We start from the raw sequence: 121,896 nt of genomic DNA, 5'->3' as shown, positions 1-121,896 counted from the left end.
CAGGAGGCGACAGGGGTTAGGGCTGAAGGGTTGGGGCTGCGGATAGTTACCTGGTCTCTGCTTAGGAAACAGTCGACTGGCAGGTGGTGCAGATCGGAGCCTGCTGGGCTCGAAGGCTTGAACTCCTCCTTTTATCGCTATTTTTTACCTTTACCTTTGACGCCTCTTCAGGGAAAAGGGCTGTTTCGTCACCTGTTTACCAAGAAAAAATCTCAGACCAAACCCATAGGTCAGGCCTCCTCTCTAGAATAAAACCCATTTGGATTTCTCTACACACTGGAACTCTCTCCAGTCATTTCCCAGCTTTCACAGCTCCTCCGGAGCAGTGGGTCATGCACCTGTGGCCAGTGGGGCCCTGGAGAAGGCTCTGCTCGACACAGCTCCAGCCAGACTCCTCTCTCTAATCCACCAAAAACATGTCTAATCCCCACACTTAATCCCCAGCGCTGATGAGCCCATGACATCATCCCCCAAAACATGGACAGCACCTTGTACCCGATCTCTTGATGGGCGCCCCAGCTGCTCCTACCACGCAGACCACAGGCAACTGGAGCCTGGGGAATGGGTCTCCTCCCTTCCAACACCCAGGAATAAAATGTAAAGAGGATAGAAAGGAAGGAAGAGCAGCTGCGATGGTGTAAGCACAGCACTCAGGAGCTGGCTCCTGAAAAGCTACACTGCCAGTCTGGTGACACACCACAACAGACAGAGCCGGCCAAGACACCTACGAGCCCAAACAGCCGCTGCGTCACTGCCGTCGGAGACAATCATTGGGGCGAAACCTACTTGTTGCTGACATAAGGCAGCAACCCTCGCAGCCCCTCCTCGGTCTCTACACCGCCTCCAGCCCTAACGAAGGGCCAGCGGTACTCAGGCTAGGGGGAGAAAGCCCCTCTACCAGGCCTACATCCATTTCTTCTCCTTCCTGCCTCAGTTTCTGCAGTCGTTACACAGGAACTGCTGTTGTCCTGGGATCAGGGAGGCAGTTTTGGAGCTGCAAGGATTCAGGAGCAGGCTTCCACCCTGGATCATCGACACTCGGATGCCAGGGCAAGACCTGGGGGTCACTACACAGCTCTGACTTGCCAAATCCCTGCTGTATCAGGGCAGTTTGGGGCCAGGGATCTTCTCCCACGTTGGCCAGAAACTGGCCAGTCCTTCCCGACCCCCTGCCCAAATATGACAGCTTTATGCAAGCCAGGGCACTGGGTACAAGGCCAGGCGGCTTCTCTGGGTGCACCCTGGCATGGCAGCAGAGCACAGCAACAGGGGAAATGGAGGCAGCCTCTGCTAGCGGGACAAGTCCAGGCTGGGGTAACCACCCACCCCGCCCCGCTGTCCTTCCTCTCCTTCCCTCGTCCAAGTTGCCGTCTTGGCTAACAGCTCCCCCGACCCCACTGAAACGGCGTTGCCCCGTGCAGGTCTCCCACCCGTCGCGCCCCAAGAAGCGGCACGAGACTCAGAGCTTGCCCCCCCCCACCCCGCTCAGCACCCCAGCCCTCCCTCTCCCTGCTGAGAATGGCGCCCGCTCATCACACCTCAGCTACCGCGCTCCCCCGCTGCCGTGCTTACTTCGCAGCCCTGTTGACGATGCCGGGGGTGGAGGGGGGGGAGTTTCGCTGTTGTTGTTTCCTCTCTCCCTTCTTTTTTTTTTAATCTGCTGGGGCGCGCTGCTCGACGAGAGGCCCGCAGACTGCTGGAGGAAGGCAAGCTTTTCGATTTTCTTCCCTTCGCTCGGCTGCTTTTCAAAGAGACATCTACCGGGAAGGCGGATTTACAGCAGCGAGAGGAGGAGGAAGGGCAGGAGGGGTGGAGAAAGCAAGCAAATAAATAACTCGCTCGGAGGATATTGCTTTTTTTTCTCCCCCGTCCTGGTCACGCAAGGCAGAGGGAGGCCAGGCCTGCGGAAATTCACCTTACTCGGCAGCGTGGCGAGGCCGAAGGCTCGGTGTCGGGGCGAGCTTTGGGCCTGGCTCCGCCGCCCTCCCTGGCGGCTTCCTCCCTCTGCGAGGCCGAGCTCACCGCATTTTTTTGCTTTCTCTCCCTTTTTAAGGCACTTTCCGCTTTTCCGGGGGGGGGGGGGGGCAGAGTAGCCGGGCGGCCGGGGGGGAGCTCCACAAAGCCTGCGTTTTGGGCTGAAAGGAAGGAGGAAAGCGAGCGGGCGCTTTTGATTTGTACCTGCCGGTCGCCCTGCCGAAGCAGGACTGGTTTCGCCGGCACCACCGCTCTCCGGCCTGTGATTTGCCACGAGGGTTTTGGCCGGCTGGCGCGGCGTTTCTTAAGGCCTCCGCCGCGGGGGGAGAGGGGCCTGCTCGCCCCTGTGCGGGTCCCCCCCCCCCCCAGTCACCCCCACGGTGACAGCCCTCCCTGTCACACCGTCCCCCTCACCTCGTGCCCCCCTCACTGTCCCCAGGACAAGCCCCCCCCCAACACCCTCCCGGTCACGCCATGCCCTCCCCTTGTGCCCCCCCACCACCCCCCCACCGTCACCCCACACGGCCCCACTGCCGCCCTCTCACTGCCCCCCCGTCGCTATCGCGCTGCCGTCACCCCCGTCCCTGTCACCCCCCCGTCGCCCCCGCTGTCCCTGCCACCCCCCCGCTCTCCCCGTCACTCCCTGTCCCCGTCACCCCCCCCGCTGCCCCCGTCGCCCCCATCCCCGTCGCCCCCCCGCTGCCCCCGTCGCCCCCCCGCTGCCCCCGTCGCCCCCGTCCCCGTCGCCCCCCCGCTCTCCCCGTCACTCCCTGTCCCCGTCGCCCCCCCCGCTGCCCCCGTCGCCCCCGTCCCCGTCGCCCCCCCGCTGCCCCCGTCGCCCCCGTCCCCGTCGCCCCCCCCGCTGCCCCCGTCACTCCCTGCCCCCGTCCCCCCGCCCCCGCCGCAGGCCGCGCCGCGCCGGGGGCCGCGCGGGGGGAGCCGGCCGTAGCGGGCGGTACCCGCGGTAGCGGGCGGTGCCGGCCGCAGCGGGCCAGGCCGCGGTGCCGGGCCGGGCCGGGCCGCGCGGGGCCGTTGAGGCGGGGGCGGGGCGCGGCCGCGGGGCCGCCATGGAGCGGTTCGCGGAAGGGCGCCGCGCCGCCCTGCAGGTACCGGGCGGGGGCAGCGGGGGGGCCCGGTGCTGGGCCCAGGGGGTGCAAGGGACCGCGAGCACAGGGTGCAGGGGGCCGGGGGGTCTGGGGGGCTCGAGGGTGCGACTGAACAGGAGGGTGCTCGGGGGTCGGGGTGCTGGGTGCTGGGTGCAGGGGGATCGGGGTGCTGGGTGCAGGGGGGAGGGGGTGAGGGTGCAGGGGTGCTGGGTGCAGGGGGGAGGGGGTGAGGGTGCAGGGGTGCTGGGTGCCGGGAGGAGGGGGATGAGGGTGCAGGGGTGCTGGGTGCAGGGTGAAGGGGGTGAGGGTGCAGGGGTGCTGGGTGCAGGGTGAAGGGGGTGAGGGTGCAGGGGTGCAGGGTGCCGGGAGGAGGGGATGAGTGTGCAGGGGTGCTGGGTGCAGGGAGGAGGGGATGAGGGTGCAGGGGTGCTGGGTGCCGGGAGGAGGGGGATGAGGGTGCAGGGGTGTAGAGTGCAGGGAGGAGGGGATGAGGGTGCAGGGGGTGCTGGGTGCCGGGAGGAGGGGATGAGGGTGCAGGGGTGCTGGGTGCCGGGAGGAGGGGATGAGGGTGCAGGGGTGCAGAGTGCAGGGAGGAGGGGGATGAGGGTGCAGGGGGTGCTGGGTGCCGGGAGGAGGGGGATGAGGGTGCAGGGGTGCTGGGTGCCGGGAGAAGGGGATCAGGTTGCAAGGGGTGCAGGGGGGAGGGGATGAGGGTGCAGGGGGTGCTGGGTGCAGGGAGGAGGGGGATGAGGGTGCAGGGGGTGCTGGGTGCCGGGAGGAGGGAATGAGGGTGCAGGGGTGCCGGGGGCCAGGAGGAGGGGATGAGGGTGCAGGGGTGCTGGGTGCAGGGAGGAGGGGATGAGGGTGCAGGGGTGCTGGGTGCCGGGAGGAGGGGATGAGGGTGCAGGGGGTGCTGGGTGCCGGGAAGAGGGGGTCAGGGTGCAGGGAGTGCAGGGTGCTGGGAGGAGGGGATGAGGGTGCAGGGGGTGCAGGGTGCCCGGAGGAGGGGATGAGGGTGCAGGGGTGCTGGGTGCCGGGAGGAGGGGTCAGGGTACAGGAGGTGCAGGGTGCCGGGAGGAGGGGGATGAGGGTGCAGGGGGTGCTGGGTGCCGGGAGGAGGGGGTGAGGGTGCAGGGGGTGCTGGGTGCCGGGAGAAGGGGATGAGGGTGCAGGGGTGCGGGGTGCAGGGAGGAGAGTGATCAGGGTGCAGGGGTGCTGGGTGTCGGGAGGAGGGGGTGAGGGTGCAGGGGGTGCTGGGTGCCGGGAGAAGGGGATGAGGGTGCAGGGGTGCGGGGTGCAGGGAGGAGAGTGATCAGGGTGCAGGGGTGCTGGGTGTCGGGAGGAGGGGGATGAGGGTGCAGGGGGTGCTGGGTGCCGGGAGGAGGGGGATGAGGGTGCAGGAGGTGCAGGGTGCCGGGAGGAGGGGATGAGGGTGCAGGGGTGCTGGGTGCAGGGTGAAGGGGATGAGGGTGCAGGGGGTGCTGGGTGCAGGGAGGAGGGGATGAGGGTGCAGGGCTGCTGGGTGCCGGGAGGAGGGGGATGAGGGTGCAGGGGGTGCTGGGTGCCGGGAGGAGGGGATCAGGTTGCAGGGGGTGCAGGGAGGAGGATGAGGGTGCAGGGGTGCTGGGTGCCGGGAGAAGGGGATCAGGTTGCAGGGGGTGCAGGGGGGAGGGGATGAGGGTGCAGGGGGTGCTGGGTGCAGGGAGGAGGGTGCAAGCAGGGTGAAGAGGAGGACCCTGTTTGGAGAGGGGTGCGCAGAGCAGGGAGCAGGGGTGATAGAAAGGTGGGGGATGTTTGGGGAGAGATGGTGCACAGTATTTCGAAGTCGTCTGCATGGGGAGAATTTGGGGGTGATCTCCCATGCAGGAATGGCCCCTTGGGTGGTGCCTGCGAAAATCTCCATGCTGCCACTGCGACTGCCCGGCTGCCTCCCCTTGTGTTTGCTTTGGGGATGCTTTCGAGGAGGATCGTGGCCCTTAATTCTATCTTCTGGGAGGGGTACAGCACCTCCTCTCGAGGCGCAGGGTGATAAAACATGTCTTTCAAGTTCTGAAAAAGCCCAGACGTCAGTTTGCTAAAATTATGGGCCCGTCTACACTCAAAGCTTAAATGCAGAGCCTCTATTTTAAGATCTCGTAGCTCTTTAGCACAAGGGACCACGCTGATGTGCCTTCATCCCTGCGTGTGCAACCCTTTGTCCTGAGCCTCACAGCATGTGGATGCAGATCTTGCAGGTTCACGAGTGGTTTGGAAGCGGCTGCTGTGAACCCCGGCCCCATCTCCTTTGCTGGGGCAATTTGGATTCGGCAGCTGCATTTGACCTCAAACAGCGACCTTGAATGGAGGCTGCGCGAAGAACGGGCTCTCCGCTGCGGGGTTAATGCTGGAGATGCCAAGCGCAGCCGTCGGTTATTTAGTTCTTCAGCTTATATGGAATAAATGAGCAAAACTGGGTTATGCCATGAAATAATTGTCACCAAAGAAAGGCCACTAGACAGGGCGTCTTCCTAGAGCATAACGTGCCATGCTGTGCGCCGGGGAGCAAGGATGGATACAGGGACCCGTGGGTAGAGGACATGGGGATGTATGAGTCCTGAAGTCCCTGCTGCTCCCGTGGACAGAAACGGGCTGAAATGTGGTGATTTGAAGGGGCGGGCAGTTCCTTCTGCTGATCCCCATGTCTCCTCCGTGCAAACCAAGCGGCTGCAACGGCATCCCCTGGAGATTCAAGGGCCTTGTTCCCACCATCGCAATCAACTGCAATCACTCATGACTGAGTTGGGTTTTTCCTTTCTCCCTGGGGCCCAATGCTGCTGGTTTTGCACGCGTGCCCTGATATATCGTGGGGCTTTCAAGCCATAAATCAATGCTGACCAGGTCTCTTATCTAAGGTGCTTGTCTGGCTGACTCTTTGGAGTGGCCCGTGCTGGGACAGGGATGTGGGACAGGTTGCTGACATGCCTGATACCTCTCACCCCTGTAGGAGCACATCCAGCGTCAGCAGGAGGTCCACGTGGTGTTGGGCAATGAGGCCTGTGATCTGGACTCCACCGTGTCTGCTCTGGCCCTGGCATATTTCTTGGCAAAGGTGAGGCTTGTCTGCTTGCTCTGGGGGGTTTTTGGAGAGGGTCAAGATGGGAAGATGCCTCACTGGGTGTTGACTGCCTCTCCAGACCTCCCCGACATCCAAAGCTGCTTTCATCCCTGTGCTGAACATCCCGCGCTCGGACTTCAGTCTCCGCACAGAGACGGTGGCCCTGCTGCGGCAGCAGTGCATCCCGGATGCCTCCCTCATCTTCCGCGACGAGATCGACCTGGCCGGGCTGCACCGAGCTGGGCTGCTATCCCTGACACTGGTCGACCACCATGTCCTGCCCAGGTGAGCATGAAGATGGGATGCGGACAGTGAGGCCAAATCCCAGCCTGGGGATGCTTTCCCACGTCACCAGCCTCAGTTTTGCCATGTGTGAGGGGCAAATGGGCTTGGTTTTGCTTCAGGGATGGGCAAAAATCTTTCCTTTTCCCTCCAGAATGTTTTCAGGGTGGAAGGAGAGGAGCAAAGGGGGTTTCTGGGCTTTGGTGGTGGTGCATCGTAGATGCATGCTGGGGCTGTGCCAGCAGGGACAGGGACTGCACGGATCTCACTGTCCCCATGTTGCCCACCAGGAGTGATGCAGCCCTGGAAGATGCCGTGGTGGAGGTCATCGACCACCGGCCGCTGGAGCGGGACCGGGCTCCACGCTGCCAGGTAACAGCGGAGCTGGTGGGCTCCTGCGCCACGCTGGTGACGGAGCGGATTGCCCAGGGTCCGCCGGGGGTGCTGGACAGACTGACGGCAGCACTGCTGCACGGTGAGGACAGGCAGTTGGGACCCTGCTCCAGATGGCAGCGTGGGGGCCGCCGAGCCCCATCTGATGAGGACAGCAACGCTGTAGCTTGGCTCCCTGTGCTGATGGCCCCTGTCCCCCCCAGGCACCATCCTGCTGGACTGTGTGAACCTGAGCCCTGCAGGAGGCAAGGTGACACCCAGAGACACAGCCTGCGTCACCCTGCTTGAGTCCAGGTTCCCTGAGCTGCCGGCCCGCAACATTGTCTTTGAAGCTTTGCAAGCAGCCAGGTTCGACGTCTCAGGTCTGCATGCTGGGGAGCTGCATCTGGGGGACATCTGCGAGCTTGTCCTTGCACAGACTCTCTCCTGGAGGACAAGAATATGTCCCTGAGACCGGGCTGTGCCCCCTGCTGGGGGCTGGGCTGCCCTGCGGCTCACTCTGGGCCCCTCTCACTCCCCCCCAGGCCTCACGACGGAGCAGATGCTGCGGAAGGACCTCAAAGCCCTCTCTAGTGACGAGCTGGCCCTCGGCATCAGCGGGATCTACATGGACTTGGAGGTGAGGCTTGGCAAGGGGAAACTGAGGCATAGGGTGGTGCAATGGGGACAGTGGGGGTGACACCAGTCTCTGTCCCCCTCCAGGTCTTCTTGCACCGGCCCGGCTTGCTGCAGGACCTGGAAGCTTTCTGCCAGGCCCGTGGCTTCGCAGGGCTTGTGGCCATGACGATCTCTTTTAATGAGCGTAGTGAACCCTTCCGGCAGCTTGCGGTATACAGCCAGCGCGAGGCTGTCCGGAGTGCGGTGAGTGGGATGGGGGCACCCCAAACCCATCCAGACCTCCATCTGGAGGGTCCTAGACCCCCAATGTGGGGGCTGTACAGGGGTCTAGGGTGGGAGAGGGTGCATTGAGCTGAGCAATTCTCTGCCATGATGCCCGTTCTGCCCCCAAAAGCCCCAGCTTTGGGGCAGGGGGTGCTGGAGAGGCGCCCACTGGACACCACTCTCCATCCCCTCCAGATGTGCCGGGCGCTGGAGGAGGCCACGACACCGCCCTTGCACCTCCAAGCCCTCCCCAGCCCCTGGCCCTGCATCAAAGCCTACACCCAGGGCAACACGTTGGCATCACGGAAGAAGGTCCTACCCATTCTCCGGACTGTCCTTGCGGTGCCGGAGGGGCCGTCAGCGCCGGAGGAGGACGTGGCCCTGCCACCCACCCCTGTGAACAGCCTGGTGGACGAGTGCCCACTGGCCCAGGCCGTGCCCCCGCTCTGCCCCCAGGCCGTCTTCGAGCGGGTCAGCCGCATCGCTGCTGGGCAGCCCCCAACTTCCCTGGCCCCCGGCAGTCCCCCAAAATGACCGGTGGGGCACCCCCAAACCCTGGTTAGCGGCACAAGGTAGCTTTTGGGGACTCCTGAGGGCGTTTGGTACGTGGGCACCCCCTCCCCCACGGGGGAAACGGGATGCCCCCCCGGGCCCAGCTCTAATCCTCCTCCTCAATTAACCCCCTTTGTCTGAGTTGGGGTTTCCATGCTGGAGCTGTTTATTTGTGGCAGTTCACCTCCTGATGGACTTCCAGCCCAGATGGTGCCTGCTGGGTTCATGTGTGCAGCGAGTTTGTTGGGCGGACGGCTCCATGCTGCAGGGACCCCTCAGGGAGCGGGGCTGGACCAGGGGCAGCGGCCGTGCGGTTGACGAAGGCGTTTGGGGGAGTTTTCAACGATTCCTTGCCGTTCTTGCCCACTCGGGGGGTTGACGGGGAGCACGGGTGTCCGGTGCGTCACCCGCCTTGCATGGCGATGTTTGCACATGCTGCCCAGGAGGGGCAGTTCAGGACTGTTTTCAGAGTAGTTTGAGGATTAAATTTCCCTCTTTTCCTCCACTTTTGGCTCTTGGCTCTTCTTCTGGGGGGGGGGGAGGGGGGGTTCAGAGCTGCCCCACTCACTCTGGGGATGCCCAGCACCATATCCTCACCCAGGGTGTCTCGGGGAGGGGAATCTTTGGACCCTTTTTTGCCCTCTGCAAATACCCTGCCATGCTGGGCTGGGTTAAAGGAGTGCCGGGGAGCATTTTGGCTGTGCCGGGGGCCTGGGAAGCCCCCAGCTGGCTCCGCTCCAGTGGGGATGGAGTGGGCTGATGCGGTCGAACCCCCAAATCCAGCACAGCCAGGAGGAAACTGGTCATGCTGTGGAGCCCTGAGCGGTGCCGCTAGGACCCAGGGCCTCTGCCTGGGCATGAATGCAGCCAAACCAGTTTGGATGAGATGAGCCACCAGTGCCGTCACCGGGGCCATCACCAGTGCCAGGCCGCCACAGGTTCCTCCAGACCGCAGGGCGAGAGGGCCCCCCCCGAGAGGTGAGTGGCTTTGGGGTGGCATTGGGGGGGGAGTCTCTGAGGTCTCATACAGGGTTGTGCTGCCAGTGCCGACTTTGCCCCCCAGTGTCAGGGGCCTGTGGGAGCTTCGAAGCCATCTCACCGCAGCGGGGCAGGCTGGGGGCAATGTTTGCAGCCGCTTTCGGTTTGGAAATGGGGCGGGAAACCAAGGAAATTGGAATGCTTTGGTGTCAAGCTGTTCAGGTTCGTCCCTAGGTGCCTGGGCAGTGACGATGACGGTCCCAGGGTGGCCCTGAGGATCAAGGGGAGCCGGTCCCCATCCCAGGGGCTGAGCTGATCTCTCTCTCTCTCTCTCTGCAGGTGACGGGGACAGCGATGGCGGCGGTGACGGGGACAGCCGGCGTCCAGGGCCTGGAGCTGAGTGAGGAGTGGCAGGACGAGGACTTCCCCGGGTAAGCGGGGGATGTGACTGGCAACCCCAGCCCAAATGCACCCACTAGGCACAACCATCACCACCCTGCTGACCCCACCACCCCACACTCTGTCTCCCGCCCCATCTCTGCCAGGCCGCTCCCGGAAGAGGACACCCAGGGTCCCCCGCGGCTCATGCGGAGGCGGCTGCCAGCGCCGGAGCTGAGCCTGGCGCTGGAGCGGACTGAGGGCGCCGAGCACTCACCCGATGCCAGCCTTGACCTCAACCTCGACGCGCTGGAGACACCCTCGGGGAGTGAGCTGGAGGGTCCCAACGCCTTTGAGTGGGAAGGTAGGGCCGGGGGCCGGACACCTGGGACCTCCTGCGGTTGGGGGAGGAACGTGGGGGTAACCAGGATGCCTGGGTCTCCTCCAGTTTGGGGGTGCTGGGTTCTCCTCCGGCTTGGAGGTGGGAGTAGATGCCCAGACACTTGGGCCTTGAGTACCCGGATGCCTGGGCCCTCCTCGAGTCCGGGGAGGGGTGCCTGGATGCCTGGGGTCCTCCCCCAACACCTTGCTAACCAGGTGCCTGCAGATGAGCTGCCATGCACCTGGGGGCTTGCCGAGGGGCTGTGCCCAGCGGGCACCCGGCGGGTGCTGGACGTGGAGGATGAGGGTGGCCAGCGCTGGAGGCTCTTCCTGGGCGAGCGGCTGGAGCAGAAAGTGGATCTGAGCGCAGTGGAGCCCTACACCCGGGTCCTCTCCCATGCAGGTAACGCTGAGCCTGGACGCCTGGGTCCACCCTGCCAGCCCACAGGGCTGGTGCTTAGAGTGGGGCGGGGTGGAAATCATCCTGCAGTCAGGATGACTCCTGGGTCCCCTCCTGGAAGGGAGTGGTTAGTGGGGGGCCAGGACTCCTGGGTCCCCGTTGTGCGAGTGGTGAGGGCAGGTGCCGGCCATGCCACCCTCCGCTCTGCCCAGGGTACCACAGCGGGGGCCTCGGCGCCATCCTGCTCTTCGCCGCCTGCCACCTCCCGGACAGCAGCATCCCCCAATATGACTACGTGATGGAGCACCTGCTCAGGTGGGACGGGCTGTCCCGGATGCCTGGGTCCCTTCCCAGGCACCCCGTGCCTCGTTTTCCCCTGGCCGACAGGCAACGCTTGCCCTGCAGGTACATCGCAGGCACCCTAGAGGTGACGGTGGCCGACCGCTACGTGCTGGTGTGCCTGAGCGGGGCCACAGCGCGCGGGCAGATCCCCTCCTTCGGCTGGATGAAGCGGTGCTACCAGGCTGTGGATCGGCGGTGAGCGTGCGCAGGGCCGGTGGCGCACAGGCAGGAACCGAGGGCGAGCGTGCAAAGCAAGCGTGCACAAAGGCCGATGGCGAGTCCCCCCCGCATACCCACACACACACACACATTTTTGCATCCTTGCAGGCTCCGGAAGAGTCTCCAGGCTGTGATCATCGTCCACCCTACCTGGTACATCAAGGCGCTCGTGGCTCTCTCACGGCCCTTTCTCAGGTAGTGAGGGCTGCGCACACCCACGTGTGCGAGGCCTCGCACGTGGCCGTTTGCTGTATGCTCCCCCGTGGCTCTGCTGCCTCGGGGATGTGGGGTGGGGGGGGGGTCCCATGCGAGGGATTTCCATGGGTGCAGCTCCCTGTGCAGTTGTACGGCCTCGTGATACACCAGCTTGCACTGCTCCTCGTGCAAGGCAGGTGGGTGAGGCCCCACTATTAGGTGTAACGAGCTGTGGGGCCTCGGCTCCCATTTCCCCCAGCCCCACGTTCAGTGGCAAGGTCCGGTTCGCCACCAGGCTGCAGGAGCTCACGCAGCTCATCCCCCTGGAGCCAGCACTCATCCCCGAGCCTGTCCGGCGGTGAGTCCCCCACTGCGGGGCTGGGGTTGGGCGGGGGGGGGTGGATTTTGCCAGGTGCCGGCCACAGACACATTTCTATCCCCTCCCTAGACTAGAGCCGGGCTGGGACGGCTGCCAGGACGTGCTGCAGTGATGGAAAGGTGCTACCAGGACCGGTCCTGGGGGGATGCACAGTGGTGGTGTGGCAGGAGCTCTCCCTGTGCTGAAAGCAGTGGCCGAACACCTGCAGGGGAATAAAGGACGTGGACACAAGCGCAGTGGCTGGCGTGTGCAGGGGGATGGCGGCAGTGGGGGGAATTCGGCACCCCCTCCACAATCCACTTCCCATTAAACCGGGCATTTTCTGCTTTTCCGAGCAGCGTTTTGTGTGAATTTGGGGGTTCCTGTTAGCAAAGCGGGGAGCAGCAGGATGGCAAGGAGACCCTGGCAGCTCACAAATTCGCTTCTTGGGCCAGCACAAGGGTTTTATTTCAAGTGTGGGTTTTTTTCTTTGTGTGTTTTCCGGAGGGGGGAAAAAAACTGACTCAAGCATTCGCACTCGCTTACAAAGGCCGGGCGCGCTGTGTGGCTGGAAATACCCCGCGTGGGAGCGGCGCCAGGATCCGTGTGACCTGTGGTGCCGGGATTTCCCGTGCCGCGAAGGGGAAAAAGCTGTTGCTGCTGGGGCCGCAATACCCAGCAGGCGCCGTGCCCCGTGCAAGACAGTGGCTTGATTTCGGTGTGACTTTTGTGCAGGGGACAGTGTGGGAAGTGTGGTGGCTAGCGTGCTGCTGCAGCTCAACCCCAGCTGGTGCTATTTATACTATATACACGCGTGCCTGAATTCGGGAGCCCAAGCGAGTCCCTCCTTCCCGGGGTAGCAGCTGGGTTTGGGCCCTGTCCTGCCTCGGCCGGTCCCGGTTAAACCCTGGCAGCAATCTCACATCGAGGTGGGAGGTGCTTTTTGAGCTTATAAAATACCCTAAAAAAGAAGGAAAGGGCAGGTTTGTCGGTGGTAGAAACACCCGCTGAAGACTGGAAGGAAACGCGAGCTCATTGCCACCGCCGAAGCTGAGGTGATGCCTTGGGAGACGCCACAGGGTCTGGGTTTAATCCGTTTTTTGCTCTTTTCTGTCTTTTCCGAGAAGGCGTCGTGCTCCTCCAGGCTGGCCTCGCTGTCATCACCCAGGGAAACCGAGGCAGCGCGGGTGGCCGTCACTCGGTGGCCCATCGTTGACAGTCAGGGTGTCAAAAAGGGGAAAACTGGGATGGCTTGGCACATTTTGCCTGCACCTGGCACTCCTTGTGCAGTTCAGGAGGGCGTCCTTTTGGCCGACCTTTTTGTGCCTCCAGGAGGGAGGGATTCGCGGGGGGACGACCGAAAGCCACCGGGAGAAACGTTGAGGACACAGGACGAGGGGTCAGTAGGAAAACGCCTGCCCCAGCTGGTGCTTCGGGTTGCAACGAGTGTGAGGCTGAGGACATGTTAAAACCACGCTCAGGCCAGTGGGAGTTGGTTTGCATAAATTACCGCAGGACTAAAGCGCTCGAGTTTGGCTGTTCCCCTCCTGTTTGGGGATGAGGCAGTTCAAGTTTGGGCTGAAATAGCCAGGAACCTGCAAAGTCCAAGAGATGCCACGTTACAAAACCCTCAGGTGCCTGCGGGTGGCAGGGGTATGGGGTTTGGGGGACGAAAGCCCCTCACTCAAGGCATAAACCTGTCTAGCCCCAGCACATGAGCAGCAGCTCATTTTGCTATGTTAATTAGCCGGTGATTAGCTGTCCTGCCTCAGATGGCAACAGCAGTGCTCAAGGCTGTTGTGGCCACCCGCATGCCCTGCTCCCGAAATCACCATGGTACTCACGCTACAACACCCGGGAGCTGCTCCACTGTCGCTCCCGTCCACCCTTGGACCTCATCTCTTGGACGGCGCCAGTCTGTGGGGAGAAGACGGAGACCTGTCATCCAACTGTGAGACCCATTACCCAACCCCGAGACCTGTCACCCAACCCCGAGACCCATCACCCACACCATAATACCTGTTACCCCAACTGTGAGATCTGTCACCCAACCACAGGACCTCATCATCCCAACTATGAGACCTGTCACCCAATCACAAGACTTCATTACTCAACTGTGAGACCCATCACCCAATCATAGGTCCTGTCACCCACACCATGAGACCTGTCACCCAACTGTGGGACCCATCACCCAACCATAAGACCTGTCACCCACACCATGAGACCTAAAACCTGAACCATGAGACCCCATCAGCCCAACCATGAGACCCATCATCCAACCATGAGACCCCCCCACTACCACCAATGGTGACACCCATCACCCAACCATGAGACTTGTCACTCAATAGCGACACCTATCACCCAGCCGTGAGCATGGGTACAGTACCATGGGCAGGCCTTCACTGGCGGCCATGTCGCTGGAGCCGATGTGCGTCAGGTGCACGAAGTTCATGGGCTCCCCGATCATGGAGCGGTCGATTCGTCTCCTCCTCTTCTTCTGGAAGTGGGTGAAGGCCATTAATCCCTGCAGCTTTTGCTGCCCAGAGACTGCCATCCCCCCTGACCTGGACTTGGGACCCAAACCGGCCTGCACAAAGCTACTTACAGGCTGTGGTTTCTCTACGACGCAGCAGCCCAGCTTGTGCCAGAAGTCGCTCATATTCGCAGCGGTGGCCAGCGTTCCTCCCGTGAGGGGCTCAGGACCAGCGTGGAGACCCCAGTGCTGGCTCACTCCATGAGGGAGGGAGCCCAGGGCACCTGGTCGGGACAGCCAAGACAATGGCTGCTGGCCCTTGCACAGCTCCTGGCACGCACCTGGGGGAAGGCGGAACAGGGGAGCGCTGCGTCACGGCACAGAGGAAGCCAAAAGGATTCATCCCCAGGTACGGGGACCTGCAGAGCATCCCAGGGACAGGTTCCTTCACCAGGGACATGGGCCAGACACCTTGGGGACATCGGGGCTGCGAGGTCAGCCATGCATCATACTGGGGAAACTGAGGCACGGCACTGCGAGGAGCAGTGAGCCAGAGGGTCGGGAGTGGGGACTGATTCCCAGAGTCCTGGCACCCTAAATCAACCCTAAGCCTGCTCCCTTGCTTGGATCCAGCCGGAAAACCCTTCCTGAGTTTTTTTTTTTCCCCCGCAGGACAGTTTCCTGCTGGATGAGCTCCTGACTGGCCAGCCCCCCCGGCCGCGGCAGGGCGCAGCTGGGCCGGGGCTGACCGCGAAGCCCTGGTGCAGACTGGCTGCTTCACAGCCGCGTGCTCCCACCAGGGCAGGATCCAGCCCTGTTACCCCGCAGCCGGGAACCAGCCACGAGACGCTGCGAAAGGATAGAGAGACGAGCCGGCCATGGGGAGCAAATCCCAACTCCCTGAGCAAGACTGCTATAAATAACCCGGCCTTTCTGAAAGGGGCCGGAGGTTGAACTCTTCCGCTCCGACTCTAAAAGGAGACAGGGAAAAATAAACAGTGGCTCTGCCTGGGGGCCTGATTCTGCTCCAAATCCGCATGGATTCAGGGCAGGCATGGGGGTGTGACGGGCCAGCCTCGCGCCATGCTTCGAGAGCAAAAAGGGGCTCCCACTTTTCACCCCAAACCCAGCTCCCCCCCTGCTGAGGGACAACTTGTCACCTGCAAAACCCACTCGGCGCCACACACAAAACTCACCCGCCCCGGCAGGGAGACCCCGCACGCCGCGTCCACCCTCCACCAGCGATGGGCCGGAGCGCAACCCTATATCAGCCACTGGAGACTCCCCACGACGCTGCAGGGTTGGTTTCTGAACATGCCGAGGAAAGCCGGCACCTTCCCGGTGCTCAGATCTGGTGGCGAGGGGGTGTTGGGACCCGGAAGAGGGGGGTTCAAAAATTTTCCCTTGTGCCGGAAAACAGGAAAAGTCCCTTCCTCTGCCCCGGCGCCTCCGAATGCCGCCAGGGTCCAAAGTCCGTGGCGGCCGGGCTGGTGCTTCCTGCCCTTGGCGGCGACAAGGGAGGGCCTGGCGCCCACAGGGCTGCCTGGGAAACTCGCAGGTGCCAGCGGTCTGATGCTGAAGCTGGTGGCCCCCTGAAATGGGGCTTGACCACCCAGGAAAGGGGATGGGGATGCTCTGACCCTGCGGCATTGCTAAGGCCCTGTTATCCCTTTGCCCAGGGGCCCAGCCCTTGCTGCAGGCCTCCCACGGTGTCTCCGTGCTGGGCAGGATGTGGCCCCAGGGTACTGGGGCTGCGCCGTCCTCCTGCCGCAGCATCCCGGCTTGGGGTGCTGCCACAGTCCATCCCTGTGGTATCAGGGTACCGGATTAGCAGCACTGTGGGAGAGCTGGGAATGAGCGAGAGGGGATGGGGGGGGGTCTCCCAGCACCCCCCAGCTTGCTGGAATGGTCCCGCTCACCCTTGGCACTGGGTGGCGCGGGCCTGCCCTGACCTGCTCTGCTGTGGCTGCCTGCCAGGGCCAGGAGCCAGAGAAGCAGCCGAAAATCCCTGCCGCACCCTGGCCTGGCTGGCTCGGGGGGCCAAGGGGACTCGTCACCCTGCTGTCAGGCTGGCCTGGGCCCGGCATGGCTCATGGGGAAACTGAGGCACAGCAAAGGGAGCGGGTGGCCCCTGTGCCCCTCACTGTGGTGTTGGGGCTGCAGCGGTGGGGCCGGGGAGAGGTGCGTGGCGACGTGTGCGGACAGGCCTGATGCGTGTGGCCCAAGCACGTGCCTTGCATGGGCGCAGAGATGGGGAGCTGGCACACCCGGGTCCTCTCCCAGCCCTGGACAGGCCTGAAACAGCCCTATAGGGCACCTGGCCATGAGGACCCCCAAGGGGTCCTGGGGCACCACAGCCTCCACGATGCAAGGACGTCCCCATTGGCTTGGGGACCCTCCGGTCTCCCTCACCCTGCCGCGGCCAGGCAGCAAAACGTCCCCCAGACCTCTACGAACCAGGCTGAGAACGGGCAGGTTGTGACACCCTCAGGGTGGTGCAACCGGAGCTGCCGTTGGCACACAGCTGGGCTGTGGCAAGCGAGGGCGGGAACACTGGCACCCACGACACCGCCGGATCTGGGAAAAGGGCTTCCCACGGCCAAAATCCACCCCGGAGCACCCATTCGCTCCGATGCCTCCCCCCAAAACAGCTCAATTCCTCCCAACAAGGATCTGGGGGGAGCCCACCTCCTGCTGGGGCTATTTTTCCTCCTGGATCCGAGTGCAAACCTCAAGGTCGCACCCCCCCAGCTCAGCTGCACTGGCCTCCAGTGGGCCGGCAGCCCAATGGGGAGGGGAAACTGAGGCACGAAGCTCTGAGCGCGGCCTTGCTGAGTGCCACAGGTAGTTATAGCCGTGGCTGCTCGGCCTTCCCTTTCCCGGCGCATCCCAGCGGCCCTCGGTTTACTCGCGGGCGGTTCTTCCTACGGCGGTGGGCAGCTGGAGGGAGCCCGGCCTCTTTTCTAAGGAAGTGAGGTTTCTCTAATGGAGGCACCTGCACGGGGCCGGTGAATACCCTCCGGATTGCAACCCAGCGTGGCGGAAAGGCCTGGGGAGTGCCCCAAATTTAGCATTCCAACTTCTCCTGGAAACTGGTGGGGAGGAAGGCAGGAGAGCCCCTCATTTGTTTCCCACACAGAAAAGGCTGCGTGGCGAGCTCAACCTCGTATGAGCCACCAGTGAAGCCAAACACCAGCCCAAAGCCAGCTGCCCTGGGAGGGTGAGGGGGGTTCGAACCCCTTTTGCTGTTGCCTTTCGGCCAGAGGAAACTGAGGCAGAAGGCCCAGCTGCACCCGCCGCCGGGAGGAAGGGACGCGGCGTGGGCATGTGCCAAACGGGCCGGCCATGCCAGCCCCCTCAGGGGGGCCCTTCCTTCCTCCCCCGAAACTGCAGCCCCTGCTGCATGCCCACCTTCACGCTGGGCTCGCTCACAGCGGCACGTTTCGCCCTGCAGCACACCCACCTCGCACTTATGCTGCTTCCCCTTGGCCACCCATGCAATGAGTTGTGCCCAGCCTCAGCTTCCGCTGCCACCACCCCGGCAAGGGGTCACATGTCAAGGCCGCTGAGCCCCCAGCCTGCTGTGAGCACCACTTGCCAGCACTTGTCCTCGGCCGGCACTGCCTTTTCAGCCAGGCCTGCATGCACAAAATGACTTCCCTGTTGGGAAATCGTGGCTCTGCGTCACCGGCGGGGGATCGGCGGGCCGGGCCGGGGGGGCCACCGGTCCCACGTTGTGGGGCGTTGTGCCAGGCCTCGTTATGCCAAGTCTCGCTAGTAGCTTTCGCGGCCCCGTTTGGCGGCGCCCCGATGTGCTGGGGTTTTGCCCCCCGCTGGCAGGGCCCCGTGGGACCCAGGGGTGCCCGCAGAGGTTGCCCTGAGTGCAGGGACCAGGGTGACAGGGCCACGGCTGCGCCGGGGACAGCAGGGACCCCCCCAGCTGCTGCCGTGTCCCCTGCGGGGGGCAGTCAGAGGGTCCCACTACCCCGGGTTGGGGCTGCACGGGGCAGGGGGGGCACAACCCTGCCCCGGTCTCAGCTGCCCTTCGGGGCAACGGCAGGGCTAGAGGGTCCGGGGTCCCGGGGGGCCAGCGGGGCTGGGGGACGCAGCAGGGCTCGGCGTCTCGGAAGTCGTGGTAGGGCTGGGGATCCCGTCGGGGCTAGGGGGTCCCGGCAGCGCTGGGGGTCCCGGTTGGGCCGGGGGGATCCTTTCGCGATTGGAGGGTCCCGGTAGAGCTGCGGGTCCCGGGGGTGCCGGTAGGGCTGGGGGTCCCGTCGGGGCTAGGGGGTCCCGGCGGCGCTGGGGGTCCCGGTTGGGCCGGGGGGGTCCTTTCGCGATTGGGGGGTCCCGGTAGAGCTGCGGGTCTCGGGGGTGCCGGTAGGGCTGCGGGTCCCGTCGGGGCTCCCCGGTACAAGCACATGGCTGCGGGGAACGGCGGGCTGCCCGCCCCGGTGCCGGTGCCCTTCCCCGCCTTTCTATGGCGATTCCGGGGGGAGGCCTTCCCCGGGGGGGCCCCTTCTCCGGGACCACGAGTGCCGGTGCCGCTCCCGTTCCCAGCCCCGCTCCCGGTCCCCGCGCGGCCCCATTACCTGCCCCGGCGGCGCGGGCCGTGCACGCGGTGTCCGCGGCGGCGGCGGCGGCGGCGCCGGTCCCGGTGGCGGCGCCGGTCCCGGTGGCGGTGCCGGCCCGCGGCGCAGCGGACGCGGCCAGGCGTAGGCCGGCGGCTGCGGGACGGGATGCGGCGCTCGCCCGGCCCAGCCCGGCGCGGCCCGGCCCGGCCCGACCCGACCGCCGCACAGCTCCCCCCTGGCCGATGCCAGCACTGCAGGGAGCCGCGGGCCGCGCAGGGCTGGGGCGGCCGGGGCCACTGGGGCTGGCGGGTCCTGGGGAACCCGGCAGGGCTCGGGAACCCGGGGCTCAGCAGAGCTGGGAGGTCCTGGCAGAGCTCGGGGGTCCCGGCAAGGCTGGGGGTCTCCTACTGGACTAGGGGTCCCGGGGCTCGGCAGGGCTTGGGGTCCCCAGCAGGGCTGACAGAAGCCGGGGGGGCCGACAGGGCTGGGGGGGGGTCTCCAACCTTGGTAGGGCTCGGAGGGTCCCAGCAGGGCTGAGGGTGCTGGGGCTCGGCAGGTCCAGGGTGTCCTAGCAGGGCTGGGGGTCCCAGCAGGGCTGGGGGTGCTGGGGCTCGGCAGGTCCAGGGTGTCCTAGCAGGGCTGGGGGTCCCCAACCTTGGCAGGGCTCAGGGGGTCCCATCAGGGCTGGGGGTGCACGGGCTCAGCAGGGCCAGGGTGTCCTAGCAGGGCTGGGGGTGCTGGGGCTCAGCAGGTCCAGGGTGTCCTAGCAGGGCTGGGGGTCCCCAACCGTGGTGGGGCTGGCAGTCGTGGACATGGCAGGGCCAGGGGTCCCAGGGATTGGCAAAGCTTTGGCCCCTGGCAGGGCTTGGTGTCCCCAGCAGTGCTTGAGGGGTCCTGGGGTTTGGCAGCCCTGGTGGCTCCTGGGGGTCCCAGCAAGGCTGGGGGTCCTAGCAGGTCTCAGCAAGGCTGGAGAGGCACAGGGGTCCCGGCAGAGGTGGGGGTCCCTGGGCTTGGCAGGGTTTTGGGGATCCCCAGCAGGGCTAGGAGTCCTGGGGCTCAGCGGGGTTGGGGTATCCCTGCCATGGTCAGGGGGTCCTGGCAAATCTAGAGGTCCCCAACCTTGGCTGGGCTGGGGGGTCTCAGGGTTCAGAGGACTTGGGGCGACCAGCAGGGCTGGGGGTCCCAGGGTTCAGCAGTGTTGGGGGGTCCCCAGCAGGGCAGGGGGTCATGGGAATGGCAGGGCTCAGGGTCCCTGGGCTTGGCGGGGCTTTGCGGGGGGGGAGACATGCCAGAGCTGGGGGTCCTGGGGTTCAGCAGTATTGGGAGGGGTTATAGGGGTCCTGGCAGGGCTGGAGGACCCAGGACTCAGCAGGGCTGGGGGTCCCCGACCTTGGCAGGGCCAGGGGCTCTGGGCCTGGAGGGATTTTAGGAGTCCACAAGCAGGGCTGGGGGTCCTGGGGCTCAGCGATGCTGGGGGGGTCCCAGCAGAGCTGCAGGTCCCAGGCCCTTGTGGTCTGGGGGAGGGGGGATCTGGACTCTGCAGATATGGGAGGGCTCTGTACAGAACAGGCGCTCGCAGGATGGAAATGGGGCTGGGGCACTGGGAACAGCAAAGGGGACTAGGATGGGAGGGGGCTGCCGTGGGGTCCCCCTCCCTCCATGCAGTCCCCGGGGGTTATGGTCCCCTCCTGGAGGGTTAATCCCATTTTCTTTCAGGGATGTGGCAGGGCCACTCCAGCAGGTGCTGATCCTCCCCGCTCACCCGCAGCAGAGGGTATGTGGGGCTCTCAGGCTGTGTCTCCCCAAAACAGCGGAAACCAACGGCAGGTTGCACCATTTCCTCGTGCTGCGGCGCCAGCGATTGCCAGCCTGGGTGGGGAGGATGCGCTTCATTATTTCTCCTTGTTTTCGCTGCACTGCCTTCCCCTAGGTGTGACAGTGGGGTTTTGCCCTATTTTCGGCTCAGGATAGGGTGCATGGTTCAGGCACAGCTTCTCTGCGGGGCTCAGCCCCCTGACAGCTCCTGAACCATTCCTCCATGCTGCCCCCACCCATGGAGAGGAAATGTTCCAAAATCTCAAACTTCCCAATGGCTGCAACTCCGCGAAGCCCTAACAAGGCGCCACTGTGCCTGTTCAGGCGGGTGTTTGTCTGGTCGCCGCGATGAACAGTTGGAGAGGCCCCGCCTGATAATGCACCAAGTGTTTGAGACCTCGTTTCAGCCGCTTTCTCATGCAGGCTCCTGCGTGAAGAGCCTCTTTTTCCCCCAGTGCAAGGCAATGGGCCAGATCTGGACGCAGGCCATGAGGTTGCCTCCTTATGGAGCATCCCAGCCCAAGCCGTGTCCCTCAGGATCCCCCAAATGCTCCAGCTCCTAGGGAAGCGCTGCAGCATCCTCTGCCATGCCCCGGGACGGTGTTTTCCTCACATCACCATGCTGGCATGGCCGAACTGCAGGTCTATTTAGGACAGTAGGACCCTGTATCCTCCAGTGTCTGAGCGGGAAGAAGGAGGCAGAAATAGCCAGGTGGAAAGCAGAGCACCGAGGGACGCAGCCAGGCACAAATGATCAGCGCACACCAAAAGGGAGGGAAAAGAAAAAAAATCACTCCTATACAAATGCCGAAAGGAATGTTAATCCTGGGGAGAGGAGGGCGAGGACTGCTGCATGTCTCCTAGGCGAGGAGGTCCAGCCCAGCTATGCGCAAAAAGGGGCATTTGGTGCCGAGCTGCGGCCCGACCAGGGTGGACATGCAGGTCGGAGCACCAGGAGTTGGGGATTTCCTTGGTGCCTGCTCCCCCAGCTCTGGCCATGTGGCACGGTGCACCCAGGGCAAAAAAAAGAGATTTTTACCCAGTCCCATGAATGCAGCTTCATGCCCAAACGGCTGCAGGTTCAGCAGTGCTGCACAAAACCCCATGACTGGGCCAGAGACCAAATATCCGAAGCCCCGAGACGGTGCTTTACCTGCAAGGTGCCTTCCTACGTGGTTCAGGGGTACCAGGGCACCCCACTTCTCTGCCTGCAGTTAAAGAGGAGCCTTTGCCAGCTGAAAATGGGTCGTTCCCCTCGGATCCTGCGCTGAAGGTTACACGAGCAAAGCGGGAACGGTGACAAGTGACTAACCCCGCCGCTGTATATTTTTAATGCATTTACACCAGCAGCAAGGCTGCATCGCAGCCCTATCTCAGCAGCTCGCTTTGGGGCCTGCCAGAACATTTTCATCCCACCGCTCCAAAAAGGCTGGGAAAACCTTCTCCCCCTTCCCGTCTTGCGCAGAACTGGTGACGGCGCGTGCGGGAGCAGCTGAGTCATCTGCCCACCGGCCCCCCCCCCCCACGAAGGGGAGTTCGCCAGCCCGCTTCGAGGGGCTGCATTGCAGACCGGCAACGCCAGCAGACAAAAGCCGAGCCGTGGCGCCGGTGAGCACAAAGAACCACTCCATCCTCCGAGCCCCTAGTTCTTCGGACAGGTAAGGGGCTGGGAGGATGCCGGGGGAAGAAAAGCAATGGGATGCTTTTTACAAAAAAAAAAAAAAAAAGATTTTGCCCTGGAAGGATGGGGTGGGGGATTGGCAAGTCTGGATTTTTGAGGCGGGGGAGAAAGGGGAGAGTTCACAGCAGTGAGCGAGGGCTGGCAGAGATTAGGTGAATAAAGGTCTCTTTTTCACCCCAACTGCACTGTGCAGCACCCAAGGCAAGCTGCTTTCTCTGGGGGCCACACGCAACGTAGGATACTCTCTCATGCATCAATTGCCTTTTCCAAATCCATCTTTAATTTTTATGTCTTGTCTTTAGACTCCCTTTTCCCCTTTGAAACTGTAAAATCCATTGTCCGAGATCCTACCAAAGGGAGCAGCGGGGCAAATGATCTGTTACTTTTGAATCTGTCATTGTGCCAAAAGATACCCGGAAATATACCCCTGAGGAGGAGGCTATTTAAAAACACACAGTAGCTCATTTTACCCAGGGGATGACACAGGAGCCTTTCATAGCCTTGGTGTCACTTTGGGAATCTTAAATTTAGACGCTCGTCACCCCTTGCTGCATGGACGGGGGAGCGAGGGAGGGCTCGATTCAAGGGATGCCTAAATCATCCCTTGGGATTCAGATTCCCAGCACTTAAAAAGGGGAAACCAACGGGAAAAGGAAGATATTTAGGGTTAGTTGGGTTTATTTCTTTCCACTGGCTGGGCTCCATGAAACGGTCTCTGTTGCCAACTGCGAGGAGGTGAATGACAATTCTGCCAGGGAAAAGCTAGTCAGCACTGCCGTGACTCAGCTCCGGAGAAGCAGCCGCGCCGGAGGCAAAGCTGAACAAATCTCCTCCCGCTGTTACCCAATTCTCCGCAATCGGGGTGGGGTTGCGGGAGGCACTCTGCGGCATGGTGGTGCTGGACGACCCAGTGGCCGGCAGGGTGGGTAGGGTTGGGTGGAAACGCCGAGCAAGGTTTCTTCCAGGCTCTTCTAGACGATTCAGTCACTCTCCCCTGGGGCGCAGAGGGGGGCGGTTGCGGGCATTGCGCACGCTAAGCAGGCATGGGCACGGGCTGACCCATGGCGGCTGCAGCTTGGGGAAAGGGCAGGACCCTCTTGCATGGTTTGTCACAGAAATGGTTCATTTTGTTCCCATTTTCTGTCCGCCCCACTCGTGTGCTGCAGCACGATCAATCCATCAGTGACAGCCCTTCTTTGATCCTTGCTGAAACCCTCCTTTGCACTCCGCAAGCAGCACGGTGTCCTGTATTCAAGGCAGGAGCTTTGGTTGGGAAGGGGCTAGCCCTCCATTTCCAAGTCCACTGAGAGGCTTCCCTTTGTGCAGATGGGGAAACTGAGGCACAAAATGACAAGCCCTCCTGTATGCACGTCCATAGTAAAGCTCAATGAAGGGCTGTGACCAAGACCCAAACAGGATCAGTGGCAGATTGCTCAAATCTCCATTTAGTCCAAGCCCAGAACCAAATCTCCCCTCAGCCATGAAACCACACTCACCTGCCCCATCAATATTTTGGGGGAGTCCTGTGGGACTTGGTCAAATCCCATCGTAAGGCCTGAGTGTTTCTTATTCTCTCCCCTCGCCCCCTTCCCCTTCACAGCCTGAAAATGCTGGACACCATCAGCAGCCAGTACGACTCCTTCATCTACTGGAGGATGCCAATCCCACGGCTGGACGTGGCGGAGCTGGAGGGGCTGGGGCTCAGCGACGTGACCCTCTACAAACCCAAGGGAGGGCTGGGCAAGTTCACCGGGGAGCGGAAACAGGACAGCCAGGACAGCTCCGAAGAAGAGGACAGTCTTCTGCAGTTCAACAGCTTTAACTTCTGGAGAGCTCCCATCGCTAGCATTAGCTCGTTAGATTTTGATCTAATTTGAAGCCCTCCTTCCCCTCCCCCTGCCTCCCTGCCCTCTCTCTCTCTCTGTCTGCTAGGCATGCAAGGATTTGTTTTTTTTAGTTCTGTACATTGTCAGTTTGGGGGTTGTTTTCTTCTTTCCAGACAGTTTTTGACACTGCAAATTAACTAAGTGGTTCACCCCAGCCCTGTTGGCAATTGATAGTATCAACCTCTGTCTCCACCTGTCCCCTATTTTCTTCCCTTCCTGCAGCAGTGCTGGAAATTCCATGATAGTGCAAACAGGGGCTAACACAGCTGGGGGCAAATGTGAGGGGAAGGGGCAAAAACAGCCACCCCACTGCCTCCTGTGCCCATGCCACAGGGCGCAGGACATGTGGGGAGGTGTCCGTGCACAGCCTGCACCCCATGACCACGTGTGTCTCTGAGCTCTGGGATCGTGCTGTCACGGTGGGAGGGGCTGCGTTTCAGCTCATTCCTCTTGTGCTATTTTAAGAAACTCATCTGTGCAAAGGGAGTAGCGTGGACCTCCATTAACTGATGGGAACCGTCTTTGCTTTGCAGACGGCATCATCTGTGCTCCTCTCCCAGGGACACACAGAGACCTGTGAGGCTCTGTGCCCCCCTGGCCCAGTTTCTCCAAATGCTAATTCATTCCCTGACCTTCCCCTTGGGATAAACAAGGTGGAAGAGGCAGAGATGTGTGCTGGTCTAGGCGCATGAGCCAAGTCTCTTTCTTGAAAAGAAATATCCCTTTGAGCCTGGCGGCCTGAGCCCAGCCAGGAGAAACAGGGGGGCAGAGGGTAAATACGCAACAGCCGAAGCATGGAAATGCTCCAGCCTTATTTGTGGACAATTGATAGGGTTATGGTTGGGTGTTCACCACACTGGATTTGATTTTCTCCCTTTATTATCCCCTACTTACCTTAGCCCATGCATGACTCCTGACTTGGAGAGCAGCTGGGGTGAATTGTGGGCTGTCCTGGTCACAGCCAGCCAGCAGGGCCGGACAGGTAATAGGCTGAGCTGAAAGATAGAAAGGAGAATTAATTTGATGTCACCCTGAAATGAAAATGTTTCCAGTTCCCTGCCCAAATATCAGCCCCTTTCAAAATAGCAACCAAAAATGCTGCATTTGTTCAAATCGAAATCTTGTCCAGATGCTGTGTTTTGTTTGGGGGAGGTTTTAACCTGGGTTCTCAACAGGCTGAGGTCTATTTCTCAGTGTCATTTCAAATTGGCCAGGGGTGGGGGGAGACTGAGGACAGACGGGCACTGAATCATTCTGGCTTTTACACAGTTTTTTCCCCAATATTGTTTTCTGGGGTGAGCCAACCTGTCAAGTTTGTCATCCAGAATGTGCTTTCTGGCTTAGATTTGGTTCCAGGGGCCAGTTTGTGAAACTGTGATGGATATCGGTAAAGTTGTGATGTGAAACATCTCAAAACCGTCCTAGGAGTGAGGGGGTAGGTGGCCAGCAGGAGGCTGAGGCAGCCTGAGCAGCTGCAAGGCTCCAAAAAGAGGCAAATATTGGAAACAACGTCACTCCATTAAAAAAAAAAAAAAAAGGCAGCTCTCCTGTAATCTCCAGAAATTATCCAGCCTGCTAACTTTAAATCACCTATTTTAAACCAGAGGTGAAAAATGTAAACTCTCCTATGCAGAGCTGTTTGATTTCTGTGTCCCAAGCTGTGGAAACCACAGAAGTATTTATTATGAAACTTTAAATAAAATTGTTAAAAAAAATACACATTCCTGTGGACGCTTAAAAATCCATATAGACTAGAATCCAGCTCTTTCTGTAATTTGCCATTAAATTGGTTGAAGTCTTTTTAAATGTGAACTGAAAACTGAAATGAGAACATGTAGCCTTGGATGTAATGTTTGTTTTTTTGGTTGGGATGCTGAAAACTGAAGAGGATGCTAAATAAAAGGCCTATTTCTGTGCCCCCTGCACCTGGTAGAGTGGTCTAGATCAATACTGTGTGTGTGTAAGAGGGCTCTGGAGGAACAGGATTTTTCACTTTCCCTAGGATATTTAGCTATTTTGACCCCATGTACAGACACACACACAAAAAGAAAAAAAAAAGCAAGAATAAAAAAGAAAGAAATTAGACTTTGGAAATCACCTATGAAAAAGTAAGATCTTACTTTGGGCCAGCCCAAAGTATTTTGTTTCAAACCAATGCTAAAAGAACCCACCGTAATATATTTCTAGAGTTGGGCATATATGCACACATTTGCATGCATAGCAATGAAAAAGCCCTTTCAAATCAAAAATTGAAACATCCTGCTCCAAGGAGGCCGAAGCGGAACACGTGGCTTTATGGGGTGGCTCCACTCCAGTAATTATTCTTTCTTTCAAATGAAATGTCACTGAAATGTACAGGTTTCCCTCAAACACCTGGATTTTGACCAAGCCATGTTTACCATTGGCAAAACACGATTGCAGTCTAGCTCCAGCGTCTCACCTGTGGGCAGTGGTTGCGGGCCAGGGCTGATCAATAGCTGGAAGCTGTGGGTCGGGTCCCAGTTTTTGGGCACTTTGTGCTGCTTGTCCAGTTATCCCAGGGAGGGACTTTCAGTAATTTGTTTTTGTTCGGGAATTTCTCCCGCGGAAGCTCACAAAATGAGCTAGACATCTGCACGATCACACTTATACTCCCCGCAGGGCTGTCCTGGTTGAGCCCGTATCAATAGGCTGGATAAGTGAGTGTCTGCTGGACCCTGATAACCTGTTATCAAGGAGCTGAATTTGAGCGTGTTTTTTCCCTCTGGCCTCAGTCGTGTCCACACCTCGGCACCTTGCATCATGTGCAGTTCCTCCCTGGATCACCAAATGGGTTGGATCCTGGGTGACACACAGCTCCCGTGTGAGTCCCGGCATTTGTGTCCAGCCGTATGTAGCGTCTAGTTTTTGCGTTATCCCCAGCTGGAAAAAAACAAACAAACAAAAACCCCAAACCAAAAACACATGGACAAAGGACACTTAATTTGCTTTCACAGACAGGTTTTCTGGCCTCCAGCTGCTGCAGTACTCTCATGCCACCCACCCTTGACTGCCCCCAGGAAAGGTGGGTTGTTTTTTTTTTCCCTTCTTCTTTTCCCTCCCCAATATTTCAAAGTGTCCCCGCTTAGCCCAAGGCCCCAGACCGTAAACAGTTGCTCTACCTGGCAATCTGTCACTGCCGCTTAAGTCTGCTGCCTTTAAAAACAGTTAATAAAAAATTTCCCAGCCACAGGGAGCTGAATATTTGCTCTTGTGAGCATTTCACCAGGGGTTTGAGCCTTTCCAACCCAGCGTTTTACAGCTGAGTGTTTTCTGACAGGGTGTTTTCGCTGTGCCTTTAAACACCTGGCATTCCTGAGCCTCTCCAAACAAAAGATTTTCACTTTTTTCCACAGCTCCACATAAAATCATCTTTCTCCTCGCTCTTTTGTAAAAAGGGGGGAAGCAAAATAAAGTGTCTTTACTCACCTCGTGCCAGCTACCATTTAGAGGGTTCAAGAGCGTGGAAAAACTACACCAGGAACCAAACGGGTTATTTTAATTTCCCCCCGGACTCTCAGTTTTCTCCATTCCCATTCAACTGGCTCCATGGATTTACTCCCATCAAAATTCTCTGCTTCGTAAGACTTTCCCCCCCCCCCAAAGCCTTTTTAATGGCACATTAAAACATCCTTTGCAGGAAGCTCGCAGGTACAGCGGTCTTGTTATTGCAGCTTAAACACCAGCGATCCTAAACATGAAAACTCTAAGGTGGGAAAAAACATGGAAAAAGCGATTCCTCCAGCACAGCTGGCACAGAGGCACCTCTGTCCGTCCCTTCCACAGGCTTGGCAGGGCCACAATCCTCGGGACACTAAGGGCAGACAGGCCAGTAAGGAGGAGGAATTTTATTGCCAGTCCTAATTAGAAAGCAAAAAAGAATCCGAGGGCTGTTGCAGATGTACTTGCACTTACACTCGCTCTTCCTAGCGACTGAAAGGGCACTCCGTTCAAGCAAAATAAGCTCTTCCTGGCAACGTTGGGCCCAAACTAACAGGCCCTCAGCGCCTACAGCAAATGCAAGGGGGGAAAAAAAAGACACGAGCATCTCATATCTACATAAAACAGGCACCTGGGGGCCTAATGGTGGGGGGAAGTCACCACAAAAAGCAGGAGGCAGCGTGGCCTAGGGCTCCTCCTGCCCGAGGGGACCCCCTTCACAAGAAAGGGAACAGAAGCACACATAAATATAAAGGCATATATAAATATATGTTTATGCAGCCAGGAGTCAAAGGCCCTTGGAAACGAGAGCACACCAAGGTAAGGCACAACACACCGCCTCCAGGGGGCACCATGGCCGCCGGGCGCCAGCTGCCGCCGTCGCCCCTTTTATACTTGGCGCCTAATCGCCTCAGCCGGGACTAAATCCGGGCGCATCACTCCAAAAGCGTATCATTACGCCGTACTGCCTCGTATCCCTCCGCTGGAGACCTACTCCCCCTTTCGAGCTCCCCCTTCATTACCCGGTGGCGTCGCCGTCCCTCCTGCAGGGCTGTGGGCGGGGAGGGAGACAGGAAAAGAGGAATCCCTCCAAACCCGCCCTGGGTTCTTCGTGGCAGAGCGGAGCGAGACCCTGTCCCGCTACCGCTCGCCCTTCACGCCGCGGAGGGACGGCCTCAGTTGTGGTATCCTTCCGCCGCCTCGCTTCCGGGTCGGCCATTTTGTGGAGCCGCGGCGGGAGGGGCGGGAAGAGCTGCGGGGAGGCGGGGGGGTGGTGGTGCGGCGCGCCGGGAACGGCCGCGCGCTTGGGGGGGCCCGAGCCGGCGCGTGAGTGGGGTCGGGGCGCCGGGGGGTGGTAGAGAGGGACCCCCCCGTGAGGGGCGGTGTTGGGGGCTGTCTGGGGGGTGAGACCCCCCCCCCGTGAGGGGTGGCGTTGAGGGGCTGCTTGTGGGGGAGATGGGGGGCCCCTCCGAAGGGGTGATATTTGGGGCTGGTTTGGAGACGCTCCCCCAGTGAAAGGGGTGATATGGGGAGTGTTTTGGGGGTTCCTCTTGGGGTGTTCCTAGGGGGGGCGTGGAGAGGAGGCTCCGCTCCGGAGATGGAGGTGAGTTGGGGGTGTCTGGGGGGGGGGAAACAAAAGAGGCGCCCTGAAAAGGGGGTCCTGGCTGTGTATCTGGCGGAGATGGCTCGTTTTCAGGGGGATTTCTGGCATAGAAAGGAGGGTCCCGACTTTGGGCAGAGGGAGTTTGGGGGAGTGGAAGGCCCCATCTCTGAGATGTGTGGGGTGTTTGTTTAGCGGGGATCTGAGAGGAGAAGGGCTCCTATCCCCAACAGGGAGGGGGGCTCAGGGAAATAGCTTTGGGGAAGTAGTTTAGGTATTTCCCATGCTGGAGGTGAAGGGGGTCCCTTGGTAAGGGGGGGGTGGCGTCCGGAGAGGTGAAGGGTGCGTGTTTCTAAAAGTGGAAGTGGTGTGGGGTTGCACGTGTGGCCGTATCAATCTGGGACAGGCAGTCTCTTTTTCTCAGAGGGGCCCCACGTGAAGTAGGGGAAGGTTAAAGGGTTGTTCGGACAGATGGAGGGGACAGGATCGCGGAGCACAGGGATCCCCTGTCTTGGGAGCAGAGGGTGGCCTCTTCGGATCGTTTCCCTGGTCGAGCTAGGGGGCAGTCCCCTCTCGGGAAAATCTGAGTGCTGGTGGTGAGAAGAGAGCTTTTCCTTGTGGGGCAGAGAGTGAAGTGCCTGTTGGGGTGGCCTTTCCTGTTTTAGGTTAGGTCTGCCAAGCTTCAGGGGCTTCTGATTGCGAGCTGTCTGTTAAGAGGGAATTTACTCTTTTTGAGAGGTGTATCCTTTGCTTTAACTTTTGACATACAGTGAAGGGAAGGTGGCTGTGCTGGGGGGGCGGGGGCAAACAAGGAACTTGTCAGCAGTTGTCCAAACTGAATACTGTAAATAACTTAAAAAGAGAGAGGGAGCCTCAGACTTAAATCTTCCCTGAAAGCACCAAGCCGGGAAGAGAGCGGAGGTATAAAGTGAGGGCTCCAGAAAGCCATTAATAAGTAGCAGTGCTTCAGTTTAATAAGAGCAGAGAAGCTGATGTTTTTCATTAATGATCCAGTTTCTCCTTTCTTTTTCTAAGCACACCCACAGTGTTAAACCCCAGTCTTGCAAATATGTAGGCTTGTGATTCACTTTATGAACACTGACGTCAGTGGAACTACTTATGCCTGGAAGGTTAGGTACAAGTGTTTTTAACGTGAGTGATGAGAAGGAGCATTTTAAAAAGTAATATCTGACCTGCCCAGAACTGAGACAAAAAAACCTGAAAGTCCCACAGGGCACAAGGACTGTGGCAGTCAAATGCATAGATATTAAATGCATAGAGGCTTCTGATTGTGGAGTAAGTTCTGCATGAGTGAGTAACTGTTTTGGGCTGTTTGCCCTTCGAGAGATCCTCCCTCTGCAGAGTTTCCTGGAGGACCCAAGTTTGCTGCATTAGGTGTTTGATGCCTGTCAGGAGCTGTGCTGTGATAATGGAACTTATTTGAAATGCTGCTTTTATGTTATCACACGTGTTGTATGAACTGGAAATAGCATTGGGCTTTTCCTCAGCGGTTTATTTCCATAAGCATCGTGTCTTTAGCACAGTGAACTAAAAATTGCTGGGTTCCTGAATTTTATGAATCAGGGGCTGCATATAATAACTGCACACTTGGAAAAACCACCACAGTTGGAAAAAGCTACGATTTTAAAATAGCCTTATAGAATGAGATGTGCTTTGGGAGGGAAGAATTGTTAAGGGCAATATTGCCTGATGAGATTTAGGGTGGGTTTGCTATTTGGTTTTACTTTACAGGGCTTGTGTTGCTGATTACTGGTTATAGCGTGTCACTGAGGACATGGTGAGATATTTCCTCATTAAAGAGATTGGGCCCTCTCTTAGAGCTTTTTGACTATTTTCTAGAATTATAGTTAAAGGAAACTAAAAGACAAATTCATTCCTCTTGGAATCACTGTTAAACTACATGGCACAGTACCCATGTGCACAGACGTTCATTTTAAAGAATGTTGTGAGGGAGTTAATGTATAGAATTTAAAGTCATTTTTTCATAGGACTGGCATACCAGTGTAACCCTGTCATGGACAAAAATACTATAGTTCCCTATAGTACCATAATAATTATAATTATGTTTGACGTCGTTCGGAATAGAGGCACTATTGTCTAGTAGATTGACCCAAAATGGGAACTCGTAGGTTCTGCTTCCCTTTATGACCTTGGACAAGTCACTAGAGTTCTCAAGGTTTGTTGCATCCTCTGCCAGTAGAGAACAGGGATGCTTCCCCCATGCTTAGCTGCTAGTGCTGGGGGCGGAAGGAGCACCTTGGAGAGGAAACTATGTTCTTAAAATGCTTTAAAAATCAAAATGATGTTGCACAATAAATGTGGACAGCTTTACCATTGCTTTTATAGGTTCTGCTCTTGGAACTGGAGCCACATGGGCAAGTCTTTGTGTTCATACAAGGCCCTGTTGAGGTAAGCGGGGTCACGCAGGAGCCCTGGTGTCTTGTGCTATCTGATCTGGTTGCAGGCTTAGCTGGTCTGTTGCCTTCTCTTGGTGTTTCGAGGCTTGCAACAAGAAAGTATGACAAATATTGGAGTCTGTTTATTGACTGTGTTGGGCCTAGCTCTGTATGGGAAGGTAGTGGGTCTGCTAGTCAGACAAGCCTTTGGATGTTAGTTATACCATGCTTTTTAAATGTCTATGCCTCACTTTCTTTTTTTGCATATCCTGCATTTATCACCTGGTAAATCAGCTTTCGGCAAATACTCATTCCCATGTGTAAAGATGTCCTTAGTGGACTTAGGGAAGAGGTTGCTAGAAGCAGCTCGCAAAGGCCAAGATGACGAAGTGCGAACGCTGATGGCAAACGGTGCTCCTTTCACCACTGACTGGGTACGTTGGAGAAATAGAGACGTTTTTCTGCCAGGGGCTGTTGCACAATGTTTAAACTATTCTTGGGGATTTGTTATTTGTTTAGAAAATATTTCTTTGAGGTACCATCTCTTAGTATTCTTTCCCAAATGGGTTGCATGTGTACTCTTTGGTACGGAACCTAAAGGATATGATTGGAAATTTGGGCAGTTAAAAAAAAAAAAAAAAAAAAGAAAAAGAAAAATGTGGATTGACAGATATGCATCTTTGCGTTTCTGTGACAGTGCAGAGTTGTTCCAGATGAAGCACTTTAAATGCTAAGACCTTCCTCAGGCAGAGGTGAATTTACATTGATGGACAGATTGATCTCTACCGAAGTGCTTGATGTTGCACTCTTACTTAATGTGCTATCCCAGATAGCAGTGTACTTAGGTTTTGATGCTTTAGGAGGTTCGGTTTCCAGAAGCTAAGATAATTTGTGAGTGAAATTGAATTGGAAGAATTGCTAAGCCTTCTAGTACTAGGAAGTTCTTTAAGAATGCTTTATTAAATTGGTTAAACCTTTCTCTGTCAAGGAAGTCATCTTTATTTAAAAAATAAATAAATAAAAACAAACCAGCCCATCCTGGGTAGGAAAGGAAATGAAAGCTTTAATGAAAATGAAGAATCCCAATTGGAAAAAGGGGGAACCTGACAACAGTGAATATGCCACCAGCAGGTATTTTCTGTCACCAGTTGTCTTAGTTTCCTGTCTCATCAGTCTGTTCTTCATTTCCCAAACCTATGCGTGCAATTGTCTGTATCAGGAGGAAGCAGAGCCTAGGCATATTTTAATACTGTCCTTATCTACATAGTAATTAAATGATCTGTCATGGTATAGAAAAGGAAGAGCTGTTCTGCTTTTATCCTGGAAAGAAGCGCACTGATGCTCAGTGATAAGTGAATGGCACAGTGGAGAAAGTAAACGCGTGTTTGATCGTCAAGATATCAGATAAGATAAATATCCATAAAGGCTTAAGTCCATCAGGAAAAGTACTGGATGTACAACTGCCTATTTCTGAGTAAAGAGAAAAGCTGATATGCCTTTCTTCCAGAAGCCTAGTCATTCTAGTTCTTTAAAACTGCTGAGCGTACACATGGTAACTGTAACTGCTTTGCCTATCCTCTCTTGCTGTGAACTGACGGTAACTCTTCTAAATTAACATGCAGCTTGGGACATCGCCTCTTCACCTTGCTGCCCAGTATGGCCACTATTCAACAGCAGAAGTGCTGCTTCGAGCTGGTGTTAGCAGAGATGCCCGAACTAAAGTGGACAGGACTCCGTTACACATGGCTGCAGCAGACGGACACACTCATATTGTAGAATTGCTGATTAGGGTAAGCCTAGTGAGTTAGGTAGAACTCTTAATGCTCATCTAAAGGGACAGAATGCTTCCTCAGCAAGTTTGCTGATGATACAAAACTGGGAGGAGTGGCTGATACACCAGAAGGCTGTGCTGCCATTTAGAGGGACCTCGACAGGCTGGAGAGATGGGCAGAGAGGAACCTCCTGAAGTTCAACAAAGGCAAGTGCAGGGTCCTGCACCTCGGGAGGAATTATAACCCCGTGTACCAGTACAGGTTGGGGGCTGACGGAGAAGGACCTGGGAGTGCTGGTGGACAACAAGTTAAGCATGAGGCAGCAATGTGCCCTTGTGGCCAAGAAGGCCAAAGGTATTCTGGGGTTGCATGAGGCAGAGTGTTGCCAGCAGGTCGAGGGTCCCCTCTCCTCAGCCCTGGTGAGGCCACATCTGGAGTACTGTGTCCAATTCTGGGCTCCCCAGTGCAAGAGAGGCTTGGAACTCCTGGAGCGAGTCCAGTGAAGGGCTACTGAGATGATTAAGGGGCTGGAGCTCCTCTCATATGAGGAAAGGCTGCGAGAGCTGGGCCTGCTCAGCCTGGAGAAGAGAAGACTCGGGGGGTTATTATTAATGTGTGCAAGTATCTGAAGGGAAGGTGTCAAGAGGATAGGGCCAGACTCTTCTCCGTGGTGCCAAGTGATAGGACAAGAGGCAACCGGCACAAACTGAACTGCAGGAAGGTCCACCTGAACATGAGGGAAAGCTTCTTTGCTGTCAGGGTGACGGAGCACTGGCACAGGTTGCCCAGAGAGGTGGTGGAGTCTCCTTCCCTGGAGATAACTCAGAAGCCGTCTGGATGTGATCCTGCGCAACGTGCTCTAGAAGACCCTGTTTGATCAGGGAGGTTGGACTAGATGATCTCCAGAGATCCCTTCCAACCTCAAACATTCTGTGATAAATGGCTCTCAGAGTTAATTGTTGTCTGTTGAAATGCTAATGCAGGCGCTGCCTTTAAGACACAGTAGAGGAGGAAGCATCCTGCTAAAATGGCGCTGCCATCTTACTCACCTGTCATAATTTTTTTTTACAAGCCATTTTACAAATAATTGAGGTGAGAGTGACTGAGGTTAAGATCAGAACAGTGACTGATATAACTGAGCTCTTGGAGGGGGTTTTGTTGTATGTTAAGTCATGCTTTGCATTGAGGGAAGGCGATGCTCTGACAAGTCATGCATGTTTCTTTCAGAATGGGGCTGATGTAAATGCCAAGGACATGCTGAAAATGACTGCTTTACACTGGGCAACAGAGCACAACCATCGAGACGTTGTAGAGTTGCTGATCAAATACGGAGCTGATGTCCATGCTTTCAGCAAGTTTGATAAATCTGCTTTTGATATTGCTTTGGACAAGAACAATCCAGAGACTCTGGTAATGTTACAGGTAGGTTGAGGAACCTGCAAGGACATGCAACTGCTGGAAACACTGGAACAGATGTTTCTTATGGAAACTTTGCTCAGATCAGAAACGTTGAGGTAACTTTTATAATATGCCAACCTGACATGGCATTGGGCTTGGTAAATTCCAGCTGTGGGTTCACTTGTCACCAGCACAGAATCTCTGAGCTAGGTGTGCAGAATCCCTTTCATGTCAACACAAAGGAGCAATCATCTCTGGCAGGTGATTCATAATATCCCAAGGTAGATGTCTAAATAAGCTAGATGACTCACTCTCTAGAAATGCTCGTTTCTCCCTGTAGATTAGTGAGGGAATCTGGGTGTCCACCCCAAGTGAATCTGTGCTCTAGTGAGAGGAACCCTGTTGTGTCTGATGGACTCACTTTCTGTTAGCAAAAAGAACTAGAAATAGGGAGGTAGATGACTTATTTCAAAATCAACCAGGAAGTGCGAGGACCTAGTGGGTAATGGGGTTTCTGTTGTCCTGCATCTTGCACAGTTAGTGTGCCACAGTAGTGTGAGTTGCCACGTTCAGGTGGCAGTTTTGTAAGAGCTTTTGTACTGATGTCGTTGGCACGCTACAGAGAGAAATAATCTGCCTCTAAACAGCTTCATGGATGCTAAGTACTGCTCAGCACAGAAGGCATGAAGGACATATGCCTAACCCTGCTCTTTTTCCTAGGAAGCAATGCAGAATCAGGTAAACACCCATCTAGAGCGAACGAATCCTGTTGCGAACACTCTGACCGTCACCTCACCATTTATTCTTGCATCAGGGGAGGTTCTCAATCTCGCTAGTCTTGTTTCTTCAGCAAACACCAAAACAACTTCGGGTAAGGTTTTATGTGACCTTGTGTGGGAAAACCTCAAATGCAGTTCTTGCCCTAACAGGTTCTTGGAGATGTGCCTCTTAATTCGACTGCTTACCAGTAGAGGGCAGATTGCTGTTTAGTAGAGGAAGAATGGTGACACATAGCCAAACACACCGAGCTACTACATTTAGCCTCAAAATATTTTTGCTGTTGAAGGTAATAAAGCAGATTTCTAGCTGACGTAAGTAGAGGTGGTTCCACTGTAAGTGGCAAAGCTCTGCTGAGCTCAGCTGTGGGTCTGCTCCAGGTCTGTTATGAGCAACAGAGCTTGAGAAAATGGATTTGGATGATTGCAACAGAAGAATAACGGGAGTTATTGCCTGTGCCAAATCCTTGGTGTTACACAGCAGTCAAGGAATGGTTTGCTTTGTTCTTTATTGGCTACAAAAGCTGAATGAATATTTTGGTGTGTATGAATATTGAGTCCTTGTAGAGGAAGCAGGCTGGTTGGATATGTAGATTACTCCTTATTTGACCTGGACCAAATGTTAGACAGAAATAGAGTGTTAGAGTGCTCATTGTTCTGTAAGCCATGTTTTGGTGGGGAAAACACTTTAACTTAAGGCTGACTGCAAATTGTTTTCCTAATTTCAAATACTTTTCCTATAGTTCCAGTTTTCCTAGTAACTCTACAGTTACTTTCCTGTATTTGGGGAAATCAGAACCGTTGTTTCTTTTCAGCCTCAAGGGGGCTAGTAAATACAAGTTTTGTGAAGCTGTTTGGCTTCATCCTGCAAACACTTCTGCATGTGAGTAATTCTTTGGTTAGTGGGACTGTTCATGCGTGTGAATGTTTGCCTCTTAACTAGAGTGCCTTTAAAAACTTGAATACTGGTATTCTGCAGTCCCACTGAGACCTCTCTGCCTGTGCATGACCACAGTGACTTCAGCAGTGCTCCAGACTTATTCTCAAAGCTTTCAGTGCTGCTCACAGCTTCAAGGGACTTTTCAGAGACAACAAATCCCAACCTAGAAGAGGCAAAACTAGTAGAAGTGTTCGTGTTCAATCTGTGAGGAAAATGTGATGTAATGGACATAGAATATCTTCTGTAAAGGCTGGAAGACTAGAAAGGATCTTGTGTGGTTTTTTTTGTTTTTGGTTTTTTTTTTTGGTATGCCAGATGATTCCCTCGCCACAGCCAGTGTCACTATTGCAAACGTATCTAGCTCAGTCTTGAAATGAGCTAGGAGTCGCAGAGGCCAATGCCTTGTTGAAAGGCTGTTGAAGAATCACACTGTGCCAAATCAGAAAACTGATTTCCAGCTTAAACGTGTTCGCAGTTGCCTTGTACCTCTTATTCTGGTGCCGAAGCTGTCCTTCAGCTGAGATCGTTCTTTTTCTGTTGTGTCCATTCCTCCAATGCAGAAATCAACTGTATCCCCTCCCCACCTTTGCTTGGCTGGATTAAGCAAGCCAGTCACCCTTGGTCGCTGTTCCAGTCTGAATCCATCCTTGGTACATCAGTGAGCAGCTGCAGGTGGTGCTCAAGCGAGCTCAGCACCAGCCTTGCAGCTCCCCGTCTCTCACTGCACCTTTCCTCGTATACCCTGCAGTTTAATCGCCTTTATGAGGGCCACCTCAAGGTGATGGCTTATTGTCCCCGTATAACTCAAATAAAATACCCAGGGTCTTTCCTCCCACGACACTTGCAACATCTGCAGCAGCGGATCAGCATTGAAATGATGAGTGTCAAGAGTGCCCCTGCTCTAGGCCGCATCAGGAGGTTTTTTCCTCACTTCCCACAAGAGGGCATCAGTGGCTGTGTTTTCACTACAACAAAAATCTGTCGCTTAACCGTTGTACAATTTTTTTTTTTTTTTTGCTTCTCTTAAATTTCTAGTATCTTCAGTTTATTTAAAAATATTTTGAATGAGAATAACTATCTTCAGCTGCCATGAAAAAATCTGGTTTAGAAATGTTACAAACTGCTGAAAATAGTTACTAAGCCCACAGTATTTTCATGTGCCTAGCCCATGGCCTTTTGAAAGACTGCCCTTTGGGAATAAATCCCTCCATAACCTTCACAAAGTCAAGGAGCTAGTGAGACAGAGAGAATAGGTTGCGGGGTTAAGGCAGGGGAGCTCTAGATGAACTTCCCTTTGTATTATCCTTATGTGCTTATAATCCACCCTGGCAATGAAGCACAGGATTTTTTAAGAGGAACTGTGGGTTGTATGCATGCGAATAAAGTACTGAGGTTGCACCCATTTAGTTCAGTTTCCTGTTCCGTTCTTATTACCTCCGACTTTGAATAGGAATTACTATGGTCAATTGAAGGAAGAAACATTGTGTTTTGGAACTGAGAAGACTTGTTTATCTTACTCAAATCAATACGCTATTGCAGCAGCCTTGGTGTGTTTTTTTTTTTTTTTTTTCTTCTCCATTACTAAACCTGAGAGGGGAAGAGAGAGGCTCTGCTCGGTATGTTGAAATAAAGTGATATACTCAGCTGATTTTTGCATTTGAGTAAAAGGCGCTGTTAGTTGACTTGTGATAAAACATTTGTTCTCTGAAGTAATGCTGAAGACAGTACCTGGAGACTTTCCCAGTTGAGTAAGAACTTGGGTAGTACAGCTTACTCACAATAGTTTAATATATTCTTCAGCATTTGCAATTTTGGAAGTTACAGTACGATGCAAAGCCAAGTAATTATGTGCATAGCAACCACTTCACAACACTACAGCAATCAGACCTCAGCACATCTGTGAATTTTGTCAGACAGCATGGCTACATCTTGAAAAAACATCCACGTCTCCAAATCAAAGCTCGGCGTTAGCCCAGCAGACAGCCTGACTTTCTGCAGCTTTTGCAATAAGGCTGGAGCAAATCAGTTCAGTTGATATCGGTCAGTGATTTAAAGGAATATTTGTTTTACATTTGATTTAAATTGTAATATTCAGAGTAGATGCTGTCTGTCCTAAAGTATTACCAAAACCCCTTTTACAGCTAAAAGGAGAGGCACCTCTCACGAAACGTGATCTGTTCCACTTCCCTTTTTCCACTGACCACTGGGAGCCCAACAGGTACCTTGTGCTACAGTCTGACTAGGTGACAGAATTGTAACGAGCTGGCTGCTGTGTTCGCTGTTTAGGGCATGGTAGGTCCGAAAATCCTTCAGCTTGCCCTCATCTCTCCCAAGCAGGTGATTCAGATGTATCCACAGTGCAGTTTTCCAATTCAACGACCTCTGTGCTTGCCACGCTTGCGGCCCTTGCTGAAGCTTCAGCCCCCCTTTCCAACTCAAACAGAGCTACAGGTAGGGGAAACTGTTTGGACGCTGATCCAAGTTTGTATAATGTTAGTAGGTATCTTACCAGGACTTGGAGGGAATTGAAGGTATCTGGGTGCAACCTGTGAGTGGATTTGACCTGACTGATGGTAATTAAGAGATGTTGTTAAATATATGTGATGTAGTGGGTTGATACTAGCTCAAACTAAATTCAAAAAACAGCAGCTGTTGCTGACAGAAACGACTATTCATACTTACTATCCAGCCTGTCCTGTTCTGACCCTGCCATCGCGTGTTGCTTTTGACGTGCCTAAGCAGTTACAAAAATACTCCAGAACAAGGATTTTATCTTTTATACATAAACGTAGATAAATATTTGTTTAAGAAGGAAACTGTTTGAAATTTTTTATGTCCCCGGCTTGCCAGTTTGTTCAATTTCATGTCCTTATAAAATCTTGATATTTAACAAATGCTTTGAGTCTCTTGAGGATCTGGTAACTTTTTCTTTTGGAAAGCTGTCCTGTTCTGTTTTGTTTCCTTTTATGATCTTTTATGGTATGTTTGTAGAGTGTGATGTTTGACCTCTAATTAACTTCAGATTTAGGAATTGGATAGTTAAAGCTTATGTAATCCTTTCACCTTTGATTTCATTTTTTTCCCCAAAGCTAAGCATTTTTCCTTGAATCTATAGAGATGAGCAATTTGACTTGTTTAAGCTGATGGTGTCACACCACTAATTTCTTGACCTTTGGTGCTTGAATGCTTTCCTCTCTGGCACCCAAAGCGTGCGTAGTAGGTCAAGTACCCTCTGTTTCCTGTACTTGCAGTGTACACTGGGAGCAGGATGCAGCTGAGGGTTTGCAGTCCTGTTTGCAGTCCTGATTATTTGTGTGAGCTGTAAGTCATACAGAAAGTGTCCTGGAGAGCTAAACAGGTTTGCAGTCATCCAGCCAAACTAAATAGCATCCTTGTGGTTGGTTTGGTTGGGCTTGTGTGGATGGGGCTCTTGAGGCACGAAGTGTTTTGAGTGTGGTTTGTCCCCCTTAGAGTTGGGGGAAGGGTCACTTAAGGAAGCTTTGGGGAGTCAGGTCTGCTTAACAGCTGCCTCCAGCACTGAGCTTTTTAATTTAATTAATTAGCTTGGTTGCTAGTGCTTTATCTCATTAAATTAAATTAAGTGAAAAATGATGTTTTTATTTGAGAAAACTTATTCTACTAAGGTGTAGTGGGGTTTGTTTCCCAGTAAGACTTACTGTATTTACAGATTTTTTTTCTCCGAAGCAGGTGTTCCAGACTTCTGATCTGGCATACTTGAGCTTTTTCACTAGGCTTCAGTTTCTATTCAAGGAAGAGAAAAGGAAATACTGACTTTTTTGGCACTTACTTTATTCCTCAAGGTAACATGGAGGAAATAGTGGAAGCAAATTCTGTTGATTCTGCCATACAACAAGTGGTTGGCAGCGGAGGCCAGCGAGTTATCACAATTGTAACAGATGGAGTTCCCCTGGGCAGCCTGCAAACAGCCATCCCCAGGAGTAGCCTCAGCCAGCCGTTCATTGTAACCATGCAGGATGGACAGCAAGGTAAGGAGTAGCTGAACTCAGAAGGCTGCCAGCCAACGCTGAGAGCTGAGCTTTAAAAAGAAAAGAGAAAAAAAGATACTGGTATCTGTGAACCTTCTTGAGCTGTGCAGGGCAGGCTGTTTGAACAATTTGGCTTGCAGACCCTGTGGTATAATAGGTTCATGCTCTACTGCTGGGGTTAAAAAAGTTTAAAAAAAGGAAGGGTTAAAAAGTTCACGTGATTCACTTCAGTGATAAAGCTTGACAGTGACTTGTTTGTAGTTTAATACGCATCCGTGCTGCTACACTGAAATATTTTAATCTTTGTGTTAAAACCAAACACCCTCATTGTAAAATGTCAGGAGGAAGAGAAATGCAAAGTTAGCTGCTGTCTCCTTGGCAGCCAGGCAAAGATCGTTCCTTTACCCTGTGGTAGTCTTCCCAGTCTGGGAGCAGACTGCTTGACCAGTGAAACTGCAAGCTGTTGCCTTTAGCAATTACCCCATTGTTCTTGCCAAACAAGACATTGGGACGTTTACTGGGACATTACGGTAAGGTCAAATATACCTTTTCCTCCCATTACTCTAGCTACGCTGCCTAAGGCAACATAATCTGTCAGTTTTACAAGGCAGGTGTGTAGTGTATTGTGTCCATTAAAGCAGTGCAGGGTTCTAGAGCACTTGCATAGTGAATTTTTATTTCCCCGAGGGGTGTAATTCATCTGCCTGGTCTACTACCTATAATTCTTGTAACATATCCTAGGGATACTTGGTTATGTGAATTGATATTTGGGGGAGGGAGAGGGAGAAGAGGATTGAAAAGTAAAATAGCTCTCCTGTAACATGCATACAATGTTACAGTGTGGGATGGGTTACGTCACTTCTGTCAGTTTATAGTCTTTGTGAGTGGAAAGCAATTTTCTAAAGCCTGTTAATTATTCAGAATTATTTGCCAAATAATTCCAGGCTTGTAACCCATTCTTAGTCTAAGGAAGACAAAAGGCGAACTGTTTAGGTGGAGCTACCTTCAATAGCTCACGTGGTACATTTCTTCTCTTTCGTTGGATGAATTCTTGCTACTGGCTTCCCAAAGTGAAAACTCATGTTTGCAGATTTAAAACGCATTTGTTCCCTGGCATATTTGCATCTATTGCATATGCTTAAAGCTGATTCTGAGCTTAACCAGCAGGACTGTCTGTACTGGGAACTTTTGAGAGTAGCTTTCTATTCCTCTTGTTTAACCTGTCTTGCCTGTTACTGAACCATCAAAATGATAACGTTACTTTACATATTTCCTAAGATACAAACCTTTGACTTTGGATTCCACCAGCCCTGTTTTGGTGATGGGACTCTGGAATAACTGCTTGCTTCCTATGGCAGACAGCCTAAAACAAAGGCCTGAATGAAGAAAACTGCAAAGCTGCTCCAGAGTTCCTCTCTAGGAAGACTTAGGCATTGCTGATCCACAGTTCTCCTCTTTTTCTCCAGAACCACACAGATGTGCTAATTTCAAAGTGGTCTTTCAGGAAACATCTCTGCCAAGCATGTCTCACACTGTATAATTTCTCATCTTTGATTTTTCAGTTTTAACTGTACCTGCTGGTCAGGTTGCAGAAGAGACTATTATTGAGGACGGTGATGATGCAGAAGAGGAAGAAGAGCCACCAGCCAAGAAGCAAAAAGCAGAAGAAAATGTCAGTGACTTGGAGGAAGACAAGGTAGACGCTCCTGTTTGTAACTGACTGCGATTGTCTCCTGTGTGTTTCTCTACTGCGCTAAGGGTGTCGGGCTGCTGGCCTGCTGAAGCCGTAGAATTGAGTTGCGCCCTGTTCAACTGAATCAGAGGATATCTCTGTACCATGCTCTGCACAATTGTTCCCTGCTTTCCCGTTTATGTTCCTGCCTTAGAAAGGAGTGTGCAAGCAGTTGAGACGAGCAATATTCAGTTTATTACAGCACTGCCTTAAGACTGTTTTGCTCTTGTAACCTGAAACGTGCACTATTCTAATACTTGCATGCGCCTTCCTGTTGCACCCCCATCATGGGCTCTCTTGACTTGTTTTCTGTAGGACAGCGATGAAAGGGAAGTGCTACAGCAGCAGTTGCAAGAAGCAAACCGGAAGGCTCAGGAATATCGAAGCCAACTCATGAAGAAAGAGCAAGAGGCAGAGCAATACCGGCTTAAGCTAGCAGCCATGGTTAGGCAGCAGCCTAACGGGACTGAAGTAACGGTGCTCGAAGAGGTTGCTGAGGTGGACGCGGTTGTGGTAACCACGGAAGATGCAGAAGGATCTGCAATGCCTGTGGTGGAAATGGATCAGCCAACCGATATTGCTGTGGAAACTGTAACCTCCTAATTCTGGGTTATTGACTTTGTTTTGTAAAGAAGAATAACAATTTTTTTTTAATATATAAAAGATGCTGTCAGCAGGCAGCATTGGGAGCAGAGGGCTGTTGTCAGATTGTCAGATCCACTGCACAACTGGAAGATCGTGTGATGGGACTGCCTATGTTGTCCCATCAACAGGGATAAAAGCTTGTTCAGCAGCTCACAATGTAACTGCTTTCAGCACAGCACCAAAAGGTGCTTTTAAAGCTTGACCTTGAATGATTGGAAGCTTTTACAAATTTTAGCCAGCAAGTGACCTGAAGGCTTATTTTGTGGTGTTAATACCTGCATTGTTGGGAGTGGAAAAGAAGTACCTCAATGCCAAAGTAGCTGGTATTAGCTCTCAGCTGCCCTGAAATTACAGCACTGAAAACAGGCTTTATGCAATGACCTGAGATGTTTGCTCCCTTCTGTGAAGTTGAGTGACCAGATCTTGACCTTTAGAAAAGCGATCTCTTGGGGTGTTTGTTTTGCTTTAAAATCTTAAGTGGTGATGGTGGGGTTTCACCACCTAAAAGCAAGCTAGAAAATGAATTGGACTGGAACAATTATATGGGTTTTTTGGTGGGTTTTCTTTCTGGTTTTTTTTTTTTTTTTTTTCCAAAGAAATGAAGCTAGTTCACATTGAGGCAACCTTCAGTGGAAGAGCAAAGCCCAGGCTGAGTGTGTGCGAACTTGAGCATTTCGAGATATCAGGGAATGTTACACTTAGTCCTCTTTGGATTGTTTTAGGAACAGTTTTGGGCAGCTCTACAGCAGACTTAACTACCTGAAGGGATCACAAAAAATTCCTTATCAGTTTTATGAAACTTGGTCAAATGTTCTGTTTGACTCTCTTGTGCTGAACAGTAGTGCTAACTCTGATTATATATGCAAAACTAAACATACGGCAGTTGCTGTAAGACAGCTTGGGAGTTTAGATGTCTCTGGAGATAGAGATGTGACTTTTTTACTAAACAGTTTTTAAATATTCTGAAACCTTTTTTAACAAGCAGCTGATTTTGTTACTAAAGTGTTGTATTTTTTTTTTTTTTTTTTTACTCTTTGCAGGCTTCTTTACTAAAGAGAGTACCTAAATGCTTTTCTCTTTGCAGGCTTGTAGATTATGCGTTTCAAGAGAGCAGGGAAACTGATCGGAAGCGCTCTGAATCAAGCTCGTGTGGAGCTTGATAATGAAAGATTGTTCTGTCTCCGTAACCATGAGGGGAAACAAGTGAAGTTGAGAAAAATACCATAATGCAAGCTGTTCAGTTGGTTGCAAAAAGGTTACAAAGGCTAGAAATGACTTCTAGTTCCAAAGGCCCTAGCAGCTGGCCTGCTTTCTGAAGGCGTTCTGAAATGTCTCCTTGCAGAGATAAAAATTCATTGCTGCTCTGGCCCATAGTTTATTGTTTTCTTGTCTTAGTTTTGTAACTGTTGGCAGTATTCATGGTAATCATTCAATTTCATGGTCCTTGCGTTGCTTTTTTCCCTGTTGTTTCCAAGTGTGTCCAGATAATAGGGTTTTATGTTGGTTCAGATACTGCCTCTATTACATTTCTTTGCTGATAGATAAGCCCATATTGTGATGTTTGAGATGTAACAGAGACTTGTGTATTCATTAAGCTATGAACTTAGTCTCAGGTCTGAATGAGTTTGTCACCCCAAGAAGAAACCGCTTTTTGTCATAAAAGCAGCCTTCAAGGTTATGGATTAGTCACTACTGCAGAGCAGTTGGTTTCTGATCGGTGCTGGAGGCTTTGCAGGTCAGCTCTCGACGAAGTGTTGTGGCCTTTTTTTTGTGCTGGCACCCATGTATCGAACAAACAGTTGGGAGACTTTGCTGCAGTTTAACAGCGCGCATTCGCTGCTCTCCCACACTGGAACTCTTGCATCTGGACTCTTAGTAAGAGTCTTGTTCTTGGAGTGCTCGTATCCAGCACCCTTTGTTTTATTGGACCATGTACTTTGGTCTGAAAGAAAGGTTGGATCTGTCAAAATGACATATTTGGCAACATTAAACAGTGTTTAACTGGTTGGGTTCACCAACAAGTTTTAGGAAAGAAAGGTTTATGAAACTGTTATTGTAAAAGCTTCATGAGACTTGCTGGTTTTGAAAATCTTAAGTGCATTTATTTATAACCAGTGTAGCTATATTTATAAAACTTTTTATCTTTTTCCAAAAGATGTTTTGAAGAAGGCTTTAATAATTATTTTGAATGAATGGCTGTTTGGAGAAACTTAGTTCCTGACTATTGATTACTTCAGTTCTCTGAAGTCAGTATTCCTTTCTGGCTTCAAGCATGTGTTAAGTTATTTTCTATTGTTTCCCAGCACATCAAACATTCAGGTCTGTTTGAACTGCAAATCTGTATTGGAAGGTCTGAGATGGTATCAAAGTAAATCTAGACAGATTCTTCTAGTTTGTTGTACCCAGAAATGTTTACAGATGTAAAGGGACACTGCCAACTTTGAATTTTACGTTTTGCCTGTAGTTAGTGGTTATTATTTGTAAATTTGAAGCGTTCTACAGCTGAGGCAGCTGTAGTATAAATACTGTGTTGTGCCTTAGACAACACTTTGATTCTCATTTCTTTCCATGCTTCCCCTGCCCAGGGTCAGTTGCGCAAAAAGTCCCTTCAGCTGGGAAACAAACTTCCCCTTCAGAAGAGAAGAAAAAAGTCCATGGCGTTCACGGTAATTGGATTGCTTGTATAGAATTGGAACAAATAAAGCTGACAGTGTTATTAGTGCTTCGCCTTGTGGGGGGAATCACACGTTAATTTTATTTTTAGAAGTACTTGCTTACAGGGTCTGAACAAAGACTGAGAAGTATTTGATCTATGCCCAGCATTTAGAAAGAATTTAAACTCGCCTGTATCCTCTGCTGTGCCACAGAAAGGATTGGAGGTTTTTAAGCAAAGAACAGCAGTTTTCTTGTCAATGCAGAATCAGATGTGGCAGTGTAGGTCTGTTGTTGCTGGCGGGAGTAAGTGGTGGGTTTGTAGCATGTAAATAACCTTTCCTGGTGCACCCTCCCACTGAAACAAGGGGCTGGACTTGGCGGTGTAGGAGCTTTCATTATCCACCCCTTCTCAGTCCTAGCACTTTTTTAACTGGCCATTACTGTAGGAGCACAGGATTTTAAAAGGTCAAAGGCTAAATAAACGCTTTGCTCCTAATGCTGCGTTGTTACTGACGCGGAGCACTCACGATCCTGTCCTCCCACGCATCCAGCCTGACTTCCCGTCCTGGCTCAGGCTCATCTGCAAGCTTGGAATTGCATCTGTCGTCATGTGTGTATTTGGAAGAGCAAAAGAAACCTGACCAATTTCCCAGGGACACTTATGCAGGAGTTCTGGTTTTAATTCAATTCTTTCCCCTTTTCAGTCATCTGAAAATGTTAATATTTCTGTCCTCCCAAAGGGCATCAAGCATCCAGCTGTCCGGCTCCAGTCAGTTTGGCCTGAAGGACCCCTTGCACAGATAAAGCTTGCTGGGCTGAGATTTGGGTTTTTTTTTTTTTGAGTCCTGACTAGAATTTACTTCCCATCTGCCTGTGCCAAGAGTTCGACCCACATATTGTTAACCTGAGTTGTTTCTCCTCAGTGGTGGTGATGATTTGGTGCTAATTGAACCAGCAGTTTAGCTTTGATTAGACATATATTTCCCTGTTGTTGCAGTAGCTGAATATAAATGCTTTCCATTATCCTAAATAGGAAGCAGGGCAATGTAAATCCTGTCCAGGGACAAGAAAAGGAATCTTCTGCCAGTCATGTAAATGTGAACTAAATCTTCAGCATACCATTTAGGGATTCATTTAGGCTGAAATAATAAACCCTGTGAGTTAAGCTGCGAGTGCCTTACTGGAAAGCTCCCAGCGAGGGGGTTTCCTTGTCCCCGCTGTCGAATTCCCCTTCAGTCCTGGCAGGATTGCCTGTGATGTGGTTCTCTGTGTTCATCAGCCTCTGCCGGATCGGAGCGTTTCTCTAATCCCACCTCTATTGTGTCATTTTTTTGCTCCATGCCAGCCATGGCACTCGAGTGTGTATTTATTGCAGAGCTGCATTTGCCACTTCATGCGGCGAGTCTGTTTTGGATCCAGTTCACGCTGTGATTCGGAACTGAAGTGCCCCGAATTGCAAGGAGTTCCTAATAGCTTTATGTACAGGATCCTTTTCAGAAAGCGCAAGTATTCCTTTTTATATTTAGGATAATGTTTGCAAATGTTGAGGTTTCAATGTGTATATACACTTTTTGTACTATATTTCTTAATAAAATGCCACATCCTCTGTGACCAGCTTTCCTAGTCTTTGCTGCTGTGCTCTTTGCATGGATCTTTGCACTTGGAGGGACTCGGGTAGCTTCTCTGATGGCTTGTAAGGGTTGAGCTGGTGCAGGGTGCTCTCTGCGGCAGGGTGCTGAGTGTCTGTGCGGGTCTTTTTCCCCTTCACCCCACCCACCCACCCACCCACTTCCCCTAAACCCCGTAGAGCCTCGTGTCTTTGAGGCCTTGCCCCTTCAGCTGTATAACGAGTTTGAGGTCATCAGTTAGCAGCTGCAATAAAAGCAGCTCAAAGAAACCCTGGTGGGGAGGAGAGCAGTGTTTTGTGCTTCCCCAGGGATGGGAGCTGCATCCCCCTTGCTTCCCGTGTGGGTGCTCAGGCTGGATGGCACCTGTGGCTGGGGTCCCTGCAGCCTGCGAGTGTGTGCCCATCGTATGTGTGTTATGAGTTGCCGGCAAGAAATCTAAACCCCAGTTGCCCCCGCAAAGCAGGGATGGATGGAGCTGGGGTGATGAGCAGCCCTGGGCTGAGGAGGGGAGAGGAGGACAATGGCTGCTGGCTGTGTGCTGGGGCCTGCAAGGGGAGCACTGGGTTGGAGTGAGCGTCACAACACACATGCGCACGCGCACAAGTGTGCAAGCAACTATGCATGCACAGGTGTGTGTGCACAAGTGCACTCATGTGAGCACAAACATGCATTCAGTGTGCTGTGTACATGTGTGTGTATGTACATGAGTGTACACAAAAATACACACACGCCCCTGCATCCTTTAACACCCTTTTCCCCATCTCACACAATTCATGAGTCCTAACCCTTTACCCCTGCCGCTTGCCCCTTCGTGCAAATGCAGAGGTCCTGTGGTGTCCTGTGTGCCCCCACATTGTTCCCTCGTGACCCATTATTCTCTGCGCACCCCATTGTTGCCAGCTCGCCTCAAGCCATATGAACCCCCTTGCATTCCCCCCACCCCACCCCCAAACCCCAGACAAAGCCAGGCGGACACCAGAGCATGGAGAAACCGTGTAATTGCTGCAGGCACCTGGGGCCCAGCGTGGGGCTGAGCCCCAGTCCTACATGGTAGGATGAACCGAGCGCCGGCGTGGTGAGCTCCTGCGCCCAGCGCCCTTCTATGGCCCCTGGGTCCCCAAGGTGGCCGTGGCCATTGGTGAGGGGCTGTGCTGTGTTGATGGCTCCAACAGCCCCCAAAGTGGTGAATAAATTAAAAAGGAAAGAGCCCTAGGGGAGCTGGTGGGGACAGGGACCTCATCATCCAGGGCTGGGACAGGAGGATGGCTGGGGACATGGGGACCACCAGAACCTGGGACATGAGGGTGGCTGGAGAAACAGGGACCCTGACACCAGGGGCTGGGAGACCAGGATGGCTTGGGGACATGGGGACCTCTGTGACCTGGGGCAGGGAGACAGGGGTGGTCAGGGATGCAGGGACCCTTGTCACCTGAGGCAGGGAGACTGGCTGGGGATGCCGGGACCCCATCGTCCAGGGCTGGGAGATGTGGGCAGCTGGGGATATGGGGACCCCTATCACCTAAGGGCAGGGAGATGGGGGCAGCTTGGGCACCCCTGTCCCAGTGTCCCACCTCTGAGGCTCTGTCCTGGAAGGGGGGGGACACAAGGATGTCCCCATGTCCCTGGTGTAGCTCAGGGCCGCCCAGGGGCCACGGGCACCAGGAGGGGTTTGGGCAGCAGCTGGGGCTTGGCAGAAAGCGAGCGCTCAAGGGCGCCGTGCCGGGGTGCCCGCACCAGCCCCCCGCCGACCCCTGCTGAGTGCATGCGGGTGAGCCCCCGTGCCAGGCCAGGTGGCCCTGTGGGTGGCCCCGCCAGCGAGTGTCTCTGTGCCAGCGGCCGCCGCCGCGGCGGACTGTCAGGGGGCACATCGAAGCGCCGCACGCCGAAATACGGAGTGTCTGGCTGCACTCTCTTCCCAAAGGAGCTGGATCCCCCGGGTGGGCTCGGGGTCACTGGCCACCCCGAGCCACTGGCCCCGTGCAGCCGCTGCAGCAGCTCATCCAGGGTGGCCTTGGGTGGGGCCACCAGTGTGGGGGGCTGGGGGCACTCTGGGGTGCCGTGGCCGTGCTCCCGGGGAATCTTGGCTGGTGGCTCCGGGGTTGTCTCTGGGGTGGGCAGCTGGGCCAGCTCCGGGTGCTGCTCCTGGACGCCTGTATCTCCGCGGCAGGGCGGCAGTAGGGGGTAGAGGCGGGGGGCAGGCGGCTGGGGTACCTCAGGTGGGTGGTGGAGGCCAGCGGGGAGTGCTGGGGGGGGCTCGGCACCCTTGGGTGCTGTGGGGCCCCGGTAGCAGGTGGCCAACAGCCCAGCAGCCAGGGCGCCCAGCATGAAGGCTCCCAGCACGCAGCCTGCCAGCACTGGCAGTGGCACTGAGGTGCCTGGGGAGTCCTGTCTCACCCCTGCAAGCGGGAACCGTGTCAGCGCCTGGCTCCCACCTCAGCTCCTGGTCCATGGACACCCTCAGCCCCTGGGGTCCCTGGTGGTCCATGGAGTCCCTCTTGAACCCTGGAGTCCTTTCTGGTCCTTGGGTCTCTCCCTTGTCCCTGGGGGCCCTTCACGGTGCATGGGTCCCTCCTGGCCCCTGGGATCCCTCTCCGGTCCTTGGGTCCCTCCCTGGTTCCTTGGGTCCTTCCTGGTCCTTGGGTCCCTCCCTCATCCCCGTGGTCCCTCCCCAGGCCCTGGGGTCCCTCCATGGTCTCTGGGGTCTTTCCTGGTCCCCAGGACCCTTCTCCAGTTCCAGTCCCTCCCTGGTCCCCAGACCCCTCCCGCCCAATGCCCAGGACATCTGAGTCCCTCCCTGGTCCCTGAGGGTCCTGTGACACACAGGTCGCCCAGTGGGTGCCCAGGGGGACAATGAGCATCACTGACCATGCGCCAAGTCCTCGTCACCATTGCTGTCCCCTGTGGCTGGCATGTCTGTGCGAGCGGGGGGGGGTGTCAGGCTGAGACCCTAAGGCCACCCATGTCCCCCCAATCCCCAGTGCCTCCCTGCATCTTCCAGTGCCACCTACATCCCTGGGACCCCCGAGGCCCCCCCGGTGCCCCCCATGTCCTCTGGTGCCCCCCATGTCACCCACACACCCCCCAGTGCCACCAATGTCACCTTGGTGCCACCAGTATGCCCTGGTGACCCCCACGTCCCGCAGTGCTCCCCCCAGGTCTCCCAAAATCTTCCAATGTCTCCTATGTCCCCCACTACCCACCATGGTCCCCCAGTGCTCATGTCCCCTGTCCCCCAGTGACCCCCATGGCCCCCAATGTCTCCCATGTTCTCTGGTGCCTCATGTCCCTCAATGTCCTCCAATGGTCCCCAATGTTCCCCATATCCCCCCCGTGCCCCCCATGTCCCCAATGTTCCCTCAATGTCCCCCTGGGTCCTCACTGTCCCCCATGTCCCCTGGTGCCCATGTCCCCATGTTCTCTCCCACGTTCCTGCTCACCTTGGCAGGCTCCTGCAAGCCCAGGGGCTCCGTCCACATCCTGCTCGAAGCCTGACCTGGCCACATGGGTGGACATGGAAGGGACACAGAGGGGATATGTCAGCCACTGTCCCCAGTGTCCCCATGAGGAGGGGACCTAGGCTATCAGAGAGGCGGGGCGGGGGGGAAGGATGAGTGTAAGGAGCAGTGCAAAGCTGGGGCCCACGCAAGGGGCAGGGAGCATGGCATTCCCAGTGGCCACTGCCTGCTGTCACTTACGGGAGGTCCTCGGAGAAGGGGACACAGCCACCAGCTGGCAGCCACACGCAGTAGGGATCGCGGGCGGCCAGGCAGCTCCTGCAGTGCAGCACAGCCTGAGCGCCCGCCCTGCAGGGACCCCCAGCATCCGGGCGCCAGGGGACGCGGGCAGGGGCACACATGCATGTGGCCCTCACACACCTTCGCACACCCTGCATGCTCACATTTATACTGCTGCAGCCCTGGGACCTTGCATGTCCCATCCCCTTGCATGCCCTCATGCCCTTGCACACCCATTGCGCCCTTCCACACCCCCTGTGCCATTCCACACCCCATATGCTTGCACAGCCCATGCCCTCCCACACACGCTCATGCCCCAGTACGGCCCACGCCCTCGCATGCCCATTTGCCCCTACAAACTCGTGTGCCCTTGCACACCCCTGGGCTCTCCCCATGCTCTCGTGCCCTTGCACATCCCCGTGCCCTTGCTCATCCCCATGCCCTTGCATGCCCCTAGCCCCTCGCCTGCCCCCATGCCCTCCCCTGCCCCCGTGCCCTCACCCTTGTGGGTGTGGGGCGGCGTGGGCTCACCTGCGGCAGGCGCCGTGCTGGGCGCAGCGGCTCAGGGGCAGGCGCACCAAGCACCCGGCAAAGGCCACGTAGAGCTCCCGGCCCCGTGGGTGCAGCTCCAGGCCCAGCACCCGGCTGGCGCCCCGTGGCCCCCGGCACCTGCACCCGACACCACTCCTGTCAGCACCCCATGGCACTCACATGACCCCATAGTACCCACCAGTGCCCCACAGCACCCATCAGTGCCCCACAACCCCCGCATGGCCCCATGGCACCTATCAGTGCCCCAAGGTACCCTTCAGAGCCCCATGACGCCCAGCAGTGGCCCATGGCACCCATCAGCCCCTGCGGCACCCATAAGCACCCCACAGCACCCACATGGCCCCATGGCACCTGCCAGTGCCCCACAGCACCCACTAGTGCCCCACAGCACCCATGAGCATGCCATGGCACCCCCCTCAGCCCTCCATGGCACCCCACATCAGCACCCCACAGCACCCATGAGGCCCCACAGCCCCCACCAGCTCCCCATGGCACCTGCATGGCCCCACGGCACCCATCAGGAGGGCCCCACGGCACCCATCAGGAGGACCCCACGGCACCCATCAGGCCCCATGGCACCAGGATGGAACCCCCCCAAAACAGGAATGGGCTCTTCCCACACCCTAGCATCCCCGCCCCATCATGCCCCCTCTTCTGTTCCAAGGACCCAGGCGTCCAGGCCTCACCGCCCGGGGTCATAGAGGCTGATTTCCTCCAGCAGCAGTGCCTCAGAGCCGAGCTCCCGGGTGTCACCAGCCTCCCGGGTGTCACCGGGCTCTGGCACGTCAGCAGGGTCTCGTGGCGCTGCCAGCACCTTCAGCACCCGCCCGTCCTCGGCACCCAGGAAAAGCACGGTGTGGTTCCCCCGTGGCCCCGCGCCCGCGTCCACCGCCAGCTGTGTCAGCCTGTACCGCAAAACACGCTCACACCGCAGCCTTGCACCAGGCCTTTGCATGCCCTCACACTGGGGTCTTCCATAGTCTTGTACCATGATATCTCCTGCCCTTGCAACATGCCTTTGCACATGCTTGCACCAGGGCCTCACACATGCTCACACCGCCACCTCGCACACCCTTGCACCAGGGCATACCCACACGCTTCGACCTCACAGGCCTTTGCACTGGGCCCTTGAACCACCCCCCCCCCATGCACACCTTTGTGCCCCCCTTACACCAGGCCCTTGCATTGTGGCCTTCCCCCCCCCACCTCAGCCATTGCACACCCTCACACTCCCTTGCACTGACCCATTGCACACACTCACAAATCTTTGCACTGCAACCTTGAACCCCCCCCCCCCCCACCTTGCCCCAGGCCCTTGCACCAGGGCCCTGCACCCTGCCCCCCCACCCCTTGCACTGAGCCATTACATACCCTTGCACTACAGTCTTGGACTGGATCATTGCACACCCCCCCCCCCCCCCCCCGCCTTGCACAGGGTCTTTGCACCCCCCCCCCCCCCGGCCATTGCATGCCCTGCAAACCCCCCCCAACTGAGCCATTGCATGCCCTTGCACCATGGCCTTGCACAGGACCCTTGCATGCCCATTGCATAGCCTTGTACCGCCTTGCACTGCAGCCTTGCACCCCCCCCCCCCCCCAAACCTTGCACTGTGCCCTTCCATGCCCTCACATGGGGGTGGCCAGGGCACCCTACCTGCTGCCAGTGCAGGTGAAGAGTGGCCGGCCGGTGGCGGGCGCCACGGCGTCACGCAGCAGTGGGTGGGCCTTGGCAAAGGCCAGTGTCTCGTCAGGGAAGTCACTGGAGCTGCTGAATGCCGCTGCTGAGCCTGTGCCCGCGCAGCACCCCGGCCTGAGGGCATGGCAGCTGTGAGCACCCATGCAGCCACCCCGCCCTGGCCCCGTGCATGCATCTCTCCGGGGGCCCAGGTGTCCAGGCGCTACCTGGGCCGGGGCACCCGCTCCTCAGGCACGGGGGTCCAGGTGCCGTCAGGGCCCCGCTGCTCCTGGAAGCGCCCCTCGAACGCCCGCTCCACGTCGGCCAGGTAGAAGGCACAGACAGCGGAGCCAGGGATGCTGTGGGGACAACAGTGGTGACACCCTGAGGACACCCTCAGGATCCTTTGGCCCTGCCAGGTCACCCCAACCCAGAGTCTTGAGCAGCCATGCTCCCAACCAGCCCATAGCCCTGTGCCATGTCCCCCCCCCCCCCACTGTCACTTGTCCTGCGTACCCATGTCCCCGTGCCATAACCCCCACCATGTCCCTGTCCCCCATGTGCTCATGTCCCTGTGCCACATAGCTGTCCCTGTGCACCCCATCCTGATGTCCCCATGTACCCATTTGCCTCTCATGTGCCCATGTCCTCACGTACCCATGTCCCCTACTCCCTTGCCCTGTCCCCATCCCATGTGCCCATGTCCCCATATGCCCTTGTTCCATCCCTGTTCCTTGTGAGCCCATGTCACTGTATCCCCATGTCCATCTGCCCATGTCCCCACATGTGCCCCCTGTCCCATGTGCCTGTGTCCCCACGTGCCCATTTGCCTGTCCTCTGTGTGCCCATGTCCCCATGTGCTTGTGTTCCCCCGTGCTCATGTCCCCAAGTCGCTTGCTCCATCCCTATCCCCTGTGAGCCCATGGCCTGTCCCCCATCTCCCATGTCCCTGTGCCCATGTCCCTGCCTGTCCATGTCCACATGCCCCCTCCCCATCACTGTGCCCACATGCCCATGTCCCTGTCCCCTCTGTTCTCCATATTCCCATGCCCCTGTCCCCAGATGCCAATGTCCCTGTCCCTCCACCCCCTTGCCCCATCCCCTGTGTGCCCACATCCCCACTTCCACGTCCCATGACCCCATCTCCCTACCTCCCGTGTCCCCATGCCTATACCCCATGAGCCCGTGTCCCCACGTCCTTGTGCCCCCCATCCCCAGGTCGCTGGGCCCCATGCCTGTTGCGCTGGGTGCCGAAGAGGGCGAGGATGGCGGGGCGCCCATGCAGGTGCCGGGGGGGTGTCACAGCCTCCAGCACATCAAAGTAGAAGACAGCATCACCCGGCACTGAGCAGTTGAGCCGGGCCTTGAGGAAGGAGGTCCAGCGGCGCTCGAGCACCCGCGGCGAACCCCCGCGGTCGTTGCGGCATACCCGGGCCACGCGCGCCACCGCCACCTGCACTGCCACCATTGTCACCTGTGGCTGCTGGTGCCCATGGGCATTGGCACCCAGGATGACACCCATGGACACTGGCACCCGTGGACACCCACAGGCATTGGCACCCGGGCTGACACCCATGGACACTGGCACCCAAGGCTAGCACCCACAGGCATCAGCATCCGGGCCCAGCATCCATGGGCAGCCTCAGACACTGGCACCTAGACCAGTCCCCACAGACACCCACAGGTATTGGCACTCAGGCTGGCACCCGTGGACATCCATGGGCACTGGAAACTTGTCTGGCACCCACAGGCATCAGCACCCTGGGGCTAGCACCTACAGGACACCTACAGGTATTGACACCCAGAGTGGCACCTGCAGGCATCAGCACCCATGGACACCCTTGGCCATTGGCATCTGGAGCTGACACCCACAGGCACCTTTGGATGTCGACACACAGAGCCAGCACCTGGCCAGATGCCACAGGGATGGGCACTGGGGCACCCCTCCCCTGATGTCAGGGGAATAGGCACCAGGCTGCCGCAGGCATTGTCCTGGCCCCATGTCCCCCGTGTTCCCCTGTGTCCCCCATGTCCCCCATGCCCACCTTGCCCATGGCGCTGAGCTCCACGGCGATCTCCCGGAAGAAGAAGTAGACATAGGGGCCATAGGGCAGGGCCTGCACGAAGTGGGGCTCTGGGGGACAGTGAGCTGTGAGCCCCCCGCAGCAGGCCTGCCCGGGGGGGGACCCAGGGATCTGAGGCTGGCTCTGCTCCCTCCAGCCCCTGTGCCCCACAGCCAGCAGGACTCTGTGCTCCATGTCCCCATCTCCTGCAGCCTCTGGTGTCCTGTTCCCTTGTCCCCCTATATCACCCTATACCTCCATGCCCTGTCCCCCTGTCCCCCATATCCCCCCTACTCCTATACCCCCATAACCCATCCCCTTGTACCCATGTATCACACTGTATCCCCATACTGTCCCCTTGTATCTCTGTACCCCCCCATGCCCTGACCCCCTACACCCCCGAAATTCCCCTGTACTCCCATATGCTGTCACCCTGTGCCCCTGTATCCCCATACACCCATACCCTGTCCCCCGTACCCTTGCACCCTCATACCCCAAACCCCATCTACCCCATCCCCCTGTACCCATCTGCCCCTGTATCCCCCTACCCCAAAACCCCATGTCCCCATCCCCCAGTACCCCCCCCATACTCCCATACCCATCCCTGTCCCCCCACCCCCTCATGCCCCACGCCAGTACCCTGGAGCCAGCGGGAGCTGTACTTGAGGGTGCGCAGCGCGGGGCTGCCCTCGCCCAGGCTCCGGTAGATGACCGCGTCGCTCGCCTGGAAGTCAGCCACCGTGGCCGAGTACAGGCTGCCGTCTGTGGGACAGGCGCATGGGCCAGCGCGGGACGGCCAGAGACAGGTGACACAGGGACGTCAGTGTGTCCACACACGCAGGGTTCCCAACATCCTGGGGTCCCTGCTGTCCCCTCCAGGGTCCCCTGACAGGTCCTTGCCCTGCTCAGGTCCTTGTCCCCCCCCAGGGACCCTGTCTCCCTCCCAGGGTACCCCCCCCCATCGGCTCCAGGCACCCACCAGCAAAGAGGGCGACGTTGCTCTGCTTGGCGTCGAAGGGGCACCGGGCCTGGCCGCTCACCTCCTCGCCCTCCTGCGCCAGGCTGCCCACCTAGAGGGGCCGAGCCGCTGAGACCCTTTACGCTTGTCTTCCCTCCCGGCCGCCTTCCCTGGGCATTGCCAGCCCCACGCTCCCCAGAGGGGAAACTGAGAGGCTGGGAACCCACACACTCATCACTTCCCCTCCCCCCAGCAGTGATACTGCCATGTTCCCAGAAGGGATCAAGCTGTTGAGACCCCCCAGGCTCATCACACCCCACTACCCCCAGGCACTGTCACCCTCATGTGCCCCTGCAGGGGACTGAGACACTGAGGCCCTACGCACTCATCACCTCCCACCACCCCATGATCCCTGGAGGGGACAGAGCTGTCAAGGCCCCCCATGCTCATCATGCTCGTCACCCACCCCCCACCTCGTAGGTGCGGCACAGGGGGTTGAAGGCATTGGTCCCGCAGGCGAAGAGGGTCCGGGCATCCCGCGGCACCAGCACCTTGATGTAGTTGTAGCACTCATCCTGCACGATGGGCATGGGGACATGGGGACATGGGGGGACATGGGGGAACGGGGGGACATGAGGGGACACAGGGGATAGGGTGGCCATGGGGGTCCCAGCTGCCCCAGCCCCCGGGAGGAGCCGAGCCCATCTGTCCCCATACCTCTGTGTCCCCATACCCTCTATACCCTGTGCCCCCATACCTCCATGCCCCCCTACCCCATACCCCTTACTACTCTGTGCCCCTGCACCCCCATAACCCCCTATACCCCAGCACCCCCATACCCTGTGGCCCCATACCCTCATGCTCCCATGTCCCCCATGCCCCCATACCCCTGCACCCCTTGCCCACATACCCCCATATCGCTGTACCCCCATATCCTTATCCCCATGTCCCTGTACCCCTATACTCCGATAGCCCTTGCACCCATATCCCTGTCCCCATGCCCCTATACCCTGTGCCCCTGTTTCCCCTATAGACCCATGCCCCCCACACCCCTGACTCCCATGCCCCCGTGTCCCCTGTCCCTGTACCGCTGTTCCTGTGTCCTGTACCTGCAGCTTGCCCCGCATGGCGCAGTTCTCCCTGTCCCGCGTCTCCCAGGTGAGATGCTGCTGGACGAGAGGGGCGGCTGGGCATGGCGCAGCTCCCACTCCCAGGACCCAGGCGTCCAGGCCCTGCCCTCACCCCAAAGGGCCAGCATCCCCTGGCCCCAGCATCCCCCTTACCCGCTCGGGGTACAGCGTCCGCTTGTCCTGCCCCAGGTCGAAGGCATAAACATGGTCGCTGAGGGGAGAAGGGCCATGAGCGTGCAAGGGGCACGGGGACGTGTGAAGGGACATGGGGACATGCAAGGGAACATGGGGAAGTGCAACGGGCATGGAGATGTGTGCAGGGACACAGGTATGTGCAAGGGAGAACAGTGTCATGGGAGAGGGCATGGGAATGTGCAAGGGGATATGGGGATGTGCAAGGGGACCTGATGCCGTGCAAGGGGGCACAAGTGTGTGCAAGGGGTTCCAGCACCATGCCAGGGGCACAACGACATGCAAAAGGGCACGAGGGCACGCAAGGGGACCAGATACCATGCAAGGGACATGAGGTGCAAGGGGGGCTGATGCTGTGCAAGAAGCATAAGGATGTGTACAGGGGCCTGTGGGTGTGCAAGGAGGCCCTGGGGCCCAGTGAGGAAGGGCAAGGGGAAGAAGGCCTGAGTGTGCCAGCCCTCGTGTGAGGCCCCACTCACCGGGCTGCCACGAAGAGGGTGCCATTGAGGCGCAGCATACGCTGGAAGTCGAGGCCCAGCTGGGCCGTGATGTTGTCATCCCGGAGGCCACTGAAGCGGGGGTAGGTTGCGGTGCCTGGCAGGGGTACAGCAGCACGTGTGACCCTCGGCCGCTGTACCCTGAGCCCTGGCCCTGCGCCACACGCCTGCCTGCACGCACGCCCACTCACCTGCCAGCCCCACGGTGCTGCGGGCCACCAGGTCCTGGGGGAAGGAGAGCGCTGTCCCCCCTGGCCCCCCGAGGAGGAGGAGGAGGAGGAAGATGGCAGGCGGCATTCTTGGGGCAAAGCGGGGGAGCTCAGCACCCACGCAGCTGCTGGGCACCCTAGGCAGATATGGGGCTGGCGGTGAGCCCAGGCATTTGGGCTGCAGCCATCCTGCCAGGCTAGAAGGGGTTAAGCCCAAGGGTGGGGGGAAACTGAGGCATGGGGGGGCACCTAGTCCACCCCCATGCCAGAGACAGCCTGGGGTGAGGGGGGAAGGCAACGTGGGTGCTCCTCCTGGGTGTTGTGGCTGTCACCAGCGTGAGGTGACCAGGCCAGGGTGGGGGACCTAGGCGTCTGGCACCCATTGGGAGCACAGGCACCTCAAAAGGGGGATCCCCCCCCCCCCAGGGAGCTGGGAGCTCGGGCAACAGGACAGCTAGGATGGCCAACCCTGAGCATGGGGACATCCAGGACGGCCAGTCCCGAGCGTGGGGTTATCCAGGACAGCTGGCCCCATGCACGGGGACACCCAGGATGGGACATTCAGCATGGCCAGCCCCATGCATGGGGACTTCCAGGACGGCTAGCCCCAAGCGCAGGGACATCCAAGATGTGCAGCCCCGAGCACAGGGAGCTGGGGACATCCAGGACAGCAAGCCCCGAGCATGGGGACCCGGGGACAGCCAGGATGGGCAGCCCCGAGTGCAGGGACACACATAAAGGCGCTCACCAGGTCTCCAACACCAGCTGACCCCTCATCTTCCCCCAGGACCCTCCTTGTTCCCCCTCCCCCCAGGACAGATCCGCAGCCCAGGGCTCCCAAAGTTCCCAGTAACCCCCAGCGCTCCCAGTGCCCTGGTCCCAGCACTCCCAGAGCCCCTGTCCCCTTGCTCCACTGCCCCCAGTGCCTCCCCAGTGCCGCCATATGCCCTGGGAACTGGGAGCCGCTGCCAGCACAGCTGGGGCACGATGCACAGCGGCACAAGCGCAGGCACAGCTGTGCGCACACCAACACGGGGAGACACACGCGCGCACACACACACGCACGCACCCAGAACCGCACACAGACACAGCCGCACACCCGCACAGCTGCACGCGGACACGCAGACACAGCCGCGCGCGGACACGCAACTGTCCGACTGTGCACAACCGAACTGCACGAGCCGTGCACGCCTAACCGGGTGTGCTGTCACCCGCGGACACACACACACGGACGCATCCCGGCGCAACACCCCGCGCGGCACCCCGGCTGCACAACACAACACCACACCACAACCCCCCACCGCCCGCCTCGGCCCCGCTCCCGTCCCATCCCGTCCCGTCCCGCCGCGCTGCGCCCGGTACCGGCTCCGCCGCGCCCGGCCCCGGCGGCCCCGAGCGGCCCCGCGGCCCCGCCCCGGAACGGGCCGGGAAACGGCCCCGAGCGGCGGCAGCGGCGGCGGGGCCGAGCCGGGAGCGGGGCCGGGAGCGGCGGGCTGGGGCGGGGCGGGGCCCGGCGGGGGCCGGCGCAGCCACTGAGGGCACCGCACCGGCCCCGGCCCCGGCGCGCTGTGCACACGGGTCCGTGCAGGGGCTTGCACGCGCGTGTGCCCGCTGCCCACGCACTACCTGCCGCGGCACATGTGTGCACACGGGCTTGCACATGCGTGTGCCCTGCTGTGATCGCACGGCTTGCCCTGGCACATGTGCACACAGGGGCTTGCCCACCAGTGTGCCCCGCTGTGCTTGCACCACCTGCCCCGCCACGGGTGCATTTGCAGGCTTGCACGTTCATGTGCCCACCCCGCTGCGCCTGCACTGGCATGTGTTCACATATAGGCTTGCACGTGCTGCACTTGTACTGTCTTCCCCAGCAGGTATGCACACACAGGCTTGCACATGTGTGTAATTGGCTGCACTCACACGGCCTGCCCCAGCATGTGCACATGCATGGCCTCGCACAAGTGTGTGCCCTGCTGGGATTGCATCGCCTGTCCCAGCACACATGCACACATGGGCTTGCACATGCGTGTGCCCCCTGTGCTCACCCCTCCCACCCCAGCCTGTGCGCACGCAAACATAGCCATGTCCAAGTGCACAGGTGTGGACACACATGCACCCACAGGCAGCCACACATGCATGCGCACTGGTCCCGGCTGTGGGCACCATCTACTGCAGCCCCCTGCCTTATCCTACTGCTCCTTATCCCCTACTCTGAGCCACTGGCTTGGTGCCTGCTCAGGCCTGCCACATGTGTGGCGAGTTCGTGGGGGGCTCAGCCTGCCCCCCCCCCCAGGAATGCCTGGCGCGCAGGACAACAAGGGGGCCTCTGTGCTGTGTCGGCATGGGTGCCAGGGGGCCGGCTTTGCACCCAGATGTTGGGTCCTGGCCCAGTGCATTGCTGCCTGCCTGTGCAATGCCCGACGGTGGCGTGGGGCCGGCGCCGGCTCCTTTGTTTCCTCCTGAACAAAACAAGCCTGAGGCTCGGGGAGGGGGACATTTCCCGCTCGGAAGCGGCTTCCTGCCTCGCACAGGTCCAGAGCAGGGAGCAACCGGGGGTGCCTGCATGCCTAATGCCTGGGTCCTCGCATGGCAGAGGCAGAGCAGTGCATCCTGCAAGCAGAGGGCAAAATGGGAGTGTGGTGGGGGACATTGACAGGACACGCAGGTCCGGGTGCAGTGACACAGGTGACACTGCCAGGAGAGGCAACATGGGTGACTCCGTGGTGTGTAGCACTGTATGTGCGGGTGACAACATGAAATGCAGCACTGTGCTCAGGGGGACAAGTCGGTGCCACCCCGAGCCAGTGGACCCGGGCATTTGGGGACTGCACTCACCTCGTCGAGCTGTCCCCAGCCCTTTTGCAGGAGGAAAGGCATTTGGGCCTCAGCCCTGTTCCTGGACCTGCTGGGGGCCGGTTGGGGGGGGGGGGGGCAGGAAGGAACCCACGCATCCGGGCCCGTCCCCACCCCTGCTGCTGGGAGGAGACCCAGGAGTCCTGGCTGGCAGCCCTAGCGGGGAGCCTGGATTAGGCCAGCGGATTTAGGGGATTTGGGGGGGGGGTGCCTGGGGTAGGGGGAGAAACATCCTCGTGTCCCTGTGGTGGCCTTGTTCCCCCTATGCTACCCATTCCCCCCCCCCCAGCTGTCTATAGATAGCTGTTAATCCCCACTAATGAGATGATCCCAATTAGCTGTGGGCACTGAATGGCAGCAGGATATGCACTGGTGTAGCCTGCTGCGCACACACGTGTGCACACATGCATGCAATGGGAATATATGTGTGCAAATACACACACACGCAAACACACACATGTGCAAACACACTAGCATGTGCACATGTGAAAACATGCATTCAAATACAAACATGCATGTGTAAGTAGATGTGCACACAGATGCATGCACATGCATGCAAACACGTGTACGACCTGCATGCACGACTGCACAAACACCAGCAAAAATGCACAGGTGGAAACACTCATGGGCAGAGAGGCACATGACATGTGAACATGTGTACAAACGTGAACATGCGTGCAAATGCTGCTATGCACACGTGCAAGGACCCTCTCACACACACATGCAACGTGGTGGGGCTGTGATTCACTTGCGTCACTCTGTTGTGCTGGGTGGCGACCTATGGCCGTTCCTGCATCAGCGGCTGTGTGCGTGTGTGTCCATGTATGTTTATGTAAAAAATGTGTGTGCATGCATGTCTGTGTGTGTACATGTTGGTGTGCGACTGCTTGCAAGTGTGTGTGGGTGGGTATGGGTATGCACACATGCTTGTGCCTACCTGGGTGTATGCATGTGTGTTTGTGCGTGCCTGTGTGCATATGTGTGTTTGCGTGTGTAGCTGTGCCTGTACCTGCACATTTGTGCTTACACATGTATATGTGCAGCCATGGTTGTCTGCACAGGCATATGTGTGTGTAGGTATATGAGTGTATGTGCGTGGTTGAGGTTGTGGAGTCTCCTCTGGAGCTATTCAAAACCTGCCAGGACGCGATCCTGGGCAATGTGCTCTAGGCAACCCTTCCTGAGCAGGGGTGGGGTTGGACTAGATGGTCTTCAGAGGTCCCTTTCTCCAGAGGTCCCTTCCAATCTTGGCTATTCTGTGACGTGTGTGTGTGTCCAGGGGCTGTGTCCCAGTGGGGACTGGGAGCTGCTGGGAGAACTGGGACCACTGGGGGCTGGGGGACCTGTGAGATGGGGTGGCCTGGGGACATCCCAGGGGTCCTTGAGGATGTTGTGGTTCAGGAAACAACCCAGGGCCCTGGTGAAGGGGGTGACCGTGGGAGTCTTGGGGGACAGGGCGCTCTGGGGGATAAGGGGACTCTGGGGGGCCCCGGGGAGACCCTGGGGACATCCTGGGGGCCCTGGGTGATAGGTTGACCATGAGGATTCTTGGGGACAGAGTGGCTCTGGGGACATCCTGAGGGGACTGGGGGGGCAGGGTAACACTGGGGGATCCTGGGGAATAAGAGGGATCTGGGAGGGCTCTGGGGACATCCTGGTGGTCCTGGGGACATGCAAACTCTGGGGGGTTCTGGGGGACACGGTGGCCCTAGGGACAACCTGGAGGCCCTGGGGGATCCCAGCGGTCCTTCGAGACACGGGAATCCTGGGGACATCGTGGGGGCCCTGGGGGATGGGGTGATGCTGGGTGCTAGGGGGCCATAAAGCCTGGCACAGGCCTGTATGAGCCTGTGGAGCCTCATGCAGAACGAACCCATTAGAAACCAGCACAAGCAGTACAAGCCTGTAGAGCTGAGCAACAGGCTGTACAAGCAGTATGAGCCCCTGGAGCCCAGCACAGGACCATACGAGCCTACAGAGCCCGGCATGAGCCCATAGAGACTGGCGCATGCCTGTACAAGCCTGCTGAGAACAACATGAGCCCCTACCACCAGTAGAACCTGGTAAAGGCCTAAATGAGTCCATAGAGCCCGGCATAAGCCTGTTCAAGCCTGTAGAGCTCAGCACTGGCCTGTCCGGCCCAGACCCAAATGAGCCTGTAGAGCCAAACACAGGCCTTTACTAGCCCGTATAGGCCAGCACAGCCCCATATGAGCTTGTAGAGCCTGGCATGTGCCCAATATGAGCCCGTACAACCTGGCATTAAACTATGTGAGCATGTAGAGCCAGGCATAGGCCTGTGTGAGTCTGTTGAGAGTGGCATGAATCCATATGAGCCCATAGAGCTTGGCACAGGCACATATGAGTCTGTACAGACTGGCATGAGACCGTATGAGCCAACAGAGCCTGGCACAGGCCTGTACAAGCTCAAGTCCGAAATGAGCCTGTACAAACCTGAAGAGTCTGGCATAAGTCTATACGAGCCTGTAGAGAGCAGCAGAGGCCTGTATGAGCTTGTGGAGCCAGACATGAGCCTGTATGAGCCCATAGAGCCCAGCACAGGCACTTGCGAGCTCCTAGAGTTTGGTACGAGTCTGTACAGTTTTGTAAAGCCCAGCACAGGTCTGTATGAGCACGCAGAGCTTGGTACAAGCCTGTAAAACCTTGTAAAGCCTGGCATCAGCCTGTAAGAACCCGCAGAGCACTGCATGAGTCTGTGTGAGCCCATAGAGAGCTGTGGAGGCCAACATGAGCCCGTAGAGCTCGGAATGGGCCTATACAAGCCCATAAAAACCAGCACAGGCCTGTACAAGCCCCTAGAATCCAGCACAGACCTGTAGAAACTGGCTGAGTGCCTGGAATGAGCCCGTAGGATGAGTAGAACCTGGCAAAGTCCCATAGGAGCCCATAAAGCCCGGCATGAGCCTGTGCATGTTTGCAGATGCAAGCAGAGGCCCATATGAGCCCATGGAGCCTGGTACAGGCCTGTACGAGCCTGTAGAGTCTGTCATGAGTCCTAGAGCCTGGCATAGGCCCATACAAGCCCATAAATCCCTGCAAAAGCCCATAGCAGCCTGTAGAGCCCATCATGAGCCCTTGCGAGTGTGTAGAGCCTGGCAGAGGCCCGTATGAGCCTGTCAAGTCCAGCACAGGCCATTAAAAGCCCATCAAGTCCAGCACGAGCCCGAACAAGCCCGTAGGATCTGACAGGAGCCCATGAAAGAGCGTAGAGGCCAGCACAGGCCTGTATGAGCCTGTGAAACCCAGCACAGGCCGGTATGAGCCCATGGAGTCCGACATGAGTCCGTAGGAGCCTGTAAAGTCTGGCATATGACCAAATGAGCCTGTAGAGCCCAGTGCAAGCAGTACAAGCCCGTAGAGTTCGAAATCGACCTGTACAAGTCTGTCGAGCCTAGCACACGCTCTTCACAGAATCACAGAATGGTTTAAGTTGGAAGAGACCTCTGGAGATCGTCTAGTCCAACCTCCCTGATCAAACAGGGTCCTCTAGAGCATGTTGCCCAGGATCACATCCAGACGGCTTTTGAATATCTCCAGCAAAAGAGACTCCACCACCTCTCTGGGCAACCTGTTCCAGTGCTCTGTCACCCTCACAGGAAAGAAGTTTTTTCTCAGGTTCAGATGGAGCTTCCTGCGGTTCAGTTTACGCCCGTTGCCTCTTGTCCTGTTGCTGGGCACCACGGAGAAGAGGCTGGCCTCATCCTCTTGACACCCCCCCCCCCCTTCAGATACTTGTACACATTGATGAGAGCCCCTCTCAGTCTTCTCTTCTCCAGGCTCAACAGGCCCAGCTCTCGCAGCCTTTCTGCAGAGGAGAGATGCTCCAGTCCCCTCATCCTCTTTGTAGCCCTCCGCTGGACTCTCTCCAGCAGGGCCATGTCTCTCTTGCACTGGGGAGCCCAGAATTGGACACAGTACTCCAGGGGAGGCCTCCCCAGGGCTGAGGAGAGGGGCAGGATCACCTCCCTCGACCTGCTGGCAACACTCTGCCTAATGCACCCACCCCAGGATCCCATTAGCCTTCTTGGCCACCAGGGCACACTGCTGCCTCATGCTTAACTTGTTGTCCACCAGCACTCCCAGGTGCTTCTCTGCAGAGCTCCTTTCCAGCAGGTCAACCCCCAGCCTGTACTGCTGCCTGGGGTTAGTCCTCCCAAGGTGCAGGACCCTGCACTTGCCTTTGTTGAACTTCAGGAGGTTCCTCTCCAGCTCCAGCTCTCCAGCCTGTCCAGGTCCCTCTGAATGGCAGCACAGTCTTCTGGTGTGTCAGCCACTCCCCCCCAGTTTAGTATCCTCAGCCAACTTGCTGAGGGTGCACTCTGTGCCTTCCTCCAGGTCATTGATGAATACATGGAACAAGACTGGAGCCAGGACTGACCCCGGGGGGACACCGCTAGCTACAGGCCTCCAACTCGACTCTGTGCCACTGACCACAACCCTCTGAGCTCGGCCATCCAGCCAGTTCTCAATCCACCTCACCGTCCACTCATCTAACCCACACTTCCTTATCTGGTGGATGGTTGTTCACAACCTGCTTGACATGCAAATGGTGTATCCAGTTTTCTTTCCTGAAACCTTAACAGCAAAGTAAGAACATAATAAAACAGTATATGATCCCTCACACTTTTGATTCTAATTTAGACTTTTGTGAAAATACTCTAATTAAAACCTCATCTCCAGGTAATATATCATGCATCCATATTTTTGGTGGAGTGGGTCGGTACCATTGGCCTTGTTTTCTAAAGGTTTCAAATCTTTTTTGCATAGCCAGTACATACTGAGTCAACTGCTCATCTCCATCCAATAGGCTGATCTTGGCAGGAATATAGGTTCCCGGTATAGTTAAATGTCTCCCAAAATAATTTCTGCAGGTGTTGTCCCTATGGGTTGCCACAGAGCATTCCAAACATCTCATAGAGCTAAATGTAGGGCTTCTGGCCAATTTAGCCCCATATGTACACAGATTTTTGCTAATTTTCTGTCAAAGTCCCATTCATCCTTTCTACCTGTCCTGAGGATTGGGAATGATAGGGGGTATGTAGTTTCCTTTCTACCCTCAAAGACTTATATAATTGGTTGATTATCCCTGTAAAATGGGAGCCCCTGTCTGATTCAATTGATTCTGGAACTCCATATCTCGGTATAATTGCCTTCAGAAGTTGGACTGATTCTAATAAATCACATATCTCTCCCCCGTTAGGCACACTTTTTCTGATGATGTGAAGAATCCTCCTTCCTTCCACAGCATTCCTACCATATGACATATTCCAAAGGCATACTGAGAGTCTGTATAGATGTTAACTCACTTTCTTTTTGCTAGGTGAGCTGCACATGTCAAGGCTATTAATTCAGCCCCTTGTGTGCTCATCCTTACCAGAAGTGTTTCGGCTTCTATTACTTGCCCTTGGCTGACCACGGCATACTCAGTCCACTGTCATCCACATAGGTAATAGGATGAACTGTCTACAAACAGGATCAAGTCCGGATTCTGTAAGGGAGCATCAGTTAAATCCTCTCAGTGCTTGCCTGAAGTATGCATCACCTGTTTGCACTGGTGGTGCTCCTCCCCATCATCGGGTAACGGTTACAAATTTGCAGGATTCAAAGTATTGCACATTTTTAGGAGTACATTATTTGCTGTTAAGAGAATTAGTTCATACCCATGTGCCCTCTGTGGGGTTAACACTTGAGTTGCACACTGTCTCAACAGTATTTCTACTTCATATGGTACATGGATTGTAACAGACTGCCCTAGTATATATACTTGGGGTGACTTTTCTGTAATATCATTGCAGCTGCCATTATCAATTTCATGCATGCAGGTGGTCCCATTGCAATCAGATCTAACTGTGTAGAACAGTATGCTACTGGCCTTTGGAGGGGACCTAATTTCTGCATTAATATTCCACTAGCTACCCCTTTCCATTCGTGTACATACAGATTAAAAGGCTTTGTATAGTTAGGGAGTCCGACAACTGGAGCAGAGACTAAGGCTCCTTTTATTACTCTTTTATCTCTCACTCGGGGCCCCAAGCAATGGGCTCCACCTCTTCATTTTTCATAGCTTCCATTAGAGGTTTGGTTGATTCTCCTAATCCTGGTATCCACGGTTGACAAAATCCTGCTGTGCCTACTGCGTAACTGTTTCTTCATAACAGGGTGAGGGAGTTTCGCTATGACTTCCTTTCTCCCTGGGTCTATGTCTTGCTGCCCCTTTTTCAGAATAAATCCCGAATATTTTACCTCCTTCTGACACAGCTGGAGTTTGGATGGAGAAGCTCGGTGACCTTTCTCTGCTAAAGCAATGCATAAATGTACAGTATCTTTCAAACAAGTGTTCTCATCTTTACTTGCTATCAGTAAATCATCTACATACTGTATTAGAGCCGATCCACCCAGTAATTCTATATCTTTCAGATCTTCCTTTAATATTCTCAAAAAGATGGTCAGGGACCCTGTAAACCCCTGCAGGAGACGTGTCCATGTCATTTGCTGTCCCTTCCACGTAAAAGCGAACAAAGGTTGACTTTCCTCATCTATTAGAATGCTGAAGAAAGCTGCAGTTAAATCAATTACAGTAAAACATTTTGCCCAATGGGATATCTGCAGAAGTATAGTAGAAGTATCAGGTACTGTTGAGTGTGGAGCAATGGTACGCTGATTAATCACTCTCAAAACGATACAAACGTTCGTTGTACAAAACGATATTCTGGATCTCCATCCTGACTGAGCCTATTTTTCTTTATAGGAAGTATGGGGGTGTTACATGCTTTTAAAATCCTTTGAACTAAGTATGGATCTATCTGTTTTTGTATACTTTTCTCAGCCTCTTGGGGAATTGGATATTGCTTCATGGCTGGAGGAGTTCCTCCCTTTGTTTTTATATTCACTGGTTGAGCCGAGACTAGCGGTGCCACATCAGTATTAGTTCTGCTCCACAATTTTTCCAGCACGGATTTTAATGCTTCTGGTATCTCTAATTCAGTATTCAGACTTTCAGTAACTACACTTACCCCCATGATTATCAAATCCATTCCCTCGGGGGATAGGTGTAGTTCTACGTCTAAGGCTTGCAGGAGATCTCTTTCCTAATAGAGACATGGGGAGCCCTCAGCTAATACAAATCTTCCCCACACACTTTTGTTTTATCGTCAACAATAGTGGCTTACCGAGGCATCGTTCCCGCTGTTGTAACCCCATGTATGTTGTAGAACAGTTGTGGAAGAAGGAATTTAAAGGATGAGCAATAATAGAAACTGCAGGTACATGCCTCCTCCAGTATCCTAAAGTTCCCATTAACTGTTGTAACTCCTTCCTTGATTGGGGCATTTGCAGCTCTTTGATTTTTCTTAAAGTGTCTAGAGGAATCACTGCACTGCCTGCTATTCATCAAGTCCCTAAAATTTTTACTTCCTTACTTGATCCCTCTCATTTTTAGGATGGAATCTCAATTTCTGCTTTATTTAGTGCTTGCTATATTGCTGCTGCCGCTTTGCCCACCTTCTCAGGGGATGTTCTTCCGATCAGAAAATCATTTATATATTGGTACAGTTACACCTCTTGAGGGAATGAGACTGTCTGTAAAAGTTCAGTAAGTGTGGCATGAGCAATCGTGGGTGAATGTTTATACCCCTATGGGAGTCTATTAAAGGTATGTTGTACTCCCTTCCAAGTGAAAGCAAACTTCTCTTTATCCTCCTCCTGCAAGGGGATCATAAAGAACATATCTTTCACATCTAGCACTGCCATCCATGGGTGTGCAGCTGCTTGCAAAGTGGCTGTTAAGGCTGCATTATTTCGTACAGTAGCTGTTAGCAGGGCTACATTAGCATTCAGGCACCGATAATCAATTGTCAAACGCCACCTCCTGTCTGGTTTCTGAACTAGACAGAGAGGTTACTTATATAGCGAATGGGTTCTGGAGATAATTTGTCATTTCTTCAAGCCAGCTATAACTTCAGAAATTCCATTTCATGCCATAGCAGAAATTGCATATTGCAATATGTTAATAATTTTGGAATCAGGGAGTGCAGAGATTGCGCAAAGTACACACACTGTGGCCTCCCTATTTCTACTGCGGCTGGGGTCGATGTTTGAGCTGAAGGACCACAAGGACCACACACTGCCATCCGGCAGGTGGCAGGTTTGTCCATTTAAAACATCAAAACCTAAAATATTTTCAGAGTGAACTTCAACTGCAAAGCGAGTAGTCAATATTCCTGCAGAGCATTGATGATAATTTCTTAACCCAGGTGGTGGAGATGCCAACAAGGAGAGGTGTGCTGCTGGACCTAGTACTAACAAACAAAGAAGGACTGGTTGGAGATGTGAAGGTTGGGGGCAGCCTTGGCTGCAGTGACCATGAGATGGTGGAGTTCAGGATCCTACGAGGAGGGAGCAGGGCAATAAGTAGGATTGCAACCCTGGACTTCAGGAGAGCTGACTTTGGCCTCTTGAGGGACCTACTTAGGGGAATCTCCTGGGGTAGGGCCCTAGAAGGAAGAGGGGTCCAAGAGAGCTGGTTAATATTCAAGCATCACTTCCTCCAGGCTCAGGATCAGTGCATCCCTCTGAGGAAGAAGTTCAGCAAAGCGGGCAGGAGACCTGCATGGATGAGCAAGGAACTCCTGGCCAAACTCCAGCAGAAGAAGGAAGTGTACAGAATGTGGAAAAGGGGACAGGCCACTTGGGAGGAATACAGGGACGTTGTCAGAGCGTGCAGGGATGCGACAAGGAAGGCTAAGGCCCAGTTGGAATTAAATCTGGCAAGGGATGTCAAGGACAACAAGAAGGCCTTCTTCAAATACATCAATAGCAAAAGGAAGACTAGGGAAAACGTGGGCCCGCTGCTGAATGGGGCGGCTGCCCTGGTGACAAAGGATACAGAGAAGGCAGAGTTATTGAATGCCTTCTTTGCTTCCGTCTTCACTGCTAAGGCCAGTCCTGAGGAATTCCAGACCTTGGAGGCAAGAGAGGAAGGCTGGAGAAAGGAAGACTCTCCCTTGGTGGAGGAGGATCGGGTTAGAGATCTTTTGTCGAAACTTGACATCCATAAATCCATGGGCCCCGATGGGATGCACCCACGAGTGCTGAGGGAGCTGACGGATGTTATCGCTAGGCCACTCTCCATCCTCTTGGAAAGGTCCTGGAGATCAGGAGAGGTGCCTGAGGACTGGAAGAAAGCCAATGTCACGCCAGTCTTCAAAAAGGGCAAGAAGGAGAAGCCAGGAAACTACAGGCCTGTCAGCCTCACCTCCATCCCGGGAAAGGTGATGGAACAGCTCATCCTGGAGGTCCTCATTAAGCATGTGGAGGACAAGAAGGTGATCAGGAGTAGTCAGCATGGATTCACCAAAGGGAAATCATGCTTGACCAATCTGATAGCCTTCCATGATGGAGTGACTGGCTGGGTAGATGAGGGGAGAGCAGTGGATGTTGTCTCCCTGGACTTGAGCAAGGCTTTTGACACTGTCTCCCATCACATCCTCCTGGGTAAGCTCGGGAAGTGTGGGCTGGATGAGTGGACGGTGAGGTGGATTGAGAACTGGCTGGATGGCCGAGCTCAGAGGGTTGTGGTCAGCGGCACAGAGTCGAGTTGGAGGCCTGTAGCTAGCGGTGTCCCCCCGGGGTCAGTCCTGGCTCCAGTCTTGTTCCATGTATTCATCAATGACCTGGAGGAAGGCACAGAGTGCACCCTCAGCAAGTTGGCTGAGGATACTAAACTGGGGGGGAGTGGCTGACACACCAGAAGACTGTGCTGCCATTCAGAGGGACCTGGACAGGCTGGAGAGCTGGAGCTGGAGAGGAACCTCCTGAAGTTCAACAAAGGCAAGTGCAGGGTCCTGCACCTTGGGAGGACTAACCCCAGGCAGCAGTACAGGCTGGGGGTTGACCTGCTGGAAAGGAGCTCTGCAGAGAAGCACCTGGGAGTGCTGGTGGACAACAAGTTAAGCATGAGGCAGCAGTGTGCCCTGGTGGCCAAGAAGGCTAATGGGATCCTGGGGTGGGTGCATTAGGCAGAGTGTTGCCAGCAGGTCGAGGGAGGTGATCCTGCCCCTCTCCTCAGCCCTGGGGAGGCCTCCCCTGGAGTACTGTGTCCAATTCTGGGCTCCCCAGTGCAAGAGAGACATGGCCCTGCTGGAGAGAGTCCAGCGGAGGGCTACAAAGAGGATGAGGGGACTGGAGCATCTCTCCTCTGCAGAAAGGCTGCGAGAGCTGGGCCTGTTGAGCCTGGAGAAGAGAAGACTGAGAGGGGCTCTCATCAATGTGTACAAGTATCTGAAGGGGGGGGGGTGTCAAGAGGATGAGGCCAGCCTCTTCTCCGTGGTGCCCAGCAACAGGACAAGAGGCAACGGGCGTAAACTGAACCGCAGGAAGCTCCATCTGAACCTGAGAAAAAACTTCTTTCCTGTGAGGGTGACAGAGCACTGGAACAGGTTGCCCAGAGAGGTGGTGGAGTCTCTTTTGCTGGAGATATTCAAAAGCCGTCTGGATGTGATCCTGGGCAACATGCTCTAGAGGTCCCTGTTTGATCAGGGAGGTTGGACTAGATGATCTCCAGAGGTCCCTTCCAACCTAAACCATTCTGTGATTCTGTGACACAGGTCTGTATGGGCCCATACAGCCTGGCATGAGCCCATTCGAGCTCCTAAAGCTAGCATAGGCCCATATAATCTGGCACAGGGCTGTACGAGGCTATATGAGCCTGCTGAGAGTGGCACAAGCCTCTATGAGCCTGTATAACCCAACACAGATCCAAATTAGCCCCTTTATAGCCCGGCACAGGCCTGTACGAGCCCATAGAGTTTGGCACAAGCCCATATAAGCCTGTGGAGTCTGGTACAGGACAATATGAGCATGTAAAGCCCAGCAGAAGCCTGTAGAGTCCAGCACAGGCCCGTATGAGTCCGTACAAGCCTGTTGAGAGCAGCATGAGCCTGTACAACCTTTAGAACACAGCACAGACCCAGATGAACCCCTGGAGCCTGGCATGAGCCCTTATGAGTCTGTTGAGCCTGGCAGAAGCCTGTACGAGTCCACAAAGCCCAGCACGAGCCCGTATGAGCCCGCAGATCCTGGTACAAAGCTGTACAAGATGGAAGGAAACCTAAAGATGCAGGCATAAGCCCGTCGAGCCTGGCACAAGCCTGTACAAGCCCTGAAAGCCTGTCACGAGCCCAAACGAGTCCATAGAGCCTGTCACGAGCCCATACAAGCCCATGCAGCCCAGCACAAGAGTGTATAAGCTTGTGGAGCCAGACATGAGCCCGTACGAGCCTGAAGAGCCTGAAATGAGTCTATATGAGCCTGAAGAGAGCTGCAGAGGCTCATGCAAGCTTGTGGAGCCAGACAGGAGCCTGTATGGGTCCATAGAGCCCAGCACAGGCCCATATGAGCCTGTAGAGCTTGGAAAGAGCCCGTATGAGCCCATAGAGCCTGGCATGAGCCCAAACAAGCCAGTAGAGGCAGGCACAGGCCGTATGAGATGGAAAGGAAGCTGCAGAGGAATATATGAGCCTGTAGAGCCCGGTACAGGCCTGTATGAGCTTGTAGAGCCCAGTACAAGTCCATCCAAGATAGAAAGAAAACTGTACAGGCTCATATGAGCCCATAGAGCCTGACACAAGCCTGTATGAGACCGCAGAGTCTGAAACAAGCCCATATAAATGCACAGAGTCAGGCATGAGCCTGTAGAGCCTGGCAGAGGCCTGTACGAGTCTGTAGAGCCTGGCATGAGCCCATATGAACCTGTAGAGTGTGGCATAGGCCCATATGAGCCCATAGAGCCCAGAAAGAGGCCTTTACTAGTCTGCAGAGATCTATAGAGGCCTGTGCAAACCCACAGAGGCTGACACAGGCCCATACAAGCCCGTAGAGCTTGGCACAAGCCCATACAAGCCTGTAGCATGAACCCGTATGAGCTTGTAGAGCCCAGTCGGAACTTGTATGAGCCCGTCTAGCCTGGCAGAGGCCCATACAAGCGAATAGAATGTGGCACAGTCCTGAACTAGCCCACAGAGCCCTGCACGAGCCCATAAGAGTCTGCAGAACTGGGCACAGACCTGTACAAACCTGTAGAGCCCAGTACAGGCCCGTACAAGCCCATAGAGCCCAGCATGAGCCCATATGAGCTTATAGAACCTGGAACAAGGCATACTAGCCCGCAGAGGCCAGCATGAGCCCATGCAAACCCATAAAGACCAGCATTGGCCTGTGCAAGCCCATAGAACTGGCAGACCTTCCTACAAGCCTGTAGAGCCCATTATGAGGCCATACTAGCCCATAAAGTCCTGCACAGGCCCATATGAGCCTGTAGAGTCTGGCACAAGCTCATAGAAACCCATAGGGCTTGGCACAGGCCCATATGAGCCCCTAGGGCCCAGCACCAGCCTGTCATAGGCCTGTAGACAGCCTGGCACAAGCCTTTATGAGCGTGGCACAGGCCCACATGAATTCGTAGAGCCTGGCATGAGCCCGCATGAGCCCATATGAGCCTGCAAAGCCCAGCTCTGACTTGTACTGGTCCAAAGAGGCTGGCACGAGCCTGTACAGACCTGTAGAGCCTGGCACAGGCCCTTTAATGTCTGCTTGTGAGCCAGCAGCAGGCACATTGCTTTGATTTCTGCTTGTGAGGACACTTCTGACTCAATACCTAATAGGGCTGCAGCAGGCACATTGCTGTTGATTGAGCTTGTGTGGTCAGTTCTCCCGCTGCAGAAGAAGCTAGCAGCGGGCACGTGGCTGCTGGTTGGGCTTGTAGGGTTTCTTGTGCTTCTGCCCTTAACTGGTCAGCAGCAGACACTTGGCCTGGATGGTGATCCTGCCTCAGCACCTGACAGATATGCAGTCAGCACATTGGTGATCCCTCTGCTAGTGAGGTCATTTCTGCCACAGAGGCTGGGAGAAGGCACATTGCTGCTGGCTTTGCTTTTGCTTTCACTTCTGCCTCTATCAAATAAGCAGCAGTGGATACATGACTTTGATGGAAAATATGAGGTCACTTTCTTCTCACAGTCACAGAACTGTTGAGGTTGGAAGGAACCTCTGGAGATCATTTATCCTAACCCTCTTCAGACTCTGATAGTTTAGCAGCAGGTAGGTTGCTTCTGGTCGTGCTGTTCAGGACATTTCTTCTTGAGTACCTGATGAGCCAGCAACAAGCACATTCCTTCTAGATTTGCTTGCTAGGTCACCTCCACCTCAGCACCTGTTTTTTCAATTGCAAGCATATTGCTGCTGGTGGAGGTTGTTAGGTCTCTTCTGCCTCAGAACCTGCTAGGCCAGCAGCAGAAACATTTCTTTACTGGGGATTAGGAGGTTGCTTCTGCCTCAGCAACTGAGAGGCTGGCAGAAGACACATGCTGCCAGTTATGCTTGTGAGGTCACTTCTCCCTCCGTACCTCAGAGACCAGCAGCAGGCACATTGCTGCTGGTTGCACTGATAAGGTTCCTTGTGTCTCTGCCCTTGACTTGCCAGCATCTGACACGTGGATTAGATGGTGATTCTGCCGCAGCACCTGACAGACATGCAGTTAGCATATTGCTGATCTGTCTGTGGTGAGGTCACTTCTGCCTCAGCACATTGTAACTTAGGAGAAGGCACATTGATGTTGGTTGTGCTTGTGAGGTCACTTCTCCCTCAGGACTACAGAGGCCAGCAGCAGGCATATTGCTGTAATTTCTGCTTGTGCAGACACTTCTGCCTCAGCACCTGAAAGTCCACCAGCAGGCACATTGCTGCTGGTGGAAGTGGTTGGTGAGGTCTCTTCTGCCTCAGAACCTGAGAAGCCGGCAGAAGACACATTGCTACCACTTGTGCTTGTGAGGTCACTTCTGCCTCAGGACCAGATACTCCAGCAGCGGGCGCATGACTTTGATGGAGATTATGAAATTACTTCCTTTCCAGCCCCTGAAAGCCCAGCAGAAGATACATTGCTGCTGGCTGTGCTGTTCAGGACATTTCTTCTTGGGTAACTGATCAGCTAGCAGGAGGCACATGCCTGCCTGGTGAGGTCACTTCTGCCTCAGGACCAGATACTCCAGCAGCGGGCGCATGACTTTGATGGAGATTATGAAATTACTTCCTTTCCAGCCCCTGAAAGCCCAGCAGAAGATACATTGCTGCTGGCTGTGCTGTTCAGGACATTTCTTCTTGGGTAACTGATCAGCTAGCAGGAGGCACATGCCTGCCTGGTTTGCTTGTGAGAGCTCTTGTGCCTCATCACCTTAGAGGACAGTGACAGGCACATTGCTGCCAGTTATGCTTGTGAGGTAACTTCTACCTCAGCAACTCATTGGCCAGCATCAGCATTCTGCTGCTGTTTGTGCTTGTGAGAACACTTCTCCCTCAGAACTGCAGAGGCCAGCAGCAGGAACATTACTGCCAGTTGTGCTTGTGAGCCCACTTCTTCCTCAATACCAGATAGGTCTGCAGAAGGCATAAGGCTTTAATGGGGATGAGGTGGTCACTTCTGCCTCCACACCTGATAGTCTAGCAACAGGCACATGGGATTGATGGTCATTATGAAGCCAATTCTGCTGCAGCACCATAAGGGCTAGAATCAGGAACATTGCTGCTGGCTGTGCTTGTGAGATCACCTCTGGCCAGCATTAGACACAATCATATGATGGTGAGTCTGCCTCAGCAGCTGATAAATATGCAGTTGTCCTTGGTGTGTTTTGGGGCCCTTGGGGGGTGGCCTGGCTGCTGCCAGGTCAGGTCGTGTCCCCTGTGTGTCTCTGAGGCACAGCTGCATGTTGGCTGGCAACCCTTTGTGAGGCAAGGGGCGGGGGTGCAGCATGCCACAGTGGTGGAGTAGCCCATGGTGGGGAGGGGCAGTAGCCCCAGGGTGACGGTGGTGGGTGCAGGAGGAGGTGACTGGTGAGAGCAGCGCTGCATGTGGGGAGTGCTGGCAGGCTGAGGAGCGCTGGGAGGTGAGGCTCTGCCTCGGCTCGCAGGGCCCAGGCTGCTCTGGTGGGCTGAGGCAGGGATACTGGCAGTCTGCTGCTCTCAGTTCGCTGCAGTTGAGGCGTTTCGTTTGCAAAGCTCTTGCCAGGACAGGCAGGTGGGATGCTGACCAAAGGGCAGGGAATGTTTCTCCTTGCTCTGAGATGTGCCCCAAGCATGCTTTTCCCCTCCTTCCTTCTTGTTTGCTTTTTGTGGAGAGAGCTTTCCTTGGCAGCAGTGTTTGCGGAGGGAGGAGGATGTGACCATGGCAGATGCTTGCCGGAGGCTAGGCATTTGCTTGCTGGAAGCTCTCTCTTTGGCTGAGTGAAGGCCTTGTGGAGAGAGGCTCTTCTGAGCTGGGCAGGTTAGGAGTTGGGAGATGATGGTGGAGGGGCTGATGCCTTTGGGTGCCTAATGCCCTCAGGCAAGCAATGCCTTGGAAGATGAAAGCCAAGGCAGCAGCGGCCCGCAAGGCATGCACAGCATAGGTCTCTCTTGCTTCCAGCTGACATCTCGGTAAGTTCCTGCGCCGTGCTGGTGTTGTGTGACATGCCTGTGCTGCAGCAGAGCAAGGAGAGAGCATGCCATGTGTTGGCAGACTTGTGCTCAGTGTGGTGGAGTAAGGTGCTGGCAGGCCTGCCACTGCCAAGGTGCTGGTTTTCACCTGCCTTTTGGGTGGCGGTGGGCAGCCCCACTTTGCTCTAGATGCAGTGCTACAAGAAGCTGGCCTCCAGGGAGTGCTGATGAGCAGGCAGCTGCTGCAAGGAGCATTGTGGCTTTTTGGCTGGTCTTCTGCACCCTATGTTCCTGAAGCACTTGACCCTTAGCTTTTCCTTTGTGAGCCCTTTCAGAGGGTTTCCTTGTTGGATTTTGGGGGCGGGGGGGGGGGAGGGGAGACTGCTACAGCTTTTGTATTGTGACCGCTCCTTTTTTGCGACTCATGCCCCCTGTGGCCCTGACATGAGGGAATCCTTCAGTCCTGAAAAGTGAGGGTTTGGCACTGCGTGGGGCAATGGGGGTCCTTTGCTTGGTAGAAAGAGCAAGAGAAGGGGTCCTTTGTCCAGCCTGACCCCCTAGTGCTGGTGTAGGAGAGAGCCCCTTTGATCAGCTTGGAAGACAAATAAGCTTTGGTCTGCCTGACCCCCAAGCTCCTTCGGTGGGTCACTTGCCTGGTGCTCTTGGACACTCCCTGTGGCCTGCAAAGTAGGAGCGTGGAGGCAGGGCCTTCACTGCCAGGATTTTCCATGTGGCACAGGCAGTGCAGAAAGCTGCTGACTTGGCTCAAGGTCTTGTCACCCCTTGGTGACAGAGGGGAGTGGAAATTGAGAGCAGTGGCAGCCTTGGCCCATTTTCCTCCTTGGAAGCCTGCTTGCCTAAGCCTCATGCACTGGCCTTGTGCTGGTATGTGTGTGCATGGCCCCCCTGGGATCATTTGTGAGGTGCTGGAGCAAGGCCTCAGACAGGGGAAATGGTGCCCAAAGGCTTGGGCCTCCTGCATTGAAGCCCCATAGGGCCCCTTGGAGGAGTGCCTGGAGGGAAGCAGAGGCAAAAGACAGAGGCAAGAGCTGGCCTGAGGAACCCCTGTGAGAGCAGTGTGTGTGCTTCATTGAGGTGGGAAGTGACCCTGAGCAGGGCTGTGAATGGCTGTTGAGGGGACTTTGCTGGGGCGAGGCCTTGGGGGACTTGAAGCGAATGAGAGGTCTGGTGAGTTGTCCTTGGTGTGTTTTGGGGCCCTTGGGGGTGGCCTGGCTGCTGCCGGGTCAGGTCGTGTCCCCTGTGTGTCTCTGAGGCACAGCTGCATGTTGGCTGGCAACCCTTTGTGAGGCAAGGGGTGGGGGTGCAGCATGCCACAGTGGTGGAGTAGCCCATGGTGGGGAGGGGCAGTAGCCCCAGGGCAGGGGAGGAGGTGGCTGCCAAAAATCTCTTTTGGCCTGCAAAATCTCTTCCCTGGGAGCCCTATTTTCTTTCTGTAGCTGTTTGAGCAGGATGGCACGGCTGGTAGTAAGTTGTGAGTAGGCCTGGTGCAGGTTTTGGCTGGAGGGGAAGCTGAGATGGATCGTTGTTGTGGAGCTGCCCTAGTCATGCAAAGGTAAGACCAGCAGGCCAATAGCTCTTCCCTGTGAACCTTGTTTTCTTCGGGGAGCCTTTTGAGCAGGGTGACACAGCTGGCAGTAAGCTGTGAGTAGGCCTGGCATAAGTTTCAGCTAGGAAGGAAGCCGGAAGGGCACTTGTGGGGCTTCCCTAGGCATGCTAAGGCAAGATCAGCATAGAAAGAGCTCTGCGCTGTGAACCCTATTTTGTTGTTGGAGCCACTGAAGGAGTGTAGCATTGCTGGTAGTAAGCTGTGAAGAGTGTAAGTTTCGGCAGGGGAGGAAGCTGGGGGGGGCACTTGTGGGGGTTGCCCAGGTCATGCCAAGACTAGACTGGCATGCCAAGAGCTCTTCCCTGGGAGAACTGGTTGGCAGAGGAGCTGTTTGAGCAGGGTGGTACTGCTGGTAGTAAATTTTTAGTAGGCCTGGTGTAAGTTTTGGCAGATGCAGAAGCCGAGAGGGCCACTTGTTGTGCAGCTGCCCTAGGCATGGAAAGACAATACTAGCAGGCCAATAGCTCTTCCCTGTGAACCCGGTTTTATTTGGGAAGCCGACTGAACACAGTGGCACAGCTAGTAGTAAGCTGTGAGTAGGCCTGATGTGTGCTTCGGCAGGGGAGAAAGCTGAGAGGGGCGCTTGTGGTGAGGCTGCCGTAGGTGTTTAGAGGCAACAGTGGCATACCTGGAGCCTTGTTTTTTGCAGGGAGCCTTTCAAGCAGGGTGGCACAACTGGTAGCAAGCTGTGAGTAGATGTGGTTCAAGTTTCGGCTGGGGAGGAAGCACAGAGGGCCACTTGCTGTAGGGCTGCCCTAGGCATGCAAAGGGAAGACTGGCACGCCAATAGGTCTTCCTTGTGAGCCCTGTTTTATTTCAGGAGCTATTTGAGAATGGTCATATGGCTCGCGGTAAGCTGTGAGTAGGCCTGGTGTAAGTTTTGGCGGGGGAGGAAGGTGAGAGGCACTGTTTGTGAGGCTGACATAGGTATGGAAAAGATAAACTAGCAGACCTATAACTCTTCCCTGTGATCCCTATTTCATTTTGGGAGCCATTTAAGGAGGGCAGCAGTGCTGGTAGTAAACTGTGAGGAGGCCAGGTGTAAGTTTTGGCAGGGGAAGAAACCGAGAGGGGCAATTTTTATGGGGCTGCCCTAGACATGCAAAAGGAAGACCGGCATGCCAGTAGACTTTCCTTGTGAGCCCTGTTATGTTTGGGGAGCCATTTGAGCAGGGTGTCCTGGCTGGTAGTAAGCTGTGAGTAGGCCTAGTGTAAAGTTCATTGGGCAGGAAGCTGAGAGGGGCACTTGTTGTGGGGCTTGCCTAGGCATGCCAAGGCCAGACTGGGGTGCCAAGACTTTTTGCTTGTGATTCCTGGTTGGTGGTGATTCATTTTAGAAGCATAGCAGTGCTGGTAGTAAGCTGTGAGTAGGCTTAGCGTAAGTTCTGGCAGGAGAGGAAGTCGAGAGGGGCACTTGTTCTGGAGCTCAACTAGGTATGCCAAGGTAGATCAGCATGGCAGGAGTTCTTCTCTCTGAGCCCTGTTTTGTTTGTGGAACTTTTTAAGGAGGGTAGCAGTGTTGGTAGTCAGCTTTGAGTATGCCAGGTGTAAGTTTTGGCAGGAGAGGAAGCTGAGAGGGGTGCTTCTTGTGGGGCTTCCTAGTCGTGTGAAGGCCAGACTGGCATGCCAAGACTTTTCCCTGGGATTTCTGGTTGGTCGGGAGTTATTTAAGCAGAATGGTTTTGCTGGTAGTAACCTATGAGTTGGCTTGGTATAAGTTTTGGCAGGGGTGAAAGCCTAGAGGGATACTTCTTATGGGACTGCCCTAGTCATGCAAAGTCAAGACAGGCAGGCCAATATCTTTTTCCTGTACGCCTTTTTTATTGGCAAGCCGTTTCAGCTAGGTGACCTGGCTGGTAGTAAGTTGTGAGTAGACTTGGTGTAAATTTTGGCAGGGGAGGAAGCCAAGAGTGGCACTCATTGTAGGGCTGACCTAGACATGCAAAGGGAAGACTGGCAGGAAAATAGCTCTTCCTTGTGACCTCTGTTTTATTTGGTGAGCCGTTTGAGAAGGGTAGCAGTGGTGGTAGTAAGCTATGACCAGTCCTGGTATAAGTTTTGGAAAGGGAGGAAGCTGAGAAGGTCACTTGTTATGGAGCTTCACTATTCATGCCAAGGCTAGACTGGAATGCCAATAGCTCTTCCCTGTGCACTCTGCTTTTTGGGGGGAATCTGTTTTAGGAGGGGGATAAGACTGGTAGTAAGCTGTGAGTAGTCTTGCTATAAGTTTTAGCAGGGGAGGAATCCGAGAGGGCCACTTCTTATGGGGCTTCACTGGGCATGCCAAGGCCAGATTGGCATGCCAAGACTTCTTCCCTGTGATTTCTGGTTTGTGGGGGAGTCATTTTAGCAGAATGGCGCTGCTTGTAGTAAGATGTGAGAAGGCCTTGTGTAAGTTTTAGCCAGGGAGGAAGATGAGAGCGGTGCTTGTTTTGGGGCCGAACAAGATATGGAAAGGATATACTAGTGGGTCAATAGCTCTTCCCTGTGATCCCTATTTTCTTTGGGAAGCCCTTTAGCAGTTGGTAGTAGTTGGTAGCAGTGTTTGTAGTAAGCTGTGAGCAAGCCTTGTGTAAGTTTTGGCTGGGGAGGAAGCTGAGAGAGACCTTTGTTTTGAGGCTTCCCTAGGCATGCTAAAACCAGACTGGGATGTCAGACTTCTTCCCTGGGATTTCTGGTAGGTGCAAGAGCCATTTTAGCAGAATGGCATTGCTAGTAGTAAGCTGTGAGTAGGCCTGATGTAAGTTTCATGCTGGGAAGAAGCGAAGAGAGGCACTTGCTGTGCGGCTCCCCTAGATATGGCAAGGCAAGAGAGGCAGGCCAGGAGGTCTTCGCTGGGAGCCTGGATTTCTTTGGGGAGTATTTTGAGGAGGGTGTCCTAGCTGTCAGTAAGTTGTCAATAGGCGTGAGGGGAGTTTGGGAAGGCGAGAGAGTCGAAAGCCCCACTTGTTATGGAGCTAGACTAGGCCTGCCAAGGGCAGACTGGAATTACACTAGCTCTTCTGTGGGAACCCTGTTCTTTTGGGGAGAGCAATTTTTGGAGGGGGAAAAGGCTGGTAGTAAGCTGTGAATAGGATTGATATAAGCGTGATAAAGGAAGGAAGTGAAGAGAGGTACTTGCTATGGGATTGCCATACACATGCCAAGGCAAGAGAGACAGGAAAGGAAGTATTTGCAAGGAGCCTTGGTTTCCTTGGGGAGCCGTTAGAGGAGGGTGTCCTGGCTAGAAGGAAACTGGGACAAGTCCATGGAGAAACTTTCAGAAGGGGACGAAGGAGAGAGGGGCTCTTGTTGTGGGGCCACAAAAGGAATGAAAGGGCAGCCTAGCATGACAACACTTCTTCTATGGTGTTTGTGGCTGGCTGAAAAGGTGATGCAGCAGGAGGAGAGTGCGGGGCTTGAGCGGTGAGCAGGCTAGGTGCATGTTTGTTGAGGGGCGGAAGGGAAGGAGGGCAGTAGGTGTGGAGTATAGGTAGGGCTGTGAAGGGAAGGGTGGTGTTGCCTGTGAGGGCAGGTTAGTGGGCAAGGCATGTGTGAGCAGTGTGTGCAGGCTGGTAGAGGGCTCTGAGTAGGTGCGGTGCACGTTTCCTGCGGGGAGGAAAGGCCAAGAGGCACGTGCTGTGCGGGTGGCGTGGACATAGCAAGGGGAGAGAGGCCGGGGAGGAGGTGTTGTGTGGGGGCCTGGTTGTTGTTGGGGAGGCGTTAGAGGAGGGTGTGGTGTGTGGGAGGAAGGTGGGAGTAGGTGTGGAGGAAGTTTCAGGAGGGGAGGAAGGCGGGAAGGCCATTTGTTGTGGGTCCACGCGGGTGGTGTCCAGGGCAGGCTAGCCTGCCAAGGCCTCTTCCCTGGGGTTTGTGGGTGGTCATGGAGTTGTTGTAGCAGGAGGAGAGTGCAGGGCGTGAGCGGTGAGCAGGCTAGGTGCATGTTTGTTGAGGGGCGGAGGGGAAGGAGGGCAGTAGGTGTGGAGTATAGGTAGGGCTGTGAAGGGAAGGGTGGTGTTGCCTGTGAGGGGAGGTTAGTTGGGAAGGCATGTGTGAGCAGTGAGTTCAGGCTGGTAGAGGGCTCTGAGTAGGTGCGGTGCACGTTTCCTGCGGGGAGGAAAGGCCAAGAGGCACGTGCTGTGCGGGTGTCGTGGACATAGCAAGGGGAGAGAGGCCGGGGAGGAGGTGTTGTGTGGGGGCCTGGTTGTTGTTGGGGAGGCGTTAGAGGAGGGTGTGGTGTGTGGGAGGAAGGTGGGAGTAGGTGTGGAGAAAGTTTCAGGAGGGGAGGAAGGCGGGAAGGCCATTTGTTGTGGGTCCACGCGGGTGGTGGCCAGGGCAGGCTAGCCTGCCAAGGCCTCTTCCCTGGGGTTTGTGGCTGGTCATGGAGTGGTTGTAGCAGGAGGAAAGTGCAGGGCGTGAGCGGTGAGCAGGCTAGGTGCATGTTTGTTGAGGGGCGGAAGGGAAGGAGGGCAGTAGGTGTGGAGTATAGGTAGGGCTGTGAAGGGAAGGGTGGTGTTGCCTGTGAGGGCAGGTTAGTGGGGAAGGCATGTGTGAGCAGTGAGTTCAGGCTGGTAGAGGGCTCTGAGTAGGTGCGGTGCACGTTTCCTGCGGGGAGGAAAGGCCAAGAGGCACGTGCTGTGCGGGTGTCGTGGACATAGCAAGGGGAGAGAGGCCGGGGAGGAGGTGTTGTGTGGGGGCCTGGTTGTTGTTGGGGAGGCGTTAGAGGAGGGTGTGGTGTGTGGGAGGAAGGTGGGAGTAGGTGTGGAGGAAGTTTCAGGAGGGGAGGAAGGCGAGAGGGCCCTTTGTTGTGGGGCGACGCGAGTGGTGTCCAGGGCAGGCTGGCCTGCCAAGGCCTCTTCCCTGGGGTTTGTGGCTGGTCATGGAGTTGTTGTAGCAGGAGGAGAGTGCAGGGCGTGAGCGGTGAGCAGGCTAGGTGCAAGGGAAGGAGGGCAGTAGGTGTGGAGTATAGGTAGGGCTGTGAAGGGAAGGGTGGTGTTGCCTGTGAGGGCAGGTTAGTGGGCAAGGCATGTGTGAGCAGGCTGTTAGAAGGCTCTGAGTAGGTGCGGTGCACGTTTCCTGCGGGGAGGAAAGGCCAAGAGGCACGTGCTGTGCGGCTGGCATGGACATAGGAAGGGGAGAGAGGCCGGGGAGGAGGTGTTGTGTGGGGGCCTGGTTGTTGTTGGGGAGGCGTTAGAGGAGGGTGTGGTGTGTGGGAGGAAGGTGGGAGTAGGTGTGGAGGAAGTTTCAGGAGGGGAGGAAGGCGAGAGGGCGCTTTGTTGTGGGGCCACGCGATTGGTGTCCAGGGCAGGCTGGCCTGCCAAGGCCTCTTCCCTGGGGTTTGTGGGTGGTCATGGAGTTGTTGTAGCAGGAGGAGAGTGCAGGGCGTGAGCGGTGAGCAGGCTAGGTGCATGTTTGTTGAGGGGCGGAGGGGAAGGAGGGCAGCAGGTGAGGAGTATAGGTAGGGCTGTGAAGGGAAGGGTGGTGTTGCCTGTGAGGGCAGGTTAGTGGGGAAGGCATGTGTGTGCAGGCTGGTAGAGGGCTCTGAGTAGGTGCGGTGCACGTTTCCTGCGGGGAGGAAAGGCCAAGAGGCACGTGCTGTGCGGGTGGCGTGGACATAGGAAGGGGAGAGAGGCCGGGGAGGAGGTGTTGTGTGGGGGCCTGGTTGTTGTTGGGGAGGCATTAGAGGAGGGTGTGGTGTGTGGGTGGAAGGTGGGAGTAGGTGTGGAGGAATTTTCAGGAGGGGAGGAAGGCGAGAGGGCCCTTTGCTGTGGGGCCACGCGATTGGTGTCAAGGGCAGGCTGGCCTTCCAAGGCCTCTTCCCTGGGGTTTGTGGGTGGTCATGGAGTTGTTGTAGCAGGAGGAGAGTGCAGGGCGTGAGCGGTGAGCAGGCTAGGTGCATGTTTGTTGAGGGGCGGAGGGGAAGGAGGGCAGTAGGTGTGGAGTATAGGTAGGGCTGTGAAGGGAAGGGTGGTGTTGCCTGTGAGGGCAGGTTAGTGGGGAAGGCATGTGTGTGCAGGCTGGTAGAGGGCTCTGAGTAGGTGTGGTGCAAGTTTCCTGCGGGGAGGAAAGGCCAAGAGGCACGTGCTGTGCGGGTGGCGTGGACATAGCAAGGGGAGAGAGGCCGGGGAGGAGGTGTTGTGTGGGGGCCTGGTTGTTGTTGGGGAGGCATTAGAGGAGGGTGTGGTGTGTGGGAGGAAGGTGGGAGTAGGTGTGGAGGAAGTTTCAGGAGGGGAGGAAGGCGAGAGGGCCCTTTGCTGTGGGGCCACGCGAGTGGTGTCCAGGGCAGGCTGGCCTGCCAAGGCCTCTTCCCTGGGGTTTGTGGCTGGTCGTGAAGTTGTTGTAGCAGGAGGAGAGTGCAGGGCGTGAGCGGTGAGCAGGCTAGGTGGAAGGGAAGGAGGGCAGTAGGTGTGGAGTATAGGTAGGGCTGTGAAGGGAAGGGTGGTGTTGCCTGTGAGGGCAGGTTAGTGGGGAAGGCATGTGTGTGCAGGCTGGTAGAGGGCTCTGAGTAGGTGCGGTGCACGTTTCCTGCGGGGAGGAAAGGCCAAGAGGCACGTGCTGTGCGGGTGGCGTGGACATAGCAAGGGGAGAGAGGCAGGGGAGAAGGTGTTGTGTGGGGGCCTGGTTGTTGTTGGGGAGGCGTTAGAGGAGGGTGTGGTGTGTGGGAGGAAGGTGGGAGTAGGTGTGGAGGAAGTTTCAGGAGGGGAGGAAGGCGAGAGGGCCCTTTGTTGTGGGGCGACGCGAGTGGTGTCCAGGGCAGGCTGGCCTGCCAAGGCCTCTTCCCTGGGGTTTGTGGCTGGTCGTGAAGTTGTTGTAGCAGGAGGAGAGTGCAGGGCGTGAGCGGTGAGCAGGCTAGGTGGAAGGGAAGGAGGGCAGTAGGTGTGGAGTATAGGTAGGGCTGTGAAGGGAAGGGTGGTGTTGCCTGTGAGGGCAGGTTAGTGGGGAAGGCATGTGTGTGCAGGCTGGTAGAGGGCTCTGAGTAGGTGCGGTGCATGTTTCCTGCGGGGAGGAAAGGCCAAGAGGCACGTGCTGTGCGGGTGGCGTGGACATAGCAAGGGGAGAGAGGCCGGGGAAGAGGTGTTGTGTGGGGGCCTGGTTGTTGTTGGGGAGGCATTAGAGGAGGGTGTGGTGTGTGGGAAGAAGGTGGGAGTAGGTGTGGAGGAAGTTTCAGGAGGGGAGGAAGGCGAGAGGGCCCTTTGTTGTGGGGCGACGCGAGTGGTGTCCAGGGCAGGCTGGCCTGCCAAGGCCTCTTCCCTGGGGTTTGTGGGTGGTCATGGAGTTGTTGTAGCAGGAGGAGAGTGCAGGGCGTGAGCGGTGAGCAGGCTAGGTGCATGTTTGTTGAGGGGCGGAGGGGAAGGAGGGCAGTAGGTGTGGAGTATAGGTAGGGCTGTGAAGGGAAGGGTGGTGTTGCCTGTGAGGGCAGGTTAGTGGGCAAGGCATGTGTGTGCAGGCTGGTAGAGGGCTCTGAGTAGGTGTGGTGCACGTTTCCTGCGGGGAGGAAAGGCCAAGAGGCACGTGCTGTGCGGCTGGCATGGACAAAGCAAGGGGAGAGAGGCAGGGGAGGAGGTGTTGTGTGGGGGCCTGGTTGTTGTTGGGGAGGCGTTAGAGGAGGGTGTGGTGTGTGGGAGGAAGGTGGGAGTAGGTGTGGAGGAAGTTTCAGGAGGGGAGGAAGGCGAGAGGGCCCTTTGCTGTGGGGCCACGCGATTGGTGTCCAGGGCAGGCTGGCCTGCCAAGGCCTCTTCCCTGGGGTTTGTGGGTGGTCATGGAGTTGTTGTAGCAGGAGGAGAGTGCAGGGCGTGAGCGGTGAGCAGGCTAGGTGCATGTTTGTTGAGGGGCGGAGGGGAAGGAGGGCAGTAGGTGTGGAGTATAGGTAGGGCTGTGAAGGGAAGGGTGGTGTTGCCTGTGAGGGCAGGTTAGTGGGGAAGGCATGTGTGTGCAGGCTGGTAGAGGGCTCTGAGTAGGTGTGGTGCAAGTTTCCTGCGGGGAGGAAAGGCCAAGAGGCACGTGCTGTGCGGGTGGCGTGGACATAGCAAGGGGAGAGAGGCCGGGGAGGAGGTGTTGTGTGGGGGCCTGGTTGTTGTTGGGGAGGCATTAGAGGAGGGTGTGGTGTGTGGGAGGAAGGTGGGAGTAGGTGTGGAGGAAGTTTCAGGAGGGGAGGAAGGCGAGAGGGCCCTTTGCTGTGGGGCGACGCGAGTGGTGTCCAGGGCAGGCTGGCCTGCCAAGGCCTCTTCCCTGGGGTTTGTGGCTGGTCATGGAGTTGTTGTAGCAGGAGGAGAGTGCAGGGCGTGAGCGGTGAGCAGGCTAGGTGGAAGGGAAGGAGGGCAGTAGGTGTGGAGTATAGGTAGGGCTGTGAAGGGAAGGGTGGTGTTGCCTGTGAGGGCAGGTTAGTGGGGAAGGCATGTGTGTGCAGGCTGGTAGAGGGCTCTGAGTAGGTGCGGTGCACGTTTCCTGCGGGGAGGAAAGGCCAAGAGGCACGTGCTGTGCGGGTGGCGTGGACATAGCAAGGGGAGAGAGGCAGGGGAGAAGGTGTTGTGTGGGGGCCTGGTTGTTGTTGGGGAGGCGTTAGAGGAGGGTGTGGTGTGTGGGAGGAAGGTGGGAGTAGGTGTGGAGGAAGTTTCAGGAGGGGAGGAAGGCGAGAGGGCCCTTTGTTGTGGGGCCACGCGAGTGGTGTCCAGGGCAGGCTAGCCTGCCAAGGCCTCTTCCCTGGGGTTTGTGGCTGGTCGTGGAGTTGTTGTAGCAGGAGGAGAGTGCAGGGCGTGAGCGGTGAGCAGGCTAGGTGCAAGGGAAGGAGGGCAGTAGGTGTGGAGTATAGGTAGGGCTGTGAAGGGAAGGGTGGTGTTGCCTGTGAGGGCAGGTTAGTGGGGAAGGCATGTGTGAGCAGGCTGTTAGAAGGCTCTGAGTAGGTGCGGTGCACGTTTCCTGCGGGGAGGAAAGGCCAAGAGGCACGTGCTGTGCGGCTGGCATGGACATAGCAAGGGGAGAGAGGCAGGGGAGGAGGTGTTGTGTGGGGGCCTGGTTGTTGTTGGGGAGGCATTAGAGGAGGGTGTGGTGTGTGGGAGGAAGGTGGGAGTAGGTGTGGAGGAAGTTTCAGGAGGGGAGGAAGGCGAGAGGGCCCTTTGTTGTGGGGCGACGCGAGTGGTGTCCAGGGCAGGCTGGCCTGCCAAGGCCTCTTCCCTGGGGTTTGTGGCTGGTCGTGAAGTTGTTGTAGCAGGAGGAGAGTGCAGGGCGTGAGCGGTGAGCAGGCTAGGTGCATGTTTGTTGAGGGTCAGAAGGGAAGGAGGGCAGTAGGTGTGGAGTGTAGGTAGGGCTGTGAAGGGAAGGGTGGTGTTGCCTGTGAGGGCAGGTTAGTGGGGAAGGCATGTGTGTGCAGGCTGGTAGAGGGCTCTGAGTAGGTGCGGTGCACGTTTCCTGCGGGGAGGAAAGGCCAAGAGGCACGTGCTGTGCGGGTGGCGTGGACATAGCAAGGGGAGAGAGGCAGGGGAGAAGGTGTTGTGTGGGGGCCTGGTTGTTGTTGGGGAGGCATTAGAGGAGGGTGTGGTGTGTGGGAGGAAGGTGGGAGTAGGTGTGGAGGAAGTTTCAGGAGGGGAGGAAGGCGAGAGGGCCCTTTGCTGTGGGGCCACGCGATTGGTGTCAAGGGCAGGCTGGCCTGCCAAGGCCTCTTCCCTGGGGTTTGTGGGTGGTCATGGAGCTGTTGTAGCAGGAGGAGAGTGCAGGGCGTGAGCGGTGAGCAGGCTAGGTGCATGTTTGTTGAGGGGCGGAGGGGAAGGAGGGCAGTAGGTGTGGAGTATAGGTAGGGCTGTGAAGGGAAGGGTGGTGTTGCCTGTGAGGGCAGGTTAGTGGGGAAGGCATGTGTGTGCAGGCTGGTAGAGGGCTCTGAGTAGGTGTGGTGCAAGTTTCCTGCGGGGAGGAAAGGCCAAGAGGCACGTGCTGTGCGGGTGGCGTGGACATAGCAAGGGGAGAGAGGCAGGGGAGAAGGTGTTGTGTGGGGGCCTGGTTGTTGTTGGGGAGGCGTTAGAGGAGGGTGTGGTGTGTGGGAGGAAGGTGGGAGTAGGTGTGGAGGAAGTTTCAGGAGGGGAGGAAGGCGAGAGGGCCCTTTGTTGTGGGGCGACGCGAGTGGTGTCCAGGGCAGGCTGGCCTGCCAAGGCCTCTTCCCTGGGGTTTGTGGCTGGTCGTGAAGTTGTTGTAGCAGGAGGAGAGTGCAGGGCGTGAGCGGTGAGCAGGCTAGGTGCATGTTTGTTGAGGGTCAGAAGGGAAGGAGGGCAGTAGGTGTGGAGTATAGGTAGGGCTGTGAAGGGAAGGGTGGTGTTGCCTGTGAGGGCAGGTTAGTGGGGAAGGCCTGTGTGTGCAGGCTGGTAGAGGGCTCTGAGTAGGTGTGGTGCACGTTTCCTGCGGGGAGGAAAGGCCAAGAGGCACGTGCTGTGCGGGTGGCGTGGACATAGCAAGGGGAGAGAGGCCGGGGAGGAGGTGTTGTGTGGGGGCCTGGTTGTTGTTGGGGAGGCATTAGAGGAGGGTGTGGTGTGTGGGAGGAAGGTGGGAGTAGGTGTGGAGGAAGTTTCAGGAGGGGAGGAAGGCGAGAGGGCCCTTTGCTGTGGGGCCACGTGAGTGGAGGCCAGGGCAGGCTGGCCTGCCAAGGCCTCTTCCCTGGGGTTTGTGGGTGGTCATGGAGTTGTTGTAGCAGGAGGAGAGTGCAGGGCGTGAGCGGTGAGCAGGCTAGGTGCATGTTTGTTGAGGGGCGGAGGGGAAGGAGGGCAGTAGGTGTGGAGTATAGGTAGGGCTGTGAAGGGAAGGGTGGTGTTGCCTGTGAGGGCAGGTTAGTGGGGAAGGCATGTGTGTGCAGGCTGGTAGAGGGCTCTGAGTAGGTGTGGTGCAAGTTTCCTGCGGGGAGGAAAGGCCAAGAGGCACGTGCTGTGCGGGTGGCGTGGACATAGCAAGGGGAGAGAGGCCGGGGAGGAGGTGTTGTGTGGGGGCCTGGTTGTTGTTGGGGAGGCATTAGAGGAGGGTGTGGTGTGTGGGAGGAAGGTGGGAGTAGGTGTGGAGGAAGTTTCAGGAGGGGAGGAAGGCGAGAGGGCCCTTTGCTGTGGGGTGACACGAGTGGTGTCCAGGGCAGGCTGGCCTGCCAAGGCCTCTTCCCTGGGGTTTGTGGCTGGTCGTGAAGTTGTTGTAGCAGGAGGAGAGTGCAGGGCGTGAGCGGTGAGCAGGCTAGGTGGAAGGGAAGGAGGGCAGTAGGTGTGGAGTATAGGTAGGGCTGTGAAGGGAAGGGTGGTGTTGCCTGTGAGGGCAGGTTAGTGGGGAAGGCATGTGTGTGCAGGCTGGTAGAGGGCTCTGAGTAGGTGTGGTGCAAGTTTCCTGCGGGGAGGAAAGGCCAAGAGGCACGTGCTGTGCGGGTGGCGTGGACATAGCAAGGGGAGAGAGGCAGGGGAGAAGGTGTTGTGTGGGGGCCTGGTTGTTGTTGGGGAGGCGTTAGAGGAGGGTGTGGTGTGTGGGAGGAAGGTGGGAGTAGGTGTGGAGGAAGTTTCAGGAGGGGAGGAAGGCGAGAGGGCCCTTTGTTGTGGGGCGACGCGAGTGGTGTCCAGGGCAGGCTGGCCTGCCAAGGCCTCTTCCCTGGGGTTTGTGGCTGGTCGTGAAGTTGTTGTAGCAGGAGGAGAGTGCAGGGCGTGAGCGGTGAGCAGGCTAGGTGCATGTTTGTTGAGGGTCAGAAGGGAAGGAGGGCAGTAGGTGTGGAGTATAGGTAGGGCTGTGAAGGGAAGGGTGGTGTTGCCTGTGAGGGCAGGTTAGTGGGCAAGGCCTGTGTGTGCAGGCTGGTAGAGGGCTCTGAGTAGGTGTGGTGCAAGTTTCCTGCGGGGAGGAAAGGCCAAGAGGCACGTGCTGTGCGGGTGGCGTGGACATAGCAAGGGGAGAGAGGCCGGGGAGGAGGTGTTGTGTGGGGGCCTGGTTGTTGTTGGGGAGGCATTAGAGGAGGGTGTGGTGTGTGGGAAGAAGGTGGGAGTAGGTGTGGAGGAAGTTTCAGGAGGGGAGGAAGGCGAGAGGGCCCTTTGTTGTGGGGCGACGCGAGTGGTGTCCAGGGCAGGCTGGCCTGCCAAGGCCTCTTCCCTGGGGTTTGTGGCTGGTCATGGAGTTGTTGTAGCAGGAGGAGAGTGCAGGGCGTGAGCGGTGAGCAGGCTAGGTGGAAGGGAAGGAGGGCAGTAGGTGTGGAGTATAGGTAGGGCTGTGAAGGGAAGGGTGGTGTTGCCTGTGAGGGGAGGTTAGTTGGGAAGGCATGTGTGAGCAGTGAGTTCAGGCTGGTAGAGGGCTCTGAGTAGGTGCGGTGCACGTTTCCTGTGGGGAGGAAAGGCCAAGAGGCACGTGCTGTGCGGGTGTCGTGGACATAGGAAGGGGAGAGAGGCCGGGGAGGAGGTGTTGTGTGGGGGCCTGGTTGTTGTTGGGGAGGCGTTAGAGGAGGGTGTGGTGTGTGGGAGGAAGGTGGGAGTAGGTGTGGAGGAAGTTTCAGGAGGGGAGGAAGGCGAGAGGGCCCTTTGTTGTGGGGCCACGCGAGTGGTGTCCAGGGCAGGCTGGCCTGCCAAGGCCTCTTCCCTGTGGTTTGTGGCTGGTCGTGGAGTTGTTGTAGCAGGAGGAGAGTGCAGGGCGTGAGCGGTGAGCAGGCTAGGTGGAAGGGAAGGAGGGCAGTAGGTGTGGAGTATAGGTAGGGCTGTGAAGGGAAGGGTGGTGTTGCCTGTGAGGGCATGTTAGTGGGCAAGGCCTGTGTGTGCAGGCTGGTAGAGGGCTCTGAGTAGGTGCGGTGCACGTTTCCTGCGGGGAGGAAAGGCCAAGAGGCACGTGCTGTGCGGGTGGCGTGGACATAGCAAGGGGAGAGAGGCAGGGGAGGAGGTGTTGTGTGGGGGCCTGGTTGTTGTTGGGGAGGCATTAGAGGAGGGTGTGGTGTGTGGGAGGAAGGTGGGAGTAGGTGTGGAGGAAGTTTCAGGAGGGGAGGAAGGCGAGAGGGCCCTTTGTTGTGGGGCCATGCGATTGGTGTCAAGGGCAGGCTGGCCTGCCAAGGCCTCTTCCCTGGGGTTTGTGGGTGGTCTTGGAGTTGTTGTAGCAGGAGGAGAGTGCAGGGCGTGAGCGGTGAGCAGGCTAGGTGCAAGGGAAGGAGGGCAGTAGGTGTGGAGTATAGGTAGGGCTGTGAAGGGAAGGGTGGTGTTGCCTGTGAGGGCAGGTTAGTGGGGAAGGCATGTGTGAGCAGTGAGTTCAGGCTGGTAGAGGGCTCTGAGTAGGTGCGGTGCACGTTTCCTGCGGGGAGGAAAGGCCAAGAGGCACGTGCTGTGCGGGTGGCGTGGACATAGCAAGGGGAGAGAGGCCGGGGAGGAGGTGTTGTGTGGGGGCCTGGTTGTTGTTGGGGAGGCGTTAGAGGAGGGTGTGGTGTGTGGGAAGAAGGTGGGAGTAGGTGTGGAGGAAGTTTCAGGAGGGGAGGAAGGCGAGAGGGCCCTTTGTTGTGGGGCCACGCGATTGGTGTCCAGGGCAGGCTGGCCTGCCAAGGCCTCTTCCCTGGGGTTTGTGGCTGGTCGTGGAGTTGTTGTAGCAGGAGGAGAGTGCAGGGCGTGAGCGGTGAGCAGGCTAGGTGGAAGGGAAGGAGGGCAGTAGGTGTGGAGTATAGGTAGGGCTGTGAAGGGAAGGGTGGTGTTGCCTGTGAGGGGAGGTTAGTGGGCAAGGCATGTGTGAGCAGTGAGTTCAGGCTGGTAGAGGGCTCTGAGTAGGTGCGGTGCACGTTTCCTGCGGGGAGGAAAGGCCAAGAGGCACGTGCTGTGCGGGTGGCGTGGACATAGCAAGGGGAGAGAGGCCGGGGAGGAGGTGTTGTGTGGGGGCCTGGTTGTTGTTGGGGAGGCGTTAGAGGAGGGTGTGGTGTGTGGGAGGAAGGTGGGAGTAGGTGTGGAGGAAGTTTCAGGAGGGGAGGAAGGCGGGAAGGCCATTTGTTGTGGGGCGACGCGAGTGGTGTCCAGGGCAGGCTGGCCTGCCAAGGCCTCTTCCCTGGGGTTTGTGGCTGGTCATGGAGTTGTTGTAGCAGGAGGAGAGTGCAGGGCGTGAGCGGTGAGCAGGCTAGGTGGAAGGGAAGGAGGGCAGTAGGTGTGGAGTATAGGTAGGGCTGTGAAGGGAAGGGTGGTGTTGCCTGTGAGGGGAGGTTAGTGGGCAAGGCATGTGTGAGCAGTGAGTTCAGGCTGGTAGAGGGCTCTGAGTAGGTGCGGTGCACGTTTCCTGCGGGGAGGAAAGGCCAAGAGGCACGTGCTGTGCGGGTGGCGTGGACATAGGAAGGGGAGAGAGGCCGGGGAGGAGGTGTTGTGTGGGGGCCTGGTTGTTGTTGGGGAGGCGTTAGAGGAGGGTGTGGTGTGTGGGAGGAAGGTGGGAGTAGGTGTGGAGGAAGTTTCAGGAGGGGAGGAAGGCGAGAGGGCCCTTTGTTGTGGGGCGACGCGAGTGGTGGCCAGGGCAGGCTGGCCTGCCAAGGCCTCTTCCCTGGGGTTTGTGGGTGGTCATGGAGTTGTTGTAGCAGGAGGAGAGTGCAGGGCGTGAGCGGTGAGCAGGCTAGGTGCATGTTTGTTGAGGGGCAGAAGGGAAGGAGGGCAGTAGGTGTGGAGTATAGGTAGGGCTGTGAAGGGAAGGGTGGTGTTGCCTGTGAGGGCAGGTTAGTGGGCAAGGCCTGTGTGTGCAGGCTGGTAGAGGGCTCTGAGTAGGTGCGGTGCACGTTTCCTGCGGGGAGGAAAGGCCAAGAGGCACGTGCTGTGCGGGTGGCGTGGACATAGCAAGGGGAGAGAGGCCGGGGAGGAGGTGTTGTGTGGGGGCCTGGTTGTTGTTGGGGAGGCGTTAGAGGAGGGTGTGGTGTGTGGGAGGAAGGTGGGAGTAGGTGTGGAGGAAGTTTCAGGAGGGGAGGAAGGCGAGAGGGCCCTTTGTTGTGGGGCGACGCGAGTGGTGTCCAGGGCAGGCTGTCCTGCCAAGGCCTCTTCCCTGGGGTTTGTGGCTGGTCATGGAGTTGTTGTAGCAGGAGGAGAGTGCAGGGCGTGAGCGGTGAGTAGGCTAGGTGGAAGGGAAGGAGGGCAGTAGGTGTGGAGTATAGGTAGGGCTGTGAAGGGAAGGGTGGTGTTGCCTGTGAGGGCAGGTTAGTGGGGAAGGCATGTGTGTGCAGGCTGGTAGAGGGCTCTGAGTAGGTGCGGTGCACGTTTCCTGCGGGGAGGAAAGGCCAAGAGGCACGTGCTGTGCGGTACGCCTGGACATAGGAAGGGGAGAGAGGCCGGGGAGGAGGTGTTGTGTGGGGGCCTGGTTGTTGTTGGGGAGGCATTAGAGGAGGGTGTGGTGTGTGGGAAGAAGGTGGGAGTAGGTGTGGAGGAAGTTTCAGGAGGGGAGGAAGGCGAGAGGGTCCTTTGTTGTGGGGCCACGCGATTGGTGTCAAGGGCAGGCTGGCCTGCCAAGGCCTCTTCCCTGGGGTTTGTGGCTGGTCGTGAAGTTGTTGTAGCAGGAGAGTGCAGGGCGTGAGCGGTGAGCAGGCTAGGTGGAAGGGAAGGAGGGCAGTAGGTGTGGAGTATAGGTAGGGCTGTGAAGGGAAGGGTGGTGTTGCCTGTGAGGGCAGGTTAGTGGGGAAGGCATGTGTGTGCAGGCTGGTAGAGGGCTCTGAGTAGGTGCGGTGCACGTTTCCTGCGGGGAGGAAAGGCCAAGAGGCACGTGCTGTGCGGGTGGCGTGGACATAGCAAGGGGAGAGAGGCCGGGGAGGAGGTGTTGTGTGGGGGCCTGGTTGTTGTTGGGGAGGCGTTAGAGGAGGGTGTGGAGTGTGGGAGGAAGGTGGGAGTAGGTGTGGAGGAAGTTTCAGGAGGGGAGGAAGGCGAGAGGGCCCTTTGTTGTGGGTCCACGCGGGTGGTGGCCAGGGCAGGCTGGCCTGCCAAGGCCTCTTCCCTGGGGTTTGTGGGTGGTCATGGAGTTGTTGTAGCAGGAGGAGAGTGCAGGGCGTGAGCGGTGAGCAGGCTAGGTGCAAGGGAAGGAGGGCAGTAGGTGTGGAGTATAGGTAGGGCTGTGAAGGGAAGGGTGGTGTTGCCTGTGAGGGCAGGTTAGTGGGGAAGGCATGTGTGTGCAGGCTGGTAGAGGGCTCTGAGTAGGTGCGGTGCACGTTTCCTGCGGGGAGGAAAGGCCAAGAGGCACGTGCTGTGCGGGTGGCGTGGACATAGCAAGGGGAGAGAGGCAGGGGAGAAGGTGTTGTGTGGGGGCCTGGTTGTTGTTGGGGAGGCGTTAGAGGAGGGTGTGGTGTGTGGGAGGAAGGTGGGAGTAGGTGTGGAGGAAGTTTCAGGAGGGGAGGAAGGCGAGAGGGCCCTTTGTTGTGGGGCGACGCGAGTGGTGTCCAGGGCAGGCTGGCCTGCCAAGGCCTCTTCCCTGGGGTTTGTGGCTGGTCGTGAAGTTGTTGTAGCAGGAGGAGAGTGCAGGGCGTGAGCGGTGAGCAGGCTAGGTGCATGTTTGTTGAGGGTCAGAAGGGAAGGAGGGCAGTAGGTGTGGAGTATAGGTAGGGCTGTGAAGGGAAGGGTGGTGTTGCCTGTGAGGGCAGGTTAGTGGGCAAGGCCTGTGTGTGCAGGCTGGTAGAGGGCTCTGAGTAGGTGTGGTGCACGTTTCCTGCGGGGAGGAAAGGCCAAGAGGCACGTGCTGTGCGGCTGGCGTGGACATAGGAAGGGGAGAGAGGCCGGGGAGGAGGTGTTGTGTGGGGGCCTGGTTGTTGTTGGGGAGGCATTAGAGGAGGGTGTGGTGTGTGGGAGGAAGGTGGGAGTAGGTGTGGAGGAAGTTTCAGGAGGGGAGGAAGGCGAGAGGGCCCTTTGCTGTGGGGCCACGTGAGTGGAGGCCAGGGCAGGCTGGCCTGCCAAGGCCTCTTCCCTGGGGTTTGTGGGTGGTCATGGAGTTGTTGTAGCAGGAGGAGAGTGCAGGGCGTGAGCGGTGAGCAGGCTAGGTGCATGTTTGTTGAGGGGCGGAGGGGAAGGAGGGCAGTAGGTGTGGAGTATAGGTAGGGCTGTGAAGGGAAGGGTGGTGTTGCCTGTGAGGGCAGTTTAGTGGGGAAGGCATGTGTGTGCAGGCTGGTAGAGGGCTCTGAGTAGGTGTGGTGCAAGTTTCCTGCGGGGAGGAAAGGCCAAGAGGCACGTGCTGTGCGGGTGGCGTGGACATAGCAAGGGGAGAGAGGCCGGGGAGGAGGTGTTGTGTGGGGGCCTGGTTGTTGTTGGGGAGGCATTAGAGGAGGGTGTGGTGTGTGGGAAGAAGGTGGGAGTAGGTGTGGAGGAAGTTTCAGGAGGGGAGGAAGGCGAGAGGGCCCTTTGTTGTGGGGCGACGCGAGTGGTGTCCAGGGCAGGCTGGCCTGCCAAGGCCTCTTCCCTGGGGTTTGTGGCTGGTCATGGAGTTGTTGTAGCAGGAGGAGAGTGCAGGGCGTGAGCGGTGAGCAGGCTAGGTGGAAGGGAAGGAGGGCAGTAGGTGTGGAGTATAGGTAGGGCTGTGAAGGGAAGGGTGGTGTTGCCTGTGAGGGGAGGTTAGTTGGGAAGGCATGTGTGAGCAGTGAGTTCAGGCTGGTAGAGGGCTCTGAGTAGGTGCGGTGCACGTTTCCTGTGGGGAGGAAAGGCCAAGAGGCACGTGCTGTGCGGGTGTCGTGGACATAGGAAGGGGAGAGAGGCCGGGGAGGAGGTGTTGTGTGGGGGCCTGGTTGTTGTTGGGGAGGCGTTAGAGGAGGGTGTGGTGTGTGGGAGGAAGGTGGGAGTAGGTGTGGAGGAAGTTTCAGGAGGGGAGGAAGGCGAGAGGGCCCTTTGTTGTGGGGCCACGCGAGTGGTGTCCAGGGCAGGCTGGCCTGCCAAGGCCTCTTCCCTGTGGTTTGTGGCTGGTCGTGGAGTTGTTGTAGCAGGAGGAGAGTGCAGGGCGTGAGCGGTGAGCAGGCTAGGTGGAAGGGAAGGAGGGCAGTAGGTGTGGAGTATAGGTAGGGCTGTGAAGGGAAGGGTGGTGTTGCCTGTGAGGGCATGTTAGTGGGCAAGGCCTGTGTGTGCAGGCTGGTAGAGGGCTCTGAGTAGGTGCGGTGCACGTTTCCTGCGGGGAGGAAAGGCCAAGAGGCACGTGCTGTGCGGGTGGCGTGGACATAGCAAGGGGAGAGAGGCAGGGGAGGAGGTGTTGTGTGGGGGCCTGGTTGTTGTTGGGGAGGCATTAGAGGAGGGTGTGGTGTGTGGGAGGAAGGTGGGAGTAGGTGTGGAGGAAGTTTCAGGAGGGGAGGAAGGCGAGAGGGCCCTTTGTTGTGGGGCCATGCGATTGGTGTCAAGGGCAGGCTGGCCTGCCAAGGCCTCTTCCCTGGGGTTTGTGGGTGGTCTTGGAGTTGTTGTAGCAGGAGGAGAGTGCAGGGCGTGAGCGGTGAGCAGGCTAGGTGCAAGGGAAGGAGGGCAGTAGGTGTGGAGTATAGGTAGGGCTGTGAAGGGAAGGGTGGTGTTGCCTGTGAGGGCAGGTTAGTGGGGAAGGCATGTGTGAGCAGTGAGTTCAGGCTGGTAGAGGGCTCTGAGTAGGTGCGGTGCACGTTTCCTGCGGGGAGGAAAGGCCAAGAGGCACGTGCTGTGCGGGTGGCGTGGACATAGCAAGGGGAGAGAGGCCGGGGAGGAGGTGTTGTGTGGGGGCCTGGTTGTTGTTGGGGAGGCGTTAGAGGAGGGTGTGGTGTGTGGGAAGAAGGTGGGAGTAGGTGTGGAGGAAGTTTCAGGAGGGGAGGAAGGCGAGAGGGCCCTTTGTTGTGGGGCCACGCGATTGGTGTCCAGGGCAGGCTGGCCTGCCAAGGCCTCTTCCCTGGGGTTTGTGGCTGGTCGTGGAGTTGTTGTAGCAGGAGGAGAGTGCAGGGCGTGAGCGGTGAGCAGGCTAGGTGGAAGGGAAGGAGGGCAGTAGGTGTGGAGTATAGGTAGGGCTGTGAAGGGAAGGGTGGTGTTGCCTGTGAGGGGAGGTTAGTGGGCAAGGCATGTGTGAGCAGTGAGTTCAGGCTGGTAGAGGGCTCTGAGTAGGTGCGGTGCACGTTTCCTGCGGGGAGGAAAGGCCAAGAGGCACGTGCTGTGCGGGTGGCGTGGACATAGCAAGGGGAGAGAGGCCGGGGAGGAGGTGTTGTGTGGGGGCCTGGTTGTTGTTGGGGAGGCGTTAGAGGAGGGTGTGGTGTGTGGGAGGAAGGTGGGAGTAGGTGTGGAGGAAGTTTCAGGAGGGGAGGAAGGCGGGAAGGCCATTTGTTGTGGGGCGACGCGAGTGGTGTCCAGGGCAGGCTGGCCTGCCAAGGCCTCTTCCCTGGGGTTTGTGGCTGGTCATGGAGTTGTTGTAGCAGGAGGAGAGTGCAGGGCGTGAGCGGTGAGCAGGCTAGGTGGAAGGGAAGGAGGGCAGTAGGTGTGGAGTATAGGTAGGGCTGTGAAGGGAAGGGTGGTGTTGCCTGTGAGGGGAGGTTAGTGGGCAAGGCATGTGTGAGCAGTGAGTTCAGGCTGGTAGAGGGCTCTGAGTAGGTGCGGTGCACGTTTCCTGCGGGGAGGAAAGGCCAAGAGGCACGTGCTGTGCGGGTGGCGTGGACATAGGAAGGGGAGAGAGGCCGGGGAGGAGGTGTTGTGTGGGGGCCTGGTTGTTGTTGGGGAGGCGTTAGAGGAGGGTGTGGTGTGTGGGAGGAAGGTGGGAGTAGGTGTGGAGGAAGTTTCAGGAGGGGAGGAAGGCGAGAGGGCCCTTTGTTGTGGGGCGACGCGAGTGGTGTCCAGGGCAGGCTGGCCTGCCAAGGCCTCTTCCCTGGGGTTTGTGGGTGGTCATGGAGTTGTTGTAGCAGGAGGAGAGTGCAGGGCGTGAGCGGTGAGCAGGCTAGGTGCATGTTTGTTGAGGGGCAGAAGGGAAGGAGGGCAGTAGGTGTGGAGTATAGGTAGGGCTGTGAAGGGAAGGGTGGTGTTGCCTGTGAGGGCAGGTTAGTGGGCAAGGCCTGTGTGTGCAGGCTGGTAGAGGGCTCTGAGTAGGTGCGGTGCACGTTTCCTGCGGGGAGGAAAGGCCAAGAGGCACGTGCTGTGCGGGTGGCGTGGACATAGCAAGGGGAGAGAGGCCGGGGAGGAGGTGTTGTGTGGGGGCCTGGTTGTTGTTGGGGAGGCGTTAGAGGAGGGTGTGGTGTGTGGGAGGAAGGTGGGAGTAGGTGTGGAGGAAGTTTCAGGAGGGGAGGAAGGCGAGAGGGCCCTTTGTTGTGGGGCGACGCGAGTGGTGTCCAGGGCAGGCTGTCCTGCCAAGGCCTCTTCCCTGGGGTTTGTGGCTGGTCATGGAGTTGTTGTAGCAGGAGGAGAGTGCAGGGCGTGAGCGGTGAGTAGGCTAGGTGGAAGGGAAGGAGGGCAGTAGGTGTGGAGTATAGGTAGGGCTGTGAAGGGAAGGGTGGTGTTGCCTGTGAGGGCAGGTTAGTGGGGAAGGCATGTGTGTGCAGGCTGGTAGAGGGCTCTGAGTAGGTGCGGTGCACGTTTCCTGCGGGGAGGAAAGGCCAAGAGGCACGTGCTGTGCGGTACGCCTGGACATAGGAAGGGGAGAGAGGCCGGGGAGGAGGTGTTGTGTGGGGGCCTGGTTGTTGTTGGGGAGGCATTAGAGGAGGGTGTGGTGTGTGGGAAGAAGGTGGGAGTAGGTGTGGAGGAAGTTTCAGGAGGGGAGGAAGGCGAGAGGGTCCTTTGTTGTGGGGCCACGCGATTGGTGTCAAGGGCAGGCTGGCCTGCCAAGGCCTCTTCCCTGGGGTTTGTGGCTGGTCGTGAAGTTGTTGTAGCAGGAGAGTGCAGGGCGTGAGCGGTGAGCAGGCTAGGTGGAAGGGAAGGAGGGCAGTAGGTGTGGAGTATAGGTAGGGCTGTGAAGGGAAGGGTGGTGTTGCCTGTGAGGGCAGGTTAGTGGGGAAGGCATGTGTGTGCAGGCTGGTAGAGGGCTCTGAGTAGGTGCGGTGCACGTTTCCTGCGGGGAGGAAAGGCCAAGAGGCACGTGCTGTGCGGGTGGCGTGGACATAGCAAGGGGAGAGAGGCCGGGGAGGAGGTGTTGTGTGGGGGCCTGGTTGTTGTTGGGGAGGCGTTAGAGGAGGGTGTGGAGTGTGGGAGGAAGGTGGGAGTAGGTGTGGAGGAAGTTTCAGGAGGGGAGGAAGGCGAGAGGGCCCTTTGTTGTGGGTCCACGCGGGTGGTGGCCAGGGCAGGCTGGCCTGCCAAGGCCTCTTCCCTGGGGTTTGTGGGTGGTCATGGAGTTGTTGTAGCAGGAGGAGAGTGCAGGGCGTGAGCGGTGAGCAGGCTAGGTGCAAGGGAAGGAGGGCAGTAGGTGTGGAGTATAGGTAGGGCTGTGAAGGGAAGGGTGGTGTTGCCTGTGAGGGCAGGTTAGTGGGGAAGGCATGTGTGTGCAGGCTGGTAGAGGGCTCTGAGTAGGTGCGGTGCACGTTTCCTGCGGGGAGGAAAGGCCAAGAGGCACGTGCTGTGCGGGTGGCGTGGACATAGCAAGGGGAGAGAGGCAGGGGAGAAGGTGTTGTGTGGGGGCCTGGTTGTTGTTGGGGAGGCGTTAGAGGAGGGTGTGGTGTGTGGGAGGAAGGTGGGAGTAGGTGTGGAGGAAGTTTCAGGAGGGGAGGAAGGCGAGAGGGCCCTTTGTTGTGGGGCCACGCGATTGGTGTCAAGGGCAGCCGGTCCTGCCAAGGCCTCTTCCCTGGGGTTTGTGGCTGGTCGTGGAGTTGTTGTAGCAGGAGGAGAGTGCAGGGCGTGAGCGGTGAGCAGGCTAGGTGGAAGGGAAGGAGGGCAGTAGGTGTGGAGTATAGGTAGGGCTGTGAAGGGAAGGGTGGTGTTGCCTGTGAGGGCAGGTTAGTGGGCAAGGCATGTGTGAGCAGTGAGTTCAGGCTGGTAGAGGGCTCTGAGTAGGTGCGGTGCACGTTTCCTGCGGGGAGGAAAGGCCAAGAGGCACGTGCTGTGCGGGTGGCGTGGACATAGCAAGGGGAGAGAGGCCGGGGAGGAGGTGTTGTGTGGGGGCCTGGTTGTTGTTGGGGAGGCATTAGAGGAGGGTGTGGTGTGTGGGAGGAAGGTGGGAGTAGGTGTGGAGGAAGTTTCAGGAGGAGAGGAAGGCGAGAGGGCCCTTTGCTGTGGGTCCACGCGATTGGTGTCAAGGGCAGGCTGTCCAGCCAAGGCCTCTTCCCTGGGGTTTGTGGGTGGTCATGGAGTTGTTGTAGCAGGAGGAGAGTGCAGGGCGTGAGCGGTGAGCAGGCTAGGTGCATGTTTGTTGAGGGGCGGAGGGGAAGGAGGGCAGTAGGTGTGGAGTATAGGTAGGGCTGTGAAGGGAAGGGTGGTGTTGCCTGTGAGGGCAGGTTAGTGGGGAAGGCATGTGTGTGCAGGCTGGTAGAGGGCTCTGAGTAGGTGCGGTGCACGTTTCCTGCGGGGAGGAAAGGCCAAGAGGCACGTGCTGTGCGGGTGGCGTGGACATAGGAAGGGGAGAGAGGCCGGGGAGGAGGTGTTGTGTGGGGGCCTGGTTGTTGTTGGGGAGGCGTTAGAGGAGGGTGTGGAGTGTGGGAGGAAGGTGGGAGTAGGTGTGGAGGAAGTTTCAGGAGGGGAGGAAGGCGAGAGGGCCCTTTGCTGTGGGGCGACGCGAGTGGTGGCCAGGGCAGGCTGGCCTGCCAAGGCCTCTTCCCTGGGGTTTGTGGCTGGTCGTGAAGTTGTTGTAGCAGGAGAGTGCAGGGCGTGAGCGGTGAGCAGGCTAGGTGCATGTTTGTTGAGGGGCAGAAGTAAGGAGGGCAGTAGGTGTGGAGTATAGGTAGGGCTGTGAAGGGAAGGGTGGTGTTGCCTGTGAGGGCAGGTTAGTGGGGAAGGCCTGTGTGTGCAGGCTGGTAGAGGGCTCTGAGTAGGTGCGGTGCACGTTTCCTGCGGGGAGGAAAGGCCAAGAGGCACGTGCTGTGCGGGTGGCGTGGACATAGCAAGGGGAGAGAGGCCGGGGAGGAGGTGTTGTGTGGGGGCCTGGTTGTTGTTGGGGAGGCGTTAGAGGAGAGTGTGGTGTGTGGGAGGAAGTTGGGAGTAGGTGTGGAGGAAGTTTCAGGAGGGGAGGAAGGCGGGAAGGCCATTTGTTGTGGGGCCACACGAGTGGTGGACAGGGAAGGCTGGCCTGCCAAGGCCTCTTCCCTGGGGTTTGTGGCTGGTCATGGAGTTGTTGTAGCAGGAGGAGAGTGCAGGGCGTGAGCGGTGAGCAGGCTAGGTGGAAGGGAAGGAGGGCAGTAGGTGTGGAGTATAGGTAGGGCTGTGAAGGGAAGGGTGGTGTTGCCTGTGAGGGCAGGTTAGTGGGCAAGGCATGTGTGAGCAGTGAGTTCAGGCTGGTAGAGGGCTCTGAGTAGGTGCGGTGCACGTTTCCTGCGGGGAGGAAAGGCCAAGAGGCACGTGCTGTGCGGGTGTCGTGGACATAGCAAGGGGAGAGAGGCAGGGGAGGAGGTGTTGTGTGGGGGCCTGGTTGTTGTTGGGGAGGCGTTAGAGGAGGGTGTGGTGTGTGGGAGGAAGGTGGGAGTAGGTGTGGAGGAAGTTTCAGGAGGGGAGGAAGGCGAGAGGGCGCTTTGTTGTGGGGCCACGCGATTGGTGTCAAGGGCAGGCTGGCCTGCCAAGGCCTCTTCCCTGGGGTTTGTGGCTGGTCATGGAGTTGTTGTAGCAGGAGGAGAGTGCAGGGCGTGAGCGGTGAGCAGGCTAGGTGGAAGAGAAGGAGGGCAGTAGGTGTGGAGTATAGGTAGGGCTGTGAAGGGAAGGGTGGTGTTGCCTGTGAGGGCAGGTTAGTGGGCAAGGCATGTGTGAGCAGGCTGTTAGAAGGCTCTGAGTAGGTGCGGTGCACGTTTCCTGCGGGGAGGAAAGGTCAAGAGGCACGTGCTGTGCGGGTGGCGTGGACATAGGAAGGGGAGAGAGGCAGGGGAGGAGGTGTTGTGTGGGGGCCTGGTTGTTGTTGGGGAGGCGTTAGAGGAGGGTGTGGTGTGTGGGAGGAAGGTGGGAGTAGGTGTGGAGGAAGTTTCAGGAGGGGAGGAAGGTGAGAGGGCCCTTTGTTGTGGGGCGACGCGAGTGGTGTCCAGGGCAGGCTGGCCTGCCAAGGCCTCTTCCCTGGGGTTTGTGGCTGGTCGTGAAGTTGTTGTAGCAGGAGGAGAGTGCAGGGCGTGAGCGGTGAGCAGGCTAGGTGCATGTTTGTTGAGGGGCGGAGGGGAAGGAGGGCAGTAGGTGTGGAGTATAGGTAGGGCTGTGAAGGGAAGGGTGGTGTTGCCTGTGAGGGCAGGTTAGTGGGGAAGGCCTGTGTGTGCAGGCTGGTAGAGGGCTCTGAGTAGGTGCGGTGCACGTTTCCTGCGGGGAGGAAAGGCCAAGAGGCACGTGCTGTGCGGGTGGCGTGGACATAGCAAGGGGAGAGAGGCAGGGGAGGAGGTGTTGTGTGGGGGCCTGGTTGTTGTTGGGGAGGCATTAGAGGAGGGTGTGGTGTGTGGGAGGAAGGTGGGAGTAGGTGTGGAGGAAGTTTCAGGAGGGGAGGAAGGCTGGAAGGCCATTTGTTGTGGGTCCACGCGGGTGGTGGCCAGGGCAGGCTGTCCTGCCAAGGCCTCTTCCCTGGGGTTTGTGGGTGGTCATGGAGTTGTTGTAGCAGGAGGAGAGTGCAGGGCGTGAGCGGTGAGCAGGCTAGGTGGAAGGGAAGGAGGGCAGTAGGTGTGGAGTATAGGTAGGGCTGTGAAGGGAAGGGTGGTGTTGCCTGTGAGGGCAGGTTAGTGGGGAAGGCATGTGTGTGCAGGCTGGTAGAGGGCTCTGAGTAGGTGCGGTGCACGTTTCCTGCGGGGAGGAAAGGCCAAGAGGCACGTGCTGTGCGGCTGGCGTGGACATAGCAAGGGGAGAGAGGCCGGGGAGGAGGTGTTGTGTGGGGGCCTGGTTGTTGTTGGGGAGGCATTAGAGGAGGGTGTGGTGTGTGGGAAGAAGGTGGGAGTAGGTGTGGAGGAAGTTTCAGGAGGGGAGGAAGGCGAGAGGGCCCTTTGCTGTGGGGCGACGCGATTGGTGTCAAGGGCAGGCTGGCCTGCCAAGGCCTCTTCCCTGGGGTTTGTGGCTGGTCATGGAGTTGTTGTAGCAGGAGGAGAGTGCAGGGCGTGAGCAGTGAGCAGGCTAGGTGGAAGGGAAGGAGGGCAGTAGGTGTGGAGTATAGGTAGGGCTGTGAAGGGAAGGGTGGTGTTGCCTGTGAGGGCAGGTTAGTGGGGAAGGCATGTGTGAGCAGTGAGTTCAGGCTGTTAGAGGGCTCTGAGTAGGTGCGGTGCACGTTTCCTGCGGGGAGGAAAGGCCAAGAGGCACGTGCTGTGCGGGTGGCGTGGACATAGCAAGGGGAGAGAGGCAGGGGAGGAGGTGTTGTGTGGGGGCCTGGTTGTTGTTGGGGAGGCATTAGAGGAGGGTGTGGTGTGTGGGAGGAAGGTGGGAGTAGGTGTGGAGGAAGTTTCAGGAGGGGAGGAAGGCGAGAGGGCCCTTTGTTGTGGGGCCACGCGATTGGTGTCAAGGGCAGGCTGTCCTGCCAAGGCCTCTTCCCTGGGTTTGTGGCTGGTCGTGAAGTTGTTGTAGCAGGAGGAGAGTGCAGGGCGTGAGCGGTGAGCAGGCTAGGTGGAAGGGAAGGAGGGCAGTAGGTGTGGAGTATAGGTAGGGCTGTGAAGGGAAGGGTGGTGTTGCCTGTGAGGGCAGGTTAGTGGGGAAGGCATGTGTGTGCAGGCTGGTAGAGGGCTCTGAGTAGGTGCGGTGCACGTTTCCTGCGGGGAGGAAAGGCCAAGAGGCACGTGCTGTGCGGGTGGCGTGGACATAGCAAGGGGAGAGAGGCCGGGGAGGAGGTGTTGTGTGGGGGCCTGGTTGTTGTTGGGGAGGCGTTAGAGGAGGGTGTGGTGTGTGGGAAGAAGGTGGGAGTAGGTGTGGAGGAAGTTTCAGGAGGGGAGGAAGGCGAGAGGGCCCTTTGTTGTGGGTCCACGCGAGTGGTGTCCAGGGCAGGCTGGCCTGCCAAGGCCTCTTCCCTGTGGTTTGTGGGTGGTCATGGAGTTGTTGTAGCAGGAGGAGAGTGCAGGGCGTGAGCGGTGAGCAGGCTAGGTGGAAGGGAAGGAGGGCAGTAGGTGTGGAGTATAGGTAGGGCTGTGAAGGGAAGGGTGGTGTTGCCTGTGAGGGCAGGTTAGTGGGGAAGGCATGTGTGTGCAGGCTGGTAGAGGGCTCTGAGTAGGTGCGGTGCACGTTTCCTGCGGGGAGGAAAGGCCAAGAGGCACGTGCTGTGCGGTACGCCTGGACATAGCAAGGGGAGAGAGGCCGGGGAGGAGGTGTTGTGTGGGGGCCTGGTTGTTGTTGGGGAGGCATTAGAGGAGGGTGTGGTGTGTGGGAGGAAGGTGGGAGTAGGTGTGGAGGAAGTTTCAGGAGGGGAGGAAGGCGAGAGGGCCCTTTGTTGTGGGGCCACGCGATTGGTGTCAAGGGCAGGCTGGCCTGCCAAGGCCTCTTCCCTGGGGTTTGTGGGTGGTCATGGAGTTGTTGTAGCAGGAGGAGAGTGCAGGGCGTGAGCGGTGAGCAGGCTAGGTGCATGTTTGTTGAGGGGCGGAGGGGAAGGAGGGCAGTAGGTGTGGAGTATAGGTAGGGCTGTGAAGGGAAGGGTGGTGTTGCCTGTGAGGGCAGGTTAGTGGGGAAGGCATGTGTGTGCAGGCTGGTAGAGGGCTCTGAGTAGGTGTGGTGCAAGTTTCCTGCGGGGAGGAAAGGCCAAGAGGCACGTGCTGTGCGGGTGGCGTGGACATAGCAAGGGGAGAGAGGCCGGGGAGGAGGTGTTGTGTGGGGGCCTGGTTGTTGTTGGGGAGGCATTAGAGGAGGGTGTGGTGTGTGGGAGGAAGGTGGGAGTAGGTGTGGAGGAAGTTTCAGGAGGGGAGGAAGGCGAGAGGGCCCTTTGTTGTGGGGCGACGCGAGTGGTGTCCAGGGCAGGCTGGCCTGCCAAGGCCTCTTCCCTGGGGTTTGTGGCTGGTCGTGAAGTTGTTGTAGCAGGAGGAGAGTGCAGGGCGTGAGCGGTGAGCAGGCTAGGTGCAAGGGAAGGAGGGCAGTAGGTGTGGAGTATAGGTAGGGCTGTGAAGGGAAGGGTGGTGTTGCCTGTGAGGGCAGGTTAGTGGGGAAGGCATGTGTGTGCAGGCTGGTAGAGGGCTCTGAGTAGGTGCAGTGCACGTTTCCTGCGGGGAGGAAAGGCCAAGAGGCACGTGCTGTGCGGGTGGCGTGGACATAGGAAGGGGAGAGAGGCCGGGGAGGAGGTGTTGTGTGGGGGCCTGGTTGTTGTTGGGGAGGCATTAGAGGAGGGTGTGGTGTGTGGGAGGAAGGTGGGAGTAGGTGTGGAGGAAGTTTCAGGAGGAGAGGAAGGCGAGAGGGCCCTTTGCTGTGGGGCCTTGCGATTGGTGTCAAGGGCAGGCTGGCCTGCCAAGGCCTCTTCCCTGGGGTTTGTGGCTGGTCATGGAGTTGTTGTAGCAGGAGGAGAGTGCAGGGCGTGAGCGGTGAGCAGGCTAGGTGGAAGGGAAGGAGGGCAGTAGGTGTGGAGTATAGGTAGGGCTGTGAAGGGAAGGGTGGTGTTGCCTGTGAGGGGAGGTTAGTTGGGAAGGCATGTGTGAGCAGTGAGTTCAGGCTGGTAGAGGGCTCTGAGTAGGTGCGGTGCACGTTTCCTGCGGGGAGGAAAGGCCAAGAGGCACGTGCTGTGCGGGTGTCGTGGACATAGCAAGGGGAGAGAGGCCGGGGAGGAGGTGTTGTGTGGGGGCCTGGTTGTTGTTGGGGAGGCGTTAGAGGAGGGTGTGGTGTGTGGGAGGAAGGTGGGAGTAGGTGTGGAGGAAGTTTCAGGAGGGGAGGAAGGCAAGAGGGCCCTTTGTTGTGGGGCCACGCGAGTGGTGTCCAGGGCAGGCTGGCCTGCCAAGGCCTCTTCCCTGGGGTTTGTGGCTGGTCGTGGAGTTGTTGTAGCAGGAGGAGAGTGCAGGGCGTGAGCGGTGAGCAGGCTAGGTGGAAGGGAAGGAGGGCAGTAGGTGTGGAGTATAGGTAGGGCTGTGAAGGGAAGGGTGGTGTTGCCTGTGAGGGCATGTTAGTGGGCAAGGCCTGTGTGTGCAGGCTGGTAGAGGGCTCTGAGTAGGTGCGGTGCACGTTTCCTGCGGGGAGGAAAGGCCAAGAGGCACGTGCTGTGCGGGTGGCGTGGACATAGCAAGGGGAGAGAGGCCGGGGAGGAGGTGTTGTGTGGGGGCCTGGTTGTTGTTGGGGAGGCGTTAGAGGAGGGTGTGGTGTGTGGGAGGAAGGTGGGAGTAGGTGTGGAGGAAGTTTCAGGAGGGGAGGAAGGCGAGAGGGCCCTTTGTTGTGGGGCGACGCGAGTGGTGTCCAGGGCAGGCTGGCCTGCCAAGGCCTCTTCCCTGGGGTTTGTGGCTGGTCATGGAGTTGTTGTAGCAGGAGGAGAGTGCAGGGCGTGAGCGGTGAGCAGGCTAGGTGCAAGGGAAGGAGGGCAGTAGGTGTGGAGTATAGGTAGGGCTGTGAAGGGAAGGGTGGTGTTGCCTGTGAGGGCAGGTTAGTGGGGAAGGCATGTGTGAGCAGTGAGTTCAGGCTGGTAGAGGGCTCTGAGTAGGTGCGGTGCACGTTTCCTGCGGGGAGGAAAGGCCAAGAGGCACGTGCTGTGCGGGTGGCGTGGACATAGCAAGGGGAGAGAGGCCGGGGAGGAGGTGTTGTGTGGGGGCCTGGTTGTTGTTGGGGAGGCGTTAGAGGAGGGTGTGGTGTGTGGGAGGAAGGTGGGAGTAGGTGTGGAGGAAGTTTCAGGAGGGGAGGAAGGCGAGAGGGCCCTTTGTTGTGGGGCCACGCGAGTGGTGTCCAGGGCAGGCTGGCCTGCCAAGGCCTCTTCCCTGGGGTTTGTGGCTGGTCGTGAAGTTGTTGTAGCAGGAGGAGAGTGCAGGGCGTGAGCGGTGAGCAGGCTAGGTGGAAGGGAAGGAGGGCAGTAGGTGTGGAGTATAGGTAGGGCTGTGAAGGGAAGGGTGGTGTTGCCTGTGAGGGCATGTTAGTGGGCAAGGCCTGTGTGTGCAGGCTGGTAGAGGGCTCTGAGTAGGTGCGGTGCACGTTTCCTGCGGGGAGGAAAGGCCAAGAGGCACGTGCTGTGCGGGTGGCGTGGACATAGCAAGGGGAGAGAGGCCGGGGAGGAGGTGTTGTGTGGGGGCCTGGTTGTTGTTGGGGAGGCGTTAGAGGAGGGTGTGGTGTGTGGGAGGAAGGTGGGAGTAGGTGTGGAGGAAGTTTCAGGAGGGGAGGAAGGCGAGAGGGCCCTTTGTTGTGGGGCGACGCGAGTGGTGTCCAGGGCAGGCTGGCCTGCCAAGGCCTCTTCCCTGGGGTTTGTGGCTGGTCATGGAGTTGTTGTAGCAGGAGGAGAGTGCAGGGCGTGAGCGGTGAGCAGGCTAGGTGCAAGGGAAGGAGGGCAGTAGGTGTGGAGTATAGGTAGGGCTGTGAAGGGAAGGGTGGTGTTGCCTGTGAGGGCAGGTTAGTGGGGAAGGCATGTGTGTGCAGGCTGGTAGAGGGCTCTGAGTAGGTGCAGTGCACGTTTCCTGCGGGGAGGAAAGGCCAAGAGGCACGTGCTGTGCGGGTGGCGTGGACATAGGAAGGGGAGAGAGGCCGGGGAGGAGGTGTTGTGTGGGGGCCTGGTTGTTGTTGGGGAGGCATTAGAGGAGGGTGTGGTGTGTGGGAGGAAGGTGGGAGTAGGTGTGGAGGAAGTTTCAGGAGGAGAGGAAGGCGAGAGGGCCCTTTGCTGTGGGGCCTTGCGATTGGTGTCAAGGGCAGGCTGGCCTGCCAAGGCCTCTTCCCTGGGGTTTGTGGCTGGTCATGGAGTTGTTGTAGCAGGAGGAGAGTGCAGGGCGTGAGCGGTGAGCAGGCTAGGTGGAAGGGAAGGAGGGCAGTAGGTGTGGAGTATAGGTAGGGCTGTGAAGGGAAGGGTGGTGTTGCCTGTGAGGGGAGGTTAGTTGGGAAGGCATGTGTGAGCAGTGAGTTCAGGCTGGTAGAGGGCTCTGAGTAGGTGCGGTGCACGTTTCCTGCGGGGAGGAAAGGCCAAGAGGCACGTGCTGTGCGGGTGTCGTGGACATAGCAAGGGGAGAGAGGCCGGGGAGGAGGTGTTGTGTGGGGGCCTGGTTGTTGTTGGGGAGGCGTTAGAGGAGGGTGTGGTGTGTGGGAGGAAGGTGGGAGTAGGTGTGGAGGAAGTTTCAGGAGGGGAGGAAGGCAAGAGGGCCCTTTGTTGTGGGGCCACGCGAGTGGTGTCCAGGGCAGGCTGGCCTGCCAAGGCCTCTTCCCTGGGGTTTGTGGCTGGTCGTGGAGTTGTTGTAGCAGGAGGAGAGTGCAGGGCGTGAGCGGTGAGCAGGCTAGGTGGAAGGGAAGGAGGGCAGTAGGTGTGGAGTATAGGTAGGGCTGTGAAGGGAAGGGTGGTGTTGCCTGTGAGGGCATGTTAGTGGGCAAGGCCTGTGTGTGCAGGCTGGTAGAGGGCTCTGAGTAGGTGCGGTGCACGTTTCCTGCGGGGAGGAAAGGCCAAGAGGCACGTGCTGTGCGGGTGGCGTGGACATAGCAAGGGGAGAGAGGCCGGGGAGGAGGTGTTGTGTGGGGGCCTGGTTGTTGTTGGGGAGGCGTTAGAGGAGGGTGTGGTGTGTGGGAGGAAGGTGGGAGTAGGTGTGGAGGAAGTTTCAGGAGGGGAGGAAGGCGAGAGGGCCCTTTGTTGTGGGGCGACGCGAGTGGTGTCCAGGGCAGGCTGGCCTGCCAAGGCCTCTTCCCTGGGGTTTGTGGCTGGTCATGGAGTTGTTGTAGCAGGAGGAGAGTGCAGGGCGTGAGCGGTGAGCAGGCTAGGTGGAAGGGAAGGAGGGCAGTAGGTGTGGAGTATAGGTAGGGCTGTGAAGGGAAGGGTGGTGTTGCCTGTGAGGGCAGGTTAGTGGGGAAGGCATGTGTGAGCAGTGAGTTCAGGCTGGTAGAGGGCTCTGAGTAGGTGCGGTGCACGTTTCCTGCGGGGAGGAAAGGCCAAGAGGCACGTGCTGTGCGGGTGGCGTGGACATAGCAAGGGGAGAGAGGCCGGGGAGGAGGTGTTGTGTGGGGGCCTGGTTGTTGTTGGGGAGGCGTTAGAGGAGGGTGTGGTGTGTGGGAGGAAGGTGGGAGTAGGTGTGGAGGAAGTTTCAGGAGGGGAGGAAGGCGAGAGGGCCCTTTGTTGTGGGGCCACGCGAGTGGTGTCCAGGGCAGGCTGGCCTGCCAAGGCCTCTTCCCTGGGGTTTGTGGCTGGTCGTGGAGTTGTTGTAGCAGGAGGAGAGTGCAGGGCGTGAGCGGTGAGCAGGCTAGGTGGAAGGGAAGGAGGGCAGTAGGTGTGGAGTATAGGTAGGGCTGTGAAGGGAAGGGTGGTGTTGCCTGTGAGGGCAGGTTAGTGGGGAAGGCATGTGTGAGCAGTGAGTTCAGGCTGGTAGAGGGCTCTGAGTAGGTGCGGTGCACGTTTCCTGCGGGGAGGAAAGGCCAAGAGGCACGTGCTGTGCGGGTGGCGTGGACATAGCAAGGGGAGAGAGGCCGGGGAGGAGGTGTTGTGTGGGGGCCTGGTTGTTGTTGGGGAGGCGTTAGAGGAGGGTGTGGTGTGTGGGAGGAAGGTGGGAGTAGGTGTGGAGGAAGTTTCAGGCAGGGAGGAAGGCGAGAGGGCCCTTTGTTGTGGGGCGACGCGAGTGGTGTCCAGGGCAGGCTGGCCTGCCAAGGCCTCTTCCCTGGGGTTTGTGGCTGGTCATGGAGTTGTTGTAGCAGGAGGAGAGTGCAGGGCGTGAGCGGTGAGCAGGCTAGGTGCAAGGGAAGGAGGGCAGTAGGTGTGGAGTATAGGTAGGGCTGTGAAGGGAAGGGTGGTGTTGCCTGTGAGGGCAGGTTAGTGGGGAAGGCATGTGTGAGCAGTGAGTTCAGGCTGGTAGAGGGCTCTGAGTAGGTGCGGTGCACGTTTCCTGCGGGGAGGAAAGGCCAAGAGGCACGTGCTGTGCGGGTGGCGTGGACATAGCAAGGGGAGAGAGGCAGGGGAGGAGGTGTTGTGTGGGGGCCTGGTTGTTGTTGGGGAGGCGTTAGAGGAGGGTGTGGTGTGTGGGAGGAAGGTGGGAGTAGGTGTGGAGGAAGTTTCAGGAGGGGAGGAAGGCGAGAGGGCCCTTTGCTGTGGGGCAACGCGATTGGTGTCAAGGGCAGGCTGGCCTGCCAAGGCCTCTTCCCTGGGGTTTGTGGCTGGTCATGGAGTTGTTGTAGCAGGAGGAGAGTGCAGGGCGTGAGCGGTGAGCAGGCTAGGTGGAAGGGAAGGAGGGCAGTAGGTGTGGAGTATAGGTAGGGCTGTGAAGGGAAGGGTGGTGTTGCCTGTGAGGGCAGGTTAGTGGGCAAGGCATGTGTGAGCAGTGAGTTCAGGCTGGTAGAGGGCTCTGAGTAGGTGCGGTGCACGTTTCCTGCGGGGAGGAAAGGCCAAGAGGCACGTGCTGTGCGGGTGGCGTGGACATAGCAAGGGGAGAGAAGCCGGGGAGGAGGTGTTGTGTGGGGGCCTGGTTGTTGTTGGGGAGGCATTAGAGGAGGGTGTGGTGTGTGGGAGGAAGGTGGGAGTAGGTGTGGAGGAAGTTTCAGGAGGGGAGGAAGGCGAGAGGGCCCTTTGCTGTGGGTCCACGCGATTGGTGTCAAGGGCAGGCTGGCCTGCCAAGGCCTCTTCCCTGGGGTTTGTGGGTGGTCATGGAGTTGTTGTAGCAGGAGGAGAGTGCAGGGCGTGAGCGGTGAGCAGGCTAGGTGCATGTTTGTTGAGGGGCGGAGGGGAAGGAGGGCAGTAGGTGTGGAGTATAGGTGGGGCTGTGAAGGGAAGGGTGGTGTTGCCTGTGAGGGCAGGTTAGTGGGGAAGGCCTGTGTGTGCAGGCTGGTAGAGGGCTCTGAGTAGGTGCGGTGCACGTTTCCTGCGGGGAGGAAAGGCCAAGAGGCACGTGCTGTGCGGGTGGCGTGGACATAGCAAGGGGAGAGAGGCAGGGGAGGAGGTGTTGTGTGGGGGCCTGGTTGTTGTTGGGGAGGCGTTAGAGGAGGGTGTGGAGTGTGGGAGGAAGGTGGGAGTAGGTGTGGAGGAAGTTTCAGGAGGGGAGGAAGGCGAGAGGGCCCTTTGTTGTCGGGCGACGCGAGTGGTGGCCAGGGCAGGCTGGCCTGCCAAGGCCTCTTCCCTGGGGTTTGTGGCTGGTCGTGAAGTTGTTGTAGCAGGAGAGTGCAGGGCGTGAGCGGTGAGCAGTCTAGGTGCATGTTTGTTGAGGGGCAGAAGTAAGGAGGGCAGTAGGTGTGGAGTATAGGTAGGGCTGTGAAGGGAAGGGTGGTGTTGCCTGTGAGGGCAGGTTAGTGGGGAAGGCATGTGTGTGCAGGCTGGTAGAGGGCTCTGAGTAGGTGCGGTGCACGTTTCCTGCGGGGAGGAAAGGCCAAGAGGCACGTGCTGTGCGGGTGGCGTGGACATAGCAAGGGGAGAGAGGCCGGGGAGGAGGTGTTGTGTGGGGGCCTGGTTGTTGTTGGGGAGGCGTTAGAGGAGAGTGTGGTGTGTGGGAGGAAGGTGGGAGTAGGTGTGGAGGAAGTTTCAGGAGGGGAGGAAGGCGGGAAGGCCATTTGTTGTGGGGCCACGCGAGTGGTGGCCAGGGCAGGCTAGCCTGCCAAGGCCTCTTCCCTGGGGTTTGTGGGTGGTCATGGAGTTGTTGTAGCAGGAGGAGAGTGCAGGGCGTGAGCGGTGAGCAGGCTAGGTGGAAGGGAAGGAGGGCAGTAGGTGTGGAGTATAGGTAGGGCTGTGAAGGGAAGGGTGGTGTTGCCTGTGAGGGCAGGTTAGTGGGCAAGGCATGTGTGAGCAGTGAGTTCAGGCTGGTAGAGGGCTCTGAGTAGGTGCGGTGCACGTTTCCTGCGGGGAGGAAAGGCCAAGAGGCACGTGCTGTGCGGGTGGCGTGGACATAGGAAGGGGAGAGAGGCAGGGGAGGAGGTGTTGTGTGGGGGCCTGGTTGTTGTTGGGGAGGCATTAGAGGAGGGTGTGGTGTGTGGGAGGAAGGTGGGAGTAGGTGTGGAGGAAGTTTCAGGAGGGGAGGAAGGCGGGAAGGCCATTTGTTGTGGGTCCACGCGGGGGGTGGCCAGGGCACGCTGGCCTGCCAAGGCCTCTTCCCTGGGGTTTGTGGGTGGTCATGGAGTTGTTGTAGCAGGAGGAGAGTGCAGGGCGTGAGCGGTGAGCAGGCTAGGTGCAAGGGAAGGAGGGCAGTAGGTGTGGAGTATAGGTAGGGCTGTGAAGGGAAGGGTGGTGTTGCCTGTGAGGGCAGGTTAGTGGGGAAGGCATGTGTGAGCAGTGAGTTCATGCTGGTAGAGGGCTCTGAGTAGGTGCGGTGCACGTTTCCTGCGGGGAGGAAAGGCCAAGAGGCACGTGCTGTGCGGGTGGCGTGGACATAGCAAGGGGAGAGAGGCCGGGGAGGAGGTGTTGTGTGGGGGCCTGGTTGTTGTTGGGGAGGCATTAGAGGAGGGTGTGGTGTGTGGGAGGAAGGTGGGAGTAGGTGTGGAGGAAGTTTCAGGAGGGGAGGAAGGCGAGAGGGCCCTTTGTTGTGGGGCCACGCGATTGGTGTCAAGGGCAGGCTGGCCTGCCAAGGCCTCTTCCCTGTGGTTTGTGGCTGGTCATGGAGTTGTTGTAGCAGGAGGAGAGTGCAGGGCGTGAGCGGTGAGCAGGCTAGGTGGAAGGGAAGGAGGGCAGTAGGTGTGGAGTATAGGTAGGGCTGTGAAGGGAAGGGTGGTGTTGCCTGTGAGGGCAGGTTAGTGGGGAAGGCATGTGTGTGCAGGCTGGTAGAGGGCTCTGAGTAGGTGCGGTGCACGTTTCCTGCGGGGAGGAAAGGCCAAGAGGCACGTGCTGTGCGGTACGCCTGGACATAGGAAGGGGAGAGAGGCCGGGGAGGAGGTGTTGTGTGGGGGCCTGGTTGTTGTTGGGGAGGCGTTAGAGGAGGGTGTGGTGTGTGGGAAGAAGGTGGGAGTAGGTGTGGAGGAAGTTTCAGGAGGGGAGGAAGGCGAGAGGGCCCTTTGTTGTGGGGCCACGCGATTGGTGTCAAGGGCAGGCTGGCCTGCCAAGGCCTCTTCCCTGGGGTTTGTGGGTGGTCATGGAGTTGTTGTAGCAGGAGGAGAGTGCAGGGCGTGAGCGGTGAGCAGGCTAGGTGGAAGGGAAGGAGGGCAGTAGGTGTGGAGTATAGGTAGGGCTGTGAAGGGAAGGGTGGTGTTGCCTGTGAGGGCAGGTTAGTGGGGAAGGCATGGGTGAGCAGGCTGGTAGAGGGCTCTGAGTAGGTGCGGTGCACGTTTCCTGCGGGGAGGAAAGGCCAAGAGGCACGTGCTGTGCGGGTGTCGTGGACATAGGAAGGGGAGAGAGGCCGGGGAGGAGGTGTTGTGTGGGCGCCTGGTTGTTGTTGGGGAGGCATTAGAGGAGGGTGTGGTGTGTGGGAGGAAGGTGGGAGTAGGTGTGGAGGAAGTTTCAGGAGGGGAGGAAGGCGAGAGGGCCCTTTGTTGTGGGGCGACGCGAGTGGTGTCCAGGGCAGGCTGGCCTGCCAAGGCCTCTTCCCTGTGGTTTGTGGGTGGTCATGGAGTTGTTGTAGCAGGAGGAGAGTGCAGGGCGTGAGCGGTGAGCAGGCTAGGTGCAAGGGAAGGAGGGCAGTAGGTGTGGAGTATAGGTAGGGCTGTGAAGGGAAGGGTGGTGTTGCCTGTGAGGGCAGGTTAGTGGGGAAGGCATGTGTGTGCAGGCTGGTAGAGGGCTCTGAGTAGGTGCGGTGCACGTTTCCTGCGGGGAGGAAAGGCCAAGAGGCACGTGCTGTGCGGTACGCCTGGACATAGGAAGGGGAGAGAGGGCGGGGAGGAGGTGTTGTGTGGGGGCCTGGTTGTTGTTGGGGAGGCATTAGAGGAGGGTGTGGTGTGTGGGAGGAAGGTGGGAGTAGGTGTGGAGGAAGTTTCAGGAGGGGAGGAAGGCGAGAGGGCCCTTTGTTGTGGGGCCACGCGATTGGTGTCAAGGGCAGGCTGGCCTGCCAAGGCCTCTTCCCTGGGGTTTGTGGCTGGTCGTGAAGTTGTTGTAGCAGGAGGAGAGTGCAGGGCGTGAGCGGTGAGCAGGCTAGGTGCATGTTTGTTGAGGGGCAGAAGGGAAGGAGGGCAGTAGGTGTGGAGTATAGGTAGGGCTGTGAAGGGAAGGGTGGTGTTGCCTGTGAGGGCAGGTTAGTGGGGAAGGCCTGTGTGTGCAGGGTGGTAGAGGGCTCTGAGTAGGTGCGGTGCACGTTTCCTGCGGGGAGGAAAGGCCAAGAGGCACGTGCTGTGCGGGTGGCGTGGACATAGCAAGGGGAGAGAGGCCGGGGAGGAGGTGTTGTGTGGGCGCCTGGTTGTTGTTGGGGAGGCATTAGAGGAGGGTGTGGTGTGTGGGAAGAAGGTGGGAGTAGGTGTGGAGGAAGTTTCAGGAGGGGAGGAAGGCGAGAGGGCCCTTTGCTGTGGGGCCACGCGATTGGTGTCAAGGGCAGGCTGTCCTGCCAAGGCCTCTTCCCTGGGGTTTGTGGCTGGTCATGGAGTTGTTGTAGCAGGAGGAGAGTGCAGGGCGTGAGCAGTGAGCAGGCTAGGTGGAAGGGAAGGAGGGCAGTAGGTGTGGAGTATAGGTAGGGCTGTGAAGGGAAGGGTGGTGTTGCCTGTGAGGGGAGGTTAGTTGGGAAGGCATGTGTGAGCAGTGAGTTCAGGCTGTTAGAGGGCTCTGAGTAGGTGCGGTGCACGTTTCCTGCGGGGAGGAAAGGCCAAGAGGCACGTGCTGTGCGGGTGTCGTGGACATAGGAAGGGGAGAGAGGCCGGGGAGGAGGTGTTGTGTGGGCGCCTGGTTGTTGTTGGGGAGGCATTAGAGGAGGGTGTGGTGTGTGGGAGGAAGGTGGGAGTAGGTGTGGAGGAAGTTTCAGGAGGGGAGGAAGGCGAGAGGGCCCTTTGTTGTGGGGCGACGCGAGTGGTGTCCAGGGCAGGCTGGCCTGCCAAGGCCTCTTCCCTGTGGTTTGTGGGTGGTCATGGAGTTGTTGTAGCAGGAGGAGAGTGCAGGGCGTGAGCGGTGAGCAGGCTAGGTGCAAGGGAAGGAGGGCAGTAGGTGTGGAGTATAGGTAGGGCTGTGAAGGGAAGGGTGGTGTTGCCTGTGAGGGCAGGTTAGTGGGGAAGGCATGTGTGTGCAGGCTGGTAGAGGGCTCTGAGTAGGTGCGGTGCACGTTTCCTGCGGGGAGGAAAGGCCAAGAGGCACGTGCTGTGCGGTACGCCTGGACATAGGAAGGGGAGAGAGGGCGGGGAGGAGGTGTTGTGTGGGGGCCTGGTTGTTGTTGGGGAGGCATTAGAGGAGGGTGTGGTGTGTGGGAGGAAGGTGGGAGTAGGTGTGGAGGAAGTTTCAGGAGGGGAGGAAGGCGAGAGGGCCCTTTGTTGTGGGGCCACGCGATTGGTGTCAAGGGCAGGCTGGCCTGCCAAGGCCTCTTCCCTGGGGTTTGTGGCTGGTCGTGAAGTTGTTGTAGCAGGAGGAGAGTGCAGGGCGTGAGCGGTGAGCAGGCTAGGTGCATGTTTGTTGAGGGGCAGAAGGGAAGGAGGGCAGTAGGTGTGGAGTATAGGTAGGGCTGTGAAGGGAAGGGTGGTGTTGCCTGTGAGGGCAGGTTAGTGGGGAAGGCCTGTGTGTGCAGGGTGGTAGAGGGCTCTGAGTAGGTGCGGTGCACGTTTCCTGCGGGGAGGAAAGGCCAAGAGGCACGTGCTGTGCGGGTGGCGTGGACATAGCAAGGGGAGAGAGGCCGGGGAGGAGGTGTTGTGTGGGCGCCTGGTTGTTGTTGGGGAGGCATTAGAGGAGGGTGTGGTGTGTGGGAAGAAGGTGGGAGTAGGTGTGGAGGAAGTTTCAGGAGGGGAGGAAGGCGAGAGGGCCCTTTGCTGTGGGGCCACGCGATTGGTGTCAAGGGCAGGCTGTCCTGCCAAGGCCTCTTCCCTGGGGTTTGTGGCTGGTCATGGAGTTGTTGTAGCAGGAGGAGAGTGCAGGGCGTGAGCAGTGAGCAGGCTAGGTGGAAGGGAAGGAGGGCAGTAGGTGTGGAGTATAGGTAGGGCTGTGAAGGGAAGGGTGGTGTTGCCTGTGAGGGGAGGTTAGTTGGGAAGGCATGTGTGAGCAGTGAGTTCAGGCTGTTAGAGGGCTCTGAGTAGGTGCGGTGCACGTTTCCTGCGGGGAGGAAAGGCCAAGAGGCACGTGCTGTGCGGGTGGCGTGGACATAGCAAGGGGAGAGAGGCCGGGGAGGAGGTGTTGTGTGGGGGCCTGGTTGTTGTTGGGGAGGCATTAGAGGAGGGTGTGGTGTGTGGGAGGAAGGTGGGAGTAGGTGTGGAGGAAGTTTCAGGAGGGGAGGAAGGCGAGAGGGCCCTTTGTTGTGGGGCCACGCGATTGGTGTCAAGGGCAGGCTGTCCTGCCAAGGCCTCTTCCCTGGGGTTTGTGGCTGGTCGTGAAGTTGTTGTAGCAGGAGGAGAGTGCAGGGCGTGAGCGGTGAGCAGGCTAGGTGGAAGGGAAGGAGGGCAGTAGGTGTGGAGTATAGGTAGGGCTGTGAAGGGAAGGGTGGTGTTGCCTGTGAGGGCAGGTTAGTGGGGAAGGCATGTGTGTGCAGGCTGGTAGAGGGCTCTGAGTAGGTGCGGTGCACGTTTCCTGCGGGGAGGAAAGGCCAAGAGGCACATGCTGTGCGGGTGGCGTGGACATAGGAAGGGGAGAGAGGCCGGGGAGGAGGTGTTGTGTGGGGGCCTGGTTGTTGTTGGGGAGGCATTAGAGGAGGGTGTGGTGTGTGGGAGGAAGGTGGGAGTAGGTGTGGAGGAAGTTTCAGGAGGGGAGGAAGGCGAGAGGGCCCTTTGTTGTGGGGCCACGCGATTGGTGTCAAGGGCAGGCTGGCCTGCCAAGGCCTCTTCCCTGGGGTTTGTGGGTGGTCATGGAGTTGTTGTAGCAGGAGGAGAGTGCAGGGCGTGAGCGGTGAGCAGGGTAGGTGGAAGGGAAGGAGGGCAGTAGGTGTGTAGTATAGGTAGGGCTGTGAAGGGAAGGGTGGTGTTGCCTGTGAGGGCAGGTTAGTGGGGAAGGCATGTGTGTGCAGGCTGGTAGAGGGCTCTGAGTAGGTGCGGTGCACGTTTCCTGCGGGGAGGAAAGGCCAAGAGGCACGTGCTGTGCGGCTGGCGTGGCCATGGCAAGGGGAGAGAGGCCGGGGAGGAGGTGTTGTGTGGGGGCCTGGTTGTTGTTGGGGAGGCATTAGAGGAGGGTGTGGTGTGTGGGAAGAAGGTGGGAGTAGGTGTGGAGGAAGTTTCAGGAGGGGAGGAAGGCGAGAGGGCCCTTTGTTGTGGGTCCACGCGAGTGGTGTCCAGGGCAGGCTGTCCTGCCAAGGCCTCTTCCCTGGGGTTTGTGGGTGGTCATGGAGTTGTTGTAGCAGGAGGAGAGTGCAGGGCGTGAGCGGTGAGCAGGCTAGGTGCAAGGGAAGGAGGGCAGTAGGTGTGGAGTATAGGTAGGGCTGTGAAGGGAAGGGTGGTGTTGCCTGTGAGGGCAGGTTAGTGGGGAAGGCATGTGTGCAGGCTGGTAGAGGGCTCTGAGTAGGTGCGGTGCACGTTTCCTGCGGGGAGGAAAGGCCAAGAGGCACGTGCTGTGCGGGTGGCGTGGACATAGGAAGGGGAGAGAGGCCGGGGAGGAGGTGTTGTGTGGGGGCCTGGTTGTTGTTGGGGAGGCATTAGAGGAGGGTGTGGTGTGTGGGAAGAAGGTGGGAGTAGGTGTGGAGGAAGTTTCAGGAGGGGAGGAAGGCGAGAGGGCCCTTTGTTGTGGGGCCACGCGATTGGTGTCAAGAGCAGGCTGGCCTGCCAAGGCCTCTTCCCTGGGGTTTGTGGCTGGTCGTGAAGTTGTTGTAGCAGGAGGAGAGTGCAGGGCGTGAGCGGTGAGCAGGCTAGGTGCATGTTTGTTGAGGGGCAGAAGGGAAGGAGGGCAGTAGGTGTGGAGTATAGGTAGGGCTGTGAAGGGAAGGGTGGTGTTGCCTGTGAGGGCAGGTTAGTGGGGAAGGCCTGTGTGTGCAGGCTGGTAGAGGGCTCTGAGTAGGTGCGGTGCACGTTTCCTGCGGGGAGGAAAGGCCAAGAGGCACGTGCTGTGCGGGTGGCGTGGACATAGGAAGGGGAGAGAGGCAGAGGAGGAGGTGTTGTGTGGGCGCCTGGTTGTTGTTGGGGAGGCATTAGAGGAGGGTGTGGTGTGTGGGAAGAAGGTGGGAGTAGGTGTGGAGGAAGTTTCAGGAGGGGAGGAAGGCGAGAGGGCCCTTTGCTGTGGGGCCACGCGATTGGTGTCAAGGGCAGGCTGGCCTGCCAAGGCCTCTTCCCTGTGGTTTGTGGGTGGTCATGGAGTTGTTGTAGCAGGAGGAGAGTGCAGGGCGTGAGCGGTGAGCAGGCTAGGTGGAAGGGAAGGAGGGCAGTAGGTGTGGAGTATAGGTAGGGCTGTGAAGGGAAGGGTGGTGTTGCCTGTGAGGGCAGGTTAGTGGGCAAGGCATGTGTGAGCAGTGAGTTCAGGCTGTTAGAGGGCTCTGAGTAGGTGCGGTGCACGTTTCCTGCGGGGAGGAAAGGCCAAGAGGCACGTGCTGTGCGGGTGGCGTGGACATAGCAAGGGGAGAGAGGCCGGGGAGGAGGTGTTGTGTGGGGGCCTGGTTGTTTTTGGGGAGGCGTTAGAGGAGGGTGTGGTGTGTGGGAGGAAGGTGGGAGTAGGTGTGGAGGAAGTTTCAGGAGGGGAGGAAGGAGAGAGGGCCCTTTGTTGTGGGGCCACGCAATTGGTGTCAAGGGCAGGCTGGCCTGCCAAGGCCTCTTCCCTGGGGTTTGTGGCTGGTCGTGAAGTTGTTGTAGCAGGAGGAGAGTGCAGGGCGTGAGCGGTGAGCAGGCTAGGTGGAAGGGAAGGAGGGCAGTAGGTGTGGAGTATAGGTAGGGCTGTGAAGGGAAGGGTGGTGTTGCCTGTGAGGGCAGGTTAGTGGGGAAGGCATGGGTGAGCAGGCTGGTAGAGGGCTCTGAGTAGGTGCGGTGCACGTTTCCTGCGGGGAGGAAAGGCCAAGAGGCACGTGCTGTGCGGGTGGCGTGGACATAGCAAGGGGAGAGAGGCCGGGGAGGAGGTGTTGTGTGGGGGCCTGGTTGTTGTTGGGGAGGCGTTAGAGGAGGGTGTGGTGTGTGGGAGGAAGGTGGGAGTAGGTGTGGAGGAAGTTTCAGGAGGGGAGGAAGGCGAGAAGGCCCTTTGTTGTGGGTCCACGCGAGTGGTGTCCAGGGCAGGCTGGCCTGCCAAGGCCTCTTCCCTGGGGTTTGTGGCTGGTCGTGAAGTTGTTGTAGCAGGAGGAGAGTGCAGGGCGTGAGCGGTGAGCAGGCTAGGTGCATGTTTGTTGAGGGGCAGAAGGGAAGGAGGGCAGTAGGTGTGGAGTATAGGTAGGGCTGTGAAGGGAAGGGTGGTGTTGCCTGTGAGGGCAGGTTAGTGGGGAAGGCCTGTGTGTGCAGGCTGGTAGAGGGCTCTGAGTAGGTGCGGTGCACGTTTCCTGCGGGGAGGAAAGGCCAAGAGGCACGTGCTGTGCGGGTGGCGTGGACATAGCAAGGGGAGAGAGGCAGGGGAGGAGGTGTTGTGTGGGGGCCTGGTTGTTGTTGGGGAGGCATTAGAGGAGGGTGTGGTGTGTGGGAAGAAGGTGGGAGTAGGTGTGGAGGAAGTTTCAGGAGGGGAGGAAGGCGAGAGGGCCCTTTGTTGTGGGGTGACGTGATTGGTGTCCAGGGCAGGCTGGCCTGCCAAGGCCTCTTCCCTGGGATTTGTGGGTGGTCATGGAGTTGTTGTAGCAGGAGGAGAGTGCAGGGCGTGAGCGGTGAGCAGGCTAGGTGGAAGGGAAGGAGGGCAGTAGGTGTGGAGTATAGGTAGGGCTGTGAAGGGAAGGGTGGTGTTGCCTGTGAGGGCAGGTTAGTGGGCAAGGCATGTGTGTGCAGGCTGGTAGAGGGCTCTGAGTAGGTGCGGTGCACGTTTCCTGCGGGGAGGAAAGGCCAAGAGGCACGTGCTGTGCGGGTGGCGTGGACATAGCAAGGGGAGAGAGGCAGAGGAGGAGGTGTTGTGTGGGGGCCTGGTTGTTGTTGGGGAGGCATTAGAGGAGGGTGTGGTGTGTGGGAGGAAGGTGGGAGTAGGTGTGGAGGAAGTTTCAGGAGGGGAGGAAGGCGAGAGGGCCCTTTGTTGTGGGTCCACGCGATTGGTGTCCAGGGCAGGCTGGCCTGCCAAGGCCTCTTCCCTGGGGTTTGTGGCTGGTCGTGGAGTTGTTGTAGCAGGAGGAGAGTGCAGGGCGTGAGCGGTGAGCAGGCTAGGTGGAAGGGAAGGAGGGCAGTAGGTGTGGAGTATAGGTAGGGCTGTGAAGGGAAGGGTGGTGTTGCCTGTGAGGGCAGGTTAGTGGGCAAGGCATGTGTGCAGGCTGGTAGAGGGCTCTGAGTAGGTGCGGTGCACGTTTCCTGCGGGGAGGAAAGGCCAAGAGGCACGTGCTGTGCAGGTGGCGTGGACATAGCAAGGGGAGAGAGGCCGGGGAGGAGGTGTTGTGTGGGGGCCTGGTTGTTGTTGGGGAGGCGTTAGAGGAGGGTGTGGTGTGTGGGAAGAAGGTGGGAGTAGGTGTGGAGGAAGTTTCAGGAGGGGAGGAAGGCGGGAAGGTCATTTGTTGTGGGTCCACGCGGGTGGTGTCCAGGGCAGGCTGGCCTGCCAAGGCCTCTTCCCTGGGGTTTGTGGGTGGTCATGGAGTTGTTGTAGCAGGAGGAGAGTGCAGGGCGTGAGCGGTGAGCAGGCTAGGTGGAAGGGAAGGAGGGCAGTAGGTGTGGAGTATAGGTAGGGCTGTGAAGGGAAGGGTGGTGTTGCCTGTGAGGGCAGGTTAGTGGGCAAGGCATGTGTGTGCAGGCTGGTAGAGGGCTCTGAGTAGGTGCGGTGCACGTTTCCTGCGGGGAGGAAAGGCCAAGAGGCACGTGCTGTGCGGGTGGCGTGGACATAGCAAGGGGAGAGAGGCAGAGGAGGAGGTGTTGTGTGGGGGCCTGGTTGTTGTTGGGGAGGCATTAGAGGAGGGTGTGGTGTGTGGGAAGAAGGTGGGAGTAGGTGTGGAGGAAGTTTCAGGAGGGGAGGAAGGCGAGAGGGCCCTTTGTTGTGGGTCCACGCGATTGGTGTCAAGGGCAGGCTGTCCTGCCAAGGCCTCTTCCCTGGGGTTTGTGGCTGGTCATGGAGTTGTTGTAGCAGGAGGAGAGTGCAGGGCGTGAGCGGTGAGCAGGCTAGGTGCAAGGGAAGGAGGGCAGTAGGTGTGGAGTATAGGTAGGGCTGTGAAGGGAAGGGTGGTGTTGCCTGTGAGGGCAGGTTAGTGGGGAAGGCCTGTGTGTGCAGGCTTTTCGAGGGCTCTGAGTAGGTGCGGTGCACGTTTCCTGCGGGGAGGAAAGGCCAAGAGGCACGTGCTGTGCGGGTGGCGTGGACATAGCAAGGGGAGAGAGGCCGGGGAGGAGGTGTTGTGTGGGGGCCTGGTTGTTGTTGGGGAGGCATTAGAGGAGGGTGTGGTGTGTGGGAAGAAGGTGGGAGTAGGTGTGGAGGAAGTTTCAGGAGGGAAGGAAGGCGAGAGGGCCCTTTGTTGTGGGGCCATGCGATTGGTGTCAAGGGCAGGCTGGCCTGCCAAGGCCTCTTCCCTGGGGTTTGTGGGTGGTCATGGAGTTGTTGTAGCAGGAGGAGAGTGCAGGGCGTGAGCGGTGAGCAGGCTAGGTGCAAGGGAAGGAGGGCAGTAGGTGTGGAGTATAGGTGGGGCTGTGAAGGGAAGGGTGGTGTTGCCTGTGAGGGCAGGTTAGTGGGGAAGGCATGTGTGTGCAGGCTGGTAGAGGGCTCTGAGTAGGTGCGGTGCACGTTTCCTGCGGGGAGGAAAGGCCAAGAGGCACGTGCTGTGCGGCTGGCGTGGACATAGCAAGGGGAGAGAGGCAGGGGAGGAGGTGTTGTGTGGGGGCCTGGTTGTTGTTGGGGAGGCATTAGAGGAGGG

General features: G+C 57.4%; 6 protein-coding genes and 2 long non-coding RNA genes across 29 annotated transcripts; 4 read left to right on the top strand and 4 right to left on the bottom strand.

Moving 5' to 3' along the window:
* Window positions 1-1,616: 1,616 nt before the first annotated feature.
* On the bottom strand, window positions 1,617-2,997 carry LOC138062966 (uncharacterized). The gene is made up of 3 exons (XR_011136654.1): window positions 2,934-2,997; window positions 1,916-2,135; window positions 1,617-1,757 (listed from the first exon to the last, which is right to left on the bottom strand). It is a non-coding gene; the product is annotated as an uncharacterized lncRNA (long non-coding RNA).
* On the top strand, window positions 2,989-8,788 carry PRUNE1 (prune exopolyphosphatase 1). The gene is made up of 8 exons (XM_068922590.1): window positions 2,989-3,080; window positions 6,064-6,168; window positions 6,254-6,459; window positions 6,747-6,931; window positions 7,053-7,211; window positions 7,374-7,468; window positions 7,552-7,710; window positions 7,927-8,788. Exons 1-8 carry the CDS (start codon window positions 3,042-3,044, stop codon window positions 8,263-8,265), a joined length of 1,287 nt encoding a protein of 428 aa, XP_068778691.1. The 5' UTR covers window positions 2,989-3,041; the 3' UTR covers window positions 8,266-8,788.
* Window positions 8,789-9,124: 336 nt separating this feature from the next.
* Window positions 9,125-11,888, top strand: BNIPL (BCL2 interacting protein like). 2 transcript variants are annotated; one of them, XM_068922591.1, is made up of 10 exons: window positions 9,125-9,261; window positions 9,347-9,483; window positions 9,601-9,692; window positions 9,807-10,003; window positions 10,247-10,423; window positions 10,633-10,735; window positions 10,826-10,957; window positions 11,090-11,176; window positions 11,436-11,534; window positions 11,625-11,888. In XM_068922591.1, the coding sequence occupies exons 2-10, from the start codon at window positions 9,406-9,408 to the stop codon at window positions 11,665-11,667; spliced, it is 1,008 nt and encodes a 335-aa protein (XP_068778692.1). In that variant the 5' UTR covers window positions 9,125-9,261; window positions 9,347-9,405; the 3' UTR covers window positions 11,668-11,888. The 2 variants fall into 2 exon arrangements, with proteins under 2 accessions (XP_068778692.1, XP_009666015.2); XM_009667720.2 differs by lacking the exon at window positions 9,347-9,483.
* An 84-nt stretch (window positions 11,889-11,972) lies between these two features.
* CDC42SE1 (CDC42 small effector 1) lies at window positions 11,973-21,635 on the bottom strand. 7 transcript variants are annotated; one of them, XM_068922596.1, is made up of 6 exons: window positions 18,597-18,682; window positions 15,204-15,358; window positions 14,140-14,348; window positions 13,921-14,031; window positions 13,379-13,451; window positions 11,973-13,129 (listed from the first exon to the last, which is right to left on the bottom strand). In XM_068922596.1, exons 3-5 carry the CDS (start codon window positions 14,191-14,193, stop codon window positions 13,380-13,382), a joined length of 237 nt encoding a protein of 78 aa, XP_068778697.1. In that variant the 5' UTR covers window positions 14,194-14,348; window positions 15,204-15,358; window positions 18,597-18,682; the 3' UTR covers window positions 11,973-13,129; window position 13,379. The 7 variants fall into 7 exon arrangements, with proteins under 7 accessions (XP_068778697.1, XP_009666013.2, XP_068778694.1 ...); XM_009667718.2 differs by lacking the exons at window positions 15,204-15,358; window positions 18,597-18,682 and adding an exon at window positions 21,547-21,635; XM_068922593.1 differs by lacking the exon at window positions 15,204-15,358 and having other exon boundaries at window positions 18,597-18,705.
* A 90-nt stretch (window positions 21,636-21,725) lies between these two features.
* Window positions 21,726-25,885, top strand: MLLT11 (MLLT11 transcription factor 7 cofactor). The gene is made up of 2 exons (XM_009667715.2): window positions 21,726-22,051; window positions 23,675-25,885. Exons 1-2 carry the CDS (start codon window positions 21,726-21,728, stop codon window positions 23,949-23,951), a joined length of 603 nt encoding a protein of 200 aa, XP_009666010.2. The 3' UTR covers window positions 23,952-25,885.
* On the bottom strand, window positions 24,611-28,582 carry LOC138062965 (uncharacterized). The gene is made up of 3 exons (XR_011136653.1): window positions 28,442-28,582; window positions 26,401-26,861; window positions 24,611-24,955 (listed from the first exon to the last, which is right to left on the bottom strand). It is a non-coding gene; the product is annotated as an uncharacterized lncRNA (long non-coding RNA).
* GABPB2 (GA binding protein transcription factor subunit beta 2) lies at window positions 28,437-46,972 on the top strand. 11 transcript variants are annotated; one of them, XM_068922585.1, is made up of 11 exons: window positions 28,437-28,603; window positions 30,772-30,817; window positions 31,387-31,449; window positions 31,731-31,870; window positions 33,059-33,226; window positions 34,436-34,630; window positions 35,327-35,477; window positions 38,660-38,773; window positions 40,144-40,329; window positions 41,892-42,025; window positions 42,377-46,972. In XM_068922585.1, exons 4-11 carry the CDS (start codon window positions 31,763-31,765, stop codon window positions 42,662-42,664), a joined length of 1,344 nt encoding a protein of 447 aa, XP_068778686.1. In that variant the 5' UTR covers window positions 28,437-28,603; window positions 30,772-30,817; window positions 31,387-31,449; window positions 31,731-31,762; the 3' UTR covers window positions 42,665-46,972. The 11 variants fall into 11 exon arrangements, with proteins under 11 accessions (XP_068778686.1, XP_068778688.1, XP_068778682.1 ...); XM_068922583.1 differs by lacking the exon at window positions 28,437-28,603 and adding an exon at window positions 28,720-29,022; XM_068922579.1 differs by lacking the exon at window positions 28,437-28,603 and adding an exon at window positions 28,924-29,022 and having other exon boundaries at window positions 38,657-38,773.
* Window positions 46,973-47,970: 998 nt separating this feature from the next.
* Window positions 47,971-59,403, bottom strand: SEMA6C (semaphorin 6C). 5 transcript variants are annotated; one of them, XM_068922250.1, is made up of 18 exons: window positions 59,362-59,403; window positions 57,982-58,136; window positions 57,773-57,887; window positions 57,255-57,312; window positions 57,081-57,137; window positions 56,445-56,546; window positions 55,993-56,083; window positions 55,653-55,775; window positions 54,996-55,084; window positions 54,186-54,403; window positions 53,178-53,309; window positions 52,930-53,085; window positions 51,962-52,180; window positions 51,255-51,392; window positions 50,685-50,762; window positions 50,427-50,482; window positions 49,855-49,902; window positions 47,971-49,385 (listed from the first exon to the last, which is right to left on the bottom strand). In XM_068922250.1, the coding sequence occupies exons 2-18, from the start codon at window positions 58,085-58,087 to the stop codon at window positions 48,622-48,624; spliced, it is 2,550 nt and encodes an 849-aa protein (XP_068778351.1). In that variant the 5' UTR covers window positions 58,088-58,136; window positions 59,362-59,403; the 3' UTR covers window positions 47,971-48,621. The 5 variants fall into 5 exon arrangements, with proteins under 5 accessions (XP_068778351.1, XP_068778352.1, XP_068778354.1 ...); XM_068922251.1 differs by having other exon boundaries at window positions 52,930-53,040; XM_068922253.1 differs by having other exon boundaries at window positions 54,186-54,294; window positions 54,996-55,121; window positions 59,362-59,399.
* Between the last annotated feature and the right edge of the window lie 62,493 nt (window positions 59,404-121,896).

This window comes from Struthio camelus, chromosome 30, assembly GCF_040807025.1.
Source record: "Struthio camelus isolate bStrCam1 chromosome 30, bStrCam1.hap1, whole genome shotgun sequence".
Classification (NCBI taxonomy): domain Eukaryota; kingdom Metazoa; phylum Chordata; class Aves; order Struthioniformes; family Struthionidae; genus Struthio; species Struthio camelus.
The sequence above is the reverse complement of the archived record's forward strand: the minus strand, read 5'-3'. Positions and strand labels throughout refer to the sequence as shown.

Excerpts from the sequence above, each read along its gene's own strand:
- PRUNE1 (XM_068922590.1), top strand. The coding sequence starts at position 3,042 with ATGGAGCGGTTCGCGGAAGGGCGCCGCGCCGCCCTGCAG. Across the intron at positions 3,081-6,063 it reads GGCGCCGCGCCGCCCTGCAG|GAGCACATCCAGCGTCAGCA; the intron begins GTACCGGGCGGG and ends TCACCCCTGTAG. Across the intron at positions 6,460-6,746 it reads GACCACCATGTCCTGCCCAG|GAGTGATGCAGCCCTGGAAG; the intron begins GTGAGCATGAAG and ends GTTGCCCACCAG.
- BNIPL (XM_068922591.1), top strand. The coding sequence starts at position 9,406 with ATGTTTGCAGCCGCTTTCGGTTTGGAAATGGGGCGGGAAACCAAGGAA. Across the intron at positions 10,004-10,246 it reads CAACGCCTTTGAGTGGGAAG|ATGAGCTGCCATGCACCTGG; the intron begins GTAGGGCCGGGG and ends AGGTGCCTGCAG. Across the intron at positions 10,958-11,089 it reads TACCAGGCTGTGGATCGGCG|GCTCCGGAAGAGTCTCCAGG; the intron begins GTGAGCGTGCGC and ends GCATCCTTGCAG.
- CDC42SE1 (XM_009667716.2), bottom strand. The coding sequence starts at position 15,783 with ATGCTGCGGCAGGAGGACGGCGCAGCCCCAGTACCCTGGGGCCACATC. Across the intron at positions 14,349-15,203 it reads GGGTCTCCCTGCCGGGGCGG|GTGCGTGCCAGGAGCTGTGC; the intron begins GTGAGTTTTGTG and ends GCCTTCCCCCAG. Across the intron at positions 14,032-14,139 it reads TCGTAGAGAAACCACAGCCT|AAGAAGAGGAGGAGACGAAT; the intron begins GTAAGTAGCTTT and ends ACCCACTTCCAG.
- MLLT11 (XM_009667715.2), top strand. The coding sequence starts at position 21,726 with ATGCATTTACACCAGCAGCAAGGCTGCATCGCAGCCCTATCTCAGCAG. Across the intron at positions 22,052-23,674 it reads GCCCCTAGTTCTTCGGACAG|CCTGAAAATGCTGGACACCA; the intron begins GTAAGGGGCTGG and ends TCCCCTTCACAG.
- GABPB2 (XM_068922581.1), top strand. The coding sequence starts at position 31,763 with ATGTCCTTAGTGGACTTAGGGAAGAGGTTGCTAGAAGCAGCTCGCAAA. Across the intron at positions 31,871-33,058 it reads CTCCTTTCACCACTGACTGG|CTTGGGACATCGCCTCTTCA; the intron begins GTACGTTGGAGA and ends ATTAACATGCAG. Across the intron at positions 38,774-40,143 it reads CAACTCAAACAGAGCTACAG|GTAACATGGAGGAAATAGTG; the intron begins GTAGGGGAAACT and ends TTATTCCTCAAG.
- SEMA6C (XM_068922250.1), bottom strand. The coding sequence starts at position 58,087 with ATGCCGCCTGCCATCTTCCTCCTCCTCCTCCTCCTCGGGGGGCCAGGG. Across the intron at positions 56,547-57,080 it reads CCATGCGGGGCAAGCTGCAG|GATGAGTGCTACAACTACAT; the intron begins GTACAGGACACA and ends CCCATCGTGCAG. Across the intron at positions 55,085-55,652 it reads CAGCTCCCGCTGGCTCCAGG|AGCCCCACTTCGTGCAGGCC; the intron begins GTACTGGCGTGG and ends ACTGTCCCCCAG.